The 144,179-nt window shown below is 44.8% G+C and overlaps 1 protein-coding gene across 7 annotated transcripts; it reads right to left on the bottom strand.

Annotated features, from left to right (window-relative positions):
- Nucleotides 1–33,929: 33,929 nt before the first annotated feature.
- On the bottom strand, nt 33,930–113,331 carry LOC147437870 (uncharacterized). Of its 7 annotated transcripts, none has more exons than XM_086486019.1 (7): nt 113,120–113,331; nt 112,906–112,970; nt 36,661–36,745; nt 36,410–36,581; nt 34,757–35,118; nt 34,290–34,358; nt 33,930–34,150 (listed from the first exon to the last, which is right to left on the bottom strand). In XM_086486019.1, the coding sequence occupies exons 4-7, from the start codon at nt 36,423–36,425 to the stop codon at nt 34,130–34,132; spliced, it is 468 nt and encodes a 155-aa protein (XP_086342145.1). In that variant the 5' UTR covers nt 36,426–36,581; nt 36,661–36,745; nt 112,906–112,970; nt 113,120–113,331; the 3' UTR covers nt 33,930–34,129. The 7 variants fall into 7 exon arrangements, with proteins under 7 accessions (XP_086342145.1, XP_086342144.1, XP_086342149.1 ...); XM_086486018.1 differs by having other exon boundaries at nt 112,906–113,023; XM_086486023.1 differs by lacking the exon at nt 113,120–113,331 and having other exon boundaries at nt 34,757–34,902; nt 35,053–35,118; nt 112,906–113,090.
- Between the last annotated feature and the right edge of the window lie 30,848 nt (nt 113,332–144,179).

A 144,179-nucleotide genomic window follows, 5' to 3' on the forward strand; every position in this document is an offset into this window, starting at 1 on the left:
GTGCTCTTGTGGACACCCTCTTGGATACTTCTTGTTGTTCTTCCTCCTCATCGGCTTCTCTAAGCCACTCATTCTGGGAGGGAATCTGTGGCCCTTGATCCCTAGCTCCAATAGCTTCATAAGCTATTCTTGTTAGGATTTCTCCTCCTCCTATGTACTTTGGCTTCTGGTTGTGCATGGCGATTACTTGCTCGTGGATGTATTGAGCATAATTCACCTCCTTTGGCACGTTGCTCTTCAGTGCCCATGTGATGGTTGTCGCAATGGCATGGGGTGGTGTAGTATACTTCTGCGGTCTTTTACTGCACACATGGAAAAACTGGTTGTATAACCGGCAAAGGGTTGCCGCTCGTTGATCTGCCATATCTCCGTAGGTTGTATTTTGTTTCTTTGATCCATAGACCTCTATAGCCTCCCTTCTTTCTCTGACAGAACTCCCTTTGTTGTGCAGCTTCAATGCATCTGCAATGAGCTGTGGAGTGATCTGTACTTCAACTGTTTCTCCATCCATGGCTGTCAACGTGGCTTTCCCATCCTTCTGAATGGATGTTGCCAACTCATACACTCTTCTTGTGTCTACACCTGATGGTCTCGAGGTGAAGAACCTGTGTAAGTCAGCCTTTTCCAGGTATCTACTTATGTTCTCTGATCTGCTATAATCCACTAATTCTCGTGGGATCATAGGTACATCGACCGATTGCCCTTGAGGATCTCTGAAAGTCCCCTGGTAGATCTTTATTCCCTCTTTTTCTAGTACTGCTTCCTCCACCCAAGTCTTGGTTGGCTTGAGGGTTTCTGTTGGAATATCAAAAGGTTCTGCTTCTGCAAGAGCATCCTTGATGGTTGGTCTTTTTCTCTTAGTTGCCGATGACTTAGCGGAATCCATGGATCCTGTAACTCCAATTTCAGAAGTTAGCGTCTTTTTAGTACTGAAAGCCGAAATGAAGCTTTTAACTATTCAAATGACTTGAAAATTGAAACATGAGCTATTCAGGGCCTAAGGATGCAATGTAGGTGAAAAAATATGCAAACTGGGCTCAAAAACATGCTTGAGACATATACGCGTATGATGTCTTTTGTGTCAGAATGACTTCATATTGGTTGTGCTTGTAGCTGATAGTGTATACATGAGTGTCATATGCTTGGATTTGAGTTTGGATCCCATTTGGTCAAGTTTTGGCCAGTTTAGTCCAGTTCAGGCTCTTGGCAAAATTTTGAAAGGGAAATGGATTTTATGATCCAAATTGGATAAAACTTGGTGGATCACCTTCAAATGGCATGTAGAACACTTCTGTTTGGTGGTTGAAGCCCTTAGATGCCAAAATCACATAGTGAGACATTATACGCGTATGATGTCTTTTAGTGCATTTTTGGACCAATTTTCTCTATAAGCTTGGTTTTGGCTTTAGATAGGCTTATTCAGTGGATTTATCAAGTTTGGATAGAATTTGGACTAAAAATGGCCTGGAGACATCATACGCGTATGATGTCTTTTTCATCAATTTTTCATGGGATTGGTTCTGTGGACTCTCCATGTGCTAGTGAAGGACTGTTTATACTCAAATCTTGGTTTGGACTTGAATATGTTGGATTTGGGACAAAATAGGCTTTGTATGAAGGATTTTCTCTTAATTGGACTAATGGGGTGATCCACCTGACCAAATGGTTCCAAACTTCATATGTAGCATGTATTAGATATATATAATGGATGTATGATGACAAATGAGCATTTTTGGCTCTGTAAGTGCAAATAGACATCATACGCGTATGATGTCTTTTGTGTCAAAATGGTGCTTTTTGGTTCCAGATAGCTTGTAGATGTGTTAATCAACAATCCTACAAAGTTTCAATGAGTTTGGAGTTATTTTGACAAAATTAGGACCAAAAATCAATTTTATGGCCTACTTTGCGTCTTTTGGTTTTCCTTGGGTTTTCTAACTCCAATTCTCATGATACTTGGTTCATAGGATGTGATTAACATGTGGAATGAGGCTATGCACTCAAATGTTGAAATGAATGTGAAAATCATGCTGTGAGACATCATACGCGTATGATGTCTTTTCTTGAAATGTTGGTCTTTTTGTGCAAAGAATGCTTTGTGCTAGTGCCCTAAGCCCTGCTAACTAGTTTTCAACTTAAAAAGTCATCAGTTTAGCTAAAAAGCCCCCTTATAGGCATTTCAGTCTCCGAAGTCGTCTTTTTGCCTGGGAGTTGAATTTCTTCAACTTTTCTTCTTGAGAGTTGCATTTCCAGCTCATTGGATATGTTGTGAAGCCATCCAGTTGGTTGGACTTGACTTTGGCTCCCCGTTCTCCATCTTTATCCATTTGGTTGCTCGAAAGCGTCTTTTTCACCATCGGTAAGTGAATCAGCTTTCTTTTGGGTTTTGCTTGCAAACATAAGTCATCCATGTATAGTTGAAACTGCTCGTGAAGTTTCATGTCATTTGGTCGTCAATTTTAGCCGTTATGCCAAAATGACGCTTTGTGTGTCCGCAGCCGAATCGGTTGTTCTGACCTACTTTTGGTGGTACAAACCTGGAGATACTCCATGGTTGCATTTCCCTCGATGTTGTTAAGCTTCTTGAGAAGTTTTGTGTCGTTCCGACAACTTTTTGCTGTTTGCCTCTTGCAGGCTCTGTTGACCTAGGGTTTTTCCAGTCGTTCTTTCTCGAGCTTTGAGTGCTAGAAACTCATCTCCTATACTAGGGTAACCCACCTCTAAGTTCTTGCAAAGTTTGGTTAGGCGGTTGTGCCCCTACCTAGCGTTCTTCCCCATTCCCCGTCTGCTCTTGTTTCTTGGTTTTGGTGAGTTTTCGCGACAAAAGTTAACGATAAGCATCAAAAGCTTATGGCAACGAGTCTACCTCTCATGTCTGGTGTCCTCTGAGCTCTCGTAGCAGTCGTAGAAGGCGGTAGAAGGTCGGATGCTCCTGTGTGCTCTTTGCTCTCTCCAAGAAGGTAATAGTGGAAATGAGCTTGATAGTGAAGTGAAAAATACTTAACTTCGGGCTTCCCGGATCACTTGTTACCAAATTTGACATGTGCTCCTATCTCGTCGTGAAATGCACTTTAGGATTTGAAATTCTCAATTTGGACTCCATTTGACCTGTTTCTGAGAAATCTGTCCACTTTGCCAAAATTCTGTCATTTCGGGCTTTCCGCAACTTTTTCAGAATTGTACCCAATTTTTATCATGGGTTGCCCTTGTCATTAGGACCATCACCGTCTATTCTTTTCTTTTTTCCGATCTCATTTCACCTGCTTTTTTATTTTTCTTTTATTTTTATTAAGAAAATCATAAAAAATAAAGGAAAATAGCAAATTGAAGCCAAAAAATTCCAAACATACACGATAAATAGCTGGTAACCCTGTGTATATGAATATACACTTCTTTGTGATTTTTGGACTTGGATTACCACTTTTTTCCACTTTTTAGCTCCAAAAACACTCTTATTTAGTGATATTTACACATCTAGAGACCCAAATTCATCATTTGATCTCTTCTTGTTGCAAAACAAGGTATATAAGGGCATAAATATTATCAATATCCGCAATCAAACATAAAAAATTGCAAAATCATGTAAGACACTGCCCTTGTAATATAATTTTTTTTTTTCTTTGTTTTTTCCGCTTGTAGCTGCTTTGTAGCTCCTGTATACCTCCCCCCCTCCTAGTCTGAGTCCTCCCGGACGACTATGAAGTGTCTGTGGGTGAAGCATTGTAGTTGTTTTGGTCATAAGTTCCCAATGCAATTGTAGAGCGATGATACAACAGTCTTTCCAATAAAGCTGCTCTTTGTTTGATTGAAGGATTGGTGGTCGGGTTTTGGGTTGGTTTTGGCACTTCGGTAGTAGAATCAGTAGATGGATTCTTCGTTACCTTGTTGTCTTTTTTTACAATCCAAATCTGCTTCCGCTTTGCTTGTGCTTGCCACAAACTCTTTGCGACCCAAACCTGCTTTGTTCTGTGTGTTGATTCCTCGCCTTGAAATACCTAGGAGTTTCCGTTGATTGTATTGAAGGGAGTTCCTTTTTACAAATCTTTGGGATCCAAATTTGCTGCTGTAGCTTTGTGCCGTCATGAACTTCTTTGGAATCCAGATCTGTTTCACTGTCCTTGATTGTCGGGGATCACTCTGTTGTCTGGTATTGAAGACTCTGTTTTCCACCTTTGTGTTCTCTGGCACAGCCTTTTTTGGTCTCCATACCAACTTTGACTCCGTTTTTTTCCAAGGTTGAGCTGTTATATTATTGCTTGTCTTCCTTATCCACTGTTGAGAATTCCTCGTCGAAGAGTAATCCGGTTGTATAGAAACTTTTGGTTGCCATTGCTTCTTCTTTTCCTCTGTTTGTTGTTTATCTTTGTCTTTGGATTCGTCCTTTGGAGTTGGCTCTTCTCCTTTGGTGAACTTAACTGATTGACTTTCACCTTCGTATTTGATAAGCACTGATTTAGAACTCCAGTCAATCATTGCATTGTATTGCTTCTGCCATGGTTGTCCTAGCAATAATGGATGTTGTGTAGCTTGGTCTTCAACCACGTAAAACATATGAGGATACACATATTGGTTAATCTGTATATGTAAAACTGTGCATCCGACAGTTTTGATTGCATTCTCAGAGTAACTCTTTAACTCTTGCTTGGCAGTTTGTAGTTTAGTGTCATTTGTCAATTGTCTATACAAACTGAGTGAAAGTAGGTTAGCTTGAGCTCCTGAATCCAATAGTGCTCTGGCTTTGATTTGGTTGGTCCCTACTTTGCATTCAATGATGGGTTCTTCTTTGTCATTCCCCATTTCTGTTATACTGACTGCGTTTATTCGTATTGCTCCTTCATTGCGCTGTTTCTGACGCAGTAGTCTTCTTTTCTCCATTCTTTCCTTCGCCTCGGCTTGCGCTTCCTCCTCAATCTTTTTCTTTTTCTGGACACGCAGCTTTTCTTGATGTATTTTGAGAAGCATGTCTTGTGTTAGCGGCAACAGATACTTTTTCACTCTGCATCCACTAATCCAATTGGGCATTTCTTCTCCGTCTAATGTAGCAAGCTTGACGGCTCCACTTGGTGATAGATCTTTAATCACCAGAGGTCCCATCCCTCGCTTTTTAAGCTTCTTAGCATGCTGTTTCAGAGTGTAAACTAGGACATAGTCCCCAACTTTAAACTCTTTAGTCCGCACATGCTTATCAAAAAATTCCTTTTGTCGCCTTTTTTGAGCGTAGATGGAAGCTACTGCTTTTAGGCGAAGCTCATCTAGCTTTTCCAGGTCATCTATTCTATCAGAGAGCTCGTGCCCTGTCCACTCTAGATCCTTAGCCACCCTTAAGGTTGAAATCAAGAATTCTATTGGCAAGATAGCATTTAGCCCAAAAACCATGTTATATGGGGTCGTTCCTATTGATGTTTTATATGCTACCCTATATGCCCATAATGTTGAATGCAACTTCTGGTCCCAGTCAGTTCTCGACTCAGATACAATCTTCGTAAGGACCGTGCATATGGTTTTGTTTGTTGCTTCAGCTTGTCCGTTTGCTTGTGGATGATACGGGGCTGATTTCCTATGGATTACCATGAATTCATCTAGAAGGATCTCTATCACTTCATTTATGAAATGTGTGCCTCGATCACTCACAATTTCTATTGGCAATCCATATCGTACAAAGACGTATTCATACAGAAATTGTGCCGTGGTCCTGGCATCTGCTTTTTGAGTTGCCTTTGCTTCGACCCACTTTGTTAGATAGTCTGTAGCCACAATGATGTATTGTGCATGAGTCTTATATGCAGGAGGTGAAATGGGTCCGACATAATCAATCCCCCATTTTGCAAAAGCTCTTGCCCCCATCATTGGTCTAAGCGGCATATCATCTCTTTTAAGTGGTACTTTGGTCCGCTGACAGTCATCACACCGTTTAACGTATTCCTCAGCGTCCATATGTAATGTTGGCCACCATATTCCTGCGGCTAAGACAAGTTTTGCTGTCTTATCACCTGAGAAATGGCCTCCACCTACTCCTCCATGAGCTTGCTCCAGGATTATCACATACTCAGACTCTGATGCGCAAATCCTAAGCTGGTTGTCTTTACCTCTCTTATAGAGTTGATCTCCTATTAAAGCGTAATCTCTAGCTTCTGTCTCTACAGATTTCTGACGAGCTTTTGACGTTCCTTCTGGGAAAGTTCTATTTGTGAGATATTCAACAATATACTGACTCCATTCTGGAGCGATCATTATCTGATATAATGTCGAATACTCGGCTGGCGGTTTTGATGAACATACAATACATACAGTGACATATTCATGTACGCTTTCTTTCATTCCTGGCCAATAGACTCCCAATTGTAACAAATTCCTATATGTGTTCCTTCTTGAACAATGAAATGCACATTCCTGAACATGTGCTTCGCGCAGATATATACTATATTCCTCAGGATTGATGCATAGTCGTAAAACATGATCATTTCCCAATTGATACAACCTTCCTGCAACCAATTGAAGATTCTTGGATTGCTGAATAGCAATATGTTTCAGGTTGTATTCTCTTCTATCGAACTCTCCTCCATAGGTTAATAGGTCAACGACATTTTGAGACCACTTAGGTATCATTTCTATGTTGAACAAGTACGCGTCTGGCATGTCGTCATCTACTCCTATAGGGTCTTCTCCATTCGTCAATCGCGAAAGATGATCAGCTCTAAGATGTGTTTTTCCTTTCTTTACTACTACCGTGAAGTCGAATTCCAGTAAGATAATGAACCATCTCACTATTCTCCCGGTATTGCATGGTTTATTCACTAGGTAGAGCAAGGCTTGGTGATCCGTAAAAAACACAAACTTGTTGGCTAGAAGATAATGCCGAAATTTTTCACAGCATAGATCATTCCTAATCCCTCTCGCTCTGTTGTGGTGTAATTCTTCTCTGCATGGTTGAGCTGTCGACTGGCGTAACAGATAGGAAAATCCATGTTTCCTTCTTCTGGCTGAGCCAGAATGCATCCTATTGCATATGCAGAAGCATCTATATGCACATGGAATATCTTCTCCCAATCTGGTGATTTCAAGACTGGAGCAGTAATGAGTGCCTCTTTCAATTTCTTGAATGATTCCTCACACTCCTCTGTCCATTCAAAGTTCACTATTAGCCTGTAAAGTGGTTGGCCTATTATAGCGTACATGTAAATGAATCGTCTATAATATCCGCAATGTCCCATAAAGCTCTGTACTTGTTTCGCATTGGTTGGTCTAGGCATATCCACTATAACTTTTATCTTCTCTAAATCCGTGGATATTCCGTTTTGTGAGACAATATGTCCCAGAATTCTGCCCTGTCGGACCATAAACACACATTTCTCAGGATTGAGACAAATGCGATATGTCCTACATTTCTCAAATACTTTTCTTAGGTGTTCTAGATGCTCATCTCTCAGTAGAGAATGTACACATAAGTCATCCATGTATATTTCGAGAAACAGCCTTAAGTATTCTTTGAAAGCATGCGTCATCAGCCTCTGGAAGGTTGCGGGAGCATTGGTTAGACCAAAAGGCATAACCCGATAAGCATAAATTCCCCACTCCGTTGCAAAAGCTGTTTTATGTTGATCTTCCAGTGCTATGGCTAGCTGGTTATATCCTGAAAAACCATCAAGAAAGGAGTATGCTGTTTTCCCTGATACACGCTCTAGAACATGATCAGTTATCGGCAGGGGATAATTGTCCCTGATTGTTGCAGCATTCACTTTCTTTAAGTTGACACACACTCGGAGTTTTCCGTTCTTCTTAGGTACTACCACAATCGGAGATACCCAATCAGTGTGTTCAATCTCGTATATGAATTCAGCTTCCATTAGCTTATCTATCTCTTCTTTGATTCGCTTAGCAAACGTATCATTATATGTGTATGGTCTCTGTCTGCTAGGCTTTGCGTCTTGTTTCAGTGGGATTGTGTGTTGGCATATCGATGGGTCAACTCCCTTTAAGTCCTTATAAGACCATGCAAACACATCCCTATACTCTCTGAGAAGACTCAAAAGTCTCTCTTCCTCGCCTGGAGACAAATCTGTGGCTATGTACACCGGTCTAGGTGGCTCACCTGGAGCTGCTAAATCAACTTTTTTTGCATCCTCCGGTCCGTCATAAGATTCGTTCTCCTTCCTCTCTCGAATAGGTGGGGTTAATATCACCTTCCTATCCTCTATTGTGAATTTCCTATAGTGAGAGGGAACATCCATGTTTTCCTTGATTTTGGCGTTTTTGTCCTCTCCACTCTCAATTTCTGTCGTCCAAACTTCTTTCAGAGTTTTCTTGAGCTCTCTGTACTTGTTTCTACGTTCTAGCTTGGACTCCGTGTGTTCTCTGTTGCGCTTGTTCTTTTCTGATTTTTCTGTTTCAGTTTTCGTTCCATTCTTTTGAACTTGATTTCTTGAGCCTCTTTTGTCTTTTCGTAAGCTCTTTTGATCACTGCCTCTCATTCTTTCAGAAATCTTATCCTTAACACAATCTTCAGCCTTTACTAGCATTAGGAATTGATTTTTTCCTCTTATTCTAGGCATCGGATTGGTTCTAACCCCTTTTGTTTTTTTCTTTGCTCTATAGTGTTTCTGGCGTTGTTTAGTTTGGTTCGGAAAATCATAAAATCGGACATCCGTTATAGTTTCTTCGTTTCCGCTTGAATTGTCCGTTGACTCGTTGTCTGCTTCATTTCCCCACTCTGGATGATCGGGAATGTCGTGAAACACCTCTTCTTCATCTTCCTTTTCCAGTGTATCGTTCTTTTCAGTTTCTTTTTGAGTACAGTTCTCAACATGAAATACGGAACCACGTCGTACCCGTCCTTGTCGCAAAATTTCGTTGTGGGACCATCCGGAATTGCACAAACATCTAGGGTTGCTAGAATGTGTGTCCATTCTAATGGTTCAAACGTGTCCTCTGGAAAGGGTTCTCTTACATAAGTTTCGTCTTCGATAGCCCTTTCTAAAACACATTCTTCTCGTTTCAGACTTCCACATTTCGAAGCTCCACACATCCATAACTCCTTGGGTTTACCTAACCAAGCTGGAAATTCGGATCCCGCCAAAGTAGCTGAATCAAACTCCTCCACCGGTGTTCGGTTCACATCTTTGTAGCTATGGTCTTTCAGGTTCACACGTGTAGTGGTTTCCATATTTCTCAAGTATATGTGATCGTAGCCCCAATCTTGGACCATTTTCAACTGTCTCATGAATGGTCTTCCCAGTATGATATCATAGTTATTCTCCTTGCCAAAATCGACAATAGCAAAAGTATGTTCGTATTCAATGCCGCAAGAAGTCACTACAACTTTCTCTAATAACCCCATAGGTTTCTCCATGTGTCCATCTGCTAATTGGAGTTTCAACCTAGTCTTCCTTATTGCTGGTTTCCCCCATTTTTTCCAGATTTCTTTTGTAGCAATGGCTACCCCAGCTCCGCTGTCTAGTATTGCCATCGTCTTCACTCCTTGGAATTCAACTGGTAAGGTTGTATTCCCCTCTTCACCTTCGCAATACTCTCCGACCTTGTTTAAGGGTACAGGCTTAGCGTTCTTTTGTGGCTTGCTCAGCTCCTCAATGCTCTCTTGCAATCTCGATGTTGGATCTTTTATCCCGAATTTCTCCAAGCATTTTCCTACAGTGGTCCACATATGTGGTCTTAGCCTCAAAAGCTCAGCTAGAGTGATAGTGCATGTCACTGGTGTTGACAAAATCTCTATCAATCCTTGCGAGTCCATGACTTTTTCTGATGAGATTTTTCGTGAGGGAAGTGCTCTAATCTCGGATTTTGCTTCATACTCTCCTAAGTATGAAGGTAAGGTTTTCAGTGAATGAGGTTTGCTCTCCATTGTTCTAACAGAGCCCCCATCTCCCCAGTAAGATTGCAGATCCAAGTCCACTTGAGATCCTGCCTCAAATTCCACTATGGGAGGATTCCTGATGTCCTTTTCCCAATTTGTCTGATTAGCTTGGCAACTTAGCTCGTTTGCAAAGTTTGCCTCTCTCACTTGTTTCCAAAATTCATTGTAATCCTCATCCTTTCCGTAAATCCTCTGTATGACTGGATGAAAACTCTCTATCTCCTGATCGGTTGTGTTCAATACTATGCGGTCATCCTTTTGTGTATTTTCAGGCTTTTGTGCACTGGGAGTCTTTTCAGCTACCCGTGAAACGATAGTCTCTTGCTGAATTGGGTTTTCCTTTCCACAATTCATTGTTTCTTTTGGTGGTTCTAATAAGGCTTGTGCAGTCTCGATCATTCTCTGGCACATTTCAAGTCTCTGCTTTTCCAATTCCGCGTTTGGGTATGTCATCCACCTCTGTTCTTGTGTTTGGTTGTTCTTTAACCTAGCTTCGTAAGCTCTCATCAGTGCGTCCAATGGTTCGTGTACCTTGTCGACTAGCACTGATCCCCCTGAGCTTAAGCTCGTTGTTTCTTTGATACTCTTTTGTTTCGTTCTTTCCGGGCTCATCTCTCGTTTCCCGTTTTGACTCTCAAGTTTTTCTAATCTAGCTTTAGTTTGCTTTAGTTCCTCAGCTAGAATAGCGTCTTCACGTTCTTTTCTCAACTTCATGCGTGCTTTTCTAGCTTTCCATGTGTTTTTCTGACTCCGCGGTCCTTGACTAACCACTTCAGTCGCTAACTTTCCATTCTCAGGTTCTCTAGTGGTTTTCTTAGCTTGAGCTCTAGTAACAACTTGCGTTGGTATCAGAGTTTCATTTTCAGACCCACTGCTGGTAGGAATAGTTTCTAGCATATTCAATGTCGTCTTTTGCACTTTGTTTGGATTCTTTGAACAATCCTCAATGAAGTGAGTAACCCCACACTCAGTGCAATAAGCGTTAATTCTAATGATTTCCGTATGTGGGCAAACATTCATCAGATGGTCACCTCCACACTTGTAACAGGGTCCTAGTGCTGGTCTTGGTCCCGCTTGATTCGTCCTTTGTGGATAGGATGGTCTTTGTCCTGTTAACCCTCCATGAGCTATGAACATCAAGGTTCTTGCGTCCAAATTGTATCTCTCTTCATCAGAAGCACTTGTAATTGTTGGTGTTCCAACATTCCCCATCATGCCCCATGGTTCTGGTTGTTTTGGTTCTTCTGGTGGGTAATAAACTGTCGGAGACATGTGTGCACCCGATTCTTCGTAATAGGCTTGAACAGGCACTAAGGCTTGTTCTTCCTGATTCTCTAAGGTTGGTGCATATCTAATGCCCACTGGTCTTGCTCCTGGTAAAGGTGGTTGTTGTCCCAATACCGGTTGCGGTCTTTCTATCCCCATAGGTCCTGGTACATTTCCCGTTGGGTATCGAGGTACTGGATGTATCTGAGGTGGTGCTAATTGAGCAGGAGGTGCATACTGGCGCTCCCTTACATACCCTTTGTTGTAATAGCACTCCTCTGTTGGATGGTTTGTCCATTTTTGTTCAATAGCACACCATTTCAGTGGTTTTGGCAATGGTTTTTGGTATGGTGCCATCCTTTTTAGAGCATCTTCTATCATTTGCTCTACATTTGGCATGGTTGTTGTTTGAACATTCTTTTTAGTGGTAGTCTCGCTCGCTACGGAGGAGGAGCTACTGGATGCAAAATCTGTATCCGCTGACACCTCTCCATAAACCGTACAGTTATCCACTAAGTACAATGCCTCTCTCGTTACTTGCTCGAAACTTGTACAAGCTTTCAAGTGCAAGTCCTTCTTGAGAGTGTCGTTTCTCAGTCCCTCAATAAAGAGAACAGATAGTCTGTCATCTTGTGGTCGTTCACGTACTGGACATCTCTCAATGTATTGTTTGAAGCGAAGTGAAGCTTCCTTCACTTTTTCGTGTTCTCTCTGTTTAAAAGCATATATTTGTGAGACCGTATTGTGCTTAATCCCTCGTTTTGAGAATTCCTCAGCAAACTCTCTTAGCAAATGGTCAATGTCATGGAATCCCCCTATGTTCATTGGTTGAAACCATGTCAATGCAGTACCTTCTAGAGTAAGACCAAATCCCTCGTATTGTGTATGGAAATCTGTTATCTGCTCAGCTCTTAAGACTTGCTTAAAGAGTGACACATGTGCATACGGATCTCCTGAACCACCATACTTCTTTGGCATACACTTGGCTACTTGAGATGGTCTCATACATCTATGATCTGCTACCAATCTCATTGCTCCTGTGTCTCGGCTAAAGCTTTCTCTAGCATCATGGACTTCATGGGTTACCCTTGTCGGTTCCTCTGCCCTGAATCTACTACTGGGAGGTAAATGTGATGGTTCCGCTTCAAACCTTGGACCTGGAGTGGTATAGGTGGGGATTGGAACTGCACTACCTCGATTCGTCTCCATGGACTCTCTGGAATGTAATGATCCCATTGGTCCAAGCTTCGAGTCCCAAGGTTGACTGAAAGAGTCAGCAACCTGAGTTCTTTGTTCTTCTGTTGTCATTGAGTTTTGCACTCCAGTTGTTGGTGCTGGTCTATGTGAGCTAGAAGTAACATAATATTGATGTAGTGGTCCCCCAAAGTATGTATATCCTTCTAATTCTTTCTTGCCCATTGTTGAGTATTGCCTGCCATACTTATCGTAAGCGGCAATTTTCACTTCCGATCCCTCTGTGTAGGTAAAGACATAGAGTCTTTTTTTGTCTGTCAACTCTCCGGTGTAGGGTTCTTCACATCTATAATAGAGATCTTGCTCCCCATTATTATATTTGTACAGCCCCACATAGATGTTATCAGTGTTGATCCTTGTAGTTTCATTCTCTCTTCTTAACCTCGCATTAGGGAAGTTCATTATTGGTGCTTTCTCCTCGAGTTCTTCATCTATTTTGGCTTTGGTGCCCATCAATCCCCACTTGTCCACAATGTTAGGGTTTAGGACTACCAAGTACATGGTACCCTCGTCATCTAGATATCTATCTCCGCTATAGCTCACAGGCACTAAGTCCTTGAACTCACTAGGTCTATCTTCTATCTTTACACAATAGCGGTCCATTCCATCTTTGTAGATCTTGGCACCTTGCTCATTGTCGTACTGGTATTTTATGAACAATAGCTTCATTGTGGCGGAGGGTTTGATGATCCTGCTGCCATATTTTCTCTGTTGTTCAGGTTCAAGTGTTCCAAGTTTTCGGTGAAAATCTCGTAAGATCTCTCCGAAGAAGTATCAGAGACACTTCCTTCAAAGATCGGCTCTAATGGTTGCACCCAACTTTGGTTTACACTTCCCTCGGTTGATATGACACTTGCTGGTTCCCCTTGTTTTGGTTGATTATTCCGGAGATTCCTGCCCGATCTCAAATTCATCAATTCCCCTAAAGGACTGTAACTTTTCCGTCTCGGCAATTTGTTTTCCCAGGTTTTTGTGGTCAGAATTGATCCAAACTGACTGATACTTGGTCAATTGTTTAATCTTGTCAGTTGGACAACTTCTGTTTCATCAAGTGAGAATTTTGTTACTGTTATGCTGAAAAAGACATTATACACGTATGATGTCTTTTTTCACAGATTTTGACTATTTTGGTTATGCTCACTCTCAGTGGCCCCTTTATGCTCTGTTCACTCACAAAATTCAGTTTGAACTCTGTTTGAGCAAGTTATGGCTAGTTCAGGCTTTTCTTGGCAATTTTCCGCTTTTGACTTGTTTTTTTTGGGTCAATTGTGATCCAAATGGGATGAAACTTGAAATATAACCTCTAGACAGCTATTACAATGGATCTGTGTTAGCAAAGTATCAAAATATGTCCAAAATTAGGTCAAAGACATCATACGCGTATGATGTCTTTTTCATCAATTTGGGTCCAAACTTGATATTTATGCTTCCCACAGTGTTTGTAACAATCTTGTCAGGTCAGATCTCAAAAATAAGCAGTGGATGTGCCAAAAGACATTATACGCGTATGATGTCTTTTGTCCCAGATTTTGACTATTTTTGGTTTTAAGCCTTCTCCAATGTTTATAATTGAGTTTCAAGTGTTTTTGTCAGGTTTGAATGTAAAAACAAGATCTGAATCCAAAATTTCCTATTCTTTGCGTTTCTTGGACTCCGACTTGTCTTTTTGGGTTTCTTTGAGTGTTAATGCCCTTGTTTTAAGTTGATCTCAAGGTAAAACCCCCCTTCTAAACACTCTGGCAATGTCAAATTTTCAATTTTAGTCTCTGTTTAGGTCCTAAGACATCATACGCGTATGATGTCTAAAGTTGCAGATTTCCAGTTTTTCAGCACAGAACTCTTTCAATAGCTCTTTTAAGTGCTCAGCAACAATCAGTTACACAGAAAATTTTTCTGAACTTTGTTTATTGCATATTTCACTACCAAAGCGACTTTTTCAGTGATCTAACCTGCAATCAAACACATCAAGCAAATAGAACACCAATTGATAGCTCTAGATCAGGATCAAATCAGGCCCTACCTAAGCTACTTCTAATCATAAAATGGATTTTTTGCAATTGAAAATATAAAGAGATTTACTACCACACAAGGAGTAGCAAATGCTTTTTATGTCAACAACCACTTAAACACCATAAAAAACAATCTAATCTAAGCTAAACTAAAAATACTGTCAACACGGAAGACCCAGGAATACACCACTTCTTAGTATCTCTCGAGACCTTCGGAGTCCACCACTCCTAGATCTTTTCTAACTAAAGTATACAAAGTAGTTTATACGACTCACCTCGTAGGATTAGTCTAAGGTCACCTACTTAGGGCTCTCGTCCCCGGCAGCGGCGCCAAATGTTAAGGCGGTTACGCCGCTAGCGGAAGCTAAATAGCGAGAACTCAACCAACAACAGAATTTGTCAGACGAGGACGAAGCTTGACCCGCAGGCGCATGGAAACAACTAGGTGGGTGTCAAATCACCTACTCGACCTTCTAATGACAATCACTACTAAGGAAATCAAATCTAAGTTCTAAAACACGCAAGTGACTGAAATCCGTACTACGAACGAATGCTATACGAAACAGGATCTAGAATCATCGAATCGATCTCAAACTCAAGGGGAAGTCTATACACTAGGTAAGAACAACACCCTAAAGACTTGAACTGCAAAATCAACCTATAACCACTCCGTGCGGTAAACGCGTATGAAGACAGGCCGAAAAATACAGGTGACCGAAACTTGACCCCGATGGTACGAATGTGTAGCTCTACTCGTTGTGGTTCTATAGATATGCTGCACACTCTATTCCGACACACGAGTTGAAAGAAAACTCACACCGAAGCTCGTAGGAACTTACCACACGTAGAAGCCGATAGCGCGCACTCTTGGTATCTGTGCGTAGCTCTCACCGTTGCTAACACAATGGTGGTGTCGCTTCTCCAATGGCGGCCCCGTAGCTCGCGTAGCAAGGAGATAAGACTCTCTCTCTCTCTCTCTCTCTCTCTCTCTCTCTCTCTCTCTCAGACACAGTCACGGCCCTCAAAAACTCACCTTTGATTAATTTGAATCTTTTCTTAGGTTACAAAACTTTGGCTTATATACCTCAGCCTTGGAGGTGAAAACATCTCTAATTATTTACATCAGCAGGTGAAATTACGTCGGGATTACAAGCTGGAAACTCAATTGAGTCCCGTTACTTAATGAATGGCTCAAATCAAAATTAATGTCGGAAAGACATTTATCACAATCAATGGTTACAAAATGATGGGTGTGAACAAAAATGCGGGTGTGATCCTCTGCTGGCTCAACACTCCCCCCCTCCGCGTTCATGTCGTCCCTGACATGACTTTTAGGCTTGATCAATAGAGTCCTGTCGTCTTGAGCATCTGCAAATGTGATTCGTAGCGTAGGTTGCCGATGGTCAAGGTTGGGCCGAATATTTTGCTTTCATGAGTGAAAAAGCCGGTGTAGAAAGCTTCTTCGAATGTTTGCATGTGGAAGCTAGGCAAAAACATAATTCTTTGGTATAAGAGATGTAACACCTTTGGTGATGGCTGCAAAGAAAGATCATACATCATATCTGTCACTGTGTCGGTCGTCGATAGTAGACTCGAGGTCGTGGCTTTATCTGGCGCGAACACTTCAGTGCATGCTAAGAGAGTCCTGCAGATTTTCTTTAGCAACTAACACGAAAGGTCAGGAGAGCCAGTAAAGAGTTTGATGGTGCCCGTTAGGGTTTTCACCATGTAGGCTTTACCTATTCTCTCTCCTGCCTTTGGTCCTAGCATCCTTGGGTAATTAAGCCAATTTGGCTTCTTTTCTGCAATCCTGCCATGCTCTTTCCAGCTTCTGACTCTTGGCACCGGGCAGAAGGTTGCATCCTCCCGAATCTCTTTTGGAGCCTCTACCAAGTAGATGAGGTAGGCTGGGTATTTGTTCAGCCAACCTTTCCTCCATCTAGGTTGAGAATCTACAATCTTCTTTGATTGTTCATCCTTTGTGATGTCGCCTTCATAAAGAGCGACATACTGCTCCTCCTCTATTCTCTTTTTCGTCTTTATCACTTCAAATTTCATCAGAGGGAAAGGCAGGCTTGGTTGCATCCACTCTTCATGGAGCACTTTTGTGTCTAAACCTTGAAGTCTAATGGAAATGAGGAGTCTCCTTTCCCATTCCATTTCCGCCTTGGCACTTTCCTCTGTTGACTTTTCTATTTGGTCCTGGAGCCTTCGTTCTTCTTCTTCAGAGATTCCTGAAGTTGAGGCCACTTCTTGAACTGGGGCTGGATCTTCAATTGTGGTTGCCTCTCCAGTTTCTGGTAGCTCTATGGCTGCTCCCCCTGCTTCTTCTTGTGGTGGCTCTGTTTCTCTTCTTTGTTGCTCTTGGAGGTCTTGGAGCTGTTTGCGGAGGGCCTCATTTTCTGTCCTTAGTGTTTGGTTTTCTGATGTGAGCCTCTCCTCTGCAGCCAATGATCCCCCGCCATGTGCAACCTTTGTACTTGCTCTAACCTCAGCTCTCTTTGCAAACTTCTGACCTGCTCTTCCAGAGCTGGTACGAGGGCTCCCTCTTGTTCTGTTCCTGCTCTGCTAGCTCTAGGGGTGGTCCTGAGTCTCATGATTGTCCTTTCTTGAAGTTCGACTCTTTCCCTTAGCTCAATGAGCTCATCCTTGGCTGCCTCCAGCTCATCTTCTATTCGCTCCTTTGCTTCCTGTGAGCTTGTTCCCTCTCTTGAAGCTTCGGCTAGTTGGAGTATCAAGCCGTCCCTCTCGTTTTCTGCGTCGTAGAGTGATGCTTTATGACTTTCAGATTCAGTCATAGCATTCTCTAACTTCTTCTGCAACTCTGCTTCCTTTTGTTTTGCTGTCTCAAGTGCTACTTCCTTTGCTCTGGATCTTTCTTTAATCTTGCTGAGCAGTTCATGCACCATGTGCATGTCTTTTTCTTAGGTTACAAAACTTTGGCTTATATACCTCAGCCTTGGAGGTGAAAACATCTCTAATTATTTACATCAGCAGGTGAAATTACATCGGGATTACAAGCTAGAAACTCAATTGAGTCCCGTTACTTAATGAAGGTCTCAAATCAAAATTAATGTCGGAAAGACATTTATTACAATCAATGGTTACAAAATGATGGGTGTGAACAAAAATGCGGGTGTGATCCTCTGCTGGCTCAACAACAATGTTAGTGGGATGAGTAGATCCTCGATCCACCACTTGTCCATTTAGAGTAAGAATTGGTAAGTAGGGGCATCAAAGATCCACCACTTGGCCATTATAACAAAGCCTTGAATTGTAGATACAATTGTTAGTGTCACCTAGATCCACCACTTGGCCATTCTAACCATGTCCTACAGTTAGGTGCATTCAACACTTGGCCATCATTACACAATGTTTGTGGGATGAGTAGATCATAGATCCACCACTTGGCCATTTAGCCTAAAATTTCAAAATTAGATACATAAAAGATCCACCACTTGGCCATTAGAATGACGGATTGAAGTGTGGATCCAATTGTTGGTATCTCTTAGATCCACCACTTAGCCATTCTAGCCATGTCCTAAAGGTAGATGCATTCAACACTTGGCCATCAAAACGCTTGTAATTTTACACAATGTTTGTGGGATGATAAGATCCTAGATCCACCACTTGGCAATTTAGACAAACAATTGGGAAGTAGGTGCATCCAAGATCCACCACTTGGCCATTTAGACAAAGAATTGGGAAGTAGGTGCATCAAAGATCCACCACTTGGTCATTATAACAAAGGATTGAAATGTGGATCCAATTGTTGGTGTCTCCTAGATCCACCATTTGGCCATTCTAACCATGTCTTAAATTTAGGTGCATTCAACACTTGTCCATCATAACACTTGTAATTTTATACAATGTTTGTGGGATGAGTAGATTCTAGATCCGCCACTTGTCCATTCTAACCAAGCCTTGAAAGGTGGGTGCATTAAAGATCCACCACTTGGCCATTATAACAAAGGCTTGAAATGTGGATCCAATTGTTGGTGTCCACTAGATCCACCACTTGGCCATTCTAACCATGTCTTAAAGTTCGGTGGATTCAACACTTAGCCATGATAACACTTGTAATTTTACACAATGTTAGTGGGATGAGTAGATCCTAGATCCACCACTTGTCCATTTAGAGTAAGAATTAGTAAGTAGGGACATCAAAGATCCACCAGTTGGCCATTATAACAAAGGATTGAATTGTAGATACAATTAATTGTGTCACCTAGATACACCACTTGGCCATTCTAACCATGTCTTAAAGTTAGGTGCATTCCGTACTTGACCATCATAACAATGGTAAATTTACACAATGTCTGTGGGATGACTATATCCTAGATCCACCACTTGGCCATTTAGACAAAACTTTGGAAATTAGATAAATCAAATATCCACCACTTGGCCATTAGAATGAAGGATTGAAGTGTGGATCCAATTGTTGGTATCTCCTAGATCCACCACTTGGTCATTCTAGCCCTGTCTTAAAGGCATGTATATGCATTCAACACTTGGCCATCATAACACTTGTAATTTTACATAATGTTTGTGGGATGAGTAGATTTTAGATCCACCACTTGGCCATTTAGACTAAGAATTTGGAAGTAGGTGCATCAAAGATCCACCACCTGACCATTATAACAAAGGCTTGAAATGTATTTATCAAATTGTTGGTGTCTTTTAGATCCACCACTTGTCCATTTAAAGTAGGAATTGGTGAGTAGGGACATCAAAGATCCACCACTTGGCCATTATAACAAAGGCTTGAATTGTAGATACAATTGTTGGCGTCACGTAGATCCACCACTTGGCCATTCTAGCCATGTCCTGAAGTTAGGTGCATTCAACACCTGGCCATCATAACACTGGTAATTTTACACAATGTCTATGGGATGAGTAGACCATACATCCACCACTTGGCCATTTAGACTAAAATTTGGGAATTAGATACATAAAATATCCACCAGTTGGCCAGTAGAACAAAGGATTGAAGTGTGCATCCAATTGTTGACATCTCCTAGATCCACCACTTGGCCATTCTAGCCATGTCTTAAAGGTAGGTGCATTCAACACTTGGTCATTTTAACACTTGTAATTTTACACAATGTTTGTGGGATGAGTAGATTCTAGATCCACCACTTGGCCATTTAAAGTAAGAATTGGGAACTAGGTGCAACAAAGATCCACCACTTGGCCATTATAGCAATTGCTTGAAATGTGGATCCAATTGTTGGTGTCTCTTAGATTCACCACTTGTCTAGTTAGGTTGCTTCAACACTTGGCCATCATAACACTTGTAATTTTACACAATGTTTGTGGGATGAGTATATCCTAGTTGCACCACTTGTCCATTTAGAGTAAGAATTGGTAAGTACGTACATCAAAGATGCACTACTTGGTGATTATAACAAATTCTTGAATTGTAGATACAATTGTTGGTGTCATGTAGATCCACCACTTGGCCATTATAACCATGTCCTAAAGTTAGGTGCATTTAGAACGTGGCCATCATAACACTGGTAATTTTACACAATGTCTGTGGGATGACTAGATCCTAGATCCACTAGTTGGCGATTTAGACTAATTAGATACATCAGAGATTGCACACTTGGCCATTAGAACAAAGACTTGAAGTGTGGATCCAATTGTTGATGTCTCGTAGATCCACCACTTGGCCATTCTAGCCATGTCTTAAAAGTAGGTGCATTCAGCACTTGGCCAGCATAACACTTGTAATTTTACACAATGTTTGTAGGATGAGTAGATCCTAGATCCACCACTTGCCCATTTAGACTAAGAATTGGGAATTAGGTTCATCAAAGAATCACCACTATTCTCTTATAACAAAGGCTTGAAATGTGGATCCAATTGTTGGTGTCTCCTAGATCCACCACTTGGCCATTTTAACCATGCCTTCAAGTTAGGCGCATTCAATACTTGGCCATCATAACACTTGTAATTTTACACAATGTTAGTGGGATGAGTAGATTCTAGATCCACCACTTGGCCACTTAGACTAATAATTGGGAAGTACATGCATCAAAGATCCACCACTTGGTCATTATAACAAAGGCTTCAAATGTGGATCCAATTGTTGGTGTCTTCTAGATCCACCACTTGACCATTCTAACCATGTATTAAAGTTAGGTGGATTCAGCACTTGGCCATCATAACACTTGTAATATTACACAATGTTTGTGGGATGAGTAGATCATAGACCCACCACTTGTCCATTTAAAGTAGGAATTGGTAAGTAGGGGCATCAAAGATCCACCACTTGGCCTATTATAATAAAGGCTTGGATTGTGGATACAATTGGTGGTGTCACCTAGATCCACAACTTAGCCATTCTAACTATGTCCTAAAGTTAAGTGCATGCAACACTTGGCCATTGTAACACTGGTAATTTTATAGAATGTCTGTGGGATGAGTAGATCCTAGATCCACCACTTGGCCATTTAGACTAAAATTTGGGAATTAGATACATCAGAGATCCTCCACATGGCCATTTATACTAAAATCTGGAAATTAGATACATCAAAGATCCACCACTTGGACATTAGAACAAAGGCTTGAAGTGTACATCCAATTGTTGGTATCTCCTAGTTCCACCACTTGGCTTTGTTCTAGCCATGTCATAAAGGTAGGTGCATTCAACACTTGGCCATCATAACACGTGTCATTTTACACAATGTTTGTGGGATAAGTAGATCCTAAATCCACCAATTGGCCATTTAGACTAAGAATTGGGAAGTAGGTTCATGAAAAGATCCATCACTTGACTTTTAGAAGTGTGGATCCAATTGTTGGTGTCTCCTAGATCCACCACTTGGCCATTCTAACCATGTCTTAAAGTTATGTGGATTCAAGACTTGGTCATCATAACACTTGTAATTTTACACAATGTTTGTGGGATGAGTAGATCCTAGATCCACCACTTGTCCATTTGAAGTAGGATTTGGTAAGTAGGGGCATCAAAGATGCACCAGTTGGCCATTATAACAAAAGCTTGAATTGTGGATACAATTGTTGGTGTCACCTAGATCCACAACTTGGCCATTCTTACCATGTCCTAAGGTTAGCTGCATTCAACACTTGGCCATCATAACACTGGTAATTTCAGACAATGTCTGTGGGATGAGTAGACCTTAGATCCACCACTTGGCCATTTAGACTAAAATTTTGGAATTAGATACATCAAAGATCCACCACTTGAACATTAGAACAAAGGCTTGAAGTGTGCATTAAATTGTTGGTATCTCCTAGTTCCACCGCTTGGCCAATCTAGACATGTCTTAAAGGTTGGTGCATTCAGTACTTGGCCTTCATAACACTTGTAATTTTACACAATGTTTGTGGGATGAGTAGATCCTATATCCACCAGTTGGCCATTTAAACTAAGAATTGGGAAGTAGGTGCATCAAAGATCCACCACTTCGCCATCATAGCAAAGGCTTGAAATGTGGATCCAATTGTTGGTGTCTCCTAGATCCACCACTTGGCTAGTTAGGTAGATTCAACACTTAGCTATCATAACACTTGTAATTTTACACAATGTTTGTGGGATGAGAGGATCCTAGATCCACCACTTGTTCATTTAGAGTAAGATTTGGTAAGTAGGTGCATCAAAGATCCACCATTTGACCATTATAACAAAGGCTTGAATTATAGATACAATTGTTGGTGTCACCACTTGGCCATTCTAACCATGTCGTAAAGTTACGTGCATTCAACACTTGACCATTATAACACTGGTAGTTTACACAATGTTTGTGGGGTGACTAGATCCTAGAACCACCACTTGGCCATTTAAACTAAAATTTTGGAATTAGATATATCAAAGATCCACCACTTGGCCATCATAACACAACAATATTTGTGGGATGAGTAAATCCTAAATCCACCACTTGCCCATTTAGACTAAGAATTGGGAAGTAGGTTCATCAAAGATCCACCACTTGGCCACTAAAGCAAAGGCTTGAAATGTTGATGCAATTGTTGGTGTCTCCTAGATCCACCACTTGGCCATTCTAACCATGTCTTAAAGCTAGGTGCATTCAACAACGCTTCTTTTCGATTAAGTGGGAGCAATCAGTGTGCTCCTCAGTGGGGGCACTAGAAGATGGAGAGGGGGAATGAGGGAACACGCCCGGAACAAACACAAGGGCCTCTCTATAGCTCAGGGTATTCAAAACACCCCTATCCTCTCAGAAAACACCTTCAAGGAAACACTTTACACTAGCAGACCACTGCCTGCTCAATTTCCATTGCTTACACACTCCACAAATCCACCACACAACGCATACCTACTACCACGGCCTGTCTCCACCCTTACACACACTCACAACAACTCAATCTCACTCTCTCACACAAAACACCGTCGGTCCGAGGGGGTACACACATCCACATAGCCAGCATCGAGGGGAAACATGAAAGCAGAAGAAAGAGAAGGGGGGAAGGGAAAATAACAACAAGAGGAGGCAACGGTGGCTTGATTGCACTTCAAAAAACATGTACATTGGCTTGCATTACCATCACCATGGCCATTTTCAATCAAAGTTACAAAGGGGCTAGCTTGCTAGAGAACTCCACTTTGCAGGCTTCAAACGGCACCCAAAAGGCCAGGAAAAAAGGCCCTAATTTGATCCAATTTTGACTTTTATAGGGGGGGGGGGGGGGCTTTAATTTGTGAAATTACACTTTAATTGGTCCACCTAGAAGCTTGATTTGGCATTTTTTGGAAGGGGGGAACCGCTTTACTCTATCTGCTCTCTTCTTCTCTCTTTTGCACTTGGGGGGGGGGGGGGGGGCATTAGCGCTGTCGCTATTGCCCCTTGGCTTTTTTTCTTTCATTTTTTCTGTCGCTATTGCCCCTTGGCTTTTTTTCTTTTTTTCTTTCATTTTTTACCCCTTTGTGGGCTCAGCCTTACACTACTTATTCGCTTGTGACTTTGACTCTTTCCCTCTCTCTATCTGACTCCTCTATCACCTCTCTCTTCTTTTCTCTCTCCTCCTTTGCTTTCTTTTGGCCCCGGCTCTTACCTTGCTCTTGCCTTGGCTTCTACTTTGCCCGAACGGTCTTTGCAATGGGCTCCTTGCCGCCCTCGGACCCTCACCTTGCACCCTAATTTCCCGGCCGCCTTAGGACTTTCCCTCTGGTTCACTTCACTACCGCGGGACCATCTTCTTTCATGCAGGGGGGAGGCAATAGTGAGGTCGCTATTGCCCCCCTTTGTTGTTTCAAAAGCTTGGGGCCCAACTGGGCCGCGGGACTAGCCGCCTGCCATGTCACTATTCCACATTGGTCACCACCGACAGCCAGTCTCCTCTCATGTGGGCGCGCGTCACCGCGCCGCCCCGCCCTTGGCCAAAACCGTTGAATGCGCCGCCCTACAGGGCCGCTCACTGTCATCACAGCGCCAGCGGCGCTTGTTGCCATAGCTCACGGAGCTTCATGCTCTCCACAGTCACACTATGTGGCTAATAGGGCTCACGGCCCAATGCATAAAGCGCGCAAACGTGTTTCTTGATACTGCATGTGGGACAACCCCTGTGCCACGTGGCAGCAGTTGGGGTGTCCCCCCTTAGGTAGTTTCCAAGGCTCTCAAAAACACCAACTTTAACCTTGAAAAAACTTTCTTTTTTGGGCCTTTCTTTGCTCGGTCCCCACATTCGGCCAGATAGTCGGAATCTCAGACCGCCAAGCCGGGTCGGATCCTCATTAAGTCAGCCCTGGGCCGTGCATACCCATTACTTTCGGACTTCTATGCAGCCCTGGGCCGTGCATACCCATTACTTTCGGACTTCTCTGAGATTGTTATCCGAGGCCGCAAAAAACTAAAAAAATCATCTGCAAACCCTTCCCTGCCCAAAGCTTCCTTTTTTCCCAGGCGAGAACTCGATGCCCGGGGCTCAAAATCACGAGCTACGACTTCCTATTGATTCCACTCGGTCTGTTCTACCTACTTGAACCATGTCGAGGCCTAGGAAACACCAGATGACACATTCTTCAATACAGGCAAGTGGGCTTAGCCTCGGCCCCTGGAAAAGTTTCAACTGGCCATAACTTGCTAACGAGAGCTCCGATTCGCGATCCGAGAAGACCGGCATTCTTCGTAGCTTGAGCTCTACACATACATTCACTAACACCTGCCTGGGCCACCTGTCCCCAGCTGCCCTGTCCGTCGGGGATCTACTACACACTCTACCTTTAAACTTCGATATCTTGCACACTAGAGTCCTGTTTGACGAGCCGTCTAGACCAGATTCCAGAGCACACTGAACACTACATTCTAGAGCCTTGACTTGGCATTTTGGACACCTTCATCTGCAATCCCATCTGGACCATCCCGTAGCTCTTTTGGCTTAAAAAACCATTTCAGACATACTTTTCCGCTATCCTTGGGCTGCCCAGGTCCTTCACACCTGCCCTAGCCTTCTGCACTGCACTTGCCTACCACCTTTGCCTGACATAGACCATTTCCTAGCTCAGACCGACTTTGGCTGCACCAGTGTGAAGAAAAATTACTCGCCAAAAACCAAAATTTTCACGGCCAATCTCGAGAAAAGCTTGAGATTGGCTTTGTTGGAATATTATGGCCGGAAAGTGGTTGGAAAACGACCGGCCGGTTGGTCGGTGGCCAGTGGCCGGCAGTCAATGGCCGGTGGCTGATGGTCGGAAGTCAATGGCCGATGGCCGGTGGCCGAATTCAAAAGCGAACTTGTCTTTTCAAGGGCGGCCACACATGGGCGGATTGGAGGGTCCGATTTGGACTTATCTACACAAGGGTGGCTACACATGGCTGCCCCTCATGAGAGAGGGCAGCCCTTTTGGCCTATAAAAGGAGGCCATTTCTACACACATTTTAGAGTGTGTTTGATGGAACAACGTGGGTGTGAGGCGGTGAGAGTGAAGCAAGGCGAGAGCTCTATTAAGGGTATAATCCCTTTGTAAACTACTTCTTGTTTTGAAGTACAAAATCCATTGAGTGGCTGCTTTCTCGTGGACGTATCCCACATTGAGTGAACCACGTATATCGTGTGTACTCTCTCTTTCTCTACTCTATAATCTCTTGTGTGTGAAATCTATCTCTCTCCATTAAGTAATCTACTCAGATATCTATTTAGCTACATCATATTTTCTAACACAAGGGTGGAAATCATATCTCTAAAATTGGGATCAATAGCGTACTCATCTATCACAGAAGATAGATCATTGTGAGTTGCTATGGAAACCGCATTCACTCTCGGCCTTCTTGAGAGCTTTCCATCTTCATTGCATCACCTAGGTCACAAGGAACACAAAGATTGTATTGTAACAAGTCTCTCTTGATGGGAGAAATCATAATACAAATGCCTATTGGAGGGGAGACCGGCTCCACATAAATCTGGTCCTCAACCATTGTCATGTTCTCTAAATTCTCTCTCTTGCAAAAGTATTTTCCATGCCAAGTTAACTAATTGCTATGTTTATGTTTCTATCTTCAATTATGATCGCCCGCTATGCTCACAAACTAATTTCTCAAAAGTACTCTCATTACTTTCCGCTACTCTCAAGTTAATAGACCAATTCAGTTACACTTCTTGCATAGGAGAGGGTACTTGTGCCTTACTTGGTGATGCCGATGACATCGCATCCAAATCTGATTTTAGGGCTGAACTAAAGGTTGCATTCTCATAAAATATGTCATCCCTTGAGAAACATATCTCCTTATTTACTGAATCATAGAGTTTTTAAGCTTTGCTCACATCACTATGACCAATAAAGATACATATTCTTGACTTTTCATCAAGCTTCTTTCTCTTTTCATCAAAAATATGAGCAAATGTTAAACATCCAAAAAGCTTTAGATGGTGTAACTTAGGCTTGACTTTGTGTAGATCTTCATATGGTGTAATTCCCTTCAAGATATCTATGCGAGACCTATTCATAATGTAGCATGTGGTGTTGATATTATTAGCCCAATATAAATTGCTAAGTCCTTTGTCTTTGAGCATGCACTTGACTACTTCAAAGATTGTCTTATTATTCCTCTCTGGCAATCCATTTTATTGGGGAGTATAGCTGCATTTGAGTTTTCTCTTTATGCAATGTTGGAGGAGATATTGGCAAAATTCTTTGGAAAAGAAATATCTTCCATTGTCTATCCTAAAAGCTTTGATTCTTCCACATTTCAACTTCTCAACCATGATGCCAAAAATCTTGAAAATTTGAAATACTTCAACCTTGGACTTCATGAAGTAAATCCAAACATATATAGAAAAATCACCTATGAAACTCACATAATAAGTGGGTTCACCAAGTGAGGACTGTGAGTTGATTCACATACATCATCAGGAACCAAATCAATCATTTGAGCTGACCTAAACTTGCTTCTTGGCAACGTGCTTCTAGTATGCTTCCCAAGAAAGCGTGTTTCACACATTTTCCCAATATTTGTAAGGTTAGAATGCCAAAAATAATGACTTGAATCTTCAACATACACATGGTACTGAAGCTCAAACATCCCTATCTCTTTTGCCATAGCTCTATAGGTGTAACAGGGGCCAGTTTACCACTATCAAAAGCTAAAAATGTTGAGGGTGCTCCTTCCAATTTGAAGATCTTTCCTTGATTCTTTCCTTTTGCTCTATCACCTTGTAGTAATTATTTGGATCTCTAATGAGACATTGTTGGCCTTGAAATTCCACCTTGAGACCCTTCTTTGTCATAGCTCGAACCAAAAGTAAGAACTTGGTAAGGAATGCCAATGATAACATTGCAAATAGTCTTCTTTATTCCCATGCCCAACTGAATGGCTAGGTGACCTTTCCCTAAGATTATCCTCTTTGAAATATATATAGTATCAATTGTGAGTAGCATCAAATTAGTGAAACAATCAGCATGAGAGGTCATGTGGAAACTTTCCCCGTCAACAATCCATCATGGCTCCTCCTTGAGTTAATGACTATGGGTTGCAATCTAGGATAGCAGTGAAGTATTATAGTGGAAGCAATGTGAGATTCCTCCTCCATATTTTCCATCCATGTTATTTGTTGATTTTCCTTTCCAATCAGCTTTATTTTTCTAGCAAGATTTCCATATCTTGAGCATTTATAACATTGCATAGATAGAAATTGTGTCTACTTATTGCTCTTTCTCTACCTCTTAATGAAGGCGTTCCTCTACCATAAGAAGATGGGTTACCTCCATAACTTGAGCATCTATAACATTGCATAGATAGAAATTGTGTCTACCGCTTCCTCTTCCTCTACCTCTTAAGGAAGGGCTCCCTCTACCATAAGAAGATGGGTTATCTCCATAAGGTTGCTGATCTTGATTGTTGATGGGATCCTCTTATTGTGAAGAGAGCTCTATCATTGATAGTTGGAGGTGTTGATCTTCCTCCATCATGCGTGGTCCTCATGGGTGCGTGCCTTTGGCCTTCGTCTTTTAATACTTGCTCCATCTCTTCAAGTGATGGCTTTTCTCTCAAAATGATAAGGTCTTTCACTAAATACTTCTCTCTCAATCCATGTATGATGAATGTAGAGAGCCCGTTGTCATTCATCCAGTCTCCAATCACAACTAGTAGTTGATGTAGGTCCTTCATCCTCTTGATGAAGTCTGTAGCACTCTCCTTGGTTCCTCTTAGTGTTTGTGAGTTTATATCTCCAAGAAAATTCCTTAAGGTGCATGAGACTCATAAATGCTCTTCAATGTGTCCCAAGACTTCTTAAGAGTCTTCACATTTATAAGGTGGACGAGGGCGTCGGTCCTTGATGCTTAGGTTCATCATATGGACTAAAAACATGGCCTTCTTGTCCCATTTTTCCATGTCATCTTTAGAATGCTCTAGTGGATTTGGTCTCTCAACCGTCGTGAAGGAAGAGTATGGAGTCCATCTCCACCTTCCATGTGGCATAATTGGTGCCATTCAGCTTCTTAGCTCTCTCCGAGCCAAGGCTAGATAGAATGTATAGCTGAAAGTACTCTTTATCCTCAAATTAGTACAAACAAGTGCTTTAACATAGTACTCCAAAGTAGTAGATGTTAGGGTAAGCCCAACTTGTCACACCATATGGGAAAGCCCTCTAGCCACCTAGGAAAGATAAATGATGACATGGTCCAATAGCAAGAGGATGCAACCTCTCTAGCCAATGATTGTAAGGCAATAAGACTACCTAAGAGGCTATTTTCTATTGAAGCATTTGCACTTTGAGCATTACATCATGTCTACACTCACTCCCTTTATGCTCTTGCACTTGGCATAGCCTAATCCTAACCTCCATATCTCTAACCCAAACCCTAGCACCATGGTTAATCCAAGGATTCATCCTCCATAGCTTAATGCTAAACCATTGGTGATTAGGGAACACGCTTCCATATCTAATCCAAGAATTGGTATCCGAGCCTGCGATTTCGTACCTAGGCCTATTGCTCAACTACTCCCTATATGCATTAGCTTTCTTAATAATCCCAATACCTAATCACCACCTGGGCACAAGCATGCTCTACTAACCTTCGATGATTAGGTGAGGTGGAACTCGCATTTAGCATTGTTTTCTTGCATTAGCTCAACAATTGAGCACTCTAGTGATCTTGCATTACTTCACATTATTGCATTGTGTGTGTGTAAAATTTCAATTTCGTGCAATTTTTGTGTTCATTTTCCTCTTGTTTCATCGCACAATAACTTTCACTAAAATCATTATCACTTGGAGCAGCTTATGTGTGTGCGATGCATTTCTCAAGAGCTTTCCATAGAGCCGTAGATCTTAGTGGACATTAGCACCATCAATTAGTTTTGAAAATCTTGGGCTTAAATCTATGGAACTTTTTGTAGGCCTACACCAACTCAAAGTTGTGTGTGTGTGTGTGTGTGTGTGTGTGTGTGTGTGTGTGTGTGTGCGCGCGCGCGCCTAAAGGCATTCAATGCCCATTGTAGTCTTGTTGAAGACACAAGTTGTTTCTAAAGGGGCCAAGCTTGACCCTACAGTGGTGGGAACACCCTATTTATAGGGTTTGACCACCTTTTTTAAGGGGCCACACATAAAAGACATTCCCCAACTTGGGCGCCGCGCCCATCGGGTGGATCTCTTTGTTTAGCATGGTGGAAATTTTATGAGGCAACATCATCGATCAACGCTATCTGTGTTGTTCATTGTTGCCTCATCCGATCGACGGGCGCCAAATCTCTACGATAAGTTGTATATCATTTCTATTTTGGGTCCACCCTTAACGAGCCCCCCTTCCCTCGGCTTCGCTGACCACTTTGCCTCAAGCCCCATCGTCAAGAGGCTTGGCCCCATTTCTCACCAGCTAGGCTCTTCACACCACCCTCCAAAGCCTCTTCCCACGAGCTAAAGCTCCTCCAAGACCGCTAGCCGCAAGAACACCCTGATGGCAATGAAGTGTACAAAAGCACAATGAGCACGGGATTAGACAGTGCTATCAAAAGGAATTGTACCTTCTCGCAAATGATAAGCACACATTGTGGCACACACATGATGCGCACCATTTTTGCAAGGTATGAGGTCTATACACCACTAGCCATGAAGGCTGCATTGTCAACACATCAGACCAAAGACACCAATGAAGATCAAGCAATTCAATACACAAATGAAGACAAGGTGACGGATGACAACATGAAGACGACAATATCAAACGAAGCCAATGACATGAAGATGAAAAAGACGACAACAAAATGAGGACAATTTTGAAGAGAACACACATGACGACCTCTTCACAAAATTTGAATGAATGAATGAACAAATTTGTACTACCTAGGACTACTAGTGAACGTAGTAAGTCTAACTTGTGAACCATAGTGATGAATCCAATTGAGAACCGCTATGATGTATCATGGGACGTTGAACCATGATCGTTGAATTCGTTGAGAATCGTCACGATGTATCCGATTGAGAGCCATGAAGCATTAAATCCATGAGAACCTCCATGATATATCAAGTAGATGAATCATCTTAGCTTAGGAGTGCACCATGAAATGAACACATGAACCAACTACATAAATTCTTTGTTAAACCCCAAGTTTGGCTTAAGGGGGCATTTGTTAGGGTAAGTTCAACTTGTGGCACCATATGGGAAAGCCCTGTAGCCCCCTACAAAAGATAAATGATGACATGATCCAATAGCAAGAGGATACAACCTCTCTAGCCAATGATTGTAAAGCACTAAGTCTACTTAAGAGGCTATTATTTAATGAATAATTTGCACTTTGAGCATTATCATTGTGTATATACTCTCTCTCTTTATGCTTTTGCATTTGGCATAGCCTAACCCTAACCTCCAGATCTCTAACCCTAAGCCTAACACCATGGTTAAGCTAACGTTTCATCCTCCGTAGCCTAGTGCTACACCATTGGTGATTAGGGAACACACTTCCGTATCTAACCCAATAGTAGAATAGTATTAAAGACTAGTGTGTAGTACTATAAGCTAACTTAGAAGTATTATAGATCATGAGCTCTTTAAGCTTAGATATGTCAATTTGTACAATGTATGAGTGGGTTGTGTTTTGAAACACAACTGAATCCCAAGATTATTCCTCACAACTGCACTATGTGTCGCTACACTCTCTAGTCTTCCACAATGTTCCCCATTTTTTAATCTAGTTTAGTGTACCTATTTATAAAGTTGTAACTCTCTAAATCAAGTGAATTAGGTAGATTTTCTACATGTGGAGGTTCTTCATGATATGGGGAACAACTTTTCTTCATTGTTCATCTTGAGATAAGACCCATGGCTCTCTAGATTCACTCCCCAAAGTAGTTAGGTCTTGTTTGCAGTCTACCTTGTATGTCCTACTAAATTGGTGCCTTTGTATCTTGAGGTAAAAGATAGATCCAAAAAATCCCAACGATGATGCCATTTTCCATGTTGAGTAGAGAAAATTTCTTCACACATTCCAAAGTTAACGGTTAAATAGATGTCAACTCTACAAAACTAATGTTGAGCAATGTCTACAACTTCCTTTGATATAGGGGTATTCATTACCAACCAACTACTAGTTTCATGTAAACATTTTCAACATGCAAGGATGATGTGAAACACATTCCAAAGCATGTAAAATCATGCCATGCTACCATCACATGATCTCCATGACATCCATTCATCATGCTATGTCTCTAAGGGCTTGTTCCCACCTTGAAGAGATGGTATGGACTTCGATATTTGAACAAGGATATATTTAACATTTTGTCCCATCATACAAAGAAAAACATGGGAAACTTTCTACAACAAGGTTAGAGTATACCATCCTCAATGGTTAAACTACCCATACATGCCAATGGCACTCAAAGGGGAGCCGACAAAAGCCTACTTGATATACAACCTAAATAGCATCATGAAACCTATGACAGATGTTCTCGACCTTTCTTATAGAATGCTCAAAAAGATTTTGAATATGATACATGTATCAAAACATTCTATGAATCCAAGTTCCATGAATGTCCTTTTTAGAAGGAATTAGTGGCTTGTGTCGGACTTTTCCATGTTGCTGTTGGACACACCCGTAATGGTCTCTATGTCGGATGGCTAGCCACATGAAGTGGTGCACTCTCCAAAATACATTGCATGCTAAAGAGTCATGTCTAGGACAACACGAATTAAGAGGGGGACGTGCTAACAAATGCCATATCTAGGAGCAAGAAGAAGTGACCACACCATTTTTTGTGGTAATGACATATGAAGGTGGAGAATCCTTTTTGAAACGTTTTTCCAAATTCCATGTCTAACAAGCCATAATGTATCGTTCCGAAGTAATTATGAATTTGAGATGTAATTATCTCCTCACTTCTAAGCCTAGGTCAAATTTTGTATGCCCAACCCTAGGTAGAAAGGCAAAGAGCTGGATAGAGGTCTTTTGGTTATTGTGTTATTGAAAGCTTTGGAAAGTTGTGCTGCTATATCAAGATGAGTGTGGGATCCTTAATTTTGGTAATGTAAAGTCCTCCTTTCTATTCGCTGAAGTGTTTATGCAAGATTTTTCGAGATTAATTCATGATTAACCATAGAATCAACTCTCTTCTTCTCTACCTTTTGAAGCTCATGAGTTGATCTCCTACAACTTCTCAAAGATTTTTGCAAAATCAACAAGTGTATCAAGCATTTAACACTTCAAATATTCAGCCCTAACCATGGCTATGGACCAAATCAATGATAATTGCAAATCAGCCCCTCAATGGCCAAAATTGATGACACTAGTAGTCAAAGGGGGTATAGTGGTGTACCGACTTGATCCTCTTTCTTCTTATTTGGACTCACACTCAACCAAGATTACTCTCAACCAAGCTACTATGTTACATATTGTGCTAGACAACAATGGTTGCACTCACGCAAGTAGCAACAACGTGCTCCACTTGATTCCACATGAATGGGGAGATACTCAAGTGGTATGTGGAACAACAAGTCTCTCGCTCGCACATGGACACATAGCAAAGCATACATGCTTCAAAGGTGCACCGACCAATGGTGATCTCGAGGTGGACATCTTGGAATGCATGAAAGAGCACATTCCACATCATCTCAAAGAACGCGAGTACCATGGAGCCTTATCTGGATATTGTCATGCATGAATGCTTGTTGACACTACCATTGTTGCAATGGCTCTGCAACTTCTTCGACTACAAATTTCAACAGCTATGTGGGCCTCAATGACACAAGGCCAACATTCCAAGGTAGTGAAAGTTGTGATGAGATATTTGAGTGGTACAAAGGAGATGTGTATTTTCTTTGAAGGTAAAGAGGCAAGTATCATTGGCTACAAAGATGCATATTTTGAAGGGAATGTATTACAATAGACGTTCTACTTCAGACTATCTTGACATTTACTTGAGGTGCAAAGATCTCATTTGCAAAATTGTACGATTAGTCTACAATAGAGTCTAAGCACAATGCAATATCAGATTCATGCAAAGAAGCTATATGGTTTACTTGTCTATTGGGAGACTTAGAGCATTGCTACAAAGATTCCACTCTTGCATTGTGAATGCTATGCACTTGTCACATAATCTATTTTTTCATGCAAAGACAAAACAAGTTGATGTGTGATATGATTTCATATAAGAGGTGCTTGAGGATAAACACATGCAACATATCAACGTGCACACAAACGACAACCCTGCATATCTACTTACCAAAGTTCTCTCCTCAAAGTGGTTTGCACATTGTAGAATGTTGATGGACAATGGGTAGAGATCATGACTCTACATACTTCTTGTAGAATGTTGATGGACAATGGGTAGAGATCTTGACTCTAGAATACATCTTGTATTTGCGTCCATAGACACGTAGTATCTAATGGCACATTGGCCTAAGTGGGAGGTTGTTCGGGTAAAGGCCCATGTGCCTGGCCTAGTCATGTGCGGCCGCCCCCTTGTGGACGGGATTACCCTAAATCTAGGCATTTTTCGAGCTATGAGATTCCCTATGTATGTTTCAGCTTGAACGTCAACTCCTGTGATTACATCATTTTTACATTGGGACAGCTCTATACACTACTGTGTTTCTCTCTTGAACCGATGCTATCATGTACACCAAAGATAGTATCAGCTTTATTGTATTTTTTAAGATTGGCCATATAATAATGACCATTTATGCCTGTTTTGTCTATGATACAGAAGCAATTGTTTCCAAGTGATACTACGAAGCAAAATTCTACATCCATCCGCAGACCACTTAACAAAGGCCCAGATTATCCATAAGAGCCTCTGTTAACCTGATACCATCATCTTACCAGCAGTGCATCCGTGTCTGTTACCAGATCACTCAATAAGTCATTCAAAAGGTTAGAACTCACTGGAAAAACAACTAGCTTCTAGAATGTATAGCAATCATCAGTTGAATCAGCAACCATATCCCCTAACAAATTCAAGTAGATAACCTTCCTTACCTTTCGCTCCTCCAACCGCTTCAAGCTCTCCTGGATTTCGCTTTGTCTTGACAAAACAGCATGCAGAGTCTGTTGCAATAGCCAATACGGATCTCAGCCATCCACAACAAAACCCACCCTTACACCGTCCAACTTTTTTCAAGTGAATTTAACTAAGCATATATTGTATAGCTACCGATTACTTTGTATAGCTATTGATTGACCAGTTTAAAGAGAGTCTCTGATGGAGACTTTGACTGTTTACTCATTAGCAATAAAGCTTTTGTCCTGATGATGCAACTCTAGTAGCTGATATGTGACTTGTCAGCTGAAAACTATGAAGCTTTGGCCTTTTGCAATAGCCCAATCCAGTTATGCAGCAAGTTTTAGCCCATCTCCCCAGTATGAAAGTTAAAGGATTTTCTATGAATGAAGCAAGCCACTCAAAAATTGACTGTTATTATCCCAGAAAGACTACAAGTACACACCTTTTTCGTCTCGGCAAGCTCAACCTCCAAGATTTGGATTTGTGCTGGTGACATTTCATCAAAATTGCAATTTGTCGGTGGCATTGGAGTCGCAGCTCCCATCTTATGCATCAGTTCTTCCAGCTTTGCTACACGATCATATATGCCTGAATCCATGTTACACAAATATGGTGCGTTGAGTGGCTGCTGCAATGAGTTACCACTTGCACAGACTTCGTCACTCTTAATGGGAAGGCTCCTTTTCATACGCCCCAGAAAGTGAAGGAAAAAAGCCACAATAATCTTGAGAGACATACGAACAGAAGGGATTGCTTTGCCTAAGCTTCTATGCTCATCAGCTCCTCCATTGTCACCAGCATTTCCTGCACAAAATAGATTAACAGAAATTTGAAATCTCCGAATCCACCTGATGCTGCAGCGAGAAAATCTATCAATAAAGCTGATTTGCAATCTGAGATCTGCAATGGGATCTCTTCTTCCAAAAAAGAAAGACATGAACGCCTAAACTTACAAGCTTAGAAAATGAGTGGAGAGTCTACACTCACATGGATTTTCTATCTTTCATCGCAATTTCTCACATGTTACTGACAGGAGCCCTGCTTTGGCAAAGAAGCTTGACAGGCAGCTTCTAATGTGGAATTCATTTGATTAGATTTTACAGACTGTATGCTGGCAGCTATATTCTTGACCTCTTGGATAAGCGAGGGAAAGGTCCCTTGGTGATCACCTTCCCCGGTATGCCTGCATCCAGCTGGCGACCAGCGGAGGAAGGCGAGAGCCAGCTTGGGAGCAGCATTGCAAGGAAACCCCGGGGGGGGGGGGGGGGGGGGGGGGGGGGGGGGGGGGGGGGGGGGGGGGGGGGGGGGTGTCTGCAGGATTTTCCTACTGTGTGCTGGCGTATCTATGTCATCTGAACCATTTTCCAAGTTGGGTATAAGCAATGCCAAGGCTTTCCGCAAAGTGATGTGTCAAATGGTTGACTAGGTTTTCCTGTCAATGATCCCCTAGCACATGTGAAGACTCGGTTGAGAAATTCTCACACAATATCCTTTTTAAATCACACAAAATGGGGTTCCAATTTTAGCAGCATGAGAATTGGCATGCATACCTTTTACTTCCAGGTAAAAACTGAAGGCAACTTGATCACATTTTAGACACCCACTGCAAGTTTCCCTTGAGGAAAAATTAGAGACCCGGCTACTTAAACCAGCTGATTGAGAGGACAGAACAAGTATTAAGTGGGCAGCAGACAGCATTTGTCAGAGTGTTTTATAGAAACATTCTTAAAGAATCAGTAAGTTCCTCCAGCCCCAGAACATCCCATTACTTAAGGAATAATCATTACTTGTCTAATGGCCATGCCAGTGGGACTTCAGAAGTTCTAGGTCAAAGATTGGATGTTATTGCCTTCGGACAGGTGCAGCACTGCCGGTTGGTTTGGGAAAAGTTCACATGGATTTTCTTGCAGTTAACTCCAGGTTGTACAATTTGGGATGCTTTTTGCTGGCTCCACATAGAGCATATGAGATGATTATCCCCTACATGAGGCTGGTGTCCCAACCATGGTCACATTCTGTGTTGGGGAACCTTTACACTTCAGGATGCTGGGAGTCCATTAGTGGAGTTGCAAAAAACAGCTATAGAATAACTTACCTTGAAAGGATGGCATCTCGTTATGGTCACCCTCTTCCCTGTTTCTATCTTGACAAACGACATGTTTATCATCACATGACAATGGACTATCCAATTCATTATGAATGATTCCCTCTGTCGGAGTATCAACCTCTTTATCATTAAACAGTGCTGATATACCATCCCCCTTCGCCTGAGCAAAGCAAACAAGAGAAAAAAAATTCAAAGATGAAGAAAATTCTTTCAACAAATGAATGAAAAGCTCCAAGTACCTTTCCTTGCCCCTCCTCATTCCCCTAAAGAGGCTTCTCGTCTACTGCTGGGCATGAAACAAGAGAAGAATTTTCCACAGTTTTCCTGTTTAGTTCAAAGATAAGCATTGGTGGATAAGCACACTATAATTCCAATTCCTTTCTAAAAATTTCAAACACACTTAAAGACAACAACCTCTGCAACCTTCAGATTTCCTTTCTCAATAAAGCACAAAGAAATTCCAGGTCCTGCATGGGCATAAGCTCGGCATATGCAGTCAGTTCTGTGTAGTTTGGAATGGCAGCGATTCCAGCTCGGAGTCTTGGAGATTGGATTCAGTTTTATGGCTTTCCAAGAAGATAGAAACGGACAGATTGAGCTTTAACCGAGGAGGGCTTACTATGCAATAGGACATCCAGTAACAAGAGGTGATTCCAAAGGGCTGGCATATTCTTTTTGAGCTTCAGGCCCCTGTATGGATGAAGCTTCGCAAAGTTGTAAAAATTTTGCATAAAGCATCATGCTTTGAAGAGATGGAGAGGGCATTAGACAAGCTAGATGACCTAGAGTATGAGTTGGAGAGTGCATATGAGTGGCTTGCTGATCATAAAGGGGAAAGACGTAAGTCATGTGCAAGTAGGAAGAAAGTGAGTTGTTTGCGAGAAGCATGTCAGAAATTGAGGGATGTTTTTGAGGTGTTTGAGTTGAGCGAGGATGAGGATAATGAGTGGGAATACCCAATGGGCGTGTCAACATGTCAGGGAAAGGGAGTACAAGTGGGAGGTGTGAGCCAAAGGAGCCACCAAGGACCCATAGATACCCCTAATCCGACATCAGAAATTCCACCAAATGGGAAAATTCTTCACCACATACATCCAAATAACAACCATGATGTTGAAAACATGTGTAGAAGCAATGTTTTTGCATCAGATAGTCTCAGATTTGAAAATTCAGCTTGTAAACCATACCAGATTTCAGTTCCAAGTCCTCCTAGAGAATACTCTGATGTTGCAAAAACCATTATTTTTGCAAGTTTTCTTGACCTATTGGAGCAAGATGGAAACACAACATCAATGCATGCTTCCACTCACCAAGATAGGACTAAACATCACCAAAAATCAGATCAGGGGAGTCAATCTGAGTGTCCAAAATCAAATCAGGGCAGTCACCCTAAATGTGGAAGACTTCATGTTTTAAGGGAGATGGCATTGATGCTGATATGTTTGTTGTTGATTCTGAGCAAGTTTTTGATCCAATTTTGAAGCCTGAGACGTACTATGGAAGTGATCTCTTCTTTGAGCCACAAGAGGACGGATGGATCACTCACATCCAATGCGAGGTTTTGAACTGCACTCTTTTGCAATAAAATCCTTGCAGCTAAAAGGCGGAATTGGAACATAGACCTAATCCCTGAAGAGGTAGACAAAGAGGGATGGAGGTTGTGCGTCTGGGGGCATGACCTCTTGCACGATTACAGTGGGAGGGGAGGGATTGCGAAGGAATCCGTATGATCCATATACCCCCTCCCCCCCTCCCCCCCCCCCCCCCCGGGGAGAACCGGAGGACACGGTGTCACAAACTGATGACCTGTCAAAGCCCTGAAGAATGGAGCCAACTTGCAGATGCTGGCCAAGGGGCCTAAACCCTAAGAAGAACAAGTAACAGAAGAAGAAGTCCTACCAACTTATGGGGACCCCGTCCGATGAGGCCCCAAGAGACATCAAGGAATTAAAAATAAAGCAGGACCCACACACACAAAAAGGCTTGCGCCAAACACTGACGACGTGGCAGTTGTATGAAGGCTCGGGAAATTCCACTGACTGCTGATGTGGTAGGACTGTACAGATTTCCGTAAATTACAATGGCAGCTTTTTGGCATTGCTTTTGGACCAGAAGCTTTTGAGTTTGAAGTCTTTTCATGTAAACTGCTTTTGGGGCCTAAGGCCTTTAAATATGAGGCTATGGCTCATTCTCTGGCATGCTTCCTGGAGAAGGTGCAGAGTCTGGAGTACCGGCTTGTACTATGTTGATGCAATATAAAGAAATACCGAAAGGGGCGCCATGGTTTGGGGCCAATACTCTCTGGGGTGGAATTCCGCCACTCCGTGTCGCGTGTGCTCTCTCTCTTTCAGTTCAGTTGTTATTGAAGTGCTAAAAATCTACTCAGTCTGTTCTTTTCTATTGGCACGTGGTCCCCGTCTTGTGACAGTGGTATCAAAGCATCAATCGTGTGCTTTTCTGAAAGCATACCGGTCCTACCAAAGAGGAGACAAAGCAAACCAGAGACTAATGGAATTTTATTTGGAGCATCTTCGGGTCGCAGCCCCGGACTTATTAGCCACTCCCACACTTCATACATCGCGCATCCGGCGCGCTCTCGTCTTCACCGCTCATGTCTTACAGGGCATAAGCGAAAAAGATCACTTGGAAGAGAAGGATCCAAGATTTGTTTCGAGTCAATATTTTTCTCAAAAGCAGTGCCATGCACATATTGATGTCTATAGCTACCAAGCCGCACACTTCCAAGGTTGGCAAGCTTTCAAGAAATTTTTTGCCTGAAGTTATATGGTTTTTGACATCTTCGTTCGGAGTGCAACTTCTGGCAAAGTGGGGTATGCTTGCCATGGAAACCCTAGCAGATTATAACTTGAAATTTCTCGACATCTCCCAGTAGATTTCTCTTCATGAGTTGATGACCTTTCAGGTCCGATGCGATTGCTGTCTTGGGACTACCATTGCCGCCAGAGGAATACTCTCTGTTCAAGAGCTAATGGACCATGTTGTGGTCGGCTACGACCTTATGGAAGGAATCTAACCCAAATTTTTGGTGTAGGTTTCAAGATGGAAAGCCAATCGACTTTTCGAGCTCGACTGATGTCGAGGTTTTTTTTTTTTATAATATAATTTTGAGTTCCGTTTGAGAATTTGTTCGGTGATCCTGTTTGAAATTTGTTTGAAATGGATGGTATCTGTTTTAAACCTGTTTTGGTGCCGATTTGATTGGCCTAGACCTGGATGGTAGATAGAGACCTGTTTTGGTGACAAATGATTGGTGAGAAATGATGTTTGAGAATTCCTTTTCATACTCATGGCCCGGACCCTTGTGGTTATTTGCAGGGGGAGTATTGAATGATTGAAAAGTGTTGTTTATACTCATGCCCCGGACCTGCATAGTTATTTACGGGGAGAGTATTAAGAAGTCTGAGCAGTGGTTACTCTCAGCACCTCCAAACGACACAAGCTGCGGTCTGGGGGACGTTTGGTTGTAGAAGGCCTCTATATCTCATGGCCCGGACCTTTTCAAGTTATTTGCGGGAGGAGTGATGAGGGAGTCGTTAAACAGCTCATGGCCCAGACCTAGATGGTTATTTGCCCCGGCGGGGGGGGGGGGCTTTATGTTTCTATGTCTTGTAACATGCATATGTGAACATTTGTGTTGCATTGCAAGAGTTCCGATCTGGACGAAAGGAGAAGCCAAGTTCTTGATCAAAAGAGCCGAGAGGAGAAGCTAACTCCTCAACAAAAAGAGCAAACTGATTGTCCCTCGGAATGACCCTCAGAAATTTTTGAGCTAACTTGAGTTGTTTTGCAGATGTGTTGTAATCGTGGACGATTACTCTCTTTCAAGAAGGGGAGATGTCACAAACTGCTAACGTGTCAAAGCCCTGAAGAATGGAGCAAACTTGCAGATGCTGACCGAGAGGCCTAAACCCTAAGAAGAACAAGTAACAGAAGAAGAAGTCCTACCAACTTATGGAGACTGTAACAGACTTGGACACTCCAAGTCAAGAATCAATCACGCCCGCACCAAATAACCACTTCAAAACAATTCACAGATCACAATAGACTAGCACTGGCCCGGCGGAGTTCCGTGCCTAGAGATATTGGCCCCAAAGACTGGCGCCCCTTTCTGTATTTCTTTTTGTATTAATCAATGTCAGAGTACAAGAGAGCGGTTAGGGTTTCACTCTTAGACTCTGCGTCCAAATGCTCCGCAGAGTGAGCCCTAAACCACTTATTTAAAATTTACAAGGGATGCCAAAAGCAGAGCCCCAAAAGCTTCAGTTCCAAAAGCAAACTCTCTTTTTGTTTCTCTCGCAAACTCATTTGAGCTTTTACAAAAATAAAGCAGTCAATTCTCTCTCTCTCTCTCTCTCTCTCTCTCTCTCTCTCTCTCTCTCTCTCTCTCTCTCCTTGCCCATGCGTAGAGAAAAAGCAGCAACATAACGTCGCTCAAAAGCTGCAAATCAACGTCCGCAATTCTCGGAAATCCGTACTGTTGCCACGTGGCATTTCTGCTGCCTAATTTAGGGTTTTCAGCCACATTTAGGGTTTCAGCCAGCAGTTACGATTAGGGTTTCCAAAAATTAGGGTTTGCAAGTTTTAGGGTTTTTGGCAAAAATTAGGGTTTTTGCTCTTGGTAGCCACGTCATCACTTTGTGACATACCCCCCTCTTGAAAGCATTGTAATCGCCCTCGATTACGCCTGCAAAACAGACAGAGGCCATAAACCATCTTAGCAGACACTGACTGTTAGTACCTACCTACTAGGAACACACATCTAGCACATGTACCAATCGACAGTCACATCACACGACATCACAGGACATCACTAGACATCACTAGACATCACATGACATTCAAAATTCATTAGGATCTTAGACCATGATTTATCGGCAATGTAGCTAGCAATCGCATCTAGATCCAATCAAGACCTCATCGATGTCCGATTAACTAACCCCTATTGCAACCATGTCTATTTGAGATCAATCAGACCAATCAAGATCAATGTAGCTAGATCCAATCAAGACCTCATCGATGTCCGATTAACTAACCCCTATTGCAACCATGTCTATTTGAGATCAATCAGATCAATGTAGCTAGCAATCGCATCTAGATCCAATCAAGACCTCATCGATGTCCGATTAACTAACCCCTATTGCAACCATGTCTATTTGAGATCTATTTGCTGCAATCATTTCGTCTATCAGTTCCTGCACTCAAAAGAAGTCAAGAACAAATCAGTATCATAATCAAGAATCCCATTTCATAAAGTCATCCACCAGAATACTGTCAGCTCTCAATAGCTCTCAGTATCCCTGAAGCTCAAAGAGACATCAATGACTTTAGTATCAATATCGAGGCATCTGTTGACAAAGGAGCGTAGTAACTCCCCTCTTGTGCATCCCAATGCACAGATCTCCGGCCAAGCTGAATTCTGGGTTCCATTTGGAGTAGACTATGCTTAAACCAAAAGCATCGAGGTAAAGTTTCACAATCTGAGGAGTATCTGCTAGGTCCTCCTCCTCCATCCACTTCGCATCCAATGCAGGATAGTTCTTGAACTTAACCAAGAACTGCCTTCGGAATTTACCTTTATTCTTCGTATCCTTATGTGCCAAAATCTGTTCAGGAACAAGGATCTCCTCGTTTTCTTCCACTTCGGGTTGCTCATCAGGCTCCCCATCATCAGGCACATCACCTTTAAAAGGTTTCAAGAGACTCACATGAAATGCATTGTGAATCCTCCAAGTATCAGGCAGTTTCAGTCAGAAGGAGATATCATTTATCTTTTCAGTGATCTGGAAAGGTCCGTAGTATCGCATACTAAGCTTTGGAAAAAGCCTCTCTTTTCCCTTTTTCTTTCTCAGGCGTGCCTTCTCAAAACGTAAGAGCACCCAATCATCCTCCTTTAATTTCAAGTCGCAACGATGGCGATCCGCTGCCTTTTTCTGTCGTTCTTGAGACTTCTGCAAAGTCTCGCGAACCTTGGCCAAAGCCGTATCTAAGTCTTGCGTATATTCATCCGCTTCAAAATTCTTATCTTTCGTGCTTAGGATAAGATTCAGGCAGTTTCAGTCGGAAAGAGATATCGTTTATCTTTTCAGTGATCTGGAAAGGTCCGTAGTATCGCATACTAAGCTTTGGAAAAAGCCTCTCCTTTCCCTTTTTCTTTCTTAGGCGTGCCTTCTCAAAACGTAAGAGCACCCAATCATCCTCCTTCAATTTCAAGTCGCGACGATGGTGATCCGCTGCCTTTTTCTGTCGTTCTTGAGACTTCTGCAAAGTCTCGCGAACCTTGGCCAAAGCCGTATCTAAGTCTCGCGTATATTCATCCGCTTCAAAAATCTTATCTTTCGTGCTTAGGAAGGGTGGAACCTTCGCAGCACCTTCAACAATCTCAAATGGCGCCTTCCCTGTCGAAGAGTGTATCGTGTTATTGTAGGCAAATTCCACCAAAGGTAAGTACTTTTCCCATTGAGTCTTCTGATCCGAGATACAAGACTTCAATAAATCTAAAACCACTGAATTGGGAATCTCAGATTGCCCGTCAGTCTGCAGGTGGAACGATGATGAGAACTGCAACCGCGTGCCAATGTTCTCCCAAATTGCCTTCAAAAACAAACTCGTAAATCTGGGGTCTTTGTCGGAGACAAGGTGGGCCATGTAATCGGAAAATCATCGTGACCATTCTGTGTTGTCGGGAGATCAAAAATGAAATCCATTGCAATACTTTCCCAGGGGCGGGTGGTATGGGTAAAGGCTGTAACAATCCTTGTGCTTTATGCCTGTCAAACTTGACCTTCTAGCATACTAACAAACTCTTCCACATCCTTTTTGAGTCTCGGCCAAAAGAAGCATCTCTCTACCCCTTTCATGGTGGTAGCAATGCCGCGGTGACCCGTAAAAGGTGGACAGTGGCATTCAGTCATAACCTTTTCGCTCAACGGCTGTGTAACGCACAACATAGTTTTTCTCATCAGGTAGCCTTCCCGAATGGAGTATCTTGCTACTATCTCCCCATCCTGTATCCGTGTGAAAACATCTTCAAAATCTGTATATGTGGCATACTGGTCAACCATATTCTCGAAGCTCCTATGATGTATCACGGAAATAGCCAGAACCAACGGCTTCCGAGACAAAGCATCTGCCACCACATTCTTCTGTCCCTGCACATGGACAATCTGGAAGTATAACTGTGACAAGATGTTCGCCCACCGCATCTGCTTTTCCGAAAGCTGCTTCTGAGACAAGAAATAGCGCAAACTCTCGTGGTCTGTAAAGACAGTAGAATCCGCTCCGAGTAGGTAATGCGGCCACTGAGTAAGAGCATGGATAGCCGCCAAAAGCTCTTTCTCATAAATCTGTGTTGTCATCTCCGGCCTTGAGAACAATCGGCTCTCGTAAGCAATGACATGGACTTCTTGCATTAAGACCGCACTCAGACTACGACCACAAGCATCACACTATACTTCAAATGACTTCTGCAAGTCCAGCAAAGTCAAAACTGGTCCCGTAGTCAATTTCTCTTTCAATGTCTGAAAGGCAGTCACCTTTGTGGATCCCCATGAGAAAGGGACTCCTTTCTGTGTCAAGATATGCAAAGGGGAAGCAACCTCCGCAAACTTTCGAATGAACCGCCTGTAGTACGAGCACAGTCTCAAGAAGCTTCCAACTTCATGGACATTCTTCAAATTGGGCCAATCACGGATAGTGTCTATCTTGGCCGGATCCATTTTCACTCCTGCTGCTGAGACAATGTGTCCCAAAAAGTGTATCTCTGAAGCAAATGATCTCTGTGTTCTGCCTCATTCTTGGAGAAAACAATGATATCATCAAAGAAAGTGCCAACAAATAGCCTGTACTCTCGAAAAATCTTGTCAATCATCCGGTTAAATGTCGCAGGAGCATTGGTTAAGCCAAAAGGCATCACCAAAAACTCAAATAACCCAAAAGTCGTCCGGAAAGTTGTCTTGTAGATGTCTCCCCACGCGATTCTGATCTGATGATCCACTCTTCAGATTAATCCTGCTAAAGCACAAGGATCCCTGTAATCTGTCGAGTATATCATCAATCCTAGGAATCGGAAATTTGTTCTTGATGGTGATTTTGTTGAGAGCTCTAAAATCGATGCACATTCTCCAAAATCCGTCTTTCTTCAAAACCAACAATAGTGGAGAGTAATACGGTGAAGTACTAGGCTGGACAAGACCCTTTTCCAAGAGGTCTTTCACTTGGTTCATAACCTCTTCATTCTATGCTCGGCTCACACGGTAAGGTGGCCGGTTCGGTGGCGTGCTTCCAGGTATCAGATCAATGGTATGATCTTCAGGCCCTCTGAAAAGCAATCGGCATGAGTCTGGAGCAAAATCTTGGCGTTCTTTTGTTTAGGTCAAAACATATTCGACGTTTATCCATCGTTCAGTTCTCTCCCAAAAGAATGAGTAAAGAAACTGAAGTTCATCAAGTAGAATCTTTGAGCCCTTCATTTGTCAAAGTCGCTTTCTCGGCCCGGTAGTCAACCATGGCGTAGTTCTTGTGGTACCAAGGGATTCTGAGTAGAACGTCACTCGCGTGCCTTGAACACCCCTGTCATTGTAAACGAAGTTTGCCAATGCTCGATGTAGTGGCAACATCCCGTATCTGGGTGCCAATCGAACTACCTCCGCCTGTGGCGTCAGTCTGTCTGGCGTAATTCTAAATCGAGCCGCCAATTCCAAGTGAAAAGAAGTTGGCCTTGGCTCCTTCAAAAGAGCTTCCTGATCCTTCGCTTTGCCCTAAAAGCAGCAAAGTTTGTACTTCCATTCATTTGATTCGGTGCAGGTCCCACGCCATGTGGTACCAGTTCTGCTTTTTATGTGTCTTTTCTGCCACGTCTCTCAACTACTTTTTAACTTTCTGGCCTTTCTTCATCTTGTTCATTCGATGCCTTGTCAGGGCACTTCGTGGAGATATGTCCATGCTCCCCGCATCCAAAGCACTTCCCCCCCCCCCCGATGAAGCGAGCTCTCTCCTCAAGAGTAAGCTTGGGTCGTGCATCCTTGTTTTCTGGGTTGCTCTTGCTCTCCTACTTTCATTCCCAGAAGTCTGTTCGGCTCGTTGTGTCATGGCCTCATCGGTGGAGTAAGGCAGATTGCCATAGGGAATGGCAAAGCCCCGCTTCACATGACTCATCAACTCCTGAATAGAAGTTGACTTCTGTTCTAAGCAGACTTCTATTCCAAGGAGTGATCTCGGATCTCTGTAGGTAGATCCAAGGTGAACCGCTCAATTTGTTCTCTAAACGAGATCTTCTTGAATGAAGAGGCGGGTAGAAAAGAGCTCCAGAATCTCTCACAGTAAGCATTTATTGTATCTTTGTTAACCCTTACGCACATTTCTATCACCTAAGACGGACGCCGTATTATTTATTTGGTAGAGTCAGGTACCGGGCTTGTCGGTTCAATAGGAAAAGGGTAAGAGTGATCGCTGATGAGAGACGCACTCTAACTGGAACATTCATGGGATTAGTTGGCTAAGCATGGGCACCCAAGTGTGAATAGGACGAGCTTATATAAAAGTCAACTAAACTTAAAATTCACTCATTCTCTCATTTGTGCAATTGAAGAGTGCTCTTGCTCCATCTCCATCTTCTTCTTCTTCATCTTCTTGTGTGTGTATATGCGTCAGAGAGAGAGAGAGAGAGAGAGAGAGAGAGAGAGAGAGAGAGAGAGAGAGAGAGAGAGAGAGAGAGAGTGATCGAGCATTGCGACGACAGCACGGTGGCGGTGAAGCGGTTGAGCGTCGCGTAGCGGCGTCTCCCTCTTCTTCGAGGCGAGGAATCCTCCATGACAGCAAGCGTAGAGCTGTGAGTGACACACCATCGTCATCTTTGAGCTTACTAGTTTAGGCTAGTTGCGTGCTTGGAGCCATTTGTGGCTCGTACACAGTGTATTGGCAAGTTCCTTGCATTGACACGTGCGACAGACGTGCACATTTTTGGCGCCGCTACTGGGGAAATGCCATACACTAAGCTTGAATGGCACTCTGTGCTTCTTTGTGGTGCAATTTCAATTATAGGAAAGGTAGAGATGGAAGGTGTGTGTGTTGAGAAGGAGTTTTTTTAACTGCTGTGTATTATTTTGTTAATAAAGAATTGAAAGGTACTGTGTTTTCTTTGTTAATAAGGTTTTGAAAGGTACCGTGTTTTCTCTGTGATAAGGTGTTAGTGTAAATCCATAATGTTAGTTCTGTGTAAAGTACAGTAAGTAGTTCTGTTAGCTAGTGAGTTGCTGTAGTAGTGCGTTAGTGTGTAACAGTAGCTGTATTAGTGGTAAGTAGGTAGGTTAGGTGTGTGTGTGCTCGTACGCACATCGCGACCGCGGTGACCTGATCCAAAAAATAAATAAAATAAAATTTAAAGGTAGGACCAAGATCAGGAATATCCCCCATACCCAAGACTAGGATCAGGCTCAGGCTCAGGACCAAGCTCAAGCTCAAGCTCAGGACCAAGCTCAGGACCAAGCTCAAGCTCAAGCTCAAGCTCAAGCCTAGGCCTCGGTCGCCCTTTAAAATTATGTATTTTAGCATCACACATAGCTAAAAATCGACCTTTTTGAGGACCAACGGAGCTTTAGGTGACTGAACATTGTGCTGTAAAGCACACTGCTACCCTCTGAGTGATACGCTTGTTTCGAGCTATCACACACTTTAATCAAAAAACCGATCATTAAAAAACATCAAAAAACGAGTGAAAACGGACGCCTAAAAAAGTAAGCGGTTAACTTTCAAGGTCATTCGTCGACGCTTGTAGGGTGCCAAAGGCACATGCATCTGCGCTCTGGTCGTGTGCTAGAGACAGAGCAACTAGAGAGAGTTTCGACTTACGCGAGTTCTCATTATCCACCTACCTTAGGTTCCAGGCCCTCGGCAGACGGGGACCCAAGGTAGTACAAACTAAGACCCAAACATAGCGGCTAGTGACTCTTCCCCTGACTACGACGTCATGAAGGGTTTCCAAATGCCTAATCCTGATAGCTCAAGCCAAGACATGCATGCCATGGGTCCACGGTCCGGGCCGAGCGTGCTTAGCCGCTTGAAGGAAACCTTTAGTAGAGCCACTCGCTCCGAACATGGAGCTAATGATGTAAATGAGGGGGGTGGGGAAGTAAATTCGCCATTCGCCAACGTAGACCATATGCCCTTAGAGAGTGTGTACGTGAATACTTCATTCACTGCACCCCCTGACTCTTCAGAGCTATTCCCCTCCGAGGTCATATTACCCGATGGTAGAAGTCTTGCCGAAGTGCAAAAGGTTAAGCGATATATCATTGCGGCTAGGGAAAAGGAAATCGAGAGCTTACGCAAGGCGGAGCATCGAAGAGAGTTAAAAGCGAAAGCCCCTTTGTCAATATCCTTGCTAGGAGAGCAATCGAGTGCTCCTGACTTAGCACCTCAATCCTAGGAGGTCCTTGCTAGCACCTCAATCGAGTGCTCCTGACTTAGCACCTCAATCCTGACTTAGCACTCCTAGAAAGCAACATTGCATCTAGCTCAAAGGACACCCTTAGCACCTCAATCCTAGATGGAGCGTTCTTAAATGAGAACTGGGAGTACGAACTACAAACCGAAACTCTAACCGACCTATACACATGTCACATCTATCACGTGGGTTGGTTAGATGTCTTACAATCCACAATAAACAACAAAGAGTTTGTGAAGTTATCCATAGGGTCATTGAGTTAGAGAGAGAACAAGGGGATCAACATGTCTTCAACGGGTCTCATGAGATTCTTGGATACAGGAAAGGCCGACCTTATCGCAAGTGGAGACTCCCTCGGTAAGTCCGATGGATCCTCCATATGTTGTTTCGCCAGGGGTCTCAATGCAATCTGAGCCCTCTAGTGATAGCTTTGCCTTTCCAAGTCTAGCTCATCTTTCCCTTGATGACACCACGGCTACCATGCCTACCTCAATGATGGGCATGCCAAGAAACATGCCATAGACCTCATTTGTTAGTAAAGCACCGCTACATGGTAGCTCAATGCCTGCAACAATACCTGCAAGTGTGTACCAATCGTATACACCCATGTGTCCTCGTACTCATGTAGTCCCTACCCCTCCCATTGTTTCAACAACCTATGCTCCACAATCACAACATCCAAGTTCTTATTTCCATGGGACTATACCAGCTAGCATTAGCATGTCACATCCAACGTCTGCTATGCTTAGGGCCACACATGAACTTTGGGCCACTACATGACACAACATCATACCCAACGTGGAACCCAAGGGCTTCCTATGCGCCAAGCCCAATGCCAATACCTACTCCACATGTAGTCTCTGGAGCACCTCACCCACGGTGCTTGCTCACATAGGTGACTTAGCAATGTTGCTTAAGCTATTGGTCGATCTATTGCTGAGAATATGCGTAACACGCTTGAAAGAGAGCCTAGAAGTAAGGGAGTACAAATAGCCAAGCTCACACAAAAATTTAGTGGAGACGGGGATGTGAGAAAGCATATCAAAGTGTTTGAACAAATATGCGATTCTCTAGGAGAACACAATGACCTGCATAAGAGTAATGCTTTAAGCCTAACCTTAGGTGGGAAGGCAGGGGATTGGTATAGAACCGTAAGGGTGGAAGAAAAAACGATTTACCCTACTCTTAGGAGATTGTTCTTGAAAGAATACATACGAGAGAGAGGACTTTGGGGTGTAGCCTCTCAACTCCAAAAAGCCCAACGAGAGAAAGGAGAGCCGGTGAGTGACTTTATTAGTCGCTTAAAGCATTTTAATTCTCGTTGTAATCCAAATGAACGCTTCAACAATAACCAATTGCTTGATAGATTCATTAGGGGATTACGAAATGAGGATATCTACAATGGCCTAGTCATTAGAGGTATCACCATTTAGGAAGCAGTCACCACCAATGTGATCCAATTGGAGGATAATTTAATGATTTAAGGAGAAAGAGTATCTGTTGAATCTAAATCTATTAGCTCGCAAGCATCGGGGCATCAGCCAATGACCCTAAAGCCTATTGCTAAGGAGCCAAAGATATCTGAGATGACTTTAGCAGATCTCACCAAGGCTATTCAAGAGAGTCTTAGAGACAATCGTTCTCCACAAAACAATCATATGTATCCAAGAAGGGAGCAGCAATGGTGCTCAGTATGCTATGGACCGCATAGTACCAGTGAATGCCCTACTTTTAGAGTAAAATTCAATGGGAACTGCAATGTCTGTGGGAGGTATGATCATCAAGCGAAGGATTGCATAGTATTTAAGCGCACGATGGCCAATAGACTAACCTTGGACAAATACACCTCGAGTGCCTGCATTGATGCCGGCCCCACCTCTTGAACAAACAGCACAACACATAGTCCTTAGGGCCCAAAATGTTGTTGAAACAACACCCTTAGCACCTCCAGTGCTAGGACCGCAACCACCACATCCGAGAATCACTTCTGTGAATCAAGTGGGTTGTGAGTCATCTATTGCTTGTTTGGAAGGCTGTAAGGAAGATATAGATCCTAATATTGCCTATGGGATGGATGAGCTTGAAGAAAGTCCACAATACTACATGGAGGACTATTGGGGACAAGTATCAAGCCGGAGATGATCAAATGGACGGGAGATTTTACCCATGAGTGGATGTGTGATATGTTCAACCTTGCACTTCAACATGGTATGCCTTATGATTGGAGTACTAATTGGGTTAAGCCTTTGCATAAAGGAGGGGATGTAAAGAATGTAAGCAACTACCGGACTATAATGATTGGGTCTCTTATGGCAAAGTTGTTTGGGTGCATAATGGAGATGAAATTGAGTGATTGGGCTGAAGAGAATGACAAGCGTGCAAAGGGACAAGCGGGTTTTCGTCGATGCCATAGCACCATTGATCATCTTGTCACTCTTCGTGTTCTCATGGAGGTAAGTCGGTTGAAAGGCAAGCGATTGTATTGTTGTTTTGTGGACTTTAAGAAAGCCTTTGATATGATTCCACGTAACAATTTGTGGAGAAGGATGGAAGAACTCCAAGTGCCAAGTGAGTTTATGCTTGCGGTTTCTCGAATCTATGAAAAGGTGATTTGTCAATTCCGCATGGGAAGAGAAATTTCAGAAATTTTTGTAAGCACTATTGGGGTTAAACAAGGATGTCCATTGTCACCAACTCTCTTTGGTCTATGCATCGATCAATTGGAACAAATGGTACTTGACTTTATGCAAGAAGAAGGCATTGAGGAGGTCACTATTTGCAATGCTGTAATCATGCTTTTGTTGTATGCGGATGATGTAGTGCTTCTAGCACACACTTTAAACGATGCACAAAAGCTTATGGTTGTCCTTGAGAACTTTTGCTTGCATAGTGGGCTGATTGTAAATGAATCCAAAACAAAGGTTATGCTTGTGAAAACCAACCATAAGGAGAAGCCATGCATTGTGTACAACAACGAGACACTTGAAGTTGTTGAGAGCTTTAAGTACCTTGGCCTTGAGGTTCCATCCAATCACAAGTGGCATGAATGTGCTATGCGTCCTTTGGAAGCAGGAAAGAGAGCATATTATGCATTTGAGAACATGTGTAATGCGAGAAACATCAAGTGTTGGGTTCTCAAGAAGTATCTTTTTGATGCATTGGTGACACCGGTTCTTCTTTATGGAGTTGAAGTGTGGGGCGGGAGCATCTCAAAGTCTACTTGGAAAGAGTTTGAGAATGTCCAAAAGCGTTTTCTTACAAACTTTCTCCAAGTTAAGACACAAACACCATATATGCTCCTACTTCTTGAGTCGGGATCTCTTCCAATTGAGGTTATGGGCATGGAAAGGGTTGTGGAGTACATGATAAAGATGCGTCAAAACCCCTCACATCGACTTCCTACAATTGCATGGGAAGCAAGCAAAAAAGTTCAAAAGACGCATAAAAGCAAGATCTTGAGCACGGGATGGATGCAAGACATAAAGAAGTGGTTTGGGAGATGGGATGCATTACACTTGCTACATGATGCTTCAATTGACTCTCAAGTGAATGAAGCTTTTCTACAACGCCAATGTATTACGGCTTGGGAGAAATCCGGTGGGTCACGCTTCATACATTACACCACCTATATTGCCCCCAACTACAAAACCATGTTCTTCGCTGAGAGAGGAAACCGTACTCACACTTACATGCTTGAGCCTATTCCCTTGTCCGCGATACGCACTATCGCAGCAATTCGGCTTAGCTCCCATTTCCTTCGATGCGAGATAGGACGTTGGGGCAATGGAGAAGAGTCAAATCGATTGTGCACATTATGCTCACTACAAGTTCGAGAGTCTGAGTACCACACACTACTAGAGTGCTCAGCTTTTGATCACATCCGAACTTGCTTCTCTCACATTTTCAGCCATAACTTAGACCTACACACTTTCCTCTCCCAGCCAAAGTGTGGGCTCTCCATTGCGACTCTCATCACTACAATTTTGGAGCATCGAGAGTCACTCATCAGCCATACACATACTACATCACATATAACTTTGGTCCCATAGGTCATATTTGACCTCCGAGGACGATAATAAAATCTATCTCTCTCTTTCTCTCTGTGTGTGTGTGTGTGTGTGTGTGTGTGTGTGTGTGTGTATGTGTGACATTGAGCCTGAGACAGAGTTGCACTAAGCATGCCACTGCCCCGTCTACTACGAGATACGAGGCCGCTTCCATTGCTTGTTCAGAGAGGGCTTTGGACCATTCTCTAGAGTCATGCCGTACGAGGATCAGAGATGCCTGGGTTTGTTTTTGCTCGAGCTGCGCAGACACGGAGAGAGCCTGCTGAGAGGAAAGGCTAGCCAGTCTCAGAGACACATCACAGACTTCTTTAGAGCTGCCATTGGACACTCGGAGGAGCTACTACCACAGCACAGATCGTCGCTTTACACCAGAGGCATACTGATCAACCGAGCGATTGAGCTGGGGAGATCGAGACGCCCACAGCATCGATAGAGGCTGCATCAAAGGATTCGGGTCACTTTGGCTCGACATGCACGACACTCGGTTAGACTACTCTCCATTGAGGAGATTGATGAGATCCGCAAGCGACCGATGTTGGATCTCCTGTGATCTAGCTATCCCAGCTAGCTGTTTAGCTGATTAGTCCACACCTAGCAGTTTATGATTCCATAGTATTTTATTTTGTCATTCTATCATCTTGTTACTCTGACTTTGTATCAGATCCACCACATTGTGACTTTCGGGTCTCATAGGCCACTTTGGCCTTTTGAAGACGTTAATATAACATTTCATTTTATCATCTCTCTCTCTCTCTCTCTCTCTCTCTCTCTCTCTCTCTCTCTGCCCCCGCCGCACCCCCCTCGCCCTGCTCTCTGCCCCCCGCGCCTGCTCCTGCTCGCGCGCCGCTGTGCCCGCCTGCAGCCCCGCGCGCTGTTGAGCCCCTGCAACCCCTGCGCTGCCGCCTCCCATCGGGCTGCCTCTGCAAGCCCGCCCCCCCCTCGTTTCGCCTACAGCCCCGCCAGGTGTTCCCCCCCCCCCCCTCCCCACATGGTACACGTAGGATGTCCCCCCCCCCCTCTACGCATAGGGTGCCCCCCCCCAATTTTTAATGCGTAGGATGTCCCCCCCCTTCTGCTACGTGTAGGAAGTAATTTTATTTTTAGTTTTTATTTTTTATTTTATTTCAGACATGGTTTCAAATTCGCTATGTTGTATATATCACTCGGTCCCAAAGGTCAATTTGGCCCTTCGAAGACGTTAATATACCATTTTAGTTATCTCTTTTCTTTTTGATACTCCCCCCCCCCCTTTTCTTCCCCCTCTCTCTCTCTCTCTCCTGTCTGCACTCTATCGCTCCCCCTCCCCTGCCATACCGCCCCACGCTCTCCCACTCGCACAGCTACCGCGCCCGCCGATAGTGTGGGTACACACGCACGTTTAGTGCCTCCTTGGCGTACGGTGATCAAGCATGAGGAATTTGAACGATAAAGCCGACCCCCTAGAGAATGCCATTCAAAAGTGCAAAGAGGAAATGACGGAGATCATTACCAAGATGAACCGTAATTTTTTGGGCACCATAAACATGCTCGAAGGACGCATGCTGATCCAAGAGAGCAAGATAAGTACGTTGGAAGACCGTGTGAAGACTCAATAGGAAGAGATTGCGTCGCTCAAGAAAGATCTCGCCGAAGCACGATCAAGAAACACACTGGAAGAGGGCGAACTGCAACCCTCAGTAATCGAAGAAATCAACACAATCAAGGAGCAAGTACGGGCCATCAAAGAGGGAGAAGAGCAACACAAAGAAATGACGACTTCTTGGGGTGGATGTTCTTACCAAAACTCAACACAAGGCGGATGAAGCCGAGAAATGGATCAAGGTGGCCAAGAAAGGAAAAGGCAAGGAGATAACGCACACGTCCACACCCACTATCATTAATCAGACACTAGAGGAGGAGCAAAGGAGGCGGGTGTGCGCTTTGCATGTGAGAATTTGCGGTCTTAAAGACAAAGGCAATGTGGATGAAGAAGTAAAAGAACTCACAGCCTTGATGGGGGTTAATGAGCCGACGCACACAAGGGCATGGAGAGTGGGCAACATAAAGAAAAATGGAAGCAGTGGAGAAACCTCAAAAGAAAGAGCACTCATCCTCCGTTTTCCCTCCATGGAAGCGAAGAAGTCCTTCTTGAAGAAAAGACCAACTCTTAAAGAGACTCGCATCTTTCTCGGGGATGATCTCACCCTCTCGCAGATCGCTCATATGCAGGAAGTAATGCCGGAGATTAGAGCAGCAAGGGGAAAAGGCAAGATTGCCTTCTACCGAAACCGAAATGTGGTAATACTAGAGCGACGCTCCACATGACGGTGCGAGACTTATGGGACCACACTCAAAGTGGCTGCCTGGAACTGTAATGGATCTATGCGTCTTGATGTAGGTGCTTTTGAGGATAGCTTTACTGGAAGAGACATCATCTTTTACTCTGAGACACACCAGGCCCCTGGGCAATCCATGCCTCACATCAGTGGATACAGGTGGGAGACAGCTTACAGACAGGAGACACGCTCAGAACACAGAGGGCGGGGCTCAGGGGGAGTGGCAATGTTATTTAGAGAGGATCTGCAGCCACTGATACATATAGCCCACAGGGATGAGCAGGCTAGGTACATGTGGGTGAGATTGAAAGCAGAGACAGGCAGATATCTCTACCTAGCTATTTGCTACTTTCCCCTGAGTACATCAGTTTATGCATCACCCAGAGGACAGTCCCCTTTCTCTATTCTGGATGATGACATATGGGAGTTCTCTACGGATGGTGACATTATCATCCTAGGGGACTTCAATGCTAGGACTGCCCATCACCAGGCAGTGTTTTATGATACTTCAGAAGAGATGCTAAGAGAGCTAGGTGTTGTGGAGACGGGCCTGTCCAGACTATCACATGATGTGGAATATACCGAGTATGGGCGGCACCTGATAGACATGGGCACTCCACATGGATTGGCCATCTTGAACGGCCTACAGAGATTTCCTGCTTCTGCGGGAGGTTTTACATGTTTCACTCACAGGCATGGAGCCAGCACAGTGGACTATGTCATGGCACAACTAAATCTCATCTCTAGTATCCAGGATCTCACAATTGGGCCCAGACCGGTCGGGGTAGCAGTAGATCATGCTCTGGTGTCGATGACCATCTCTTTCCGGATCAGTGTAGCACACAGGCCACGGGTAGCAGCTCCTACTCGCTACACATTCACACGGGAGACGGATTCTGTATACATGGACGGGATCTACAGACGCCTATGCACTGAGGACCCGGGGCGACCTCTGGAGGAGCTAACTACTATACTGACATAGACATTACATGAGGCAGCACCAGAAGCATACCCACACACCCAGCCTAAGCAGAGCCGCCGATCAGGGAGCATGCCTCAGAACAGCTGGTATGATGAGGAGTGCCGCTAGACTAGAGCCAGACTTTAGAGGGAGGTGCTTTTGGGGGACATCACTCACAGACAGTCACAGATTGACTTCCGACGCCTGGTATGGTGGAAGAAGAGGGCTTTTTTGGCTCGACTCGAACAGGATTTATATCAGCTATTCTTGAGTCAGGACTCGCGTGAGGCGTGGCGGCTCTTTCATGAGCAGTCCCCCCCCCCCCCCCCCCCCCCCCCCCCCCCCCCCCCCTCCCGCTATTTCCTCCACAGAGACCTGGACAGCCGCCCCTCCCCAACCCCCCCGACCCATGCCCACACACATGTGCTTTTTTCACCGCTGAGATGGTGAAGAAAGCTATTGACAAGATGAGGACTGGGAGAGCATATGATCATGATGGCTTAGTCGCTGAGCATTTCATGCATGCCAAAGATCTACTAGCAGAGCTTCTAGCAGTTATGTTTAACCGTGCCATGTGTGAGGGCCTACCGGACACTTGGAGCCTATCTACGATAATACCTATCTTCAAGTCAGGAGACCTCATGGAGCCTGGAAATTATCGCACTATTATGATTGGGCACACACTGGCACGATTGTATGCATCCATTCTTGAGCAACAGCTGAGTAGATGGGCAGAGAGGGAAGGAATGCGTGCAACTGGGCAGGTAGGGTTCAGGAGAGGCTTCTCTACTCTTGACCACATCTTGACACTCAGGGCCATCATCAAGGAAGGCAGATCTCATGGGAGACGGGGATCTATTGTAGCTTTGTGGACTTCCGCAAAGCTTTTGACACAGTACCCAGAGCTAGATTGATGCACAGATTATAGGAAATGGAAGTACCCATAGAGCTCATTTGGGGGATCATGGCATTATACAGATCAGTAGTAGGGCATGTATGCACCCCGGAGGGACTCTCAATACCGGTTCACTCCACTATTGGGGTGAAGCAGGGCTGCCCGCTCTCTCCTACTCTTTTCGGTATGTATGTGGATGAGGTTTCTGACTACATTGACAGCGATGGGGATAAAGGTGCACAGCTGGTAGGGACATGGATTCCACTTTTGTTATATGCGGATGATATTGTGTTGATCTCCGAATCCCCAGAGGGAATGCAACGCCAATTGGATGCTTTGCATACGTTTGCCCACGAAAGTGGTTTGTCTATCAACCTTGGTAAAACCAAGGTTATGGTGTTTAATACCACCCCACAGTGGATCAGGAGATCAGCACCTACATTCACATACGGCCAGGAGACTGTGGAGTACACAGACGATTACACTTACCTTGGAGTGGTTTTTAGCGGACCCACATTCTCACTCAGAAGAGCAGCACAGACCACACTGCCACGCAGCATTGGGTAGATTGGAGAGGATGTGTTCGCAGGTTCAGTTTCAGGAACCCCGGACGAAGCTCTGGCTCTGACACCTTGGTGGCCTCAGCATTGCTCTATGGGGCTGAGATATGGGGACCTTCATTGGATCACCACAGGAGGCCGGGTCGCACAGACGGATGGGGGAACATGGAGAAACCTCTCGTCTCTATGATCTCGCGGCTCATTAGAGCCAAGGCATCAGTACCACGGGCCATTATCCGAGCATAGCTAGCGGCCCCCCCACTAGTGGTGGAGGCGCTCACCAGATCAGTCTCCTTCATAAACCGCATATGGGAACTTCCCAGAGACAGATATGCTCGCATAGCACTTGAGTCCTCTCGACAGTTAGCCATACAAGGAGATACAACATGCTGGTATGGGGAGATGACATCATGGTTTCAGGCACATGGTTTCAGCATAGACAGGCTGCCACCATTCCAGTACTCATTGGATGCACCATCTCTCATTCTTACACAGTCGGAGATCACCAAGCTCATCCGCCAAGACCTGACCCAGCTAGACACCAGGAGGATATAGATACAACCAGCACAAGAACTAGGCACGAAGATGGCTTTCTACAGAGACCACCTTCTCCAGCTTACGGAAGATGGTTTTGTGACGAGACCCAGATACATGGATATCCACTTGTCTCATGGGATACAATGTGCTATTGGCCAATTACGCACATCGTCTCACCAGCTGCGGATTGAAACTCGGAGATACAGCGGAGTACCGACAGAGGCTAGGGCATGCCCCTTGTGTGACATGGAGCTTGAGACAGAGTTGCACTACACATGCCGCTGCCGCGTCTACTACGAGATACGAGGCCGCTTCCATTGCTTGTTCAGAGAGGGCTTTGGACCACTCTCAAGAGTAATGGGATACGAAGATCAAAGATGCCTGGGTTTGTTCTTGCTCGGGCTGCGCAGACACAGAGAGAGCCTGATGAATGGTGAGGCTAAATGAATGGCGAGGCTAACTAGTCTCAAAGACGGATTACAGACTTCTTCAGAGCAGACACGGGACAGCCGCAAGAGCCACTCCCAAAGAAGAGCTCCCCCTCGTCTCACGCCACAGGCACACTGATCGACCGAGCGATTGAACTGGGCAAATCCAAGCGCCCACAACTGCGAAGGACTACACAACATCGACGGAGGCTACGTCAAAAGATTCAGAGCACGCTGGCGAGGCATGCACGATGCCCGGTCAGACTACTAACCATGGAGGAAATTGATGAGATTCGCCAACGACTGATGCTAGATCTTTTGTGATTCAGCTATCCCAACTAGCCGCCCATTTTTGCTTAGTTTTCAGCTTAGCTCACATCGACCAATCTAGAATCCCATAATATATATCTTTGTTTTGTACAGTTGTTAGGTTATTTTGTTACTCTGACTTTGTATCAGATCCACCACCTTGTAACTTTCTGGTCTCATAGGTCACTATGGCCTTTTGAAGACGTTAATATAACATTTCATTTCATTTCATTCATCTCTCTCTCTCTCTCTCTCTCTCTCTCTCTCTCTCTCTCTCTCACAGCAACGCAAGGAGATTTCAGCACAGAGATGGCAGCTCTTTGCAGCGTGAAGTGATGGCGGCTCTCAGAGGAGCTTATTGGGAGGCCGACATCGAGAGTCGTTGCGAGGGCAATAAGGAGCTCTGTTGCCAGGGTAGCAGTGAATCTGATAGTGGTACCTGATCAGGGATCTTAGCGTGGTTCCGGTGAGTCGCAAAGGCCTCTCTCTCTCTCTCTCTCTCTCTCTCTCTCTCTCTCTCTCTCTCTGCACCCGTGAGGGACTATCTACACTGGTTCACTCCACTATTGGGGTGAAGCAAGGCTGCCCGCTCTCTCCTACTCTATTCGGTATGTATGTGGATGAAGTTTCTGAGTACATTGAGAGCAATGGTGATAAAGGTGCACAGTTGGCAGGGACATGGATTCCACTTTTGTTATATGCTGATGATATTGTGTTGATCTCCGAATCTCCGGAGGAGATGCGACGTCAATTGGATGCTTTGCATAGGTTTGCCCACGAAAGTGGCTTGTCTGTCAACCTTGGTAAAACCAAGGTTATGGTGTTTAATACCACCCCACAGTGAACCAGAAGGTCACCACCTACATTCACATACGGCCAGGAGACTATGGAGTACACAGATGCTTATACTTACCTTGGAGTGGTTTTTAGCGGGGCTGCATTCTCACTCAGAAGAGCAGCAGAGACCAGATTGACTAGAGCCCATGCAGCATTGGGTAGATTGGAGAGGATGTGTAGGTTCAGTTTCAGGAGCCTCGGACGAAGCTCTGGCTCTTTGACACTTTGGTAGCTTCTGCATTGCTCTATGGAGCTGAGATATGGGGACCTTCATTGGATCACCACGAGAGGTCGGGTCGCACTCATGGATGGGGGAACATGGAGAAACCTCTCGTCTCTATAATCTCGCGGCTCATTAGAGCCAAGGCATCAGTACCACGGGCCATTATTCAACCAGAGCTAGCGACCCCCCCACTAGTGGTTGAGGCCCTCACCAGATCAGTCTCCTTCATACACCGCACATGGGAACTTCCTAGAGACAGATATACTCGCATTGCACTTGAGTCCTCTCGACAGTTAGCCCTGCAAGGAGATACAACATGCTGGTATGGGGAGATCACATTATGGTTTCAAGCGCATGGGTTCAGCATAGACAAGTTGCCACCCTTCCAGTACTCATTGAATGCACCATCTCTCACTCTTACACAGTCCGAGATCACCAGGCTCATACGCCAAGACCTGACCCAGCTAGACACCAGGAGGACATGGATACACCCAACACAAGAACTGGGCACAAAGATGGCTTTCTACAGATACCATCTTCTCCAACTTAAGGAGGATGGTTTTGTGACGAATCAAAGATACATGGACACCCAATTGTCTCATGGGATACGATGTGCTATTGGTCAGTTACGCACATCTTCTCACCAGCTGCGGATTGAGACTGGGAGATACAGGAAAGTACCAGCAGAGGCCAGGACATGCCCCTTGTGTGACATGGAGCCTGAGACAGAGTTGCACTAGACATGCCGCTGCCCCGTCTACTACGAGATACGAGGCCGCTTCCATTGCTTGTTCAGAGAGGGTTTTGGACCACTCTCGAGAGTCATGGGATACAAGGATCAAAGATGCCTAGGTTTGTTCTTGCTCGAGCTGCGCAGACACAGAGATAGCCTGATCAATGGAAGGCTAGCGAGTCTTAGGACGGATCACAGACTTCAGAGGCACACTGATCGACCGAGCGATTGAGCTGGGAAATCCAGGCGCCCACGCGACTGCAGAGGACTACACAGCATCGACGGAGGCTACATCAGAAGATTCGGAGCACTCTGGCCAAGCATGCACGATGCCCAGTCAGACTACTGACCATGCAAGAGATTGATGAGATCCGCCAACGACCGATGCTAGATCTCCTGTGATTTAGCTACCCCAGCAAGCCACCCATTTTGCTTAGTTCACATCGACTAAGTATAGGATCCCATAGTATAGATCTTTGTTTTGTTATGTTGTTATTTTGTTACGCTGACTTTGTATCAGATCCACCACATCGTAACTTTCTGGTCTCATACGTCACTTTGGCCTTTTGAAGACGTTAATATAACATTTCATTTCATTCTCTCTCTCTCTCTCTCTCTCTCTCTCTCTCTCTCTCTCTCTCTCTCTCTCTCTCCCTCCAGCCTGTTCAATCCATAAAGGGCGGTAGACCTTAGACCTAAACCTTATTTACTTTCACCCATTTAATTTGTCGCCCACTTTACCTGTACTTTCAAGACACAACAAAGGGGAAAGGGATACAGGTTGCTAGATTGCACCTGTATGAGAAGACCGACACCAGATTGGCCCCTAAACAAGCACCCCTTTCGGTATATCTTTATTCTTTAAAAGAAGGAATAAAAGCTGTGGTTCCCTACAAGCTGTCCCACACAATCTTGGCTGAATTTCAACTGTTCTGGCCTGATTTCGACAACATAACTGTACTAGGACCCTTCACAGTCAGTATCCCCACGCATTGGATGACTTTCCCGACAGCATACGGACACTTTGCAAAACCTGGCAAGAATCTGCAGCACGCTGAATTCTCTGTTTTCTGCCCTGAAAATGCGCCAGATCACCTGTACAGCGGTCCCCTCACGTCCCCGAACCTCCTCGGGGTATTAAGGTCCATTTAGGGCCAAAACCCTAAACCTGCAAAAATACACAGCAGGCTGTAATTCACTGTTTCGGGCTCCGTTTCGCGTGCCGATCGCATTCTTAGCAAGTCCTCAAGCTCCCGCACCTGTAGGGCTACTTGCCCTTTGAATCCGACGAGATTTCGCACGTGAAACCTCTCCGAATCACCTTTACCTGTGGGGGATTAGCCGCTAGCTAATCCAGTACCTGAGCAAGAGGCTCTTGCCTCGGCAATCGCGCATGAACCCACAGAACTGTACATTGGTCAATTGAAAAGCCCACTAGAGGGGCATAACATACTGCCATAGGGGAGAGAGAGAGAGAGAGCAGTGCGTAGCGTGCAGGGCATCACTCTTGGCACCGCATTGTACATAAGAGGGAAAGTAAGCACTCCATAGCTCTCAACCTGTGACAGAAAACTGAAAATGAGCCCCCTCTTCTCTAAATTCAGCGCCACTTCTTCATGCATGAGGAAAGTGCACAGAAATGTGCCACTTGGCACATTTACAGGCCATTTCCCGTTTCGGGGTTGCCGCCTAAACATCTCCCGACCGGTTGCCCAATTGACTTCACGGCAGAGTAATAAAATGTTCCCCTTGTCATTCCGGAGGTAATGACACGAACACATTTTCAAGTCCCAAAATAGCAGTTCCCTACATTTTAGGAGATGCTGCCATTGTATCTTTTTAGGTCATCTGACCCTCTTTGTACACTGCAACCACACCAAGAACTGAAATGTAGCCTCTGTAGCAAAGGATTCCACTTTGGCTAGTCAATGACCCCACTTTGGCTAACCATAGTGCTTGTCCAACCTTAGTGCTCTCTTGCCCTCAGGCCTGGACTCCCTCTAAATAGTTCCACACTAGCTATGCAATGCAGGGCAGTTAGATTTCCAGAGGGGTGTTTCCAAAAAGTGAAAATGCATAAATAGTAAGAAAGAAATCAACAAAAAGGATAGATAGTACCCACATGTTGGTGACATACCCCCCTTTTAAAATCTCAAACGTCCTCGTTTGCATCTATGTCGTATATGCTTACAGTCAACACCGGGGTGTGCACACCTGTCGACACATGTACGACACATACATGCTCATTGTCAACCCTAGTGTATTCAACACCTCGTTGACACATGTATTGCCTACGTGTGAACCCTGTCCCAATGACATAGTGGTAGCTTCGCACTCTGCCATTGCTTTGAGTCAAGAACTTTCCAATGACAAAATGGTAGCTACGCATTTTGCCACTGTCTTTTAGTACACGTTGGATCCAGTAACACTTTTGAGCATACCCAAACCGACAGTTTAAGAATACAGTTACACATGTACCCTTTAATAGAAGCAATTATTGTATCCTTGACAAACTGACAAGAAATACTCACTTCTATAGCACTAACCAAACTTTTGGACTTTCCATAAGAGCAATTGTCAAACTGACAATCTATACAGCTCTAATATTCATGTAACATGTACTTCATTTGAGCTCACTTTAAATAACATGTACATCATTTCTTTCAGAAGCCATTGTCACACTGACAATCCATGTAGCTTTGAAACTCAAGGGGTCAAGGTAGGTTGCAAATCGAAGGCTTCAAGGTAAAGTGATAACACAGTTGGTGACTATGCAAGTTCACCTTCTTCCATCCACTTAGCATCCATTGGTGGATAGTTTCTGAACTTCACCAAATAACGCCTAGCAACCTTGCCTTTCTGTAATAGTACTTTCTCTAATAGGACCTTCTGAAATTTCGGATAAACCTTCTGTAATAGGAGCATAGTCCCAAGAAGCTTCGGACATCGTGCACCGTATTCAAATCTGGCCATGACTTGATCGCTTCAACTTTAGCAGGATCCATTCTGACACCATCCTTTGAGACAATGTGTCCCAGAAAGTGAATCTCTTCCAGAAAAAATTCACTTTTCTTTGCAATGATGAGCAACCTATGGCTGCGTAGCTCTTTGAACACAATGGCCAAGTGATGCCTATGCTCCTCTTCATTCTTTAAGTAGACTATCATGTCGTCAAAGAATGTACCAACAAACTGCTGGTCTGGACGGAAAATTATGTCTATCATCCTATTGAACGTAGCAGGAGCATTTGTGAGACCAAAGGGCATCACTAAAAATTCGTAAAGGCCAAACGTCGTTCTAAAAGCAGTCTTGTGCACATCCTCTGATCTAATACGGATCTGATGGTACCCACTCTTTAGATCTATCCTGCTAAACATAGCTGCTCCTTCTAATTTGTCTAGAATAACATCAATTCTAGGTATAGGGAACATATTCTTGATGGTATTCTTGTTCAGTGCACGGTAGTCGATGCACATACGCCATGAGCCATCCTTTTTCTGCACCAACAGCACTGGAGAACAGAATGGAGATGAACTGGGCTGAATCAGCCTCTTTTCTAACAGCTCCTATACTTGGCTCATTATCTCTTTCTATTGAGCCGCACTAACCCTGTACGGAGGCCTATTTGGTGGGCTACTGCCTGATACCAAATCTATCGCATGGTCCTCGGGTCTCTCTGCCGGTAATTGAGACGGTAATGAATCGGAAAAACAGTCACTATACTGTTGTAAAAACATTGACCTTTCTTTATCTAACACAGATAAATTTGATTCATCACAATCTGACACTTCACGTGCAAAAATCAAGTACGCACAAAGATGCTTTTTCATTACAGAAGTAATAGCAAAAGCTGATACAGTGGGAATAGACTCCCCTTTTCTATTCCCCTTTAAGCTTTACATCCAGAATGTGAGTCTTTCCCCTCCTCTAACAGTGATCTTTTTGTTGTAGGCATCCATGATTCCCTGTACACGATACAACCAAGGAATGCCTAGCAACACATCACATCCATCCAGTGGCATGATGTAAAATTCTTCAGCATCTACATAGGACTAGATATGTAGGCGCAACTTTCCGATGATGGGTGTCACAGCCTCTGTATGGCCAGGACATGCCAAACCTACCTCTGCAGTATACCCATCTCTTCAGGTCTGATTCCCAACTTTGAAGCCAATTCTGGGGAAATGAAGTTGGCTTTGGCACCTGGATCAAAGAAGATAAGCACTGTTTGATCCCTAACCTTTCCCCATGCTCTGCAAAGCTCACTTGCATCTGAATTTGGCTTGTCGCCCACCATATCTGGCACTAGACCAGCCATGGGCCTCTTTCCTTTTCTGTCCTCCTTGTCTTCAGAATCAGCTGGCCTTTTCTTTTGAGGACAATTCTGAGCAATGTGGCCAGGCTGCTCACAGATAAAGCATTTGTTCTCTGACCTCAAGACCTTCTTTTGCTCTTCGGACTTGCCAAGAAAAGGTCTTTTCTATTTCTTTGCTGGTCCCTTTTCTGATTCAGCTGTACCTTTGCCTTTCCCTGCTTTGGCTGGCTCCTGAGTCGCTCTAGGAACCTCATTGAGAACATACTTCTTCGCTGAATTTTTCTTGGCTGATCTTTCCTTGACGCCAGTATTAAATTCACAATCTTCTCCCTTGAGCAAACCATTGCGAGTGTTGCTACCTCGATGAGCTGCGTCAAAGTAGTGACTTTGGTCTTCGTGCAGTACTTTCTCAATCCTTTGGGTAGGCCACAACAGTATTTTTCAATCTGTTCTGTCAATGGCACAAACCTATAGGAAGTTACTAGAAGTAGAGCTTTCCAAAACTTCCGATTGTAGTCATCTAGATTCTTGCAAGTAGCACCATTAAGCTGGTGCCATTCTGTCATGACATCTGCTTCAAAGTCATCAGATAACCATGCTACTGCAAAAATCTGCTTGAAGTAAATCCATGTGGACAGAGCTTGCCCTTGAAGCAATAAAGTTATCCACCATTGTCCTACATTCCCTGTCAAGAAAGTGGCTGCCTTGTAGACCTTTGAAGCCTCTCTAATGTTCCCCCCTGCATAGGCCTTGTCAAACTGCTGGAGGAATGAGAGAGCCTTCTTCCTATCATCAAACCCTGTAAAGGTCGTGAATGTCACACCTTTGCCACCTTAAGTTAAGTTGGCCTCTCCAGCGGCGTTAAGTTGTCATATGAAAGTGACTGAAACATGGGAACACTGTTAGGGTTCATCTGTGTTCCTTGACCGCTATTAAGTTGACCTGGAAATGCCATATTTGGCTATTGATTTGTAATTATAGCCATACCAAAATTTGTCTCTGGTATCCCAAATTGGCCCTGAGTGCTTTGAAACCTTGGTTGCATGCCCATGACACCATACATGGGGTTAAGCATCATCGTTTGAGCACCCCCAAACACTGTTCCTGGCGTGTAGAACTGATTTCCCGGTGCATGACCAGCCATGCTCTGGAATACCGATCCACCTCCAAAATAGTGAGGGTGTACTGAAGGTGGTGGGATGACTTGTTGCATAGCTTGTAGGTTGCTTCCCTGCCCATTAGAACCAGCTATAGGCTGCTGAAAGGTGGCTGGCTGAACTAGTACAGCTTGAAAGAGTAGCCTTTCAGCCACCTGCTCTTGCACCGTAGGCACAGGTTTTGGAGACTGCATGGTCTCCGTCAAGCGTACAGGTGTTTCCATTGATTCTGCGGTATGGATCACCTGTGCTTGAGCCTTAACAGGCTTTTGAATATGATCCAGTGACCCAACTTGCTGAGACGGAAGAGGAAGTTGCAGAAAGGCTAAAAACCTCGGGTTCTGCATTACCTGTGTGAACATAGTGTTGGGATTAAAGCCCAAGTGGCCTCTTATGCGGATATGGCCGGCCGCCCGCCTAACTCACTTACCTCTAACTCTTTGTATATACTAACATATTCTTTGTGAATACTAAGGATTTGGGAGATAACCCTTCTAACAGATCTCTGCGTACTGTGTACTGTGTAAGCTCACTGTGTGTGTGTGTGAGAGAGAGAGTCGACCCACGCTCCGCTCCGCGACTTCAATTGGTATCAGAGCCTTGGTTCAGTGCGGATTTGCGCAATCGCGCGCGCGCGCACTTTTCCGGCAGATTCTGGATCCGGAGTTCGAAAATTCACACTCGGCGTTCCGGGAGCGTTTCCACCAGGCGACTTGGGGTTTTACCCCCCTTTCGAAGCCGTTTATGCCCTCAGAATTTCGTTCTGAGCACTACAGCAGAAGATAGATTTCAGCCGCAAAGAAATCCGTCTTGTGTAGATTGGCAAGCAGGAGGTGGTCGACATCAATATCGACATCGACATACATCACTTATTCGTCTTCAGAGCATCATCTATAGACCAGGTACACATATATATCATCAGATATATATATTGCAGTCTGCATTGCTACTTCTTGTGCTTGCCAGGTTCCAGGGGAGGTGTGGCCATACGACGGCTTGACACCACTGGCATGTATTGCAGATTGATGTACTGTGATTGTGGGTCTGCTAGTTGTGAGTCACGCTAGCAGACAGACCGCCGCAGCGGTCATAGGACAGTGATTGGTCTATTATAGGATGTATCCTAGTTCTGGGCAGTTTGCTGAGCCATCTGAGAGGGTCGTGTGTGAGGTTTTTTGAAGCCAAGCACTGGGGGCTGGGTCACCCAGTGTGAGGTGGATTAGGTTGCTGGAGTTCCCCTCTACACGCATCCTCTTCGGCGACTTTTATCCCTTAGGATGTATGACTTTGTGTAGACACTGGATTGCATCTTATGCGTCAGGCCGTTGAGGCATTGTTCAGGGTTCAGTCTTGAGACAGATACAGGTTCTGTCATCGCCCAGAGAGGAGACAGTGTATGCTTACAGGACAGCATATTACAGGGATTTTTTAGATTTGTCATTGGTCAGCTATTTATGATTGTTTCTTGAGCTATCTTTTGGTTCCCAGAGCTCAGTTTACAGGGGAGACTCTGTCAAAAATTTTCAAAAATACTGACAGTTCCTGAGGAGAGGTGTTCAGCTTGTTGATTATAGCTTGTTTATTGTGTACAGAGGCCAGTTTACAGGGGAAACTCTGCCGGATTTTTCTCAGGAGTAAACAGTTTGGCAGATATGGCATCTTCTCACAGTGAGACTCTTTACAACATAAAGAAGCTGGATGGCACAAACTTTCCATTCTGGAAGAAGCAGATTTGACAGGTTTTGGTGCAGAAAAAACAAGTGAAGCCACTGAAGCTCAAAGGGGAGAGACCAGAATTTATGGCTCAAGATGAGTGGGAAGAGCTTGACGAGTTAGCTTGTTCCACAATCATGCTGACACTGGCAGAAAATGTTTACTTCAACGTAGCAGAAGAGACTACAGCGTATGGCGTATGGCAAAAGCTATGTGATATGTACGAGAAACAAAGTGCTGCTTCTCAGATTTACTGGCTCAAGAAATTGGTGGATTTGAAGATGAAGGAAGGGACAGCCATGTCAAATCATCTGAATGAATTTCACTCAATTTTCAGCCAGTTAACAGCACAAGAGATAGTCTTTCCAGATTCAGTGAAGGCTATGTTTCTCTTAATCACTTTGCCAGACAGTTGGGATACTTTTCGTACAGCGTTAAGTAATTCTGTCGCGCCAGAAGGTCTTACAAGTGCCAATGTAGAAGGCAGCTTGCTCACAGAGGAAGTGAACAGGAAGAACATTGACAAAGGCAAAGGCAATAGTGCTTTGGTCGTTCGAGGGAGACAACAGTTTAAAGAGAAGAAGGGTAAGAAGGCACAAAACCGAAGTAAGTCTCGTGATTCGAAGTCAAAGGATGACATAGAATGCTACCATTGTGGCAAGAAGGGTCACATGAAGCGAGACTGTACGAAGTGGAAACAAGAAAAAGGCAAAACAAAGAGTTTTGAGCAAGATGAAAAGAAGAGTTCAGTGAAGATTGAAGAGGTGAATGTCACAGAATCTGGTTCAGACAGTGATTCTGGTATAGCAGCTGGTGACATCTTCCTTACAAGCAATCTTGATTCTGTTTTCTTGACTGCAGAGGATGGACATGCTATGAGTGATTGGATTATCGACTCAGGGGCATCTTTACATGTTTCTCCGCACAAAGAGTGGTTTACATCATATGTGGCTACTAAAGATTATGTCAGACTTGGCAATGAGCAGGTTTGTGACATACTTGGAGTGGGAGATGTGCAGTTGAAGTTTCAGAATGGCTCTTCTTTATGGCTCAAGAATGTCAGACATGTTCCAGCAATCCGAAAGAGCTTGATTAGTACAGGGAAGTTGGATGATGCGGGTTATGTGACAGTTTTTGGGAACAACGCTTGGAAGATCTCCAAAGGTTCGATGACTGTAGCACATGGCAGCAAGTCAGGAACTCTGTACACTTTACATGTTTCAGAGGTTAAAAACCATGTAATTAATGTGATTGAGCAGCCAAGTGTGTCACTGTGGCATCGTAGGTTGGGACATATGTCAAAAAGAGGAATGGAAATACTTTCTCATTATGGTTATTTGCCTGGCTTTTCATTTCAAGATTTCGAGTTTTGTGAGCATTGTGTTTATGGTAAGCAAACACAGGAACCGCACAGATCAAAGAGGAATCGTAGGGACGAACGGTTAGCTCTTGTACACAGTGATCTATGCGGACCAATGCCTAGTTTGTCACTAGGGGGAGCAGCGTACTTTTGTACATTCATAGATGACTATTCTCGCAAAGTATGGGTTTACTTCTTGAAGCACAAGGATGAGGTGCTCAAGGTCTTTAAGACATTCTTGCAGCTGGTGGAGAATCAGAGTGGTCAGAAGCTGAAGTGCTTGAGAACTGACAATGGTGGAGAGTACGTTTCCAAAGCTTTTCAAGACTTTTGTGAAGCAAAAGGGATTAAGCGGGAACTTACTGCACCATATAATCCTTCACAGAATGGGGTTGCAGAACGTATGAATAGGACCATACAAGAGAAGGTCAGAAGCATGTTGTCAAATGCTGAGTTGCCTAATGGATTTTGGGCGGAAGCAGTGGCTACAGCAGTCCATTTGATCAACAGGTCTCCTAGTAGGGTTCTGGATAAGAGTGCAGTGGCCGAGATGCTATGGACAGGCAAGGCACCTTCGTATAAGCATCTCAGAGTCTTTGGTTGTGAAGCTTATAGCCATATTCCTAAGGAGTTCAGAAATAAGTTAGAACCAAAGAGCAAGAAGTGTATATTTCTTGGCTACGGAGAATCGGGCGAGATGGGTTACCGGCTTTGGGATCCTGAGTCCAGAAAGCTTATTCGTAGCAATGATGTGCATTTCAATGAAGCCAAGTTTCACGCTAAGCCAGAGAAGACAGAGGAGATCAGAAGAGTTGTCTTCAGGGAAGATGGACCTAGTGCTAGCACATCAAGACAGCATGGTCAGGCTCAGGAACAGCCTATAGTGGCTAGAGAGGCAGAATCAGTTGTGGTGAGACGTTCTGAGCGTGTCTCCAAACCACCTGATCGTTATGTGCCATCTCTAAATTATGTCATGCTCACAGATTGCGGAGAACCATCTTGTTACAAGGAAGCATTACAAGTGGTTGACTCGAAAAAATGGCAGTTGGCCATGCAGTCAGAGATGACAGCTCTGCATAAAAACCAGACATGGAAGTTGGTTAAATTACCACAGGGCAAAAAGGCTCTACCTTGTAAATGGGTTTACAGGTATAAGATCACCGCTCATGATAGTCAGCCAAAGTACAAAGCAAGGCTTGTTGCAAAGGGCTTTAAGCAAGAACAAGGCATTGACTTTGATGAAGTCTTCTCTCCAGTGGTCAAGATGACTACATTGAGATGCTTTCTTGCATTGGTTGCTATATTGGATTTGGTGTTGCACCAAATGGATGTCAAGACAGCGTTCTTGCATGGTGATTTAGATGTGGAAATTTACATGCAGCAGCCAGAAGGGTTTGTTGAGAAAGGCATGGAACATTTGGTATGCCAGTTGTTAAAGAGTCTTTATGGCTTAAAACAATCACCGAGGGCATGGTACCATAAGTTCCACCAGTTTATGCTTTCTCAAGGCTACAAACATAGTGAGTTCGATCACTGTCTATATACAAAGAAGGCTAAGGATGGCAGTTGGCTGATCCTTATTTTGTATGTGGATGACATGTTGATTGCCGGCAAACACTTGGAAGAAATTTCAGCTTTGAAGTCAAAGATGGCAAAATCGTTTGACATGAAAGACATGGGTGAGGCAAGTCATATACTTGGTATGCGCATTGAGAGAGACAGATCAAAGAAGTTGATTTGGTTATCTCAAACAGAGTATATTGACAAGGTTTTGCAACGTTTCAATATGGAGAAGGGAAAGGCATTGAGTGTTCCATTGCCACCATATGTGAAACTTAGCAAACAAGATTGTCCTGTGTCTGAGGAAGAAAAGGCTGAAATGGATAAGATTCCATATGCGTCTGCAGTGGGTAGTTTGATGTATGCAATGATTGCTACACGTCCGGATATTGCATTTGCAGTGGGAGTGGTTAGCAGATATATGTCAAATCCCGGCAAGAAACATTGGGAGGCAGTGAAAGGTATCATGAGATACTTAAAACATACAAAGAGTATGCGCATATGCTATGGTAGTCAGGATTTGAGTGTCAGAGGATACACTGACTCAGATTATGCAGGAGACTTGGATAAGAGGAGATCTACATCAGATCAGGCTATGTCTTTACATTGGCTGGAGGTGCCATATCATGGCGATCTCGATTACAAGATTGTGTTACGCAATCTACTACAGAAGCTGAGTATGTTGCAGCAAATGAGGCATGCAAAGAAGCTATTTGGCTTGGTAGATTGGTTGCAGACTTGGGAATCAATGCAGATATGCCAGAGTTATATTGTGATAGTCAAAGTGCTATACAATTGGCAAAGAATCCAGTGTTCCATTCGCAGACTAAGCATATTGATGTGAAGTATCACTTCATTAGGGAAGTACTTGAAGACAAGCAGATACAACTGCTGAAGATCCACACCAAGGACAATCCTGCTGATCTACTCACAAAGGGACTTCCAGGAGAGGGCTTTGTGCATTGTCGTGAGTTATTGGGCATTGGATAGATGGCAGCCATGTAAATCTTTGTACATTTATGTTCATAGATTTACAGTTACTTAAAGTGCCACATTGGACTTTAAGTGGGAGGTTGTTGGGATTAAAGCCCAAGTGGCCTCTTATGCGGATATGGCCGGCCGCCCGCGTAACTCACTTACCTCTAACTCTTTGTATATACTAACATATTCTTTGTGAATACTAAGGATTTGGGAGATAACCCTTCTAACAGATCTCTGCGTACTGTGTACTGTGTAAGCTCACTGTGTGTGTGTGTGAGAGAGAGAGTCGACCCACGCTCCGCTCCGCGACTTCACATAGCTACAGCAGTAGCCAAACTTTACTTGTACTTTCAAGACACAACAAAGGGGAAAAGGATACAGGCTGCTAGATTGCACCTGTATGAGAAGACCGACACCAGATTGGCCCCTAAACAGGCGCCGCTTTCGGTATTTCTTTATTCTTTAAAAGAGGGAATAAAAGTTGTGGTTCCCTACAAGCTGTCCCGCACAATCTTGGCTGAATTTCAACTGTTCTGGCCTGATTTCGGCAGCATAACTGTACTAGGACCCTTCACAGTTGCAAAACCTGGCGAGAAATCTGCAACACGCTGAATTCTCTGTTTTCTGCCCTGAAAATGCGCCAGATCACCGTCCTCGAACCTCCTCGGGGTATTAGGGTCCATTTAGGGCCAAAACCCTAAACCTGCAAAAATACAGAGCAGGCTGTAATTCACTGTTTCGGGCTCCGTTTCGCGTGCCGATCGCATTCGTAGCAAGTCCTCAAGCTCCCGCACCTGTAGGGCTACTTGCCCTTTGAATCGGACGAGATTTCGCACGTAAAACCTCTCCGAATCACCTGTACTTGCGGGGGATTAGCCGCTAGCTAATCCAGTACCTGTGCAAGAGGCTCTTGCCTCGGCAATCACGCATGAACCCACAAAACTGTACACTGGTCAATTGAAAAGCCCACTAGAGGGGCATAACATACTGCCATAGGGGAGAGAGAGAGAGAGCAATGCGTAGCGTGCAGGGCATCACTCCTGGCACCACACTGTACATAAGAGGGAAAGTAAGCACTCCATAGCTCTCAACCTGTGACAGAAAACTGAAAATGAGCCCTCTCTTCTCTAAATTCAGCGCCACTTCTTCATGCATGAGGAAAGTGCACAGAAATGTGCCACTTGGCACATTTACAGGCCATTTTCCGTTTCGGGGTTGCCGCCTAAAAATCTCCCGACCGGTTAACCAATTGACTTCACGGCAGAGTTATAAAATGTTCCCCTTGTCATTCCGGAGGTAATGACGCGAACACATTTTCAGGTCCCAAAATAGCAGTTCCCTAAATTTTAGGAGATGCTGCCATTGTATCTTTCTACGTCATCTGACCCTCTTTGTACACTACAGCCACACCAAGAACTGAAATGTAGCCTCTGTAGCAAAGGATTCCACTTTGGCTAGTCAATGACCCCACTTTGACTAACCATAGTCCTTGTCCAACCTTAGTGCTCTCTTGCCCTCAGGCCTGGACTCCCTCTGAACAGTTCCACACTAGCTATGCAATGCAGGGCAGTTAGATTTCCAGAGGGGTGTTTCCAAAAAGTGAAAATGAATAAATAGTAAGAAAGAAATCAACAAAAAGGATAGATAGTAGTCACATGCTGGTGACTCTCTCTCTCTCTCTCTCTCTCTCTCTCTCTCTCTCTCTCTCTCTCTCTCTCTCTCTCTCTCTCTCTCTCTCTCTCTCTCTCATTCATAGATGGAATGCAGAGGCAGCTAGATGCATTACATAAATTCGCGGAGGATAGTGGACTGTCGGTAAACTTGGCTAAAACCAAAGTTATGGTGTTTAACACCACACCGCAGTGGGTTAGGAGATCGGCACCTATATTTGCATATGACCAGGATGCAGTAGAGTACACAGATGCATACACATACCTTGGTGTGGTATTTGCAGGACCGAAGTTTACTCTTAAGAAAGCAGCGGATGCTAGATTGTCCAGAGCCTCTGCGGCCTTGGGAGGGTTGGAGAGGATGTGTTCACAAGTACAGTTTCAGGAACCACGATCAAAACTTTGGCTCTTTGATACTGTGGTGGCTTCGGCTATGCTTTATGGGGTCCAGATTTGGGGACCATCTGTGGATCAGGATAATTGGAAGTCAATGGAGAGACCTTTGGTATCTATGATTTCCCGAATGATTAGAGCCAAGGCCTCTGCACCACACGCGATTACCCGAGCGGAACTAGCTGCCCCTCCGATAGAAATTGAAGCTCTTACCATATCAGTGTCCTCTATACATGGTTTGTGGGATACAAATAATTGCCGATATACTAGACTGGCCCTCGAATCCTCTCGACAATTAGCAATGATTGGGGATACATCATGCTAGCATGCGCAACTGTCCTCGTGGTTTCAGAGACACGGGTTCAGTATGGAAAGATTACCCCCCTTCCAATACTCTCTTGAGGCTCATCACTGGCAATTACACGAACGGAGATTAATAAAATCATCCATCAAGATCTTGTACAGTTGGATACTAAGAGGACATGGGTAGACCCTACACAAGAATTGGGCACGAAGATGGCCGACTACAAAGAAAACTTCCTACAGCTATCTGAAGATGGATTTGTGATTCGCCCGAGCTACATGGATACCCACCTGTCTCATGGTTTGAGATGTGCTATTGGTCAGATTCGTACATCCTCACACCACTTGGAAATTGAATTTGGCAGATTTAGGGGAATCCGACCTGAGAGCAAAATTTGCAAGTTATGCGGAATGGAGCCGGAGACAGAATTACACTACATATGCCATTGCACCGTATACTATGAGATACGTGGGCGTTTCCATTGCCTATTTAAAGAAGGCTTTGGACCTCTAGATAGAGTTATGCAATACCAAGATCAAAGATGCTTAGGCTTGTACCTACTGGAACTACATCAGCATAGGGATAATCTAATAAGAAGACAAAGAGCACTACAGCCTGAGAGGCAGATCACAGATTTCTTCGGATCGAGAGAAGCAGGAGTGGAAGGAGAAGCAAGAGGCCAGCAGCCAGCACAAAGGAGTACCCACATTCATACCAAAGGCACCCTCATTGACAGGGAGATTCAGCTTAGAAAATCGAGACGACCACGACCGAGATGCAGAAGCACACTTCACCGAAGGAGACTACAACAAAGGATTAGAAGCATTCTATCCAGACACCCAGAATGTTCCTAAGAAGTTTATTTAATACTTTGTATTTAGTTTTTCACATTTATTTTCACAATTTTCACACTTAGTACTTTAGTACTAAGGTACCCAGACATTGTAACAGATTCACCACTTTTGTATCAGTTTGGTCTCATAGGTCATTCTGGCCTTTTGAAGACGTTAATATAACATTTCATTTCATCTCATCTCTCTCTCTCTCTCTCTCTTCTCTCTCTCTCTCTCTTTTTTGGGGAAAAAGTCTGGGCTGTATATTACTGAGTACAATATAATCCCCAGCGGATGCCAAAATAGCCTATCACGTGGGGTGTACAAGCTGAATGTAAGGAGGAGAGCCACTATAGTGACAACTCGACTAGAACAATCTCATGGTGGTCGGTGTGATGAGTGGAGGAGAAACTGTCACCAGCGTGTGACTACTATCTATCCTTTTTGTTGATTTCTTTCTTATTATCTATTTACTTTCACTTTTTGGAAACACCCCTCGGGAAATCTAACTGCCCTGCATTGCATAGCTAGTGTGGAACTGTCCAGAGGGAGTCCAGGCCTGAGGGCAAGAGAGCACTAAGGTTGGACAAGGACTATGGTTAGCCAAGTGGGGTCATTGACTAGCCAAAGTGGAATCCTTTGCTACAGAGGCTACATTTCAGTTCTGGATGTGGCCGCAGTGTACAAAGAGGGTCGGATGACCTAGAAAGATACAATGGCAGCATCTCCTAAAATTTAGGGAACTGCTATTTTGGGACCTGAAAATGTCTTCGCGTCATTACGTGCAGTTTGACATGGGGATCATTTTGTTACTCTGTGGCCAAGTCAACAGAGGCTGCAGGTGAGATATTTTTAGACCCGAGGGTCTAAAGCGGGAAAATGCACAAATGAGTGACACTTGGCACTTTGAGGCCAGTTTACTACTTATAGAGAAGGCAAAAACGTGATTTATAGCTGGGAGGCTCATTTTGCAAGTCTCTGTCACAGGTTAAGAGCTATGGAGTGCTTGCTTTCCCTCTTATGCACAGTGCGGTGCCAGGAGTGATGCCCTGCACGCTACGCACTGCCCTCTCTCTCCCCTTTGGCAGTATGTTATGCCCCTCTAGTGGGCTCTTCATTTGACCAATGTACAGTTGTGTGGGTTCATGCGCGATTGCCGAGGCAAGAGCCTCTTGCACAGGTACTGGATTAGCTAGCGGCTAATCCCCCCGCAGGTACAGGTGAATTCGGAGAGGTTTCACGCCAGAAATCTCGTCCAATTCAAAGGGCAAGTAGCCCTACAGGTGCGGGAGCTCGAGGACTTGCTAGGGATGCGACCGGCACGCGGAACGGAGCCCGAAACAGTGAATTACAGCCTGCTGTGTATTTTTGCAGGTTTAGGGTTTTGGCCCTAAACGGACCCTAATACCCCCAGGAGGTTCGGGGACGCAAGGGGACCGCTGTACAGGCGATCTGGAGCATTTTCAGGGCTGAAAACAGAGAATTCAGCGTGCTGCAGATTCTCGCCAGGTTTTGCAAAGTGCCCGTATGCGTCGGGAAAGTCGGTCAATGCGTGGGAATACTGACCGTGAAGGGTTCTAGTACAGTTATGCTGCCGAAATCAGGCTGGAACAGTGGAAATTCAGCCGAGTTTGTGCGGGGCAGCTTGTAGGAACCACAGCGTTTATTCCCTCTTTTGAACAATAAAGAAATACCGAAAGGGGCGCCTAAGTTAGGGGCCAATCTGGTGTCTGTCCACTCATACAGGTGCAATCTAGCAGCCTGTATCCCTCTCCCCTTTGTTGTGTCTTGAAAGTACAGGTAAAATAGACGACTAATAATGGGTGAAAGCTAAATCAAGGTTTAAAGTAAAGTCTACCGCCCTTTTTGGATTGAACAGGCCGGTTTCATGGTTCCATCGACGGGATTAAATCACTTTTTCCTATAGAAGTGAGCCTTGGTCAGTTTTGGGCTTGAAGACACAGGGGATCATAGACCAGACACAGGGAATTGTAATTATGGCTGACAGACCAGATGATGTGACTGAAGAGGTTTCCTCTTCACAGGGTCAACAGACACATGAAGTGGGTGAGTCCTCAAGACCACCACAGACAGATGACGATATATTCAGGACCCAGTTGGCTACTGCTGTGGCTATGTTCACACAAGTAATGCAGAATCCGAGGTTTTTAGCCTTTCTGCAACCTCCTGTTCCGTCTCAGCAAGTTGGGTCACTGGATCATATTCAAAAGCCTGTTAAGGCTCGAACACAGGTGATTCATACCGCACAGTCAATGGAAACACCTGTACACTTGACGGAGAACATGCAGTCTCCACAACGTATGCCTAAGGTGCAAGAACAGGTGGCTGAGATGCCAGTTTTTCAAGCTGTACCAGTTCAGCCCGCCACCTTTCAACAGCCTATAGCTGGTTCTAATGGGCAGGGAAGCAACTTACAGGCTATGCAACAGGTCTTCCCACCACCTTCAGTACACCCTGGCTATTTTGGAGGTGGATCGGTATTTCAGAGCATGGCTGGTCATGCACCTGGAAATCAGTTTTATACGCCAGGAACAGTGTTTGCGGGTGCTCAAACGATGATGCCTAACCCCATGTACAGTGTCATGGGTATGCAACCAGGGTTTCAAAGCACTCAGGGACAATTTGGGATGCCACAAGCAAATTTTGGTATGGCTGGAATTACAAATCAGCAGCCAAATATGGCATTTCCAGGTCAAGTTAATAGCGGCCAAGGAACACAGATGAACCCTAATAGTGTTCCCATGTTTCAGTCACTTCCATATGACAATTTAACGCCGCTGGAGAGGCCAACTCCGTACAAAGAAGGTGGCAAAGGAGTGTCATTCACGACCTTTACAGGGTTTGATGACAGGAAGAAGGCTCTTTCATTCCTCCAGCAGTTTGATAAGGCCTATGCAGGGGGAAACTTTATAGAGGCTTCAAAGGTCCGCAAGGCAGCCACTTTCTTGACAGGGAATGCGGGACAATGGTGGACAACTTTATTGCTTCAAGGGCAAGCTCCGTCCACATGGATTTACTTCAAGCAGATTTTTGCAGCAGCTTGGTTATCTGATGATTTCGAAGCAGATGTCATGACAGAATGGCACCAGCTTAATGCTGCCACTTGCAAAAATCTGGATGATTACAATCGGAAGTTTTGGAAAGCTCTACTTCCAGTAACTTCCTATAGGTTTGTGCCATTGACAGAACAGATTGAAAAATACTGTTGTGGCCTACCTAAAGGATTGAGAAAGTACTGCACAAAGACCAAAGTCACTACTTTGACGCAGCTCATCGAGGTAGCAAACACTGGCAATGGTTTGCTCAAGGGAGAAGATTGTGAATTTAACACTGGCGTCAAGGCAGGATCAGGCAAGAAAAATTCAGCCAAGAAGCACGTTCCCAATGAGGCTCCTAAAGGGACTCAGGAGTCAGCCAACACAGGGAAAGACAAAGCTACGGCTGAATCAGAAAAAGGACCAGCAAAGAAATGGAAAAGACGTTTTCCTCGCAAGTCAGAAGAGCAAAAGAAGGTCCTGAGGACAGAGAACAAATGCTTTATATGTGAGCAGCCTGGCCACATTGCTTACAACTGTCCTACAAAGAAAAGGCCAGCTGATTCTGAAGACAAGGAAGACAAGAAAGGAAAGAAGCCCATGGCTGGTCTAGTGCCAGATATGGTGGGCGACAAGCCAAATTCAGATGCAAGTGAGCTTTGCAGAGCATGGGGAAAGGTTAGGGATCAAACAGTGCTTATCTTCTTTGATCCAGGTGCCAAAGCCAACTTCATTTCCCCCGAATTGGCTTCAAAGTTGGGAATCAGACCTGAAGAGATGGGGTATACAGCAGAGGCAGGTTTGGCATGTCCTGGCCATACAGAGGCTGTGACACCCATCATTGGAAAGTTGCGTCTACATATCCAGTCCTATGTAGATGCTGAAGAATTTTACATCATGCCACTGGACGGATGTGATGTGTTGTTAGGTATTCCTTGGTTATTTCGTGTACAGGGAATCATGGATACCTACAACAAAAAGATCACTGTACAGAGCAGGGGAAAGACTCACATTCTGGATGTAAAGCTTAAAGGGGAGTCTATTCCTACTGTATCAGCTTCTGCTATTACTTCTGTAATGAAAAAGCATCTTTCTGCGTACTTGGTTTTTGCACGTGAAGTGTCAGATTGTGATGAATCAAATTTATCTGTGCTAGATAAAGAAAGGTCAATGTTTTTACAACAGTATAGTGACTGTTTTTCCGATTCATTACCGTCTCAATTACCGCCAGAGAGACCCGAGGACCATGCGATAGATTTGGTGCCAGGCTGTAGCCCACCAAATAAGCCTCCGTACAGGGTTAGTGCGGCTCAGCAGAAAGAGATAATGGGCCAAGTACAGGAGCTGTTAGAAAAGGGGCTGATTCAGCCCAGTTCATCTCCATTCTGTTCTCCAGTATTGTTGGTGCAGAAAAAAGATGGCTCATGGCGTATGTGCATCGACTACCGTGCACTGAACAAGAATACCATCAAGAATAGGTTTCCTATACCTAGAATTGATGATATTATGGACAAATTAGAAGGAGCAGCTATGTTTAGCAGGATAGATCTAAAGAGTGGGTATCATCAGATCCGCATTAGATCAGAGGATGTGCACAAGACTGCTTTTAGAACAACGTTTGGCCTTTACGAATTTTTAGTGATGCCCTTTGGTCTCACAAATGCTCCTGCTACGTTTAATAGGATGATGGACAGAATTTTCCGTCCACACCAGCAGTTTGTTGGTACATTCTTTGATGACATGATAGTCTACTCAAAGAATGAAGAGGAGCATAGGCATCACTTGGCCATTGTGTTCAAAGAGCTACGCAGTCATAGGTTGCTCATCAATGCAAAGAAAAGTGAGTTTTTTCTGGAAGAGATTCACTTTCTGGGACACATTGTCTCAAAGGACGGTGTCAGAATGGATCCTGCAAAAGTCGAAGCGATCAAGTCATGGCCAAATTTGAAGACGGTGCATGATGTCCGAAGCTTTTTGGGACTATGCTCCTATTACAGAAGGTTTATTCGAAATTTCGCTGAGATTGCTTCACCTTTACATGCTCTTCAAAAGAAGGCAGTCACCTTTAGATGGACACAAAAAGAGATTTCAGCTTTTAATCTCTTAAAGGAAAAGATGACTTCAGATCCAGTCATTGTGTTGCCAGATCTTAGGAAGTCATTTGTGGTCCAGTGTGATGCCTGCGGTAGTAGCATTGGTGCTGTGCTAATGCAAGATGGCAGGGTAGTAGCCTATGAGAGTAGAATTTTGCAAGGGCCAGAGATGACCATGCAGGTCTATGAGAAAGAGTTACTGGCTGTGATTCATGCGCTCTTAAGTTGGAAACACTACCTGCTAGGTGCAGACTTTGTTGTCCAAACGGACCATCAGACCTTGCGATACTTCTTGACACAGACAAAGTTATCTGAGAAGCATATGCGATGGGCAAATATCTTGTCCATGTTCCATTTTCAGATTGTGCATGTGGAAGGCAAGAAGAACGTTGTGGCTGATGCCTTGTCAAGGAAGCCACAAATTTCAGCTGTGTCGATTCCTTATCATCATGAACTTGATGATATGAGAGAACAGTATGCAAATGATGAAGATTTTGCAAGGGTCTTCGAGCAACTAATGGATGGACAACGTCATGAACACTATCTTCTCAAAGATGGGTTCATGATGATGCATGGCAGATTGTGTGTCACAAAGCCATTGCGACGCAAAGTTATGGAAGAGAGTCATGTCCCACCGTATGCAGGGCATCGTGGTATTGATGCTACAGTTAAAGCGGTAGAGACATTCTTCTATTGGCCTACATTGAGAAGGGATGTGGATGCCTTTGTGCGAGAATGCCTAATATGCCAAAAGGTCAAGTTTGACAGGCAAAAGGCACCAGGGTTATTCCAACCACTACCTATTCCAGATAAACCATGGGAAAGTATTGCTATGGATTTTATCTTTGATCTTCCAAGAACGCAGACAGGAAATGATGGTATTTGGACCATTATTTGCAGATTCAGCAAACAGGCTCATTTTATTCCTGTCAGGAAGAAGATAAAGCCAGATCAGATGGCACGCTTGTTTATGAGCAATATTTTCAAGTATCATGGCATGCCACAGTCGATTATTAGCGACCGTGATCCACGCATGACTAGTTTGTTCTGGAAAGGCTTGTTTGAGAATATGGGTACCACGCTCAAATTCTCTTCGTCATTTCATCCTCAAACAGATGGACAGTCAGAAGAGGCAAATTCTACTGTCCTAGATCTGCTGAAGTGCTATGTGTCAGAGCATAAAGGAAAGTGGGAGCAGTATTTGCCATTGGTGGAGTATGCATACAATAATACAGTGCATTCATCAACTGGCAAGGCACCTTTTGAGATAGTTGAAGGTGGCAAGAAAGTTCCTCCCATACTGCATACAAAGGACAAGATATTTGAAGCAGATAAGTATGTTCAAGACATGGATGAAATGTACAAGAAGGTCAAAGTGGCCTTAGAAAGGACTCAGGCAAAGCAAAAGAAAGCAGCTGATCGTCACCGTCGTGAAGTGGTATATTCACTTGGTGATTGGGTGCTTCTACGGTTTGAAAAGGCAAGGTTAAAGAAGATGAAGGGCAAGGAAAGACTGTTTCCAAAGCTCAGCATGCGTTACTATGGGCCTTTTCAAGTGTGCGACATAATCAGTGATGTTGCATATAGGCTGAAATTGCCTGACAGTTGGAAGATTCACAATGCGTTTCATGTGAGTCTTCTCAGACCCTATGTGGGTGATGTGCCAGAAGATATGCCAGCTGAAGATCAGCCGGAAGTCGAGGAACTTGACGAGATCTTGGTCCCTGAACAGATTTTGGCACACAAAGAAAGGAAAGTGAAAGGCAAGGTTGCTAGGCGTTACTTGGTAAAGTTCAGAAACTATCCACCAATGGATGCTAAGTGGATGGAAGAAGGTGAACTTGCAGAGTCACCAACTGTGTTATCACTTTACCTGGAAGCCTTCGATTTGCAACCTACCTTGACCCCTTGAGTTTCAAAGCTACATGGATTGTCAGTGTGACAATGGCTTCTGAAACAAATGATGTACATGGTATTTAAAGTGAGCTCAAATCAAATACCTGTTACATGAATGTTAGAGCTGTACAGATTGTCAGTTTGGCAATTGCTCTTATGGAATGTCCAAAAGTTTGGTTAGTGCTATAGAAGTGAGTATTTCTTGTCAGTTTGTCAAGGATACAATGGTTGCTTCTATTCAGGAGTACATGTGTAACTGCATTCTTAAACTGTCGGTTTGGGTATGCTCCAAAGTGTTACGGGATCCAACGTGTACTATAAGACAGTGGCAAAATGTGCAGCTACCATTTTGTCATTGGAAAGTTAGTGACTCAAAGCAATGGCAGAGTGCGAAGCTACCACTATGTCATTGGGACAGGGTTCACACGCAGGCAATACATGAGTCAACAAGGTGTTGAATACACCAGGGTTGACAATGAGCATGTATGTGTCGTACATGTGTCGACAGGTGTGGAATACATCAATGTTGACTAGGAGCTTGTACGACATAGATGCAAACGAGGACGTTTGAGATTTCAAGAGGGGGGTATGTCACCAGCGTGTGACTACTATCTATCCTTTTTGTTGATTTCTTTCTTATTATCTATTTACTTTCACTTTTTGGAAACACCCCTCGGGAAATCTAACTGCCCTGCATTGCATAGCTAGTGTGGAACTGTCCAGAGGGAGTCCAGGCCTGAGGGCAAGAGAGCACTAAGGTTGGACAAGGACTATGGTTAGCCAAGTGGGGTCATTGACTAGCCAAAGTGGAATCCTTTGCTACAGAGGCTACATTTCAGTTCTGGATGTGGCCGCAGTGTACAAAGAGGGTCGGATGACCTAGAAAGATACAATGGCAGCATCTCCTAAAATTTAGGGAACTGCTATTTTGGGACCTGAAAATGTCTTCGCGTCATTACGTGCAGTTTGACATGGGGATCATTTTGTTACTCTGTGGCCAAGTCAACAGAGGCTGCAGGTGAGATATTTTTAGACCCGAGGGTCTAAAGCGGGAAAATGCACAAATGAGTGACACTTGGCACTTTGAGGCCAGTTTACTACTTATAGAGAAGGCAAAAACGTGATTTATAGCTGGGAGGCTCATTTTGCAAGTCTCTGTCACAGGTTAAGAGCTATGGAGTGCTTGCTTTCCCTCTTATGCACAGTGCGGTGCCAGGAGTGATGCCCTGCACGCTACGCACTGCCCTCTCTCTCCCCTTTGGCAGTATGTTATGCCCCTCTAGTGGGCTCTTCATTTGACCAATGTACAGTTGTGTGGGTTCATGCGCGATTGCCGAGGCAAGAGCCTCTTGCACAGGTACTGGATTAGCTAGCGGCTAATCCCCCCGCAGGTACAGGTGAATTCGGAGAGGTTTCACGCCAGAAATCTCGTCCAATTCAAAGGGCAAGTAGCCCTACAGGTGCGGGAGCTCGAGGACTTGCTAGGGATGCGACCGGCACGCGGAACGGAGCCCGAAACAGTGAATTACAGCCTGCTGTGTATTTTTGCAGGTTTAGGGTTTTGGCCCTAAACGGACCCTAATACCCCCAGGAGGTTCGGGGACGCAAGGGGACCGCTGTACAGGCGATCTGGAGCATTTTCAGGGCTGAAAACAGAGAATTCAGCGTGCTGCAGATTCTCGCCAGGTTTTGCAAAGTGCCCGTATGCGTCGGGAAAGTCGGTCAATGCGTGGGAATACTGACCGTGAAGGGTTCTAGTACAGTTATGCTGCCGAAATCAGGCTGGAACAGTGGAAATTCAGCCGAGTTTGTGCGGGGCAGCTTGTAGGAACCACAGCGTTTATTCCCTCTTTTGAACAATAAAGAAATACCGAAAGGGGCGCCTAAGTTAGGGGCCAATCTGGTGTCTGTCCACTCATACAGGTGCAATCTAGCAGCCTGTATCCCTCTCCCCTTTGTTGTGTCTTGAAAGTACAGGTAAAATAGACGACTAATAATGGGTGAAAGCTAAATCAAGGTTTAAAGTAAAGTCTACCGCCCTTTTTGGATTGAACAGGCCGGTTTCAGAAACCACCGAGGAGGGGCATAGTGCCACGTAATCTGGCCACCTGTAAGTGTGAAGAAGAGTGGAGATCGGGCCCAACGCCGAAGGAAGGCAAATCGGCGAGCCTCGGCTGCTCGAGATGTACCTGAGGAAGAATCCCATTGCCAAATCAGGGTGTGAATGATGTCCAGCCAAATGGCAGTGAGGGTATCTTGAAGGAGCTGTGGAGCCACACTTAGAATGTGGAGACAACGAGCTCTCCAAACATTCCATAGTGTAATACTAGTGATGAATGAAAAAACTTCATCACGTGTCTGAGAATCCCCCTGCCAAGCAATCTGTGGTAGCATAGCCAAAGTCCCTCGCCGATAAACAGTCGAGGTAAGCATAAAGGCTGGATCTGTGTCTGAGCCCTCGTAGAAAAGATGCGGGCCGGGCATCGGCATCAACCATGAGACAGATCCCCAAGTAAGAAATCCATGCTGAACACCTGCTCTGCTATGTAGAAAGCAAACTCCAAGCCACACTACATGGGAAGCTGAGCATGACCAAAGACAGTGTGCAGGTGACTCAAGTAGTCGCAAAGGACAGCGAGTACATAACGGATCATGACCCATAGTAGATAGCCAAGTCTCTCTCTCTCTCTCTCTCTCTCTCTCTCTCTCTCTCTCTCTCTCTCTCTCTCTCTCTCTCTCTCTCTCTCTCTCTCTCTCTCTCTCTCTCTCTCTCTCTCTCTCTCTCTCTCTCTCTCTCTCCAGCGCCAGCGCAAGGAGATTTCAGCGCAGCAGCTCTCTGAAGTGTGAAGTGATGGCGGCTCTCTGCAGCATGACTAAGTTCCTCTCTCTCTCTCTCTCTCTCTCTCTCTCTCTCTCTCTCTCTCTCTCTCTCTCTCTCTCCACACATCACGCATTGTTCGCAGGAGATCAGTTTTTCCTTTTGAGGGTAGCGAGATTATGGTAGTAGAGTCATATGTATACTTGGGCATCACCTATACAGCCAAGATTGGCCGCTTCTCTATGGCAAAGGCAGCCCGAGATCGCACCACGCGAGCGTATGCAGCTCTAGCCATGCTTGAGAGGGGACACCATCAGACACATTTCCAGGAGCCCCGCACGAAGAGCTGGCTATTTGACACCAGCTCTTCTATACGCTGCCCCAGTGTGGACCCCAGGATTATCGAGGCAGGCTTGGAGCAGACTCGAGAGGCCACAGATATTGCTTCTTTCCCGGATGATCCGGAGCAAGCCATCAGTCCCACATGATATTATGACAGCAGAGTTCGGTGCCCCACCCATGGTAGTGGAGGCGCTATTTCAAACAGTGGGATACCTCCACAGGCTACGAGACATGAGGGCAGATAGACAACCTCGCCTTGCTCTTGAGGCCTCCCGCGGGCTAGCAGACTCTGGGGATGAGAGATCATGATACGCGTGTGACTAGATAGATTCAGACATATGGCTACTCTATGGACAGATTGCCTCCCTCACAGTATGATCCAGATGCACCACGCCAGGCCCTCTCACACTGAGAGGAACACAGTTGTCAGATATGAGCTCATACGGAGGCATGTAGAGCAAACTTGGCTCACACCTTCGCGGCCATTGGCCACGAAGATGGCATATTATAGAGATGATTTCCTTATGCTCACAGAGAACAGGTTCATACAGAGGCCCCACTACATGGATATATATCTACCACATGGCATGAGGGTAGCCATCGGACAACTCAGAGTATCATCCCACCAGCTTGAGATTGAGAGCGGCAAGGCAGCACGAGTCCCACGCGAGGCCAAGATATGCAGATTATGCAGGCAGGAGGTAGAGTGTGAGAGCCACTTCTTATGCAGATGCCCTCACTATGCGGAGATCAAATCACGGTACCCCACTCTATTTGACAGGCCAGAGGTCTCATTACAGACAGTGATGACATCATTAGATCAGAGACTACTTGGGAGACTCTTGGTGGAGATGCACCAACATAGAGAGAGAGCCCTCCAGACGGGGGAAGGTGGAGGATTGGATAGGAAGACACACCTTACAGACTACTTCCATGCTAGAGTACCCATGCAGCCACAGCCATCCACACATTAGGAGATGACTTTGATACGAGCTGAAGAGGCCAGAGCTAGGCGGAGACCATGACTACCAGGATATCGCTCCAGGGCCTCTCAGAGACACAGATGAGAGGTCCAGGCCATCAGGGATCGACATACAGCATATATTCAGAGGAGGACAGAGCAGACACTAGACATGGCGGGCTTAGCCTGAGTCCTCACATCAGGCTCACGGATGTACCAGATACTACACCCTGCCATCACTACTGGATGGAGCTGATGTACCACACCACCCCCCTCCCTCCTCCCCTCACTCTCACTACACACATACATGCCTCTTTATGTACACCGGATGTTTTGTTATTACCCGGCCACCCCCACATCTGCACACCGAATGCTTTCTTATTACCCGATCTCTTACCACACTACACTTTGTACACCGGATGCCATTATTACCCGGTCATTCTGAACCAAGGCGCGCAGGTCTCTATAAGCAACAGCACAAGTGGTTGAAATAACAGCAGCGCAAGGAGATTTCAGCGCAGACAAGAGAAAGCAGGAGCGCAAGGTGCAGGTTTCGGAGTAGCACACAGCAGGCCTGCGATCTCTTCATTACAGGCTGCCGAGTACGCAGACCCTGAGCCATTCCCCACAGTGGAGGCCGCGTGCTCTTTTCCTATTATAGGTGCAGAGGTGTAGAGTTGGGAACAGACCCTAAAGGGACTGTATCTCTGGTTATTGGCAGTGGTAAATGCTTGGCGCCCCACGGGGTAGGCAGTCAGCCATGAGCTTTTCCCAATCCAGGGGGCTTGCTGGAAGGCTTAACAGGTTCGGTTTGCAGGACAGTGGGCGCAAGGCCCTTCATCATATCCTTTTGTTATTGCTAATGCCTGCAATGGGCTGAGGCCCGCATCGGGTTGTGGGTGTTCCATCTGGAAACAGCTGTGTTTAGTGTGGCCGTCTTGTGATGGAGGTCATGAGCGCAAACCCAGCACTTCCCAAGAGCTCTAGCCCCTCCCCCTTGAGTGGTTTGCATGCAATGGCATCACTAGCAATGAAGAAATCAACTTTTATGGCCACCAGCAAGAGGTTAGCAAACATGGAAAAGGAGATGAAGGCATACAAGACAGAGATGGAAGAGTGGAAGATGGAGAAGGCAGTCTTTCTTTAGTGGAAAATCAGCGAGGCCGAGCTTTGAACCGTGGAGAAAATGGACCATCGGGCCCAAATTGAAGACCTCAAGAATCAGATTTCAGCCCTAAGAGAGACCTAGACGAGGCAAGAGCCAATGGTGGACTAGAAGAGGGAGAAATCCAACCCTCAGTGATAGAAGAACTTAAGGTAATCAAAGAGCAAATGCAAGCCATTAAGAAAGAGGAGAAATAGCAGGAAGCAAATACGTCTTCATGGACAAATATGATTACCAAAACCCATAAGAAAGTGGAGAAAGCGAGAAGTGAATTTCGGTCGCAAAGAAGGGCAAAGGCAATGAGGTATCAATCCCCACTCCCACCATCATCAACATGACACTTGAGGAGGAACAACGGAGACCTATGAGGGCTTTGCATGTGAGGGTTACCGGCCTCAACGATCGGGACAAAATTGATGAGGAAGACAGGAGCTCATGGTACTAATGGGGATGCAAAAAGCGACACACGAGCATGGAGAGGTTGTAAGAAAAGTGGAGGCACGGAGGAAACATCGAGAGGAAGAGCTCTCATACTACGCTTCCCCTCTATTGAGGAGAAGGACTTTTTGAGAAGGAGGCCCACTCTCAAAAGACTGGTATCTTCCTTGGTGACGATCTCACCCTCTCACAGCTTGCCCACATGCAGGAAGTCATGCCATAGATTAGGGCCGCAAGAGAAAAGGGGAAGACAGATTTTTACACAAAAGGAAGAGTGATCATTATGGAGAGACGCCCTACATGACAGTGCGAGACCTATGGGACCATACTGAAGATGGCTACTTGGAATTTTAATGGGTCTATGAGGTTGGATGTTGGGGCCTTTGAGGACAGTTTCAGAGACAGGGACATTGTATTCTTCTCGGAGACTCACCAGACGCCTGGACAGGTGATGCCACATGTGGGGGGATATAGATGGGAGACAGCCCACAGGACAGTCACGAGATATGACCATGGGAGTAGAGGTTCGGGAGGAGTAGCAATGCTATTTAGAGAGGAGCTACAGCCACTACTACATATTGTATGGAGAGATGAGCATGCTAGATACATGTGGGTGAGGTTGAGAGCTGACACAGGTCGATTTCTATACATGGCCATATGTTACTTCCCTCCCAGTACGTCAGTATATGCTGCATCCAAAGGGCAAGTCGCCTCTCTCTATACTGGACGATGATATATGGGAGTTTTCTAGGGATAATGATATCATCCTCCTAGGGGACTTCAATGCCCGAACGGGTAACTCTTAGACAGTCTTCTACGACACTTCAGATGAGATGCTTAGAGAGCTGGATGTGGGGGAGTTGGGACGTGATAGATGCTCACATGACAGAGAGCAGACGGAGTATGGGAGATACCTCACAGAGATGACGACTACACATGGGTTAGCCATACTTAACGGCTTACGGCGATTTTCTGGAGCAACAGGCTTCACATGTTTTCCACACAGACATGGGGCCAGTACAGTGGACTATGTTATGACACGTCGAGCTTTATCCCTTGCATTCAGGATTTCACAATGGGAGCAAGGTCAGTGGGCGTAGCAGTAGATCATGCTCTCTTGACACTATCTGTTTCATTCCAATATAGTACAGCCCAGACATCAGGAGGCAAGTCACACACTCGTTATACATTCACACTAGAGACTGATTTTGTTTATACAGAGGAGATTTGGGACCGTCTATGGAAAGGCACAGCTGGTACACGCCTCTCAGTGGAGGAGTGTACCACTTTACTAATTGAGACACTGCGTGGTGTTGCATCAGTGGCATACTCACACACCTAGACGGGCAAGAGACCACATTCTAGGAGCATGCCCCAGAATAGTTGGTATGATGAGGAGTGCAGAGAGATGAGAGCCTAGCTTCAGAGGGATCTTCTTTTAGGAGTCATCACTTACAAACAGTCTCAGATTGCTTGCCGACGCCTGTGCGAGGGATTCAGGAGAGGCATAGCGACTCTTTCATGAGCACTCCCCTCCCCCAGTAATTACTTCACCTGATGTGTGGAGCCAGTATGTGACAACGGTTCCTGGACACGAACCCCTTCCAGACCCTACAGAGCCATGCCCAGCTATACGAGCACCTTCTTTACCACTAGGATGGTACAGAGGGCCATTGACAGGATGAGGACCGGGAGGGCATATGATCATGACGGTCTAGTAGCGGAGCACTTTATACATGCTAGGGATATGCTCATGGAGGTTGTTGCAGTGTTGTTCAATCGTGGCATGTGTGAGGGGTTACCTGAGACTTGGAGGTTGTCTACTTTCACCTCGAGGAGACAGTGGTCATCCAAGATTCCATAATCCGAAATCTACAAGGTGAGCTTCTTGAAGCCAAAAGTGGGCAACTTGAAGAAGGGGAATTTCAGCCTTCCATGATGGAGGAGCTGAACACAATCAAAGAACAAGTGCGGGTCATCAAGAGGAGGACGAAAAGAAGTCATCTTGGGTCGAGGTCATCACCTAGACACAATAGAAAGTGGAGGCGGCCGAGAAGTGGATCAAGGTCGCCAAAAAAGGGAAAGGTAAAGAGGCTTCTTCTACACCTACCATCATTAATATGACCCTCGAAGAAGAGCAAAGAAGGCGGCTACGTGCCTTACATGTGAGGGTCACCGGCGTCAAGGATGTCAACAATGTTGAAAAAGAGGTCTCAAGCCTCATGTCCATGATGGGGATGGAGAAGCCTCTACACACAAAGGCATGGAGAGTGGGCAAGAGGAGTGAAAGGCCCGGGAGAGTCCTCAAAGCACATAGGTACCAACACTCATACTACGTTTCCCCTCCTTGGAGGAGGAGGAGTTCTTGAAGAAGAAGCCAACCCTCAAGAAGACAGGTATTTTTCTCGGTGATGATCTGACCCTCTTACAGCTGCCTCACATGAGAGAGGTTGTCGCCACTGTAGAATGGAGTCAACCTACAGATCCCGGCCGAGGGGCCTAAACCCTAGAAGAAGCAGCAAAAGAAGCTTTACCAACTTGCAAAGTCTTGCTGAGTGGCCCATTTTAAATGGGAGTTACCGCCAACTTATGGGACCCTGTTAGATGGGGCCCAAATTGACTAAAGACATTAAAACCAAGTAGAACCACACACACATACTCAATTGCATGGAGAGTTGACGACGTGGCAGTTGTACGGGAGACCCGCAAATTACGTTGGACTGCTGACTTGGCAACTTGTACGGAATTCTCGGCTTTTGCGCTGACATGATGATCTGGCACCTGTACAGATTTCTGCGTTTTGCGCTACCAGGTGCTAACGTGGCAGTGTATGGAATTCCTTATTTTGTGCTGGCAGCTTTTGGCCAAGATGCTTTGGACCAGATGCTTTTGAGTGTGATGCTTTTCGTGTAAACTGCTTTTAGAGACCAAGGCCTTTAAATATGACCCATGGGCTCTCACTCTTGCAGCCTGCCTGCCCTGAGAGATGCACAGCACAACCATGGAAGTTGTACTCAATTGAAGCAATATAAAGAAATACCAAAAGGGGCACCAAGGTTTGGGACCAATGCTCTCACTCCCCGTCTCGTGTCGTGCATCTCTTTCGGTTCAGTTGTTATTTCAATTACTTAAAGTTGTTCAGTATGTTCTTTTCCGTTGGCACCTGGTGCCCGTCCCCATCCCCGTGACAGAGGTGATGCCAAAGATTACAACAGCAAGGGAGAAGAGAAAGATTGCCTTCTATAGAGATGGTCGGGTAGTGATTGTAGAGCGACGCTCTACATGACGGTGTGAGACCTAAGGGACCATACTGAAGATGGCAGCCTGGAATTGTAATGGATCTTATAGGCTAGATGTGGGTGCCTTTGAGGATAGCTTTCGCAACAGGGACATTATATTCTTCTCAGAGACTCATCAGGCCCCTGGAAAGATGATGCCACATGTGACAGTATATAGATGTGAGACAGGTTGCCGGACTGACATAAGATCTGGGCATGGGCGCAAAGGATCGGGGGGAGTAGCTGTCACAAAGTGATGACGTGGCTACGGGCAGCTGAACCCTAATTTCAGGCTGAAACCCTAAAATCCCTGCAAACCCTAAAAACTGTCAAAAACCCTAAATTGCAGCAAACCCTAATTCCTGGCTGAAATCCTAATTTCAGAAAAACCCTAAAACTGCCGTCGGATGCTGATGTGGCAGCTGGTACGGAATTCCGCGTTTTGCCGCGCAATTTACGGCAACTGCTTTTTGGACTCTACGCAATGAGAAAGAGAGAGAAATTGCTTTTGTTTTAATTGAACTCTCTAAGAGAGAGAGAGAGCTGATGCTTTTGGATTTTGAAGCTTTTGGGGCTCTGCTTTTGGGCATCCCTTGTAACCTTTAAATAAGTGGGGAGGGCTTCACTTCTCAGAGCATCTGGACGCAGAGTCTAAGAGTGAAACCCTAGCCACTCTCTTGTACTTTGATCTGATTAATATAAAAAGAAATACCGAAAGAGGCGCCAGTCTTTGGGGCCAATATCTCTAGGCACGGAACTCCGTCGGGCCAGTGCAAATCTATTGTGATCTGTGAATTGTTTTGAAGTGGTTATTTGGTGTTGTCGCGGTTGATTCTTGACTTGGAGTGTCCAAGTCGCTTACAGTGGTACCAGAGCACGGCCTATTTTTCTTCTACGGGAAATCCGATCCCCAAATTTTTTTTCCGCAGCACCTATGGCTTCAGGCAATGATCAGTCGACTCCCTTTGCATCTAGAGATGCGGGCAAGGATCATAATGAAAATTCCGGCACGGAGTATGGCCCGCCTAGGCATACTCAGGCGGAGCAGTGAGAGATGGAGCATCGTCAATTGATTGATGATGCAACAAAGATGATGCTCAATTTTGCCAGGGACCCGAAGATGGAAAAATATATGAACCAGACCTCTTTGGAAGAGGTATGGACGGAGTGGCAGAGAACCACAACACCACTCCCGAAACCTGCTCTCAAGAAACCTTCTGTCTCCAAGAAATATACGGAGAAGGAACCGGAGAACGTGGTTGATGCACGGATTGCTCAGCTTTTCGACGTGCAAAACAAAGACAAAAAGCACGGCAAAAAGCAGAAGAAGGCACTGACTTCCCAGGATATTTGGGTCGTCAGTCGACATTCGACAAGGCAAAGAAACTAAAGAAGCGAGTCAAGTTTGAAGGCTTACCCAGTTCTTCTTCTTCTTCTTCTGACAGTTCTTCTAGCTCTTCAGACTCGAGCGAAGAAGACAGGAAAAGCAAAAAGCGAAGCAAGAAACAACGCTTCGGAAAGGGCAAGAACAAGGCAAAGAAGTCTAAGTCTCGCCCAGTGAGTGACACTTCTACAGAGGACTCGTCTACGAACAGTTCAGACTCTGACAACGGAAACTTTTATGCGAACAAGAAGAAAGTCCGAGAGTTTAAGGAAGGTGGCCAAGCACTTAAGTTTGATACTTTTTCGGGATACTCCGATGCTTCGATGGCTTTGTCTTTTATACAACAATTTAACATCGCTTTCGCGGGAGGACGATATTCAGAGCACTCCAAGATTCGGAGAGCTGCTTCTTATTTTAAGGGGAATGCTCGCACTTGGTGGTCCACGCTTCTATTAAGCAAGACTGTGCCAGTTACATGGCTGAAATTCAAGAGGCTTTTTATTTCTTCTTGGTTGACTCAAGAGTTTGAACGAGATATACGAGCTGCTTGGAACCATCTCCGGATGACCAAGAGCGATACAGTGAATTCTTACTGTGAAAGATTCTCGAGCTCTTTTCTACCAGCCTCTTCATTCAAGAAGATCTCGTTCAGAGAACAGATAGAGCGGTTTACCTTGGTCTACCTACAGAGATCCGAGATCATTGCTTGGAACAGAAGTCAGCTTCTATTCAGGAGTTGATGAGTCATGCGAAGCGGGGCTTTGCAATTCACTCTGACAGTCTGAACTACCCCACAGATGAGGTCACGACACAACGACCCGGACAGACTTCTGGGAATGAAAGTAGAAAGAGAAAGAGCAACTCAGAGAGAAAGGATGCACGACCCAAGCTTACTCCTCAAGAGAGAGCTCGCTTCATCAGGGAGGGGAAGTGCTTTGGATGCGGCGAACTTGGACACATCTCCGTGAAGTGCCCTAAAAAGGCACAGAAAGAACGAAATGACAAGGACGACGAAAGGCCTGAGAGTTCGAGAGCAGCTGAGGACCGTGTACGAAAAGGCAAGATGAAAACAGGACTGGTTCCAGATTATGTGGGTACTGATCCCGACACCATGGATGAGAGTACAGAACTTTGCCGAGCTTGGGGCAAAGTGAAAGATCAAGAGGCCCAGATTTTCTTTGATGGAGAAGCCAAGGCCAACTTCATTTCACCGGAATTGGCGGCGCGGCTCGAGATTACTCCCGATCGGATGGGACCACTTGCAGAGGCAGTTCTAGCGGCACCCGGCAGGGACGTAGCCATTACACCTGTCATTGGCAAACTTCGGTTGCATTGTCAGGGGCATTTGGGGCATGACGACTTCTTCAGAATGCCTTTGGAGGGTTGTGATGTTCTCTTAGGGATTCCCTGGTACCACAAGAACGCCGCTGCTATCGATTATCGGGCGAGAAAAGCGACTTTGACTACAGAAAAGGGCAGAACAATTGTACTTGATATTAAACTGAAGGGCGACTCTGTCCCTATTGTATCGGCTTCGGCCATTTCAAAATCAATGAAATCCAGTCTCTTTGTTTACTCGATCTTTATGAAAGAGTTGAGTGATGATGATAGGACAAATATGTTTAAACTTGATAAAGAACGCCAAGATTTTCTACACTCTCACGCCGATTGCTTTTTAGAAGGCCTGCTAGGTGAGTTACCACCTGCTCGTCCTGAAGATCATACCATTGATCTGATACCTGGAAATACACCACCAAACCGGCCACCCTACCGTGTGAGCCGAGCACAGAATGAAGAGATTATGAACCAAGTGAAAGACCTCTTGGAAAAGGGTCTTGTCCAGCCTAGTACTTCACCGTATTGCTCTCCAGTGTTGTTGGTTTTGAAGAACGACGGATCTTGGAGAATGTGCATCGATTATAGAGCTCTCAGCAAAATCACCATAAGAACAGATTTCCGATTCCTAGGATCGATGATATACTCGACAGATGATATACTCGACAGGTTACAAGGATCCTCGTGCTTCAACAGGATTGACTTGAAGAGTGGATATCATCAGATCAGGATAGCGCCGGGAGACATCTACAAGACACCTTTTCGGACGACTTTTGGGTCATTTGAGTTTTTGGTGATGCCTTTTGGCTTAACCAATGCTCCTGCGCCATTTAACTGGATGATGGACAGGATTTTTCGAGAGTACAGGCTATTTGTTGGCACTTTCTTTGACGACATCATTGTTTTCTCCAAGAATGAGGCAGAACGCAGAGGTCATCTACTTCAGGTCTTTCAAGCATTACGAGATCACAAGTTAGTGATTAATGCAAAGAAAAGTGAATTTTTCCTACCAAAGATACACTTTTTGGGACACATTGTGTCAGCAGCAGGAGTGCAAATGGATCCGGCCAAGATAGAGACTATCCGTGATTGGCCCGACTTGAGGAATATCCATGAAGTTAGAAGCTTCTTGCGACTGTGTTCGTACTACAGGCAGTTCATACGAAAGTTTGCAGAGGTTGCTTCCCCTTTGCATATCTTGACACAGAAAGGAGTACCTTTCTCGTGGGGACCCACAGAGGTGACTGCCTTTCAAACATTGAAAGAGAAATTGACTACGGGACCTATTTTGACTTTGCCGGATTTGCAGAAGTCATTTGAAGTATATTGTGATGCTTGTGGTCGTAGTCTGGGTGCGGTCTTGATGCAAGAAGGCCATGTCATAGCTTATGAGAGCCGTTTGTTCTCTAGGCCGGGGATGACAACATAGATTTATGAGAAAGAGCTTTTGGCGGTTATCCATGCTCTTACTAAGTGGCGGCATTACCTACTCGGAGCGGATTTTACTGTCTTTATAGACCATCAAATTTTGCGCTACTTCTTGTCACAGAAGAAGCTTTCGGAAAAGCAAATGCGGTGGGCGAACATCTTGTCACAGTTCCACTTCTAGATTGTCCATGTGCAGGGACAGAAGAATGTGGTGGCCGATGCTTTGTCTCGGAAACCGTTGGTTCTGGCCATTTTGGCGATACATCATAGGAGCTTCGAGGATATGGTCGGTCAGTATGCCACAGATACAGATTTTTCAGATATTTTCACACGGATACGGGATGGAGAGACAGTAGCTGGATACTCCCTTCGGGAAGGCTACTTGATGAAAAAGCCTATGTTGTGCGTTACACAACCGTTGAGGGAAAAGGTTATGACTGAATGCCACTATCCACCTTTTACGGGTCACCACGGCATTGCTACCACCATGAAAGGGGTAGAGAGATACTTCTTTTGGCCGAGACTCAAGAAGGATGTGGAAGAATTTGTGCGCAGTTGCTTGGTATGCCAGAAGGTCAAGTTTGACAGGCATAAGGCACAAGGATTGATACAGCCTTTACCCATACCCACCCGCCCCTGGGAAAGCATAGCGATGGATTTGATTTTTGATCTCTCGAGAACACAGAGTGGTCACGATGGTATCTGGACTATTACTGACAGATTTAGCAAACAGGCTCATTTCATTCCAGTGAAGAAAACGGTCAAGCCGAATCACTTAGCGAGACTATTTGTGGCCCAGATTTTCAGATTACATGGCATGCCTGAGATGATTGTCTCCGACAGAGACCCCAGATTTACGAGTTTGTTTTGGAAGGCAATTTGGGAGAACATTGGCACGCAGTTGCAGTTCTCGTCCTTGTTCCACCCGCAGACTGCTGACGGGAAATCCGAGATTGCCAATTCAGTGGTTCTAGATTTATTGAAGTCTTATATCTCAGATCAGAAGACTCAATGGGAAAGATATTTACCTTTGGTGGAATTTGCCTACAATAACACGATACACTCTTCGACAGGGAAGGCGCCATTTGAGATTGTTGAAGGTCCTGCGAAGGTTCCACGCTTCCTGAGCACGAAAGATAAGATCTTTGAAGCGGATGAATATACACGAGATCTAGATACGGCTTTTTCCAAGGTTTGCGAGACTTTGCAGAAGTCTCAAGAACGACAGACAAAGGCAGCAGATCGCCATCGTCGCGACATGAAATTGAAGGAGGATGATTGGGTGCTCTTACGTTTTGAGAAGGCACGCCTACGAAAGAAAAAGGGAAAGGAGAGGCTTTTTCCAAAGCTTAGTATGCGATACTACGGCCCTTTCCAGATTACTGAAAAGATAAATGATGTCTCCTTCCGATTGAAACTGCCAGATACTTGGAGGATTCACAATGCATTTCATGTGAGTCTCTTGAAACCTTTTAAAGGTGATGTGCCTGATGATGGGGAGCCTGATGAGCAACCCGAAGTGGAAGAAAACAAGGAGATCCTTGTTCCTGAACAGATTTTTGGCACATAAGGATACAAAGAATAAAGGTAAAGTCCGAAGGCGATTCTTGGTTAAGTTCAAGAATTATCCTGCACTTGATGCGAAGTGGATGGAGGAAGAGGACCTGGCAGATACTCCTCAGATTGTGAAACTTTACCTCGAAGCTTTTGGTTTAGCATAGTCTACTCCAAATGGAACCCAGAATTCAGCTTGGCCGGAGATCTGGTGCAGTGGGATACACAAGAGGAGAGTCACTCCACTCCTTTGTCAGCAGATGCCTTGATTTAGATACTAGAGTCACTGATGTCTCTTTGAGCTTCAGGGATACTGAGAGCTGACAGTATTCTGCTGTATGACTTTATAAAATGGAATTCCTGATAATGATAATGATATTGATTTGTTTCTTCACTTCTTTTGAGTGCAGGAACTGATAGACAAAATGACTGCAGCATTTTGGTCTAGTTGATCTCGAATAGACATGGCTGCAATAGTGGTTAGTCAATCGGACATCGATGAGGTCCTGATTGGACCTAGATGTGATTGCTAGCTACATTGCCGATAAATCATGGTCTAAGATCTGAATAAATGTTGAATGTCATGTGATGTCCTGTGATGTCTGGTGATGTCCTCTGATGTCGTGTGATGTGACTATCGATTTGGTACATGTGCTAGATGTGTGTTCCTAGTACGTAGGTACTAACAGTCAGTGTCTCCTAAGACGGTTTATGGCTTTTGTCGGTTTTGCAGGCGTAATCGCGGTCGATTACAATGCTTTCAAGAGGGGGGTATAGCACAAAGTGATGACGTGGCTACGGGCAGCTGAACCCTAATTTCAGGCTAAAACCCTAAAATCCCTGCAAACCCTAAAAACTACCAGAAACCTCAAATTGCAACAAACCCAAATTCCTGGCTGAAACCCTAAATTGCAGAAAACCCTAATTCCTGGCTGGAACCCTAATTTCAGCAAAACCCTAAAACTGCCGTCGGATGCTGACGTGGCAACTGGTACGGAATTCCGCATTTTGCGGCGCAATTTACGGCAGCTGCTTTTTGGACTCTACGCAATGAGAAAGAGAGAGAAATTGCTTTTGTTTAAATTAAACTCTCTAGGAGAGAGAGAGAGAGAGAGAGAGAGAGAGAGAGAGAGAGAGAGAGAGAGAGAGAGAGAGCTGATGCTTTTAATTTTTGAAGCTTTTGGGGCTCTGCTTTTGGGCATCCCTTGTAACCTTTAAATAAGTGGGGAGGGCTTCACTTCTCAGAGCATCTGGACGCAGAGTCTGAGAGTGAAACCCTAGCCACTTTGATCTGATTAATATAAAAAGAAATATCGAAAGGGGCGCCAGTCTTTGGGGCCAATATCTCTAGGCACGGAACTCCATCGGGCCAGTGCAAATCTATTGTGATCTGTGAATTGTTTTGAAGTGGTTATTTGGTGCTGTCGCGGTTGATTCTTGACTTGGAGCGTCCAAGTCGGTTACAGTAGCAGTATTATTTAGAGAGGAGTTACAGTCACTTCTACACATTGTACGAAGAGATGATCATGCTAGATACATGTGGGTGAGGCTGAGGCCGACACAGGCCAATTTTCATACATTGCCATATGCTACTTTCCCCCCAGTACATCAATCTATGCCGGGCCTAGAGGCGAGTCACGTATCTCTATCCTAGATAATTCCATATGGCAGTTTTCCGTGGATGGTGACATCATTCTCCTAAGGGACTTCAATGCCGGGACGAGCAATGCTCAAGCAGTCTTCTATGACACTTCAAAGGAGATGCTTAAGAGAGTTGGATGTAGGAGATTTGGGGCTTAATAGACATTTACAGGACAAAGAGCAGACAAACTATGGGAGACATCTCACAGAGATGGCGACTACACATGGTCTAGAGATACTTAACGGCCTACAGCATTTTCCTAGAGCGGTCGGTTTCACATGCTTTCCACATAGGCATGGGCCAACACAGTGGACTATGTCATGCACAACCGAACTTCATCCCCTACATTCAAGATTTGATAGTAGGACCTAGACCAGTGGGTGTAGCAGTGGATCATGCTCTCTTGACACTTTCCATCTCCTTTCTGTACAATACAGCCGAGGTGTCGGGAGGGAGGACACATACTGAAACCGGCCTGTTCAATCCAAAAAGGGCGGTAGACTTTACTTTAAACCTTGATTTAGCTTTCACCCATTATTAGTCGTCTATTTTACCTGTACTTTCAAGACACAACAAAGGGGAGAGGGATACAGGCTGCTAGATTGCACCTGTATGAGTAGACAGACACCAGATTGGCCCCTAACTTAGGCGCCCCTTTCGGTATTTCTTTATTGTTCAAAAGAGGGAATAAACGCTGTGGTTCCTACAAGCTGCCCCGCACAAACTCGGCTGAATTTCCACTGTTCCAGCCCGATTTCGGCAGCATAACTGTACTAGAACCCTTCACGGTCAGTATTCCCACGCATTGACTAACTTTCCCGACGCATACGGGCACTTTGCAAAACCTGGCGAGAATCTGCAGCACGCTGAATTCTCTGTTTTCAGCCCTGAAAATGCGCCAGATTGCCTGTACAGCGGTCCCCTTGCGTCCCCGAACCTCCTGGGGGTATTAGGGTCCGTTTAGGGCCAAAACCCTAAACCTGCAAAAATACACAGCAGGCTGTAATTCACTGTTTCGGGCTCCGTTTCGCGTGCCGGTCGCATCCCTAGCAAGTCCTCGAGCTCCCGCACCTGTAGGGCTACTTGCCCTTTGAATTGGACGAGATTTCTGGCGTGAAACCTCTCCAAATTCACCTGTACCTGCGGGGGGATTAGCCGCTAGCTAATCCAGTACCTGTGCAAGAGGCTCTTGCCTCGGCAATCGCGCATGAACCCACACAACTGTACATTGGTCAAATGAAGAGCCCACTAGAGGGGCATAACATACTGCCAAAGGGGAGAGAGAGGGCAGTGCGTAGCGTGCAGGGCATCACTCCTGGCACCGCACTGTGCATAAGAGGGAAAGCAAGCACTCCATAGCTCTTAACCTGTGACAGAGACTTGCCAAATGAGCCTCCCAGCTATAAATCACGTTTTTGCCTTCTCTATAAGTAGTAAACTGGCCTCAGAGTGCCAAGTGTCACTCATTTGTGCATTTTCCCGCTTTAGACCCTCGGGTCTAAAAATATCTCACCTGCAGCCTCTGTTGACTTGGCCACAGAGTAACAAAATGATCCCCATGTCAAACTGCACGTAATGACGCGAAGACATTTTCAGGTCCCAAAATAGCAGTTCCCTAAATTTTAGGAGATGCTGCCATTATATCTTTCTAGGTCATCCGACCCTCTTTGTACACTGCGGCCACATCCAGAACTGAAATGTAGCCTCTGTAGCAAAGGATTCCACTTTGGCTAGTCAATGACCCCACTTGGCTAACCATAGTCCTTGTCCAACCTTAGTGCTCTCTTGCCCTCAGGCCTGGACTCCCTCTGGACAGTTCCACACTAGCTATGCAATGCAGGGCAGTTAGATTTCCCGAGGGGTGTTTCCAAAAAGTGAAAGTAAATAGATAATAAGAAAGAAATCAACAAAAAGGATAGATAGTAGTCACACGCTGGTGACATACCCCCCTCTTGAAATCTCAAACGTCCTCGTTTGCATCTATGTCGTATATGCTTACTGTCAACACTAATGTATTCAACACCCGTCGACACATATACGACACATACATGCTCATTGTCAACCCTGGTGTATTCAACACCTCGTCGACTCATGTATTGCCTGCGTGTGAACCCTGTCCCAATGACATAGTGGTAGCTTCGCACTCTGCCATTGCTTTGAGTCACTAACTTTCCAATGACAAAATGGTAGCTGCACATTTTGCCACTGTCTTATAGTACACGTTGGATCCCGTAACACTTTCGAGCATACCCAAACCGACAGTTTAAGAATGCAGTTACACATGTACTCTTTAATAGAAGCAATCACTGTATCCTTGACAGACTGACAAGAAATACTCACTTCTATAGCACTAACCAAACTTTTGGACATTCCATAAGAGCAATTGCCAAACTGACAATCTGTACAGCTCTAACATTCATGTAACAGGTATTTGATTTGAGCTCACTTTAAATACCATGTACATCATTTGTTTCAAAAGCCATTGTCACACTGACAATCCATTTAGCTTTGAAACTCAAGGGGTCAAGGTAGGTTGCAAAGCGAAGGCTTCCAGGTAAAGTGATAACACAGTTGGTGACTCTGCAAGTTCACCTTCTTCCATCCACTTAGCATCCATTGGTGGATAGTTTTTAAACTTTACCAAGTAACGCCTAGCAACCTTGCCTTTCACTTTCCTTTCTTTGTGTGCCAAAATCTGTTCAGGGACCAAGATCTCGTCAAGTTCCTCGACTTCCGGCTGATCTTCAGCTGGCATATCTTCTGGCACATCACCCACATAGGGTCTGAGAAGACTCACATGAAACGCATTGTGAATCTTCCAACTGTCAGGCAATTTCAGCCTATATGCAACATCACTGATTATGTCGCATACTTGAAAAGGCCCATAGTAACGCATGCTGAGCTTTGGAAACACTCTTTCCTTGCCCTTCATCTTCTTTAACCTTGCCTTTTCAAAGCGTAAAAGCACCCAATCACCAAGTGAATATACCACTTCACGACGGTGACGATCAGCTGCTTTCTTTTGCTTTGCCTGAGTCCTTTCTAAGGCCACTTTGACCTTCTTGTACATTTCATCCATGTCTTGAACATACTTATCTGCTTCAAATATCTTGTCCTTTGTATGCAGTATGGGAGGAACTTTCTTGCCACCTTCAACTATCTCAAAAGGTGCCTTGCCAGTTGATGAATGCACTGTATTATTGTATGCATACTCCACCAATGGCAAATACTGCTCCCACTTTCCTTTATGCTCTGACACATAGCACTTCAGCAGATCTAGGACAGTAGAATTTGCCTCTTCTGACTGTCCATCTGTTTGAGGATGAAATGACGAAGAGAATTTGAGCGTGGTACCCATATTCTCAAACAAGCCTTTCCAGAACAAACTAGTCATGCGTGGATCACGGTCGCTAATAATCGACTGTGGCATGCCATGATACTTGAAAATATTGCTCATAAACAAGCGTGCCATCTGATCTGGCTTTATCTTCTTCCTGACAGGAATAAAATGAGCCTGTTTGCTGAATCTGCAAATAATGGTCCAAATACCATCATTTCCTGTCTGCGTTCTTGGAAGATCAAAGATAAAATCCATAGCAATACTTTCCCATGGTTTATCTGGAATAGGTAGTGGTTGCAATAACCCTGGTGCCTTTTGCCTGTCAAACTTGACCTTTTGGCATATTAGGCATTCTCGCACAAAGGCATCCACATCCCTTCTCAATGTAGGCCAATAGAAGAATGTCTCTACCGCTTTAACTGTAGCATCGATACCACGATGCCCTGCATACGGTGGGACATGACTCTCTTCCATAACTTTGCGTCGCAATGGCTTTGTGACACACAATCTGCCATGCATCATCATGAACCCGTCTTTAAGAAGATAGTGTTCATGACGTTGTCCATCCATTAGTTGCTCGAAGACCCTTGCAAAATCTTCATCATTTGCATACTGTTCTCTCATATCATCAAGTTCATGATGATAAGGAATCGACACAGCTGAAATTTGTGGCTTCCTTGACAAGGCATCGGCCACAACGTTCTTCTTGCCTTCCACATGCACAATCTGAAAATGGAACATGGACAAGATATTTGCCCATCGCATATGCTTTTCAGATAACTTTGTCTGTGTCAAGAAGTATCGCAAGGTCTGATGGTCCGTTTGGACAACGAAATCTGCACCTAGCAGGTAGTGTTTCCAACTTAAGAGCGCATGAATCACAGCCAGTAATTCTTTCTCATAGACCTGCATGGTCATCTCTGGCCCTTGCAAAATTCTGCTCTCATAGGCTACTACCCTGCCATCTTGCATTAGCACAGCACCAATGCTACTACCGCAGGCATCACACTGGACCACAAATGACTTCCTAAGATCTGGCAACACAATGACTGGATCCGAAGTCATCTTTTCCTTTAAGAGATTAAAAGCTGAAATCTCTTTTTGTGTCCATCTAAAGGTGACTGCCTTCTTTTGAAGAGCATGTAAAGGTGAAGCAATCTCAGCGAAATTTCGGATAAACCTTCTGTAATAGGAGCATAGTCCCAAGAAGCTTCGGACATCATGCACCGTCTTCAAATTTGGCCATGACTTGATCGCTTCGACTTTTGCAGGATCCATTCTGACACCATCCTTTGAGACAATGTGTCCCAGAAAGTGAATCTCTTCCAGAAAAAACTCACTTTTCTTTGCATTGATGAGCAACCTATGACTGCGTAGCTCTTTGAACACAATGGCCAAGTGATGCCTATGCTCCTCTTCATTCTTTGAGTAGACTATCATGTCATCAAAGAATGTACCAACAAACTGCTGGTGTGGACGGAAAATTCTGTCCATCATCCTATTGAACGTAGCAGGAGCATTTGTGAGACCAAAGGGCATCACTAAAAATTCGTAAAGGCCAAACGTCGTTCTAAAAGCAGTCTTGTGCACATCCTCTGATCTAATGCGGATCTGATGATACCCACTCTTTAGATCTATCCTGCTAAACATAGCTGCTCCTTCTAATTTGTCCATAATATCATCAATTCTAGGTATAGGGAACCTATTCTTGATGGTATTCTTGTTCAGTGCACGGTAGTCGATGCACATACGCCATGAGCCATCTTTTTTCTGCACCAACAATACTGGAGAACAGAATGGAGATGAACTGGGCTGAATCAGCCCTTTTTCTAACAGCTCCTGTACTTGGCCCATTATCTCTTTCTGCTGAGCCGCACTAACCCTGTACGGAGGCTTATTTGGTGGGCTACAGCCTGGCACCAAATCTATCGCATGGTCCTCGGGTCTCTCTGGCGGTAATTGAGACGGTAATGAATCGGAAAAACAGTCACTATACTGTTGTAAAAACATTGACCTTTCTTTATCTAGCACAGATAAATTTGATTCATCACAATCTGACACTTCACGTGCAAAAACCAAGTACGCAGAAAGATGCTTTTTCATTACAGAAGTAATAGCAGAAGCTGATACAGTAGGAATAGACTCTCCTTTAAGCTTTACATCCAGAATATGAGTCTTTCCCCTGCTCTGTACAGTGATCTTTTTGTTGTAGGCATCCATGATTCCCTGTACACGAAATAACCAAGGAATACCTAACAACACATCACATCCGTCCAGTGGCATGATGTAAAATTCTTCAGCATCTACATAGGACTGGATATGTAGACGCAACTTTCCAATGATGGGTGTCACAGCCTCTGTATGGCCAGGACATGCCAAACCTGCCTCTGCTGTATACCCCATCTCTTCAGGTCTGATTCCCAACTTTGAAGCCAATTCTGGGGAAATAAAGTTGGCTTTGGCACCTGGATCAAAGAAGATAAGCACTGTTTGATTCCTAACCTTTCCCCATGCTCTGCAAAGCTCACTTGCATCCGAATTTGGCTTATCGCCCACCATATCTGGCACTAGACCAGCCATGGGCTTCTTTCCTTTCTTGTCTTCCTTGTCTTCAGAATCAGCTGGCCTTTTCTTTGTAGGACAGTTGTAAGCAATGTGGCCAGGCTGCTCACATATAAAGCATTTGTTCTCTGTCCTCAGGACCTTCTTTTGCTCTTCTGACTTGCGAGGAAAACGTCTTTTCCATTTCTTTGCTGGTCCTTTTTCTGATTCAGCCGTAGCTTTGTCTTTCCCTGCGTTGGCTGACTCCTGAGTCCCTTTAGGAGCCTCATTGGGAACGTGCTTCTTGGCTGAATTTTTCTTGCCTGATCCTGCCTTGACGCCAGTGTTAAATTCACAATCTTCTCCCTTGAGCAAACCATTGCCAGTGTTTGCTACCTCGATGAGCTGCGTCAAAGTAGTGACTTTTGTCTTCGTGCAGTATTTTCTCAATCCTTTGGGTAGGCCACAACAGTATTTTTCAATCTGTTCTGTCAATGGCACAAACCTATAGGAAGTTACTGGAAGTAGAGCTTTCCAAAACTTCCGATTGTAATCATCCAGATTTCTGCAAGTGGCAGCATTAAGCTGGTGCCATTCTGTCATGACATCTGCTTCGAAATCATCAGATAACCAAGCTGCTGCAAAAATCTGCTTGAAGTAAATCCATGTGGACGGAGCTTGCCCTTGAAGCAATAAAGTTGTCCACCATTGTCCCGCATTCCCTGTCAAGAAAGTGGCTGCCTTGCGGACCTTTGAAGCCTCTGTAAAGTTTCCCCCTGCATAGGCCTTATCAAACTGCTGGAGGAATGAAAGAGCCTTCTTCCTGTCATCAAACCCTGTAAAGGTCGTGAATGACACACCTTTGCCACCTTCTTTGTATGGAGTTGGCCTCTCCAGCGGCGTTAAATTGTCATATGGAAGTGACTGAAACATGGGAACACTAATAGGGTTCATCTGTGTTCCTTGGCCGCTATTAACTTGACCTCGAAATGCCATATTTGGCTGCTGATTTGTAATTCCAGCCATACCAAAATTTGCTTGTGGCATCCCAAATTGTCCCTGAGTGCTTTGAAACCCTGGTTGCATACCCATGACACTGTACATGGGGTTAGGCATCATCGTTTGAGCACCCGCAAACACTGTTCCTGGCGTATAAAACTGATTTCCAGGTGCATGACCAGCCATGCTCTGGAATACCGATCCACCTCCAAAATAGCCAGGGTGTACTGAAGGTGGTGGGAAGACCTGTTGCATAGCCTGTAAGTTGCTTCCCTGCCCATTAGAACCAGCTATAGGCTGCTGAAAGGTGGCGGGCTGAATTGGTACAGCTTGAAAAACTGGCATCTCAGCCACCTGTTCTTGCACCTTAGGCATACGTTGTGGAGACTGCATGTTCTCCGTCAAGTGTACAGGTGTTTCCATTGACTGTGCGGTATGAATCACCTGTGTTCGAGCCTTAACAGGCTTTTGAATATGATCCAGTGACCCAACTTGCTGAGACGGAACAGGAGGTTGCAGAAAGGCTAAAAACCTTGGGTTCTGCATTACTTGTGTGAACATAGCCACAGCAGTAACCAACTGGGTCCTGAATATATCATCATCAGTCTGTGGTGGTCTTGAGGACTCACCCACTTCATGTGTCTGTTGACCCTGTGAAGAGGAAACCTCTTCAGTCACATCATCTGGTCTGTCAGCCATAATTGCAATTCCCTGTGTCTGGTCTATGATCCCCTGTGTCTTCAAGCCCAAAACTGACCAAGGCTCACTTCTATGGAAAAAAGTGATTTAATCCCGTCGATGGAACCATGAAACCGGCCTGTTCAATCCAAAAAGCGCGGTAGACTTTACTTTAAACCTTGATTTAGCTTTCACCCATTATTAGTCGTCTATTTTACCTGTACTTTCAAGACACAACAAAGGGGAGAGGGATACAGGCTGCTAGATTGCACCTGTATGAGTAGACAGACACCAGATTGGCCCCTAACTTAGGCGCCCCTTTCGGTATTTCTTTATTGTTCAAAAGAGGGAATAAACGCTGTGGTTCCTACAAGCTGCCCCGCACAAACTCGGCTGAATTTCCACTGTTCCAGCCCGATTTCGGCAGCATAACTGTACTAGAACCCTTCACGGTCAGTATTCCCACGCATTGACTAACTTTCCCGACGCATACGGGCACTTTGCAAAACCTGGCGAGAATCTGCAGCACGCTGAATTCTCTGTTTTCAGCCCTGAAAATGCGCCAGATTGCCTGTACAGCGGTCCCCTTGCGTCCCCGAACCTCCTGGGGGTATTAGGGTCCGTTTAGGGCCAAAACCCTAAACCTGCAAAAATACACAGCAGGCTGTAATTCACTGTTTCGGGCTCCGTTTCGCGTGCCGGTCGCATCCCTAGCAAGTCCTCGAGCTCCCGCACCTGTAGGGCTACTTGCCCTTTGAATTGGACGAGATTTCTGGCGTGAAACCTCTCCAAATTCACCTGTACCTGCGGGGGGATTAGCCGCTAGCTAATCCAGTACCTGTGCAAGAGGCTCTTGCCTCGGCAATCGCGCATGAACCCACACAACTGTACATTGGTCAAATGAAGAGCCCACTAGAGGGGCATAACATACTGCCAAAGGGGAGAGAGAGGGCAGTGCGTAGCGTGCAGGGCATCACTCCTGGCACCGCACTGTGCATAAGAGGGAAAGCAAGCACTCCATAGCTCTTAACCTGTGACAGAGACTTGCCAAATGAGCCTCCCAGCTATAAATCACGTTTTTGCCTTCTCTATAAGTAGTAAACTGGCCTCAGAGTGCCAAGTGTCACTCATTTGTGCATTTTCCCGCTTTAGACCCTCGGGTCTAAAAATATCTCACCTGCAGCCTCTGTTGACTTGGCCACAGAGTAACAAAATGATCCCCATGTCAAACTGCACGTAATGACGCGAAGACATTTTCAGGTCCCAAAATAGCAGTTCCCTAAATTTTAGGAGATGCTGCCATTATATCTTTCTAGGTCATCCGACCCTCTTTGTACACTGCGGCCACATCCAGAACTGAAATGTAGCCTCTGTAGCAAAGGATTCCACTTTGGCTAGTCAATGACCCCACTTGGCTAACCATAGTCCTTGTCCAACCTTAGTGCTCTCTTGCCCTCAGGCCTGGACTCCCTCTGGACAGTTCCACACTAGCTATGCAATGCAGGGCAGTTAGATTTCCCGAGGGGTGTTTCCAAAAAGTGAAAGTAAATAGATAATAAGAAAGAAATCAACAAAAAGGATAGATAGTAGTCACACGCTGGTGACACATACCCGCTATACATTTACACTAGAGACCGACTCTGTTTATACAGAGGAGATCTATGGTCGTCTATGTACAACATCCATGCCATGACTCTCACTGGAGGAGATCACCACTTTACTAATTGAGAGATTGCATGATGCAGTAACAGAGGCATACCCGCACACTCAGCCTGATCAGAGACGCCGTTCTGGGACAATGCCTTAGAACAATTGGTATGACGAGGAGTGTACCAGAGCACAGCTTCAGAGGGACCTTCTCGTAGGGGTCATCAATCACAGACAATCTCGGATAGTCTTCATGCGCCTTGTGCGACGGAAGAAGCGAGCATTCCTAGCTTCGATAGAGCGAGACTGATACTTGAGTAGAGACTCAAGAGATCCATGGCGTTTCTTTCATGAGCACTCCCCTCCCCCAATTATTACTTCTCCTGATGGGTGGGTTCAGTATGCAACATCCTTATATACGGTCCTTAGACAGACACCCCTTCAAGATCCTCTTGAACCATGCCCATCTCGAGTACCTTCTTTACCACTGAGATGGTAAAGACGGCCATTAACAAGATGAGGACCAGGAAGGCATATGATCATGATGGTCTAGTAGCAGAGCACTTTATACATGCTAGAGATATGCTAGCACAGGTTCTTGCAGTTCTATTCAATCGTGTCATGTGTGAGGGTCTACCTGAGACTTGGAGACTCTCTACTATTGTGCCTATCTTCAAGGCAGGTGATCCTAGGAGCGTGGAAACTACCGTACTATTATGATTGGACACACATTGGGTTGTATGCATCCATCCTTGAGCTACACTTGTGCAGATGAGCAGATAGTGAGGGTGTACGTGCAACGGGATAGGCCGGTTTTAGGAGAGGCTTCTCCACTCTTGACCATATTCTGACAGTCAGAGCCATCATTGAAGAGGGTAGCGCACATGGGAGACGAATTTTGTAGCTTTGTGGATTTCCGCACAGCATTTGACATAGTGCCCAAAGCCAGATTGATGCGCAGACTACAGGAGATGAGAGTGCCTATTGAGTTGATTTGGGGGATCGTGGCTCTATACAGATTAGTGGTGGGACATGTAAGCACTCCGGCAGGGACATCTGATTTAGTTCACTCCACTATTGGAATGAAACAAGCATGTTCATTGTCTCCTGCTCTATTGGGTATGTATATAGATGAGGTTTCTAGTTGCATTGACAGAGAGGGTGACAGAGTTGCCCAACTGGCAAGGACATGGATTCCATTGTTGTTACATGCTGATGATATTGTGTTGATCTTTGACTCACCGGAGGGTATGCAGTGACATTTGGATGCATTACATAGCTTGTGGAGGAAGTGGATTGTCCGTAAACCTTGGTAAAACCAAGGTTATGTTGTTTAACACCACATTGTAGTGGATCAGGAGATCAGCACCTACATTCACTTATGGTCAAGAGACTGTGGAGTACACAGATGCATACACTTATCTTGGGGTAGTCTTCACTGGGCCAAAGTTTTCTTTGAAGAGAGCAGCAGAGACTAGACTGACCAGAGCGTATGCGGCCTTGGGAGGATTGGAGAGGATGTGTTCGTAGGTTCCGTTCCAGGAACCTTGAACAAAGCTCTAGCTCTTTGATACCTTGGCAGCTTCAGCTATGCTCTATGGAGTTCAGGTTTGGGGATCCTTTGTGGGTCAAGATGAGTGGAGAAGTATGGAGAGGCCCTTGGTATCTATGATGTCTCGGCTGATTAGAGCGAAGGCCTCCGTGCCACACGAGATCATTAGAGCGGAGTTAGCAACCCCCCCATGGAGATAGAGGCACTTACCAGATTAGTCTCCTTTATGCACAGCTTATGGGATACTGCCAGAGACAGATATGCCAAAATGGCCCTTGAGTCCTCCAGGACACACCCAGGGAGACTAGAGGAGGTGATGCAGACTGAGACCTCATTCTACTCCGAGACAATTGAGAGTCCCGAGAGAGGCCTCCCTCGAGTACAAGAATATCAATGGAAGTCTACACACAGGAAGTGCACACGACACAACACCTCTAGAGAAGGTGGAGTTGCAGTCTTGTATCGCCGATCACTCCATAGCAGGATACAGATGTGGTAGCCCGTGATCCAGAGGCATGCTACATGTGGGTATGGATTGAGATATCCGAGGAGCACATTCTCTACATTACCATTTGCTACTTTGCACCCAGCGACTCTAGGTTTGCACGGAGAGGAGGTTCATACACACGGAGGATAGGAGGAGGATGATACACACTCACCATATGTCTCAGGGAGGAGATCATGGAGTACTCTAGACTGGATGAAGTCTTCCTCACGGGGGATTTCAACGCCAGGACACAAAGTAGAGAGTGTGATACGTACGACTTTGACGACCCAGAGCTACTCTCTACCATGGAGGATACAGGGGCAGAGAGGATCTCCAAAGATACCACCACACCCACACCATATGGGAGACACCTACTTCGCATAAGATCATAGCCACAATGGCCATCATCCGGCGGCCTCACTTGTATACTGCCATCAGTAGCCAACGGAGGTAGTACAATGGATTACATCATCCGCTTCAGAGAGGCAGCCCACCACCATCCCACCATTACCTATTGGGGCTAACCACGCATATCTCGCCCTCTCTTTCACTGGCTTACCCATCTCGCACACACCACCTACATCCGCACCACACACCACTATACACTTCACACATGAGCTAGCTAGAGTTTACTCATCACATGTATACGAGGGGATCTACACTCACGACCCAGACACACCACTCTCTACACTCACTAGACAGCTCTAGGGAGTTTTACACACTTCAGCCCTCAGTTGCTTTCCACACACTACCCGTAGTGGTTGACCCCCCACCCTTTGGTACGATGCCCCGGAACCGATGGTACGACGGGGAGTGCAGAGATCTATACACACAGCTATGGGCTCAACGAGCCTTGGAGGAGGTCACCGAGAGTGAGGTCAGGCAATAGATAAAGGCCATCACACGCCGTAAATGGCGGGCCTTCGAGGAGGCACACGAGCTTGAGCTATACCACCTTCTCATGAGTACAGACTGCACCACAGCATGGAGGATTCTGAGAGAGCCACGCCCCACCACCACCCTGGAGGACCCCCAGATCTGGCATGACTATGCCAAGCGCTTATACCATAGATACCTGGGCCGCCACTAATCCTAAAGCCATCTGATCCTCGACCTACCACCTCAACTTTCTTCACATCTAGTATGGTGAAGAGGGCCATCCCACGCCTACAGCATGGCCGCTCAGCAGATCACGCTGGAGTACAGAGTGAGCACCTGATATATGCAATAGACACTCTCTCCCCCTTGATAGCACGTCTCTTCAACCGCGCTTTGGTTGAGGGACTACCAGAGGAGTGGACTATGCACACATTGTGCCTATCCACAAATCTGGCGACACCCTGGATCCAGGGAATGACAGGACTATCATGATTGGTCACACATTGGCCAAATTGTATGTGCAGTTCTTGAGGCAGAGCTTAGTACATATGCAGAGGCATTAGAGATACGCGCACTAGGAAAGGCAGGCTTTCAACGCACTTTCTCAACTATCGACCACATCTTCGTGCTTCGCTTCCTGATTGACGGAGCAAAAGCACGAAAGAGGAGACTCTGCTACTGCTTTGTGGATTTCCGCAAGGCCTTTGACACTATCCCTAGAGAGAGACTCTTTCAGCACCTTCAGGAGATATAGATACCATCTAAGATGATATGGGCCATTCATTCTTTGTTTGCACAGGTCATGGGTAGAGTGGGATGCCCAGGTGGATTATCGGATCCCGTTTCTAGCACCATTGGTGTGAAGCAAGGATGCCCCCTTTCCCCCCGACTCTATTCGGTCAATACATCGACGAGATATTAGATTACATTCTACGAGCAGGCGGAGCGTGATCAGACTTGGTAGGTATACCAATCCATATCATGCTCTATGATGATGATATCATTCTGGTCTCTAAGACACAGGAGGGACTACAAAGCCACCTACAAGCCTTGGATGATTTCTGCACGCATCGAGGGCTCACAGTGAACCTTGAAAAGACCAAGGTCATGATCTTCCACACCTCCAGGACAGTTCGGAGCAGAGCAATACTCACAGTAGCAGGCGGGTAGGTCGAGGTGGCTGATTCATATGTATATCTAGGGGCGACTTTCACCAATGGAAGATTTTTCATATTCCATGCAGGCCGAGACCGGCTTACACAAGGATATGTAGCGCTGGCCACCCTAGAGCGCAGGTGCCATCATGCCCACTTCCAAGAGCCCCGCACCAAGGGGTGGCTTTTTGACACTCTAGTCACACCTGCCATGATGTATGCCGCTGCAGTATGGGCACCAGGGCTATCAGCATCTCTATAGACACAGGTAGAGCGCCCACAAATCATCATGATCTCTCGTTTGCTCCACAGCAAACCCTCAGTACCACATGGCATCATCAGAACAGAGCTAGTTGCACCACCGATGCTAGTAGAGGCCCTCTTTCAAACTGTTTGCTTAATCCAATGCATGCAAGAGCTCCCACCAGACAGACTCACCCGTAGAGCTTTTGAGGCATCGATACAGCTGCATCAGGAGGGGGATACGAGGACATGATACTCACATGTCATAGAGTGGTTTACATCCCATGGCTTGGACATCACGGATCTGCCTCCTTTTCAGCATGATCCCGATTCCCCTTGAAACGAACAACGAGAGTGGATCTCCCGGCTACACGGACCACCTAAGACACGCGTCAGACTAACCACCCGACCATAGCCACCATCCGGCGGCTCCCCCGTGCTGGGGCCAGCGTCCGAGGACATAGGCGTGCACCTGTAAGACCGAGTGTCCCATACCACCCGGCCTCACCTCCTCAAGGTGACTTCGCACACTCCTAGCCTCGCGGGCTAACCACTGACACTCTGCCAGTGGGGGTCAATAACTGCAAATGAGGCCTTGGCCTCCCTTTTATAATAATAGCCGGCCACACTGGCCAGGTTCACACTACGTCCGCCCGGACACTGGACGCCCATCCCGACGGTGTCTGGGCTAAATTCCCTCTCCTATGAGCTCGGCATAACATACTTCGCCCCCTTAACAATCATTGATGTCCTCATCAATGAAGTGGGGATACTGAGCTTTCAAAGCTCTAATTGGTTCCCAAGTAGAAAACCTTTCAGATTGACCCTTCCATTTAATTAAGTATTCGTCATAAGCCTTTAGGCGCGAATGACAGGTACAATGATTTAAGACTGCCTTTGGTTCTTCAGGAATATACTCTGTTTGCATATCTTGCCATACATTTTCCTCGATAGGCACAACAACGTCGGGGTCGCCCAGTTTTACTTTAAGGCGGCTGACATGAAACACTGGATGTACACTAACATCCGAAGGAAGAGCCAATTGTAGGAAACTTGGCCAATCTTCTTTGTGATAAAAAATGGACCACAATATCTAGTTGAAAGCTTATAATGCTTTCCTGTTCGCATAGTCTTGGAATCCTTGGGTATCTTCAGATAGACCCATTGTCCCACATCAAGAGTCCTTGGAGATCTCTTTTGATTAGCATAAGTAGTGACTCGATCACGAGCCGTTCTTATACTATCTTTAGCCAATTCGAGCATTTCTTGCATGTCATACAAGAAATCACGAGCTTGGCGTTCCTTGAGTTTCTCTAAGCCAGTGGCAATTGGGGATTTAGGCTCAAATCTATACATCAGCATGAACAGGCTAAATCCAGTAGCAATAATCCATGGTTTTGGATTGACTTAGATTCTAGAGTTTCTATGGTATTTCATTGCATTCTATGGTTTTGTGCTCCTATTTGTTATATATCGGTGTCATATGTAGTCTGCCGTATGGAATCCAACTTTCAAAATCCTCGAGGGGTGGTCCATATTTATTTAGTATTTTTGTACCCATCTGGGTAAAATAGGTCCCTAAGCTGGTAAAGCTTAGGAGCCCAAGTTGACAAACAAAACTACAATAAGCAAACATTGACTAAAAGGTAAAAGGTTGGTGCCTAATTTTTTCTCTAGAATGGCATAATCTGTGAAAATTCTAAAATCAAGCGCATTATCCAATTCAAAAGCACGATCCTGTCAATAAATAAGTACCATATCTAGATATGTGTGAAAAACATCACAACCTAAGAACTGCTCCTAAGCTTCCCTTGCCATGGCTGCTATTGGAAAACACGTTACCATGAGAAGGATCCAATGATCAGCCCAGGTTATTTCTGAAAATCCCTTTGAATAAAAACTTCAACAATGGCAACATACATAAGAGCAATTGGTACATTTAAGTATGAGGAGAGAACGTACATGTGTCTTTGAGGCTGTATTTGGATCTAAAAGTCCTTTGACAGAATTCCACAGGAGCTTAAATCCTGAGCCAGCATTTACAATGAACAATTGATGGAGGGTCTGATGCCAGGATGCACTTGGGAGAGAGAAGCAGGGTAAGAACGGGGTTTAAGTCACTCCCTCAATAAACAAGTGACACACTAGAAAAGATAACATCGTAAAGAGAGCTGACCTCGGGATAATAGTCATTATCCATCTTTTGTATGCTCATGCCAAGTTCCCTCGCATTCTTGCTAAAATTTTTCATTCCCTGGAATTCAAAGTAAGAGTGAAGCATGGCAATTGATTTTAAAGACAGATAACATCATATGTACTTGCATCCAAACCCCTTGAGCCTAGTATGCAAAGAGAGATAAGGCAGCATCAAAACTAGAGTAAGCCTTCACCCATTGTCTCAATGTCCAATCAAGAGTTTCTAGGTTCACTTTAACTACCATGTAAATAAAATTTATTCTCTTTTAATATTACAAAGTACTTATGTATAGCTGTCAGAATAATGGCAGTAATGTTCCAAAGTATGAGACTTAGTGTTGGGGCTAAGCTTCGCTGAAATGGGGCTTACACCTCGCATGTGTATGTCTCCTCAGCCAAAAGGAATAAAGAAATTACCAATAAATTTGGGTCCTAGTCATTGAAAAAATTCTCCGGCAATTCACAAAGTTTATATAGGTTCTTCAAAACGAGTTGAGCTAAGTCATAACTCTTTACAGTTGTGTGAGTAGGTATGAAGCGCGCCATCTTCAAGAGTCGGTCAATGACGACCCAAATGACGGCATGACCACAATTGGTCCCGGACAGTCCCACAACAAATTCCATAGAAATGCTAGTCCATTTCTTGTAGGGAATTTGTAGAGGATGTAAGAGCCCATCACGCTTTTGAAGCTCAGCTTTATTCAGTTGACATTGCAGCATTCCCGCCTCTCAACGAAGGCTTTCATGTGTGGCCAATAGAAATATTGGCTTACCAAGGCCAAGTACAGTACATGCCAAGGTTTTCTGTTCTTGGTGCATCCTGAAGCCCAAACGAAATTTGCTTGCAGATACATTCATCAACTGGCACACACACTTTGCATTGTATCCCTCTTGGACTCATCACCAAAGTCAGCATCTCTCTGGCAACGCCCTTTGAGAGAAAATGGTCAGTTGAGATTTCAATAAACGAAAGAACATTCACCTCCGAAATCCTACTAAGGGCATTGACCATCGCATTGGTAGTTCTCTTATGGTAGCGTATCTCAGTCGAACTCCTGCATGAGCTCGGCCCACCTTACCTTGTGACCTTGAAGGTCATGCTGATTATTAAGATATTTCAATGAATGGTGGTTAGTTCATAGCACAAAGAGGCCACCATAGAGGTAATGACACCAAATTTTCAAAGCTTGGTTGACTGCCAACAATCCCTTCTCATGTGTGGAGTAACGGTATTGTGTATCTGTGAGCTTGTGAGTTTCAAATGCTACTGGTCGTCTTGATAAAGAACGACACCCATGGAATAATCTTTGGCATCCTTTTCCACCACAAAAGGTTTGTTTGGATCCACTATCTACAACATTGTTGCAGATTTAACTAGTTGCTTCAATGATTGAAAGCATTGATCAAGCTCATGGTCTATGTCATAGATGGACTAAGATTACGCTTCTTGCTTTGAACTCCCTTTACACGCGGTATAACCTAAGAAAGATTTCACTTGCCGTATGGTTAGTAAAGCAGGCCATTGTAGGACCATTGATGAAACTGGCAGTACATAGTAGAGAATAGTACAAATTTAATTACCTGTTAATCTCACATAGAGGATTGAGAAGAAGAGAGAACACAAATGCGTCCAGCAACTAGATTGTCACTACGCACATGAAGACTAACACTTCGTAGGCCCCAAAGACACGCACCCCTTTCAGTATTTCTTGATTTAATCGTAAACAAACGATTCAAACTGTCACAAGACGAGCACCACCATGCCAATAGAAAAGAACAGACTGAACAGACCTTTAGCACTTCAATAACAACTAAACTGAAAGAGAGAGACGACACGACAAGGAGTGGCAGAATTCCACCCTAGAGAGTATTGGCCCCAAACCTTGGCGCCCCTTTCGATATATCTTTATAATGCATCAACATAGTACAAGCCGATACTCCACGCTCTGCACCTTCAGAACTACTCTGTATCTCCCTACGAGTAGGCTTTTTGCACAAAACTTCCCACCGCATCTGTCGACCACTGCCTGCAATATTCCTCAATAGCCCCTTTGTGATTGCAGAACTCTAAGTACCACAGCAACCCAACACTTCTTTGTATCCCACAACAGCTTACATATACCGTTTCAATCCACAATAGCATACATACATAGCCTGTTATCTTGGCGGAGTCGACTTGCAGTAGTAGCAGATACCAAATGTCAGTGACCGAAACTGTGAGAATTTGACAGAAAAATTCGACGATGTTGTGCGGGATGGCAGCTGCGATGTCACTAAGAGGGCAACAGAGCCGAGAGCCAGAAGGATGAAGACAAATTCCTACGAGGGTGTACTGGTCGATGGGGCGAGAGAAGAAGCGATAGGCAAGCGACATAGCAGGGACGAGAGGGGAATAAGGGCGAGAATAGTTAGGTATGGGGCGAGGGGGTTGGGTAGAGAAAAAAGGGATTTAATAGGGTCTAGGAAAAGCAGAAGGGGTGAGGGAGGGTAGAAAGGGGCGAGGGGGATCGGGTAGGGGCGATAGTGGGTAGGGAGGGGCGAGTGAACTGGGTAGGGGTGAGAGGGGCGAGTAGGACTGGGTAGGGGCGAGAGTGGGTAGAGAGGGCGAGGGAGATTGGGTAGGGGGGTGAGTGTACTGGGTAGGGGCGAGAGGGGGATTGGGTAGGGACTAGAGGAGGTTAGGGGGGTTTGAAAGGGATTGGGGAAAGGTAGGAGGTTGAAGGTTAGGTACTAGAGAGGTAGGTTTTCTTTTCTGTAGAGCAAGCAGATGGAGAGTTTCTCGGTTTCAATGTTGAATTGAACTCATGCTTTAATGGTGAACTAAACGTCGAAGGCGCTATTGATGTGTATAAGAATACAGTATGGGTTGTGAATACCAATATAAGTTGTGAATTCCAGAATTGTGGTGAGGATAGAACTTGCTAGGGAGAGATAAATGGTTGTGTAAAACTTGGCAAAGTAAACGTACACTGTTATGCTCCCAAAGTCCAACAACCAGAAAGTGAATTCCACATGTGACATGAAGACAACAATTAGGAAAGGAAGATAAGAGTTTAATAGAGCATGGCCATTTTTTTGAAAAAACACAGGAAGTGGACAACGCGGTTTAAGATGAAAATGATCCACTAGAAAGTTCCATGAAAAAGAGGGAAGTAGCCAATGGGATAGACTGAGACCTTAGTAAAGATACGAATTCAATTAACCAAACAAGATAGGAGAATGCTCAAAGAAAGAACAACAGGATACAGATACAGATCGGGAATCAATTGAAGATTTTGCAGGACGGAAGATAGACATAATCCGCAGGAAGAATATGTTAATAGTGGGTCAAAGATGAAGGTGATGCAAGACTGGGATGGGATGAAGACAAAAGATCGAAGTGAGGTGTATAGGTGGCAGGTTGGTAGGTAGCACAAGGGGGGGGCCAAACCAAGCTGAATGAGTGAGAAGACACTTTGAATGCAGGTTAAAGTACTAGGGAGGAAAGAATTGCTTTTAGCCACTTGCAAGGATAATAGCATTTGATCCTAAAGTCATTTACCAACGGCAAAGAAACACCTTCCAGAGTAAATAACTGTACTGTCCCTGTGGTAAAATCCCCTGTACTATGAAAGGTCCTTCCCAGGCTGGGACCAACCGAAGCTGCTGTGTTTCGAGAGACTGAGAAGCCAAACGACGGCTTTCTTCCAATAGGGAGAGACGAGAGACAAAGGCAGACTCCATAACCCCATTGGCACGCAGACTGCCTACTCGAGGAGATCCTGAGTTGAATTCAAACAGGGCTATGGCTTCCAAACCGAAGGCTAACTGAAATAGGGTGTGATTGGTTGTGGCTTTGAAAGAAGTTTGGTATACCCAAAGGGTGCCGTGGATAGCTTGAGCCCAAGACGCCGGATGGAGATGACATGCTTTTTGAAGAAGCGCTATCAAAACCTTCTTGGTACTCTCGGCCTGCCCATTTGCTCTAGGGTAATAGGCACAAGATCAGGGTTGTCCTCGTACCGCGTACGGAACGACTTATACATTTCGTAGCGTACCGTACGACTCGTTCGTTTCGTATATGACTTTTTTTTCTCTTTTCTTTTTTTTTTCTTTTTTTTTGCGGTGATTTGTGGAGTGGGATCGTTTCAACTACATTTGACCCGAGAGCCCAATGACTGCATTGGCTCAAACAACCATGACCAATGTGCGACGAGGCTCGGGTAGCGGATCTACTATGGCCGCCAGCACTAGGAGATCATGATTCTTCTTTTTTCGGACATTGCCGTTTCCAATGTCCATGGGTAGATCTTTTATGTTCTAACTTGTAAGACTTAAGTTGCAAGTACTTAGTACTAAGTACTAAGGTCTATGTCATGACTCATATGATCTATCATGTTCTAACTTGTTTAGTCTCTCTTGTAGTGTGTAAGACGTATGAATTTTTTTTGCATCGTACGTTACATCAACGTACGTCTAATTTTTTTTAGTTCGATTAGTACCGCACGTCTTCGTACGTGTACCCGTCGTACGTGACCGTACGTGTCAACCCTGCACAAGATTTACGATGAAAAATCTTGTAGTTGGTGAGCAAGGTTGAAATCATCTCATTAACAAAGTGACTGCCCCTATCACTGGTGATCTCCAGGGGAGATCCAAACCTGCACAATATTTCCATACAAAAACTTGGCTACAGTATTGCTAGTACAATCAGTTGTCGCCAGTATCTCTGCCCACTTGGTTGCATAATCTGTAGCCACTAGCAGATACTTCCGGTTACATGGCTGGGCAGAGGGAGCAATTGGACCCACGAAATCCATGCCCCATCTCTCACAGGGTAGCCATGCCATAGAGACCTACAAAGGACGGTTGGACTGCTTGCTTGGTTTAGGTCCACGGACCTGACACACATCACATAGGCAATTGCATCTTGAAAAACATAGGGCCACCATAGACCACTCTATAGAATCTTCTGGGCAGTGATGTGACCAAGGTAATGGCCACCAGTGGGACCACTGTGGGCATCCTCCAGAATATGCTCAACTTTATCAAGGGAGACTGTCACGAGGACGACGCAGCTGTTAACTATGTCACAAGGACGTGGAAATTGCTAACCTTAGTTGTTGGCTTCTTTTCAATGATTTTTGTTTTATTTTGAGACCCTCTTTTTGAAGTTTCAAATGGTCGGACATTGTATGGCCAATGTGAACGGTAGTTTCACCTGCAGACGGGAAGTTGGTCGGTACTGGAATTCGTATAGTAAGAGGATGTCTAGGCTCAATGCAAGACATGTAGGTCCCTCCATCGCACTAACCAAGTTGGTGGATACTAGCAAGTGAACTCAATAAAGACATAAAGTCAAGGTGGGATCACCAACAGAAAGTATCCAATAGTTGGGGCCACATTGCACTTTTGTATGCAGTCCCAATGAGGATAGATAGTCAGAAGACTAGTGGGAGCCCAATGGAAGCATCTCCTAAAAATTAGAAAACTGCTATTTTGGGCCGTGAAATGTTTTTGTGTCATTACCTTTGGAATGACAAGGGGAACATTTTACAACTCTGCCGCAAAGTCAACTGCGCAACCAGTCGGGAGATTTTTAGGCGGCAACCCTGAAACGGGAAAATGCTTGTAAATGTTCCAAGTGGCACTTTCCTCGGCACTTGCCTCATACATAAAAATGGGCGCTGATTTTTCAGCTGGGAGAGGGCTCATTTTGTAATTTGTCACAGGTTAAGAGCTATGGAATTTTGCAGAGATAGTATCACCTCTTCACGCATTGCAAAAGAAAGAGGTCACTTTTAGATGGACCCAAAAACAGATTTCAGCTTTTAGTCTCTTAAACGAAAAGTTGACTTCAGATCCAATAATTGTTTTACCAGATCTCAGGAAGTCATTTGTGGTCCAGTGTGACGCGTGTAGCAGTAGCATCGGAGCATTGCTAATGCAAGACGGACGGGCACTAGCTTATGAAAGCCGAATTTTGCAAGGGCCAGTGAAGACTATGCAAGTCTATGAGAAAGAGCTCTTGGCCGTGATTCATGCGCATTCTAGCTGAAAGCACTACCTCGTAGGTGCTGATTTTGTTGTCCAAACAGACCATCAAACCTTGCAATACTTCTTGACACAGTCAAAGCTATCCGAAAAGCATATGCGATGGGCAAACATTCTTTCTATGTTCCACTTCCAGATTATGCATGTGGAAGCCAAGAAGAATGTTGTGGTTGATGCGTTATCAAGGAAGCCACAAATTTCAGCTGTGTCAATTCCTTATCATCATGAGCTACATGACATGAAGGAACAATATGCTGCTGATGAAGACTTTGCAAGGATCTTTGAGCAGTTACAAGAGGGGCAACATCATGAGCACTACCTCCTCAGAGATGGTTTTATGATGATGCATGGCAGACTTTGTGTCACTAGGCCATTGCGACATAAGGTCATGGAAAAGAGTCATGTCCCACTATATGCAGGGCATCGTGGTATTGATGCAACAGTTAAAGCGGTAGATATTCTTCCGTTGGCCTACCTTGAGGAGAGATGTGAATGCCTTTGTGCGAGCATACCTGATTTGCCAAAAGGTCAAGTTTGACAGGCAAAAGGCACCAGGGCTATTACAACCACTGCCGATTCCGGATAAGCCATGGGAAAGCATTGCTATGGACTTTATCTTTGATCTTCCAAGAACGCCAACAGGGAATGATGGTATATGGACCATTATTTCCAGGTTGAGCAACCAGGCCCATTTTGTCCCTGTTAGGAAGAAGATAAAATCTGATCAGATGGCACGCTTGTTCATGCACAATGTGTTTAAGTACCATGGTATGCTACAATCAATTATCAGTGATCGCGATGCTCGCATGACCAGTTTGTTCTGGAGAGGATTATTTGAGAACATGGGCAATACGCTTAAGTTTTCGTCTTCGTTCATCCACAAACTGATGGACAGTCATAAGAGGCCAATTCTACTGTCTTAGATCTGCTGAAATGCTATGTGTCAAATAATAAGGGCAAGTGGGAACAGTATTTGCCTATGCTTGAGTATGCGTACAACAATACAGTGCATTCGTCCACATGCAAGGCACCTTTTGAGGTTGTTGAAGGTGGCAAAAAAGTTCCTCCCATTTTGCACACAAAGGACAAGATCTTTGAGGCAGATCGATATGTTGAGAACATGGATGAAATGTACAAGAAAATTAAAGTTGCCTTGGAGAAGACTCAGGCAAAGCAGAAAAAGGCTGCTGATCGTCACCGTCGTGAATTGCTGTTATCACCAGGTGATTGGGTTCTGTTAAGGTTCGAAAAGGCAAGGTTAAAGAAAATGAAGGGCAAGGAACAGTTGTTTCCTAAGCTCAGCATGCATTACTATGGGCCTTTTCAAGTGCTTGACAAGATCAACGATGTGGCTTACACGCTGAAATTGCCTGATGCGTGGAAGATTCATAATGCGTTTCGCGTGAGTCTTTTAAGACCCTTCGTGGGTAATGTGCCAGAAGATATGCCAAATGAGGATCAGCCGGAAGTTGAGGAACTTGATGAGATCCCGGTACCTGAGCAAGTTTTGGCACATAAGGACAAAAAAGTTAAGGACAGGTTCCAAGACGCTACTTAGTGACGTTCAAGAACTATCCGCCTATGGATGCGAAGTGGATGGAAGAGCATGAACTGTCAGAGTCACCAAATGTATTGCGGTTTTACCTTGAAGCCTTTGGGTTACAACCTACTTATGCCCCAACCCAACATGTGCAAAGGAGGGCTAATGATAGGGCTAGCACGTCAAATGTACATATGAATTCAGTGTAATAGATGGAAATGACAAAAGTATGAAGGTCTCATTAAGTCATTTGTATCTATGTGTTACAACCTTTCTTGCGAATACAGCGATGATAAAAGAGTGCTAACAACACAAGATCATCAATGGCATGTATTTATGGTATGCAATCGCGAACACTTGCGATTTCAAGAGGGGGGTATGTCACGAGGTCGTGGCAACTGTTAACTATGTCAAGAGGATGTGGCAATTGCTAACCTTAGTTGTTGGCTTCTTTCCAATGATTTTTATTTTATTTTTGAGACCCTCTTTTTGAAGTTGCAAATGGTTGGACATTGTATGGCCAATGTGAACGGTAGTTTCACCCGCAGACGGGAAGTTAGTCGGCACTGGAATTCGTACAGTGAGAGGATGTCTAGGCTCAGTGCAAGATCATGTGGGTTCCCCCGTCGCACTTAGCACGTTGGTGGATACTAGAAAGTGAACTCAATAAAGGCATATAGTCAAGGTGGGATCACCAACAAGAAAGTATCCAATAGTTGGGCCACATTACACTTTTGGATGCGGTCCCAATGAGGATAGATGGTCAGAAGACCAGCGGGAGCCCAACGGAAGCATCTCCTAAAAGTTAGGAAACTGCTATTTTGGGCTGTGAAATGTGTTCGCGTCATTACCTTCGGAATGACAAGGGGAAAATTTTACAACTCTGCCGCGAAGTCAATTGGGCAACCAGTCGGGAGATTTTAAGGCGGCAACCCCGAAACGGGAAAATGCTTGTAAATGTGCCGAGTGGCACTTTCCTATGTACTTGCCTCATACAGAAAAATGAACGCTGATTTTTAAGCTGGGAGAGGCCTCATTTTGCAATTTGTCACAGGTTAAGAGCTATGGAGTGCTTTCTTTCCACTCTATGTACAGTGTGGTGCTAGGAGTGATGCCCTGCACACTACACAATGCTCTCTCTCTCCCCTACGTGTAGTTATGTGATGCCCCACAAGAGGGCTCTTCATTTGATTGATGTATAGCTGTGTGGTTTCATGCTTTTGTGCTGAGGCAAGAGCCTCCTTGAGCAAGAACAGGAGTAGCTAATTGCTACTCCAAAGCAGGCACCGGTGAGGATCATAACCTCACCAAACAGGTGCATTTTCAGCGTTGTAAATGCGCTGTAATTTGACTGTTTTTCAGCCATATGGACCCCATAACCATTGGGAACCACTGATAGAGGACAGTTCGGGGACTGTTTAGGGCTGAAAACAGGGCAAAAACCAGTACATACAACGTGCTGAATTTACTGTTTTTGGGCACAGCAGGGGAATTGGTTTCGCGCAAGTTTTGGGGCTATTATGCTGCCGAAATTTGGCCAAAACAGGTGGTATCTAGCTGGATACAGGTAAAGAATTCCCAGTACTCTACTTTGTAGTTTACCCTCTCAAAGTATAAAGAAATACTGCAAGAGGCGCCAATTTTGGGACCTACAGATTGTCGGCGTCTACTCAGAGCATTCTAGATTCCGAGCCGTGTGTGTGATTAAGTGTTGATTCCCGTCACAGGTTCCTTTTGCAAAGTACTCTTTCTTTGTGTGTGTCTAAAGTAAAGTAAAGAATTTCGGGTGAAAGACAAAGCCTGCGGCCCCTCGGGCCGGTTTCAGGAGACACACCACATCTGGTCCCGACTTGTAAAGCTAGCCCCCAATCAGAGTGAATGGCCTAGACTTCAACGGAAATCTTCTCTTCTACAGTGGAGACGCATTCTCTAGGTACAGGCCAGTAGATAGCAAATGCAAGACATCGGTGTACCATTCCGGAGTGGTATACACCTTAAAGAGACTACGATCTGGAAAGTCATCTGCAATCCCTGTAGCTTCTTCACATGTTTGAATATGAGAGAGGTGGTCAGCAATGACGTTTGCCGGGCCGGAGTACAACTTCGACATCAAACTCTTGAAATAAGAGTAGCCACCGCCATACTCGACCTGCAACTTGAGGCTTCTTAAGCAGATAACGCGGGGCATGGTGATCAGTAATGATTGTGAAGTGGACCCCTAATAAATAGTGACGAAATTTTTGTAGAGCATACACAATAGCCAAACCTTCCCTTTCTGAGGTGCTATAGTTGCACTCTGCTTTGGTGAGCAGTCGACTTGCATAGTGAACAGGGCGATCCAGGTTCAACTCCTTACTAGGATGAGTCAGCACAACATCCACAGCCAATTGACTCACATCGTGTGCACATGAAAAGGGAGAGACCAATCGGGGGCAACTAAAATAGGTGCTTCAGTGAAGCGTTTTTTAAGGTATACAAATGCTTCAGCCTCGGGTTTTGACCATTGGAAGGGTACCGTAGCACTGGTGAGTAGGGTCAATGGTTGAGCCACCTGTGCATACATGCGTATAAACCTACGATGATAGCTTGTGTGGCCTACAAAGCTCTGAACCCCGTATGGGTTGATGAGAGGAGGTAACTTCAAGATGGCTACTATCTTCTCTAGGTCAGGCGCTAAACCTTTAGCAGACACCACATGGCCTAAAATTGTATCTTCAGTGACCAAAAAATAACATTTGTCGGATTGAGCTTCAGGCTTACCTCTCTGACTTGAGGAACACGGTAGAGAGTTGAGCGAGGTGCTCCTCTAGATTCTCCATTGAGGTTGAACATTGAGCACCCGGGAAGGTTGAAAAATCGTCCATGAAGATGCGAAGATGATCCATAAGCAAAGGAAAAAATATGAGGTACATCGTGCGATAGAAGGAAGGTGAAGCATTTTCAACCCAAAAGACATTCTAGTGTAGATGAAAATACCCGAGGGAGTCACAAAAGCCGTTTTGATCTCATTACTTGGATGGATGCCCAATTGATTGTATCCACTGAACCCATCCATGAAACTGTACAGTACATTCCCTGCTACATCTTCGAGCACACACACACTGAAGAGAGTGGAAAAACCGTCTAGGATAGTTACCTTGTTCAGAGCGCGGTAATCAACGCACACACGGATTTTATTGGATTGTTTCTTAGGCGCTATCACCATGGGTGATCACCACTCAAAGTGCTCCACAGGTACAATGATCCCTGCTTCTTGCATGTTTTCTAGCTCAGACTTGACAGCTTCCGCATACTTTGGGTTGAGCTTGTAAGCTCGGCCTCTGACCGGCTTAGCCCCTTTAACCAGAGGGATAGTATGGACACCCAATTCTAGTGGGATCCCTTCCAAATCTTTGTAAGACCAAGCAAAAACACCTTGAAAAGAGTGCATGAAAGAGACTACCTGATCGAGTAGCGCGGAATGCTCCCATAACCAAGAGGCTAAGAGGATGTGCTAAGGGCTGTCAAGGTCGCCCAAGTTGACTGCCGGGTCAAGAGGTGTATCTGGGGAGAGTGCATCAGAAGATGAAGATTGAGCTGCCTCTTGGTGTCTGATCGATTGGAAACTCCACATACTCTTCTTGTAACCATCCTGGTGGAAGCTTCTCAAAGGGTAAGGCTTCAAAGACAGCAAAGTGCTTTTGAGTAGGCGGGGCGTCAGACCCGGGGGAGGTTAAGGGAAGAGGTGGGACAGTGGCGAACTCCTACAAAGGAGAATTCTTTTCCCTTCTATGGTGTGTTATAGGTTCGCCAAGGCCGACGACTTCCATTAGGGGAACACTTGAAGCATGATCATCAGGGAGTGACGCACTTGCATTTAGGACTGACACATTTTCTTCTGGATGACTTGGGTGGTCACTGGTTTCAACCTGAGGACCTGCGAAAGAGGGTGTATCCACAGGCAAGGCTTGAAGAGAGACTACATAGCATGGCATCGATGCGGTAGCTTCCAACCACTGCAGTAGGTCTTCGTAAGACCCGTCAGGTGGGGTAGGCTGCTCCAGGTCGGGGTTGGACTGTACTGACAAAGAGCTGTGATGAACTACTGGATCCATGCCTCCTTTGAGTTGAATTTGTTGCATGGGGGAACCAGGAGTGCCGCAACCATGGTCTACCAATAAGCAAAGGAAATTCTCCCTCCATCTGGGGAAGACTGACCACTACAAAATCTAAGCTAAAGGTGAACTCTTGTACCTTCACAGGCACCTTGTCTACTATGCCCACTAAATAGATTGTTCTCTGGTTGGCCAATGTAACAGTGAATGGAGCAAGGCAAGTAGGCTGCAGACCTAGAGCCAACATAATGAACTCTGGCATCAGATTGATCCAAGATCCACCATCGACTATGACGCCGAAGAATTGGTACCCTAGAATAGATACAGTGAGGCAAGGACTTTTGTAATCGGTGAGGGGAGCTATCACAAGACGAGCACCACGTGCCAATAGAAAAAAAACAGACTGAACAGACTTTTTTTTCCCCCCCGAGAAAAAGATCCTTCTATTAGTTACTGAAACTGCCCATAGGGCTACAACCACCTCTTCAAGAGAGGGCTACAACAACCATGGTGGGGAGACTCTTCCAATGAAAAAACCAGCTTATGTACAATGGGGCTAAATCAAGAAATGGGGGGAGGGAAAAGCCACACAAATGGTCGGTAATGCCATCGGAGTACACCCTGGACCATGGTGTAGAGAGGGCTACAACAACCATGGTGGGGAGACTCTTCCAATGAAAAAACCAGCATATGTACAATGGGGCTAAATCAAGAAATGGGGGGAGGGAAAAGCCACACAAATGGTCGGTAATGCCATCGGAGTACACCCTGTACTAGAAAGGCCCAGGATGCCAGAGTCGAAGGAAAGCCTCTCTGCGCTCCCGCATGCGGTCGCAGCTGCCTGTAGTCTCTTGAGCTGTCCTCTGAGAGTGTGGATCAGCTCTAGCCAGAAATCGCGAACAGTCTCTGCTTCTGGCACAGGGCGAGCCTCAAAGATGCGGAGGCAACAGGCCCGCCAGATGAACCAGAGTGTCAGGCCACTGATGAGCTCCCAACACTCCTCTCTCTCACTGCACCACTCGTGTGGAGTAAGCTCTGTGACAGGCTGGAGTGTAGGTCGCCCCTCCTGCATCACTATCATCCTACTGGTGGAAGATAGCTCAAACTGAAGTGCCGGCCCGTGAGGGTGGACCAAGCCGCTGCTCCCCAAGTGTACTGTCGAGCCGTGGAGAGAGCAGGCATCAGCCGAAGAACTCGAAGCCACACCTGTTGTGCCAAAGGACAGTCCCAAAGACAGTAACGCTGACTCTCCACAAGATGGTCACAAGCTGCACATGCGGCCGAGAGACCACTATTCACTAGCCAGCTCCCAACTGCGGTAGCTCTGTGTGCGACCAGCCACTAAAACAAGGTGACTCGCCTCGGCTGTCTGGAGTCCCACAACCTCTCCTAGAAGGCTGCCAAGAACTCAGCTGTGAGACCCTCCTCTTGCCAATGAGGTGCTGCAGCGGGGCGGGCCTCTCTCTGTGCTGCTAGTATATGACGTCCCAATCGAATAGTGTACTGAAACAACGGGAAACCTAGGTGGTCTGCAGAAGAGAAAGGGTCCCTCCAGAGCCACTCACCAGAATCCCACTGTACTCGTGCCAGTGGACAGCACTCCCAAGCCCACAGCCTCCAGTATTCAAACTCAAAAGCAACTGGCCCAAAAGCTGGCGCTCAAAAATTGTCCAACGTAAATCACGAAAATCCGTACAGGCTGCCACATCATCACTGTCAGCGTGAAATGCGGAAATCCGTACAGTTTGCCATGTTAGCAATCCAGCGCGAAGTCCGGAAATCCGTACAATCTTCCACGTCAGCAGGCAAGCGTGAATTGCGAAAAAATCTGTACATTTGCTGCTTCTGCTTCTTCACTTAAGGTTTAGGCCCCTCGGCCGGGATCTCCAAGTCAGCTTTGTTCTTCAGTGGCTTGCTACGTCAGCAATTTGTGACACAAACACTTGGACCGAACTCCCACCAAGTTGTCCAAACCTGTCAAGGGCTGAAATTGCAGGTTTTCGACCCAATTTTAGTAGTATAGTGGCACCAAAATCTCTGTAGGTCAAAAATACAAGTCTAGGACAGATTCCCTTGCATTTTAGAAGCTTTCCGGAGCTATAAGTAATTTTCAGTGTGCTATAATTTCCTATTTTGGTCACTGAGAGGTGCCCAAACTCCCGTATAACCACTCCAAGGCTTCGAAGGCTTCCCAAGTGCTATTTTGCAATTTAGGTGTGAAACCCTAAACTTGCAAATAAATGCAGCAAGCTAAAATTCTCTGTTTTGGATCGTTTTGAGAGGAGCAAACATGTCTATGAGTGTCTCAAGAGCTCTAGCACGTGATGGGACACTTCCCCTTTGATTTGGAAGAGTTTTCATGCGAGAAAACTCCATTGTTTTGCAATCTGTCGCGATGGAGAAGTGTGTACTTACGAGAGATTAGCAATTAGCTAATCCGGTTCCTGTTCAAAAATCTCTTGCCTTGGCAAACACACATAAAACTCACAAGACTGTACATCGTCAATTGAGGAGCCTAATTAGTGGGGTTTTACCATATGTGAAGAAGGTGTTGGGGGGGGGGAGATGCACGAGAGCGGAATCATCGCGCTACATGAAACAAGGGAGAAGGCGAGCTTTCCATTAAAGCTATGAACCTCAAAATCCACTCACAAAAAGTCCAAATCACTCCCCCTCTCTCAATTTGGGTGCCCCCAAGCTGAGCCTGTGCTTCCTGGAATGTGAGTTGTCCAACAGGTTGCTCTCCTGCTAGCATGTGTCCAGTTTGCCCCTTATGGTTCAGTTTCCTAAGCCCCCCCCAACTTATAAAGTTGTCAGTGACTTGCTCTGTGGCCCAAATTCCATTTAGGCGCAAACATATTCTGGCATATTCATTAGAATTCAATGCTAACAAGTCACTAACTGACCGACCTAGATTCTCGATGTGAGAAACCTGTTTGGTTGTAGCCATTTCACATTGGCCATGCAATGTCCATTTGCAGCTTTACAAGGATTTTGGGGAAAACAAGCAACAATAAAATAAATAAAAATATGTAATACGTATGAAAAGAAAACAAAAGGAAACATACACCTGCTAGTGACAACTGGTACCTTTTCGGGATCAATTTGGATACCATCTACCGAGGTCACATGATAGAGATACAACAGTTCCATGCCAAAAAATTTGCACTTGGATTGCTTTGCATACAACTTCTTCCATCGTAAAGTACATAAGACGAGGCGAAGGTTTGCAAATGCACCTCGAGTGTCCCGTCGAGGAACATGACAACCCACATTCCTAGATACAAACGAAAGAGGTCATTCATCATCTTTTTGAAAGCTAAGGGAGCTTGGTCATTCCAAAAGATAAGACCAAAAATGGGTAATATCCATATTGGTAAGGAATGCGGTTTTCAGGACATCACATGGGTATATCCAAATGGTAGCCGGTGGACCGAAGATTGAGTGAAGTATCGCGCACCCAAGAATCGATCCATGAGGTCATCCATCAAGATAATACTTACTTATTCTTGATGGTGACCTTATTGAAAACTGAAAACGCTGGTCTTCTTGTTGGTTCTGACGGGAAGATCTACAAAAACGTTGAGATGCTAGGCTGATGCAAAAATGCTAGGGTTGATTCTTGTTCTGCTGTGAAAATCTGCTAACGCTAGGGTTGAGCTGTGGTCGTGCTGTCGCCAAGCTGCTGCAATGCAAAAACGTTGGCTGATCTGGGTGCAAAACGCTAGGCCGTCTTGCAGATGCAAAAACGCTAGGCCTGCTGGGGTCCTGCTGAGAAGGTGCCTGTTGAACCGAAGTTCCTGCTATCTCTTCTGCCAGTAAGTGCTAGCGCTAGGTTTTCTTATATACTTGGCTACTGAATTTGCCCTACCTAGTTCCCGACAAAAGTCACTTAGAAATAATAAGTGGAAATTGGCTAAAATAGGGAAAATAGGTCTATGCACTGTAAAAATGCTCCTGATGGGTTTTGATGGAATCTGATGATCATGCTCTGTGCAACCAGAGGATATGCATCTACTCTAAGTGTCTGGGCATGCACGATCTGCGAACAGACTCACAAAAGTGCCAGAAAACTTTCTATTCTAGACCGACTGAACTAAACCGAACCCTTAGCATGAAGTAGCTTGTCCACGTACACATAGGGTTAGATGTGCAAATGACATCCCCTCCTTTTCAAAGCGAGGTACTGGTACCGAACTGTATGGCGTCGAGGGAGATCGCCAACAACTGCCGGAATTCTGGAAAGGACTCTTCGCCGGCCCACTCTGATGCGTGGGTCATGTGATACTTGAACTTCAGAAAGGTCTGCAACGCTTGCTTCTTTGGGCCGCGCCAAAAGCAACACAAAGTCTTCTGAGTCTCCTTCAATGCTTCAACTTCGTCTATAGTCATGCGTCTACCATCTTCAAGAATCTTCGAGGCTGAAAATTCCTGAAACCACTTCCAACACAAAAACATGAACATACCCATTCCATGTAAAGTAACTAGAAAAATTCTAGTTTTCCTTGAGGACTATACATGCAATGTAGATGAACATAGAGATGGAGTGCCAAACCGTTCATCAAACACACGCAAAAATGGAATCAAATCTTGACTTCCTAATCTAAATCTATCAACCGTGGCAAATCATAATGGAAATGCCAATGCTACGCAAATAATGGAATCAAATCTTGACTTCTTGATCTAAATCTATTAACCGTGGCAAATCATAATGGAAATGCCGATGCTTGATGTTTAATCCTTCTTGTGCTCTTTCGGGTACTGTGTCATGCCAAGAAAGAGACATGGAATGTGAATTCCTTGAATGCAAACATTTCATCTTTTCATGAATCATCCGCATACATCCGTGCTCATTCATAAGCGAAACGTGTTCATCGTACAATATGGCATGCCTATGAAAAGGGATCACATAAAGACGCTAACTAAAATACAGGAAACGATCACGAATAAAACACTCGATCAATGCATGCTGACTAATCATGTGAACACAATACTTCCTTTGGGGGTTTTGTGGACCTAGGCTCGAGAGCCAAGATCGGTTCTTCCTGAGGGGTTTCTTTGCACCTAGGCTGGAGAGCCAAGATCAGTGCTTCGTGATTGATCGTCTCTGCAATGAGGTTAGCTTCACTAGAGAAAGTATCAACTAGCACATCATCCTTGTGAACAATCACATCTTTATATGCAAATCATCATGCTCGTGAATAATCACATCTTGATCATGCAAATCATCATGCTCATGAATAATCACATCTTGATCATGCTCGTAATCTCACTTATCATTATCATGCAAATCATGTGTATCATGCTTTGAGGAAGAAAAGACTAAGAGAGTCTCCTTTTCCTAAATCTCTTGCATTTGTGTCTGCACTTGAGAAAAGAGTCGCAACATCTCTTTCATGTGTCGGTCGTTCATTGCTTTTCTTGCTTTGTTCTCGCGCGATCAAAGCTGCTTCTCTTACTTCGCGCTCATGATCCAATTCGGCTTGTCTTTCTTTGGATTCCAAGCGTACTTGCTCGCTCTCACGTGCTATGGCTGCCATTCTTTCTTGGTACTTACGATCAATTTCTGCCATTCTTTCTGTTGTTCGTGCTTCACGTTCTAACTTCCTTGCTTCGCGTTCTAACTTCTGTCCACTATCATCTTGTCGAAAGCCTCCATAGGAGTTAGTGCAATCCTTCTCATAGATGGGGAAGGGGGAGGGTTTGAAAAACCTCCTGGTGGGGAAAACTCTTCTTCGCCACTCCCATGCTCACCACCTCCACGCGAAGTATCCATTCCGCTTCGGGTAATGACCATCCACTTGAAGTCTTCGGTTCTTAAGTTCACGAGGAACTTGGGTTCTTGTGGGTCTTGGTTCTTGAGGTTCTTGAGTTCTTGAGATTCTTGAGGGTCTTGAGGTTCTAGAGGTTCTTCTTTCGCTTGCAATCTGTGTTAGGGAAGAATCTTCTCTTCACCCGAGTTCTTCTCTTTCCCGCGAGCGCTCACACCAAGGTTGCTTTTTTCCCCACCTCACATCGATTGGCCGGCCACTAAGTGCACGGTCCGCTCTCAATGAGTGCAAAGAGGCACAAGGGGAGGCTGGACAAGCCCTTCTTTCTTTGGTTTCCTGTCACTCTTCAAAACCACGACTAGGAATCGGCACGCCCAAGAGGTCTTAGGTTACGTACGACCACAACAAGCAAAAAAAATTATTGTGGTTCTTTTCTTGAGTGATACAGAACACTACCAAAGCTCTGAGACCAATGTAAGGTGCAGCGGAAGTGAATGTTGAACTTTGCTCAAGATGAGTGCTCCAAACTGTGCTCAAGGGTTCCTTTTACTTACGGAAGGGAGAGCCTTTAGTGAGAGAGTGCAATGGATACAAACAAAGTGGTGAACACTATGAATGAAGGTGCTGAGACTGAGAGATAGAGAGAGAAGAATACGACACCAGACTGTTGTCAAACCCTCTTCCGAAGGCCCGACTCTCTATGGCGAGAGCGGTCTACTATTGATTGCACAATTCTCTACAATGCTTGGACTTGCCGACGATATCGACGACGATGCTGAAATCTGAAAATGCTAAGGGCTGAAATCTGCAAATCTTTATCTGCTGAATTCTGACTCTATGTCAGTGACGACGATGGGACGACGACGGGCTGAAAATGCAGATGCTGAAATCTGCGTTTTCCGGGATGAAACTGCAAACTTCGATGGATCTGACCATGCGGCGAGGATCTGCTGCGGGAAGGTGAGATCTGCAAGGTTCGGGACTTGTTTTGCGAAGTGTCTATGCTGAAAACTGAAAACGCTAGTCTTCTTGTTAGTTCTGTCGCAAAGATCTGCAAAAACGCTGAGGTGCCAGGCTGATGCAAAAACGCTAGGGCTGATTCTTGTTCTGCTGTGGAAATCTGCTAACGCTAGGACTGATCTGTGGTTGTGCTGTCGCAAGGCTGCTGCAATGCAAAAATGCTAGCTGATCTAGGTACAAAACCCTAGGCCTTCTTGCAGATGCAAAACGCTGGGCTTGCAAGGGGTCTTGCTGAGAAGGTGCCTGTTGAACCGAAGTTCCTGCTGCCTCTTCTGCCAGAAAGTACTAGCGCTAGGTTTTCTTATATACTTGGCTACTAAATTTTCCCTACCTAGTTCCCAAAAAAAGTCACTTAAAAATAATAAGTGAAAATTGGCTAAAACCGGGAAAATAGGTCTATGCACTGTGAAAATGCTCCTGATGGGTTCTGAAAAGATCTGACGATCATGCTGTGTGCAACCAGAGGATATGCATCTATGTTAAGTGTCTGGACATGCACGGTCTGCGAAAAGACTCACAAAAGTGCCAGAACACTTTCTATTCTAGAATGACTGAACTGAATTGAACCCTTGTCATGAAGTAGCTTGTCCACATACACATAGGGGTAGATGTGCACGTGACAATCTCTATCTTGGCCGGGTCCATCTGCAATCCTGCTGCTGAGACGATGTGTCCCAAAATGTGTATCTCAGGTAGGAAAAATTCACTTTTCTTTGCATTAATCACCAACTTATGTTCTCGTAATGCTTGAAAGACCTGTAGCAGATGTTCTCTATGTTCTGCCTCATCCTTGGAGAAAACAATGATATCATCAAAGAAAGTGTCAACAAAAGATCTGTACTCTCTAGAAATCGTGTCCATCATTCGGTTAAATGTCACTCAAGCATTGGTTAGGCTAAAAGGCATCACCAAAAACTCAAATAACCCAAAAGTCGTTTGAAAAGCTGTCTTATAGACATCTCCCGACACGATTCGGATCTGATGATATCCACTCTTCAAATCGATCCTGCTGAAACAAGAGGATCCCTGTAGTCGGTCTAGAACATCATCGATCCTAGGAATCAGAAATCTATTCTTGATGGTGATTTTGTTGAGAGCTCTATAGTCAATGCACATTCTCCAAGATCCGTCTTTCTTCAATACCAACAACACCGGAGACCAGTAAGGTGAAGTACTCGGCTGGATAAGACCCTTTTCCAAGAGGTGGTTCATAATCTCTTCATTCTGAGCTCGGCTCACACGGTAAGGTGGCCGGTTCGGTGGTGTGCTTCTAGGTATCAGATCAATGGTATGATCCTCAAGACGAGCTGGTGGAAACTCGCTTGGCAGGCCCTCAGTAAAGCAATCAGCATGAGTGTGGAGAAAACCTTGGCGTTCTTTTTCTAGATCAGACATATTTATCCTATGATCATCATTCAACTCTTTTAAAAAGATCGAGTAAACAAACAGATTGGATTTCATTAATTTTTCAACGGCCGAAGCCGATACAATAGGGACAGACTCCCCCTTAAGTTTCACATCAAGTACAACGGTTCCGCCCTCTTCTGTAGTCAAAGTCGCTTTTCTCGCCCGATAGTCGACCACGGCGTTGTTCTTATGGTACCAGGGAATTCCCAAGAGGACATCACAACCTTCCAAGGGCATTATGTAGAAGTCCTCGTGCCCCAAATACCCATGACAATGCAACCGAAGTTTGCCATGACAGGTATAATGGCTACGTCCCTGCCGGGTGCTGCTAGAACTGCCTCTGCTTGTGGCCCCATCCGATTGAGTGTAATCTTGAGCCGCCCCGCCAATTCAGGTGAAATGAAGTTGGCCTTGGCTCCTCCATCAAAGAAAATGAGGGCTTCTTGATCTTTCATCGGCAAAGTTTTGTTCTCTCATCAATCGTGCTTTGGGTCAGTACCCATGCAATCTGGAACCAGTCCTGCTTTCATCTTGCCTTTCCGTCCACGTTCCTCAGCTGCTTTTGAACTCTCTGGCCTTTCTTCATCTTGTTCTTTCTGTGCCTTTTTAGGGCACTTCGCGGAGATGTGCCCAGATTCCCCGCGCGTAAAACACTTCCTCTCTTTGATGTAGTTGGCTCTCTCCAGAAGAGTGAGCAGGGGTCGTGCATCCTTATCTTTCTGATCTTGGGGGCTCTTCTTCTTTCTACTTCCATTTTTAGAAGTCTGTTCTATTTTCTAGTCATAATCTCATCTTTGGGGTAAGTCAAACTGCCTGAGTGTATGGCAAAGCCCCGTTTCGCATGACTCATAAGTTCTTGAATAGAATCTGACTTTTGCTCTAAGCAATGATCTCGGATCTCCGTAGGAAGTCCCAAGGTAAACCGCTCAATCTGTTCTTTAAACGAGATCTTCTTAAATGAAGAAGCGGGTAGAAAAGAGCTCCAAAATCTCTCGCAATATGCATCCAAGGTATATTTCTTGGTCATCCGGAGATGGTTCCAAGTAGTTCATATGTCGCGTTTGTACTCCCGAGTCAACCAAGAAGAAATAAAAAGCCTTTTAAATTTCAGCCATTTACCTGGCGCTTTCTTGTTCAATAGAAGAGTGGACCACCATGTTCGAGCATTTCCCTTGAGGTAAGAGGTAGCCCTCCGAATCTTGGAGTGCTCTGAGTAATGCCCTCCAGAGAAAGCTATATCAAACTACTGTATGAAGGCCAAAGCCCTCGAAGCATCTCGGAATCCGGAAAAAGTGTCAAATTTAATTGACTGTCCACCTTCTTTGAATTCTCGAACTTTCTTGCTTTTATCCTCCAGAAAGTCATACTGGTTGGCTTTATAGAAATTCTTCTTCTTTGCATAAACTCCGTGATCATCACAGTCCGAACTATCCGAAGACGAGTCCTCTGTAGAACTCTTAGAAACTGGGCGAAACTTAAGGCCCTTTCCGAAGCTTTGCTTTGTGCTTCGCTTTTTCCCTTTCCTGTCTTCTTCGCTCGAGTCAAAAGAGCAAGAAGAACTGTCAAAAGAAGAAGAAGAAGAAGAAGAAGAAGAAGAATAACTGGATACTCCTTCAAATCGCACGTGCTTCTTCAACTTTCGTGCCGAGGCAAAAGTAGTTTGATGACCCAAATAACCTGGGAAGTCAGTTCCTTTCTTCTGCTTTTTGTCGTGCTTTTCGGCTTTGTTGGTTGCGTCACAAAGCCGGGTAATCCGTGTATCAACCACCTCTTCTAATTCTTGCTCTGTAAACATCCTCGGAGTAGGAGGTTTCTTGAGTGCCGGTTTGAGGGGTGGTTCTGTGGCCTTCTGCCATTGAGAGTGCACTTCATCGAAGGATGTCTGAGTCAAAATTTTGCAAATTTGGGATCCTTCGCAAGATTGATCATCATCTTTGTCGCATCGTCAACCAATTGTCGACGCTCCATCTCTTCAATCTCCGCCTAAGTGGGCCAAGGTGGGCCGTACTCCTCGTGAGAATCTTCTTAGTGAACTCTTCCGGCATCCCCAGATGTCTGTTTGAATCCATAAGTTTCGCGAGGAAAGGATCGGATTTCCCGGTAGAAGAGAAATTGGCCGCGCTCTGATACCACTGTAACAAACTTGGACACTCCAAGTCAAGATTCTACCACAACACAGCAGAGATTCACTTCAAAACAATTCACATTTCCCACTTGATTCGACACGGCCCGGCGGAGTTCCGTGCCTATAGATATTTGCCCCAAAGACTGGCGCCCCTTTTGGTATTTCTTTTTATATTAATCTGTGTTCAAAGTACAAGAGAGTGGAAGGGGTCTCACTCTCAGACTCTGCGTACAGATGCTCTGCAGAGTGGGAGCCCTGCCCACACTTATAAAGGTTTACAAGGGATGCTAAAAGCAGAGCCCCAAAAGCTGCCAATTAAAAGCATTCAAAAAAAAAAAAGCAATTCATCTCACAAGCTTGCTTGGTAAAATAAAGCAACTTGCGTAGATTTTCAGCCAGCCTTGCGTAGAAGAAAAAAAATCCGTACTGTTGCCGTAAAATTTAGAATTCCATACAACCATGCCACGTCAGCATTCCGGGTTTTCCGTCGCAAATTGCCGGCCTGCCATGTCACCATTTCAGCGTGCTTTTCTTTCCGAGACTGCCAAGGGGTGTGTGTACTGCTGGCTGCCACGTCATTGGTTTGTGATAGTTTCTTCTCGATGAGCTTCGCAAAATACTTGCACGGTATCCACAGCAGAATCTCCCAATGCTCCAGGGTTTCCACCAGTTTTTGAATTACATGTTACCCCCTTTGATGCCCCAGGTGGTACCCCCTCCTCCAGCACCAGAAAGTATGAGAGCTTCCAGCCGGCAACCTTCCCAGCCGTCATTCCAATTGGGGGAGTCACCACCACCAAGATACAATGGTTGGAGCCCATATGGATATCCTTATTATCCGTATCCAGGGTACATGCCTAACCAGCCAAAGGATTTCAAAAAATGATGGCACGACAGGAAAATTTTCTGGGTGAAAGATCGGAAGAAAGCTTTCTAGCTCCTTCAACAATTCGACAACATCTATGCTTTGAGGAACTATACGGAAAAATCAAAGATTTCTCAAGCAACAGGTTTTCTTAGAGATAATGCTATGCAGTGGTGGAGTTCAATCGCGACACAACTGCATGCTCCAAGGACATGGCTCTCTTTGAAGTCCAAATTTTATCGGAATGGGGCAACTTGAAAATGCTTGCCACGAAGACCATGGAAGACTATAACCAACGGTTCTCAGCGTCTACCTTGCGGGTCTTTCTTTAAGTTGATTCCCTTAGAAGACCGGTGCAAGAGATACATCATAGGACTGCCATCACCGTTGCAGGAATATTGCTTGTCCAAGCAAGTCTCAACCATGAAAGAGCTTATGGACCATGCTGCAGTCCGCTGCAAACTTATGAACGGTACAAAAGCAACTCCAGCATACAACCAAAACTCCCGGCAACACTGAACAAATCCCCGAAAATCTTGTGAAAGTCAACCTCAAAGGCCTCGTCTGGCACAGTGTCAATCAGAACTCTCAGCAACAACGAACAAATCCCCAGAAATCCTGTGAAAGTCAACCTCAAGGCCTCGTCTGACATGGTGTCAATGAGAAACCCTCCTATAAGAAGGCTGATGCTTTGAATGTTTTCAAACCGGACATACCTTCATTACATGTCCTCAAAGAGCCTTGACGTCTTCCAAGCAACCTCCACTCTGATGCAGAAAGATCCCCAGGGCCACCTCCAGCTAAGAGAGCTAGACTGCTATTGGACCAGTACTTGATATTTATGGCATAAATCTCAAAAGTCCGAATGAATTGTGCAAAGCATATGGCAAAGTCAACGGCTTGAAAGCCCTGATTTTCTTCAATCCTGGAGCTACCGAAAATTTCATCCATCCAAAATTCCTAAAGCAAATGGATTTTGATTATAATTCACAAGGACGCGAAATTGAAGCCTGGCTAGCTACCGGACAAACTCACACAATTCTAGTGACTATCCAAGGATACCATGGGAAAGCCGATTTCCACCGGCCTTAAAAGCACATAAAAGTCATCTGCCAACAATAACTGACGCCAAAAAGCAATCCCAGTATAAAAAGTGCCATATCCGCTGAATTGTGCCCTATCAGTATGTCCATACATGCCCGCAATTTGTGCCACAAATTGCACCGGGAATCACTGGCCATTCTACCCGGATATTGGAGCCGAGTCCAGCTTCCAGTCAGCTCTTCCCTCTCTAGTCAGGTTTGGTAGTGAGTTGTGACACGTCATCATTTTTGTGACACTATGAGACCCCTTATGAGATAGACACTTCAAAGAATTTTCTCAAGTGCTGTAAGCTTCAAGTTAGAGGCTGTTGTCGGGGCTAAGCCTGGCTTACACCTCGTGTGCATATGTGTATGTTGCCTTAGCCGAAACACATAATGTTATCATGGATGATGCAAAAGATTGACCTCCTCTGAGCTGAAATTTGTGCATTGTCAGTTGTTAGCATAGGCATGTTTGTATAGTGTGTGCATTCCACGTCCAGTTTTGAAAATGAGCATATTCATGCCAAATGTGCTGCATGCATGTTATTTTTTAACATGTGCTCAAGATCAGCTAGAATCAAATGCATTCTTTCACCTCTCAATGCCATTGATGCTCTTATCTATGGTTACCAAAAACTATGCCAGCTCATGAAAACGCTCAGCTTGAAACTAAAAAGGCACTCTTCATCTTACATGAATCCAAGAAGATGTTATGGATTAAACCACTCACCACCCCAGCTACATCCAAAATTGTGGTACTAGACTCCACAAGTTTTTCTGCTGCAATTGAGCAAGCCGTAAACTTTTTGCTCACAGTCCTTTCAAACTCTAGCACATGGTACCTAATAAATCTTTCCATGGAAGTAGTTTCAACCAACTTCTGAGGATCAATTTTTCCAATCAATTCAATGTAAACTGGTCTTCCTTCTTTATCAACACCATGATGGCCCTGAGGATAACATTCCTTGACTTTTTTGAGTTCTCCAAACCTGAAAGTCTGCATTGTTGACAGAATAAATAAGCTCGCAGATATAATCAGCACGAGACCCAAAGAAACCAAAAAAAGGAAAGTAAAATTCCTTCTGTTTTGCCTCCTTTTGAACATGTCATGCGATATTGACACCATGAGCATAACAACCAACAGAAAATATCAATATGTTGCCTTGGAATTAGTTTCCAAAGACCAAGAACCAACTACGCTTTCTTAATGAAAAAACCGAAATCATAAATTACAAGAAACGAATCTGACTGAGATTTATGTGTGCCCAAGGTTTCACATCAGATCTTATTTTTAACGTTATGACACTTTTCTACTCCGTCACAGGGAAGGCTGCTTGTGAAGCTGATGACAATTTTTCTACTCCATCACACGTAAGGCGGCCTGTAAGATGTTGAAATCACTATTGACAAAGCATACCTATAAAACATTATTTGGATGTCTTCGAAAAGGGACTCAGCTGTAATTCTTGCATCGTTTTTTAGGGTCGCCTTTGCTTCCGCTCATTTTGTCATGTAGTATATTGCTATTATGATGTATTGTGCATGCGACCTATATCCTGGAGGTATGATGGGACTAATGAAGTCAATGCCCCATTTAGCGAAATCATGTACCCCCATCATCGGCCTTAGTGGCATTTCATCTCTGCCTAGGGGTGGTTTTCTGTGTTGACATTCATCACATCGTTTGACATAGGTCTCTGCATCCATAAACAAGATTGGCCACCATATGCCTGAGTGTAGCACGAACTTTGCCGTTTTATCAATAGAGAAATGTCTCATACATGTCGGTTGCCTTGTATTGTGTAGAAGGAACAAACATGTCGAGTACACTAGTACATGTAATATTGAAATCACAAGTGATGTATATATATTAACTGCAGTCATTGGATGTCTCCTCTTCACACACGTTTGACTCTTTTCATCTAGAGAGAATTCCTACACTCCGGGTGGAGTTGTCAGCCTTGCACAATAACCGTTCATAATGCTGACAAGAGAGGCAGAAATCCGTCAAGATTTTAGCCATCAACGAGTTAACCTCAAGAACAGGTTAAGTGCATTAACAACCTAGTTGCTTAATGCAATATATAAAACTCAACTCTGGAATAAGTTCAGCTCATATACACCTCCAGCCTCTATGATTGTTCTGATCACATATATAAAGCAATGAATGGTGATTAGTCCATGCAACAAAAGTCGACGAATATAGACAATGCCGTCACTTTCCCAAAGCATGGACCACAGCATATAGCTCTTTCTTGTACGTTGAGCATAAAGTAATGTCCATCCTGACTAATTGCTACACCAAACACATAATCATTAGCATTCGACCTCATGGAAAATGGCTACTAGGATCAACAATGTGAAACATAGGTCCAGTAGTTACCAAGAGACTCAATGTTTTAATGGTCGTGCTGACACTCAGGAATAAGTGGATTAGCCTTATGGCAAGGTCATGAATTCTTTGATTCTTTTCCTCCTCCTTTCAAAACACACTGACATTGCCTAGAATAATGCGGATTTAGTTAAGTTCTATTCCAACAAAGCTGTATGCACATTGCCTTGTCCAGGTGACAAATATTGGCAGAATAAAAGGTGCGAAGGGTTTTTTGATTGGTAGTGCGGGGATGCCCATCATATTGCAAATTCCTCACCGTGGAGTGTCAAGGTAAGTGGTCTTAAAACCCACAACCCAAAAACAAAGACCCTGCAGCCATCAATTTAAAAGCCTGTCACGCTGACATCTCCTAGAATAATGCAGATTTTGTTAAGTTCTATTCCGACGAAGTTGTATGCACGTTGCCTTGTCCAGGTGACAAATATGGCAGAATAGAAGGTGCGAAGGTTTTTTTGATTGGTAGTGCGGGAACGCCCATCATATTGCAAATTCCTCACCGTGGAGTGTCAAGGTAAGTGGTCTTAAAACCCACAACCCAAAAACAAAGGCCCTGCGGCCATCAATTTAAAAGCCTGCATTGAGTTAAGAGGTTTTAATATTTCAATGCTATGTAGAAAGAATTGTCACCAAACCAGCACAATGGGGTAATAGGTCATCATAAGGATATATAATTAACACCCCTGACATAATATAGAGTTGAAAACGCTCTGCCACTCTGTCTGTGGGACCCCTACGGAGGGATGAATGTCTGCAGCTTGCACATCTAAGTAACTGGTGCATCCTGATAAGTTTGATGTAAATGTCACACCAGGATGTGATCACTGGTTTGCACATCTAGATGAGTTCGATATGAAATGTTGAACCAGGATGTGGGTTTTCAATGTGGAATGTTGAACCAAGATATAATTTTATGCATACTCTATGGTGTGTATCCCAATGTGACTGCCTTGGATACATAGTGTGGAGCATGAGTGCATGTTGTCCACGTCTATCTATTTTGGAAGGAGTAAATGAGGATGATTACACTTCCTTTACAGGGTCACCTGGAAGACATAGCAAGCTGTACAAACAGATTGATGATGTGGCAGGCTTTACAGACAGATTGTGCAAACCCAGCTGATGTTGTAACCTATGGCACTGCTCACAAACACATGAATGCTTTTCCCATTGCACTCCTTTTGATAGTAATCCTAAAAATGGATTTTTTTGGGATTATGCTATTACTGAAACTTAGTTTCTTTTAGCAACTTTTTTTTCTGAAGTATCCAAGAGCTATAAAGGTGTAGCCTGCATGCCAGTTGTAGACACATGACAGTTTTTATGGATCTCTAAAATTCAGGGAGCCTTTGTACATTGCGAGGGATTAATCTAGTACAAAATATTGAAATTTCCCACAAGCACCTACCTTAGGTGCCAACACGTCTCAGAGGGGAACTACACCTCTCTATCTTCTTGCAGGTGTTGTCTTGTGTTTGCAGTTCTAAGTCTACTTTGAAGTCACTCTAGTTTTTTACCGCTTGATACTGTTAAATTTTATGCATCTCATGTCACAAACTGGTGACGTGGCTTCCCTGTACACACATGGCTGCCAGGTACACACACACCTGCCCTGCTGGATTGCTGATGTGGCACTGCCGTACAGCCTCCCGGAAATCACCGCGGAAATCATGGACATGCTGACATGGCAGACTGCGTACGGAAAAGTAGCCTGCAGCTTTTATTCTACGCAAATTCAGCAAGAGAGAGAGGGAGCTTTGATTGACTTGCTTTATTTTTATCAAGCAAGGCTAGAAAGTCAAAGAGGCTTTATTTTATTTTTTTTGAATGCTTTTGATTTTGAAGCTTTTGGGACAGCTTTTGGGACTCTGATTTTGGCATGCCTGGTAACTCTTTATAAGTGTGGTTTGGGCTCCCACTTCTCAGAGTATCTGGACGCAAAGTCTGAGAGTGTGACCCAACCACTCCCGCGTACTTTGTGCAACAAATTAATACAAAAAGAAATACCGAAAGGGGCGCCAGTCTTTGGGGCCAATATCTCTAGGCACGGAACTCCGCCGGGCCGTGTCGAATCAATTGTGAACTGTGAACTCTTTTGAAGTGAAATTCCTGTCGTGTCGCAGTAGAATCTTTACTTGGTGTGTCCAAGTCTGTTACAGTGGTCTCAGAGCGCCGCCGATTTCTCTTCTACCGGGAAATCTGATCCTTTTTACGCGGCACCTATGGATTCAGATAGAGATCAATCGACTTCCTCTACATCCGGAGATGTGGGAAGAGATCACGAAGAAGATTCATGCAAGGAGTATAGCCCGCCTCGGCCGACTCAGGTGGAGATTGAAGAGATGGAACCTCGACGATTGATCGAGGATGCAACAAAGATGATGCTAAATTTTGCGAAGGACCCGAAATTTGCAAAATTTTTGACCCAGGCCTCCTTTGACGAGGTGCACTCACAGTGGCGGCAAACCACAGAACCACCCCTCAAAGTGGCACTCAAGAAACCTCCTACTCCAAGGATGTTTACAAAGCAAGAATTAGAAGAGGTGGTTGATACACGGATTTCTCAGCTTTTTGACGCGTAGAACAAAACCGAAAAGCACGACAAAAAGCAGAAGAAAGGCACTGACTTCCCGGGTTATTTGGGTCATCAGTCTACATTTGCCTCGGCAAGAAAGCAGAAGAAGCATGTACGATTTGAAGGAGTACCCAGTCCTTCTTCTTCTTCTTCTTCTTCTTCTTCTTCTTACACTTCTTCTAGCTCTTCTCTTCTAGCTCTTCTAACTCGAGCGAAGAAGACAGAAAAGGGAAAAAGCAAAACAAAAAGCAAAGCTTCGGAAAGGGCAAGAAAAAGGCAAAGAAGTCTAAATCTCGCCCAGTTGTTGATAGTTCTACAGAGGACTCCTCTTCGGATAGTTCAGACTCTGATGACAGCAGCTTTTATGCAAAGAAGAAGAATTTCTATGAAGCCAACCAGTATGACTTTCTGGAGGATAAAAGCAAGAAAGTCCGAGGGTTTAAAGAAGGTGGACAATGTAACAGACTTGGACACTCCAAGTCAAGAATCAATCACGACAGCACCAAATAACCACTTCAAACCAGTTCACAATAGATTTGCACTGGCCCGGCAAAGCTCCGTGCCTAGAGATATTGGCCCCAAAGACTGGCGCCCTTTTCGGTATTTACTTTTTGTATTAATCAGTGTTCAAAGTACAAGAGTGGTTCAGGTCTCGAGTCCAAACCACATAGTTATTGTTTACAAGGGATGCCAAAAGCAGTGCCCGAAAAGCTTCAAATCAAAAGCCTGAGAATAAAGCAAAGGATCTTTTCCCTCACAAACTCTCTTGAGTTTCAAAAATAAAGCAATGTAGTTCTCTCTCTCACTCTCTCTCCTTGCAATTTGCGTAGAGCAAAAAGCATCTTTTTTCCCAGCGCAAAATCCACCGCTCTTTCCGGGCCTTGCCATACGATGCCACGTCAGCATGTTTGCGCATTTCACTAGATTTCCCTGCTGCCCTTTTAGGGTTAGGGTTAGGGTTTCTGCAGTTTTTTGGTTTCTGACAGATTTTAGGGTTTGCAGGTTTTAGGGTTTCAGTAGCAATCAGGGTTAGGGTTTCCTCTCGGGCAGCCACGTCATCACTTTGTGACATAACCCCCTCTTCAAAGCATTGTAATCGCCCTCGATTACGCCTGCAAAACAGACAGAGGCCATAAACTGTCTTAGCAAACACTGACTGTTAGTACCTACGTACTAGGAACACACATCTAGCACATGCACCAATCGACAGTCACATCACACAACATCACAGGACATCACTAGACATCACATGACATTCAACATTCATTCGGATCTTAGACCATGATTTATCCGCAATGTAGCTAGCAATCACATCTAGATCCAATCGGGACCTCATCGATGTCCGATTGACTAACCCCTATTGCAACCATGTCTATTCGAGATCAATCAGACCAAAATGCTGCAGTCATTTCGTCTATCAGTTCCTGCACTTAAAAAAAGTCAAGAACAAATCAGTATCATATTCAGGAATTCCATTTCATAAAGTCATACAGCAGAACACTGTCAGCTTTCACTATCCCTGAAGTTCAAAGAGACATCAGTGACTCTAGTATCAAAATCAAGGCATCTGTTGACAAAGGAGCGGAGTAACTCCCCTCTTGTGCATCCCACTGTACCAGATCTCCGGCCAAGCTGAATTCTGGGTTCCATTTGAAGTAGACTATACTAAACCAAAAGCCTCGAGGTAAAGTTTCACAATCAGAGGAATATCTGTCAGGTCCTCCTCCTCCATCCACTTTGCATCCAATGCAGGATAGTTCTTGAACTTAACCAAGCACCGCCTTCGGACTTTACCTTTATTCTTCGTATCCTTATGTGCCAAAATCTGTTCAAGAACAAGGATCTCCTCGTTTTCTTCCACTTTGGGTTGCTCAACAGGCTCCCCATCATCAGACACATCACCTTTAAAAGGTTTAAAGAGACTCACATGAAATGCATTGTGAATCCTCCAAGTATCAGGCAGTTTCAGTCAGAAGGAGACATCATTTATCTTTTCACAGATCTGGAAAGGTCCGTAGTATCGCATACTAAGCTTTGGAAAAAGCCTCTCCTTTCCCTTTGTAAGGTGCAGCGGAATGAATGTTTGAACTTTGCTCAAGATGAGTGCTCCGAACTGTCTTATGGAAGGGAGAG

Source organism: Adiantum capillus-veneris, chromosome 17 (assembly GCF_014529385.1).
Source record: "Adiantum capillus-veneris isolate H3 chromosome 17, ASM1452938v2, whole genome shotgun sequence".
NCBI lineage: Eukaryota > Viridiplantae > Streptophyta > Polypodiopsida > Polypodiales > Pteridaceae > Adiantum > Adiantum capillus-veneris.

Excerpts from the sequence above, each read along its gene's own strand:
- LOC147437870 (XM_086486017.1), bottom strand. The coding sequence starts at position 35,251 with ATGTCTTTCTTTTTTGGAAGAAGAGATCCCATTGCAGATCTCAGATTG. Across the intron at positions 34,359-34,756 it reads AGCTTGCCGAGACGAAAAAG|ACTCTGCATGCTGTTTTGTC; the intron begins GTGTGTACTTGT and ends CTATTGCAACAG. Across the intron at positions 34,151-34,289 it reads AGCGGTTGGAGGAGCGAAAG|ACACGGATGCACTGCTGGTA; the intron begins GTAAGGAAGGTT and ends ATCTGGTAACAG.